General features: G+C 44.1%; 1 protein-coding gene and 1 pseudogene across 1 annotated transcript; one reads left to right on the forward strand and one right to left on the reverse strand.

Annotated features, from left to right (window-relative positions):
* Positions 1-21,761: 21,761 nt before the first annotated feature.
* rdgC (retinal degeneration C) lies at positions 21,762-120,016 on the reverse strand. The gene is made up of 14 exons (XM_070084369.1): positions 119,873-120,016; positions 116,047-116,143; positions 113,649-113,809; positions 109,590-109,751; positions 93,892-94,058; positions 79,507-79,543; positions 61,907-62,059; positions 52,373-52,486; positions 51,873-52,058; positions 51,426-51,544; positions 46,990-47,123; positions 32,889-33,058; positions 25,497-25,581; positions 21,762-24,845 (listed from the first exon to the last, which is right to left on the reverse strand). The coding sequence occupies exons 1-14, from the start codon at positions 120,014-120,016 to the stop codon at positions 24,568-24,570; spliced, it is 2,007 nt and encodes a 668-aa protein (XP_069940470.1). The 3' UTR covers positions 21,762-24,567.
* Positions 52,613-56,748, forward strand: LOC138852593 (DNA-directed RNA polymerase II subunit RPB1-like; annotated as a pseudogene).
* Positions 120,017-127,361: the final 7,345 nt, after the last annotated feature.

A 127,361-nucleotide genomic window follows, 5' to 3' on the forward strand; every position in this document is an offset into this window, starting at 1 on the left:
CCATAACACACAGTGAATCCTAGTACACTGGTGTACAGCCGTCAGAGTGAAACGTATAAAGTACTCCATTTTTCACAATCATCAATCAAAGACTTGTAAAATTGTTAAAAAAGGTGTTTCTGCTGTTGTTACTGATCTTTCCTTTGTAATAAAAATGTATTTCAGTACGCTATAAATAAAAGCGACTCTTATAAATAGACGAAATTTAGGGTCTGAGGTTTGCAGGACTTATTCCCAGCACACAATGTCTACAAACACGGCGCCACTCGGAACTGGATTTTTTGTTTGTAGAGAGTTTTTCTTGGGATTGTGATGACGTCAGAGGCGGCTGATGGTCGATATTATTCAGCAGTGTGAGGGAGATGGTAGTATTGTCCAGCCTCCCACCAGTCACACACTAGAGTGAGGGAGATGATAGTATCGTCCAGGCTCCCAACAGTCACACACTAGAGTGAGGGAGATTATAGTATCGTCCAGCCTCCCACCAGTCACACACTAGAGTGAGGGAGATGATAGTATTGTCCAGCCTCCCACCAGTCACACACTAGAGTGAGGGAGATGATAGTAGCATCCAGGCTCCCAACAGTCACACACTAGAATGAGAGAGATGATAGTATCGTCCAGTCTCCCAACAGTCACACACCAGAGTGAGTGAGATGATAGTATCGTCCTGGCTACCACCAGTCACACACTAGAGTGAGGGAGATGATAGTATCATCCTGGCTCCCACCAGTCACACACTAGAGGGAGATAATAGTATCGTCCAGGCTCCCAACAGCCACACACTAGAGTGAGGGAGATGATAGTATCACCCAGGCTCCCACCAGTCACACACTAGAGTGAGGGAGATGATAGTAACGTCCTGGCTCCCACCAGTCACACACTCGAGTGAGGGAGATGATAGTATCGTCCAGGCTCCCACCAGTCACACACTAGAGTGAGGGAGATGATAGTATCACCCAGGCTCCCACCAGTCACACACTAGAGTGAGGGAGATGATAGTATCGTCCTGGCTCTCACCAGTCACACACTAGAGTGAGGGAGATGATAGTATCGTCCTGGCTCCCAACAGTCACACACTAGAGTGAGGGAGATGATAGTATCGTCCAGGCTCCCACCAGTCACACACTAGAGTGAGGGAGATGATAGTATCGTCCTGGCTCCCACCAGTCACACACTAGAGTGAGGGAGATGATAGTATCGTCCTGGCTCTCACCAGTCACACACTAGAGTGAGGGAGATGATAGTATCGTCCAGGCTCCCAACAGTCACACACTAGAGTGAGGGAGATGATAGTATCGTCCAGGCTCCAACCAGTCACACACTAGAGTGAGGGAGATTATAGTATCGTCCTGGCTCTCACCAGTCACACACTAGAGTGAGGGAGATGATAGTATCGTCCAGGCTCCCAACAGTCACACACTAGAGTGAGGGAGATGATAGTATCACCCAGGCTCCCACCAGTCACACACTAGAGTGAGGGAGATGATAGTATCGTCCTGGCTCCCACCAGTCACGCACTAGAGGGAGATGATACGTCCACGCTCCCACCAGTCACACACTAGAGTGAGGGAGATGATAGTATCACCCAGGCTCCCACCAGTCACACACTAGAGTGAGGGAGATGATACGTCCAGGCTCCCAACAGTCAAACACTTGAGTGAGGGTGATGATAGTATCGTCCAACCTCCCGCCAGTCACACACCAGTTCGTGTTGACGTAGTTATAATGAACTGTTTGTGTTTACGTGGGTCGAGTAACAGCTCCTGGTCCCACTTCTTTTCTGCCACATGGTTTTACACATCCTCAGTATGTTTCCTCTCAAACTTGTACTTGAAACCTCACCATTTACAAGATTCCCCTCAAGGGAGGTTCCTTGACGCTAGCGAGGGGCTCTTGATCTAGGGAATTGAATCTGTGCTCCGGTTCCCTGAATTGAGCCTGAATACCTTCTCACCCCCCCCACATGCGCTGTATAATCCTACGGGTTTAGCTCTCCCCCGTTATTATAATAATAATAATAATGTTTACAAAATTCTCAACTACCAGCACTTGATCCTGATCACTGTACTTCCTACTTATCCTGAAACTTAAGAAGCAATTTCTGACGTCTCGTTTTATCCTTTCATATCTATCTCCTTGTTCCTGGTATTAGCCATTATAATAGATTGTCCTTATCCTACCTGTTAATGCCCCTGGAGTATTTTGTCGTGTCGCTGTTTCTCCAGTCATCCAAGGATAACAAGTTAATGTTCCCTTGCCTGCCCTTGTATGTCAGTCTTCTCAGCATGGGAACTAATTATGATTATGATTATTATTTTTATTATTATTATTATTAGTAGTAGTAGTAATAGTAGTAGTAATACTAGTAGTAGTAGTAATAATAATAATAATAATAGTAGTAGGAGTAGTAAAAGTAACAGTAGAAATAGCAGTAGTAATAATAGTAGCAGTCGTAGTAGTAGTATGAGCCAAACAGTTAAGTTAGTAGGGGTGAGCAAGGTTATTGGTTACTAGATGGTGGGATTAGTGTGGGTGTAAAATTGAAAACAAAGTTGGTGTAACAGGTTAGTTTCCATAAAAATATCAAATAGTGAGTCCGCATTAATGACAAGACTTTCAGCAAGGAACCCAGTTAGAATGACTGTGTCAGAAAGATGTAGATGTCGTAAGCGAATTCAGCATTCTCTCTGACAGATAGGATAGTCCTTCAAAATATGACAGACTGAAAGTGTGAAGATAAATGAGAGAGCGCTTTTTTACCTTATCCAACAGCGGTGGGAAGAAGATAGCTAGAAACCTAAATTTGGTTTAGTAGAAAACAATTGGTAGTACTCTAACTCTGATCAACGTTACTGCCAGTTATTCCAAAGGTGTTGAGAGAGTACTGGAAAATAATCTGTGAAAGGAGCACTCCTGCAGGAGACCTGTATCTTATGCATGGCTAGCAGAGAGGTGAGGTATAGTCTGCATGTTTATTGCCCTGAACATCAATGTGTCCAGGGGCCCAGCAAAAATTACTTCTCTGTACTTGCTAGAAATGCGAAGCAACCATTGCTGTACGCGAAAGACGATGTTAAGTGAGGAGTCAGATTTTTGGATAACTCCTAACGCTATCCATAAAGTCGTAAACAACACTGAATATAGAGGCGAATGTGGTTGCATTGTTTATAATAGCGAAGAACATGGCATATAATATCTCGGCCGTGAAAATAATCGCCAACTCTAATAAGTGTACTTCAGTTACTCTTTCAGGAAAAATAGCCACACTAACAATTCCATTTGGGGATTTTGTGTTATCACTGAATACGGCTATAACATGATAATGTTATTAAAAACGCTCAAGGTAGAGTGAGTAACAAGTTCACATGAGTTCGTGTGAGTCTTCGGGCATGGAAGAGAGAGGAACAAACTTACTTCGTCAGAACTTTCCAAAGAGGGATGGGGAAAGCAAGATTTAGGATGAACGTAAAGGCAAAGTAAATTAAGAATACAGAGATTAAAGGATGTGATAAATGAGGGGAACGATTCAGTAAATCTTACTAATATCTGAAATTGTTCTGCTCATAGAAGAATCATAAAAGTCATAGAAGCAGACAAAATATTGAAGACAATGGACATTGTGTTCATATTGTGAAGGGACATTTGCCTCTATACAGGCTTTCGACTAGGGAAGATTAAAATACCCCTAGACACAGACATAAACCTTGATGAATGGGAACAAGTTTATAAAGAGTGGTGGGGAAGCCTAAGGAATATTGATGGTCTCTGTAGTCTAGTTTAAAATAAGATTAGGGCTCAATGCACTCGAGGAATGGTGTGTGTCAGCTAACACAGAAAAATGGGCTAAAGTTCTAAGTAGATTCAGCCGACTATAACACAGCTTTTGGTAGCACTCAACAATCAAAGAGAAGGCTTAGTAATTTGACAGTTCAGGAGTATGGGTACCATAATGGTGAAGAACAGGATGTGGAAATTTTTTCCATAATTTCCTAAATGTAGAACATATGAATGAATAATACAATAATTGTGTAATACAATATGATGCTGTTTGGACCCTTCGAGAAATTTCGAGGGAGGGGGTGGAGAACAGCCAGTAGAGACGCCAGAGAGATGCCATATTGGATTTAATGTATGTACACTAGTTGTTACAATTGTCTAATAATCCGGCACCATCTGGGCCATAATGGGGGTGTTTTTGCCTGGATTTGTAATAGGAACCTGTGTTAATGTCCCCTGCTGAAGATCTGGGACAGGAAATTTGTGGGACCTCGAGAATTACGTGTGGATGTCAGAAAATAAAAGGGGACATCACTCACAGGGAAGTGCACCATTAGTCTTTGCATTTAGATCACTAACTGGCCAGTGTAGGGTCTAGGTGTTAGACAGGCGTTGTGGTGTGATCCATCTACAGTAATTAAATGGTAAGTGTTAATATGAATATTTTGTGTACCCAGCAAGTAAATCAAAATCCTACACAGTCCATATAACTTTAATTACCAGAGCAGCTGGTTTTAGTATTGAAACTCTTAATTTAATGTCAGGTCTAGCTTTTTGTGAGAGTTGTGAAGAAGTGGGCAGTGACTAAGTCTCACTTACCTCACTTGCATGTAATAATTCGGGGAATGCCCTGTAACGCTTCTGCAGGTGATTTGCTCACATTATAATAGTAATAATAATATTTATAATTTTCACAAAATAAGCCTTTGTTCCTAACAAACTCGGATATGTAATCAGTGAGAATTTAATTTAATTTAACGATTTTATTGAAAGTCATGGATTACTGGGTTCATATATAATAGACATTATTTAATTAATAAATGCCAGGAGTTATTTGGCTTATAATAATAATAATTATAATTAATTTGCTAAGGAGTTTGTGTAATGGATTATAGTTGCCACAATTAATTGAATTTAAATGTCCAGTAGGGCTGGAATTGTATTTCTTGTACATTTGTAATATTAATGGGTTTTTGTAATTATATAAGTTAATTGCTAAGCCCAGTAGGGCTAGGATTGTAATTGCTATAATAGTTAATTTGCTAAGCCCAATTAGGGCTAGGAATGATAATTGTCCTCTTTCTGAATATAATAATAATAATTATAATTATTTAGCTAAGCCAGGAAATATTTGACTAGTATATTTGGTGCATATAGTAATAATTATACCAATGTCTCATTGTATAATTTGTATAACCAGTGTTCATTAATTGAGTCTAATACATAAAAGAGCCATGGAAGAAAGTAATGTAATTAATGTAGATAGTAAGTCCATGGGAATAAAGGCTATAAAGGCGTCATTAAATGTAAAAAATAGGTTATGTGGCATTTATTATAAGCAGAAGATACTGTGAATAAGGTTAATTTAGAATTACATTTGGAATCATTAGAGAATAGGTATGTGTCATATAAACTGTATTACACAGAGTGTGAAGGAGATCTGCTGGTGAATTGTGCAGATGATAATGAGAGGGAATTATTAATTAATCGATATTATGAACTGGAAGAGAAAATACTATCATGTAAAAGTGAGGTATTAAATAAATTAAAATGTGTAAATATTTTAGCTGACCAGTCCATTAATGCAACTCCCAGAGTTATGTCTAGCAACATTTAATCCACGAGACAACCGGGAGGAATTTTGATCAGTATTTAAGGCTGCTGTACATGTGAGGAATGACCTACCAGATGTCACAAAATTATTTTATCTCAAAGGGCAGGTCAGAAGCGATGCTTATGCCCTGATTCAAGGATTCCAAAATATTGACTCTAGTTACCTGGAGGCAGTTAACTCGTTAGAGGTGACCTATGGTGATAGGGAGCAGAGTAGGATAGACCTAATAAATATTATGATTAATTTAAGAACTCCAAAACACAATTACAACAATTTGCAACAATTTAGGGTCAAATTAGAACACACTCTTATGTTCTTGAGAAATACGTTTGATTTGAGTGATTCAGACTGGATATTAAGCGCTGTCTTACAGAATAATTGAACTGCAAGACTATAGAATTATTGTCTAATAAATACAACAAAGGTTATTTTTCTCTGGAGGAAATAAGATTAGATCTACAAGAATTAATTGTTCAATTACAGACAAGACAACCAAATAATTCTAAGATTGTAACACAGGATGACTATGATGTCTGTCAGGTCTCAGAAATGGAAAAAATATCCTAATGTTAATAATCATCATAATTCTTCCCTTAAAAAGGGTTACATAGGCACATATCAAGTGGCAGGAGCAAAAAAAAATGATTCTCCACATCAAATTAAGAGGAATAAGTACTTAATAAGAGTAGCCTGGTTAATAATGGGTAAGTGGAGCATAAGAGGGATTGTCTCTTTTGCAAGGGTATTCATTTCTCCAAGAATTGTAATGCTTATCATTCATTGGATGTTAAGGTGGAAAGACAGGAAGAACTTGACAGATGTATCAGATGTTTAGGCAGTTATAATGTAAAGGATTGTTATGACAAACTGAATAATTGCTATCAGTGCCACAAAGGAAGGCATCGTGTAGTAATGTGTAAGGGTTTGTATAATGATAATAATGATGATAATAATAATAATGATAATGTTGATGACCCTGACACAACTGTTACTAATGTAAAAATTGCAGCTAATGTTAATAATGATGGCATAGCTGAAGTAGTCTTACCTGTGGTGAATGTAAAAATTCAGGATAAAAGGCGTAAATAAAAAATGTAACTGCATTACTGGGCCAAGGATCACAATGCACTTTCATAAAACGCAGTTGTCTTCATGATATGAAACTGGAAATGGGGGACCCAACAAATTTAAAATTATCTGGTTTTCTGTCAGATAAAAGCGCTCAGTTGTACGACACTGTGTATGTAAGAGTGTAAGAGAGTATGTGAGAGTGGCAGCCGCTTTAAGTGGCACGTGGTTCACAGTTCAGGAAGAAGGAAGATAAGGAGAGTTAATAGAGATGTGAAGGTAGGAAATAGATTCTTTGTTTTCCAGGACGAGTTTACTTCAGTGGTTACTAAGGTTGAAGGTACCACTGATTCTCCTGTTAATCAAGGTAAGAATATTCTAATTGTAGCAGATTCTCAGGTAAGATATATGGACCATGCTTTTTGTAACAGAGATAGAAAGATCAGACAGAGAGTGTGCCTCCCAGGAGCTGGTGTTGGTGACATAGTCAGCAGGTTGGATAATATTATGTCAAGTAATGGGAACAAGCTCATTACGTGTCTTAGTGCTGGGGGTAATGATATTGGGAAGGGCAGGAGACAGGAGCTGCTGGATAAGTACAGGTCAGCCATAGATGTAGTCAGGTCTAAAGGAGGGATCCCAGTTATATGTAGCATCTTGACTACAAAGGGAGTGGGCAATGAATGGATGTCTAGGGCAATTGGTATAAATTGCTGGCTGGACAGGTACTACAACGAACTTGCAATCCCATTCATTGATAACTGGGACAACTTCTATGGCAAACATGATATGGATGTAAGGGATGAGGTTCATCTCTCTGGGACTGGAGTGGTTGCATTAGCCAATTCGATTGAAGGGGTAATTGACGACTTGTCTAGGACTTTAAACTGATAGATTATAGAGTTATGGGTGTTTGTGGGAAACAATCAGGCTGCAGTACTAGGGTTGACAACAACAGTTATTACTGGGATACCTCAGGCATATGTTTAAAAGACAATATTCAAAATAAAGTTGCTAGTAAAGGCAAATCAATTGATCGTCAAACAAAGAGAGATAGTAGAGGGCAACGAGTGACTAGCTCCCTTAAGGTTTACTATACAAATAGTAGGAGTCTAAGAAATAAGATAGATGAGCTAAAATTACTTGCAAATGCAGGGAATATAGATATTATTGCTTTAACAGAGACCTGGTTGAACCTGAAAGATATAGAAATGCCTTCTGAATGCAACATACAGGGTTATAAACTATTCCACACTGATAGGGTCAACAGGAAGGGTGGTGGAGTGGCGATATACGTCATAGATAATTTAAATTGTTGTCTTAGACATGATATAAGATTAGAAACATCGGACACAGAATCTGTTTGGCTATAGTTTCTCGAGGGTCGTGACAAATTAATTTTGGGTGTGATTTATAGGCCCCCAAACCTTGATAGGAAGTGCAGTAAGCTGTTATGGGACGAAATTCATAAGGCATCTAGATATGAAAATTTTGTGTTAATGGGAGATTTTAACTTTAGACAAATTGATTATAACAATACGACAGGAAATAGTGAGTCCAGTGACTTTCTTGATACGGTTCAGGATTGCTTTTTAGAACAGTTTGTGACAGAACCAACTAAAGGAAACAATCTGCTTGACTTGGCTCTTGCCAACAAAGATTCACTAATTAATAATCTTGAGGTTAATGATGAGCTTGGGGAAAGTGATCACAAATCACTTAGTTTCAATATATCATGGAATTACCCAGATATCTGCAATCAAATCTCTGTTCCAGACTTTTGCTTGGCCGAATTCATGGGACTGAAAAATTACCTGGGCGGGTTAAATTGGGATGACCTGACTATGGGTCAGGTAGGTGATCTTGGTTGCCAATATGACGTTTTTCAGAGCATAGTTCTAGCTGCCCAGACAACTTTTGTTCCGAGTAGGGAAATTAGAACTAACAAAAATGGATGAACAATAGATTAAAACATCTCACTGGTCAAAAGTGAGGCATATATAGGCGTATCAAAAGAGGGGATGGGCAGTTATAAAATTAATATATTAAATTAAAGAGAGAAATAAAAAGAGGAATAAGAAAAGCAAAAAGAGATTATGAGGCTAAAGTCGCAAGGGATTCGAAGACTAACCCAAAAGGGTTCTTTCAGGTATACAGAAGTAAGATTAGGGACAAGATTGGCCCACTTAAGAGTAACTCTGGTCAGATCACTGACAGTGATAAGGATATGTATGAAATTTTCAATACTTCCTCTCAGTTTTTACCCGGGAAAACACTAGCGAAATTCCTGAAATAATAGATTATGTAGAACAGGACGATAATAAACTCTACACGATTGCTGTAACTAGTGACATGGTCCTCATACAAATAGAGAAATTAAAACCTAACAAATCCCCAGGCCCTGATGAACTGTTTGCAAGGGTGTTAAAGGAATGTAAAGAGGCACTTAGCATACCTTTGGCTAATCTTTTCAACATATCACTGCAAACTGGCATGGTGCCAGATAAGTGAAAAGTGGCAAATGTAATACATATTTACAAGGCAGGTGACAGGTCCTTAGCTTCGAACTATGGACCAATAAGCCTTACCTCCATAGTGGGAAAAATTATGGAATCAATAATTGCCAAAACAATTTGTAGCCATCTTGATTGGCATAAACTGATTAATGAATATCAGCACGTTTTTACAAAGGGGCGTTCCTGTCTTACGAATTTACTAACTTTTTTCACTAAGGTGTTTGAGGAGGTGGATCATGGTAATGAATATGATATTGTGTATATGGACTTCAGTAAGGCTTTCGATAGAGCTCCACATCAGAGGTTATTGAGGAAACTTAAGGCACGCGGAATAGGAGGAGAATTTTTTCCTGGGTAGAGGCATGGTTAACAAATAGGCAGCAGAGAGTTTGCAAAAATGGGGAGAAATCAGAATGGGGGCATGTCACAAGCGGTGTTCCTCAGGGGTCAGTGTTGAGCCCGTTGTTGTTCATAATTTACATAAACAACATAGATGAGGGAATAAATAGCGACAAAAGCAAATTTTCTGATGACACCAAAATAAGCCGTCCAGTTCATTCTAATGAGGACACTAGAGCACTCCAAGATGATTTGAATAGACTGATGCAGTGGTCGGAGAAGTGACAGATGCAGTTTAATATAGACAAATGCAAAGTTCTAATTGTTGGACAGGAAAATAACCATGCCACATATAAACTAAATAATGTAGATCTTAATACTACTGATTGCGAAAAGTATTTAGGAGTTCTGGTTAACAATAATCTAAAACCAAGACAACAGTGCATTAGTGTTCGCAATAAAGCTAACAGAATTCTTGGCTTCATATCTAGAAGTATAAATAATAGAAGTCCTCAGGTTGTTCTTCAACTCTATATATCCTTGGTTAGGCCTCATTTAGACTATGCTGCTCAGTTCTGGTCACCGTATTACAGAATGAATATAAATGCACTGGCAAAAATACAGAGGAGGATGACAAAGATGATCCCATGTATCAGAAATCTTCCCTATGAGGATAGACTGAGGGCCCTGAATCTGCACTCTCTCGAAAGGCGTAGAATTAGGAGGGATATGATCGAGGTGAATAAATGGAAAACACGAATAAATAAAGGGGATGTAAATAGCATGCTGAAAATTTCCGGCCAAGACAGGACTCGCAGCAATGGTTTCAAGTTGGAAAAATTCAGATTCAGGAAGGAGATAGGAAATCACTGGTTTGGTAATAGAGTTGTGGATGGGTGGAACAAACTCCCGAGTACAGTTATAGAGGCTAAAACGTTGTGTAGTTTTAAAAATAGGTTAGATAAATACATGAGTGGGTGTGGGTGGGTGTGAGTTGAACCTGACTAGCTTGTGCTACTAGGTCTGATGCCTTGCTCCTTCTTTAAGTGGAAATGACCTGACTAGGTGGGTCATTGGGCTAATCGGGGGGGGGGACATGGACCTGCTTCGCATGGGTCAGTAGGCCTGTTGCAGTGTTCCTACTTTCTTATGTTCTTAAATGTCGGCCTGGGCAATGAGAGAAAATGTATCAATGCAGTTAGAGTTGATAGGCTCCCACAGAAAATCTCTACAATAGGACTTAGTGAAGTTAATGAGAAACTTTTAGAAAATGGTGTAGAAATGGCACCATCTTGTGTAAATAATGACTCAGTAGGGCCAATAAACCTTCTAATAGGGAGTGATTATTATGGTAAGGAAATGTGGTGTCACTGTTCTATAAACAGCAGTACGCCATCTAATACATGGTAAGTTTCCTCGCTCTAATATTTAATAACTAAATGGAACATTACATATTTGTTATTGTTATAATCTAATAATTGTGTTAACAAATGGAAAGAGAGGTAAAATTAAATTGCTGTTAAAAGGAGAATTTATAAAAGGTTCAATAATGGATAAATTAAGACTGTATTTGGATGGTGTAAATATGTGTACAGATAGATTACAAGGCAGAATACAAAAACAATTTTAATTAAGTTGTTTATCAACGACCATCTCCGGCAGCAGTGTGGAAATTTTTTACATAATTTCCTAAATGTAGAATATATGAATGAGTAACGTAATAATTGTTTAATAAAATATGATGCTGTTTTGGCCCTTCGAGAAATTTCGAGGGAGGGCGTGGAGAACAGCCAGTAGAGACGCCATGTTGAATTTAATGTGTGTACACTGGTTGTTACAATCGTCTAATAATCTGGTGTCATCGAGGCCATAATGGGGTATTTCAGCTCGGATTTGTAATAGGGACCTGTGTTAATGTCCCTTGCTGAAGAATTGGGACAGGAAATATGCAGGACCTCAAGAATTATGTATGGATGGTAGAAAATAAAAGGGGACATCACTCACAAGGAGGTGCAACATTAGTTTTTGTAGGGTCTAGGTGTTTGGAAGGTGTTGTGGTGCGATTCATCTATAGTAATTAAATGGTGTTAATATGAATATTTTGCGTACCCAGCAAGTAAACCAAAATCTTATAGTGTCCACACACTTTAATTACTAGAGTAGCTGGTTTTAGAATTGCAATTATTAATTTAATGTCAGGTCTAACTTTTTGTGAAAGTGGTGAAGAAGTGGGCAGTCGAAGGATTAGCAGCTCAGTGACCTACTGTGACCTACTGTGACTAAGTCCCACTTACCTCATCCAAATCACTTGCAGGTAATAATTCAGGTAATGATCTGTAAGCCTCCGGCAGGTGATTTGCTCACATTATAATAATAATAATTTTCAAAACAAGATGAGGGATAATAAAGCAATGCGTGAAGATTATCGAGTTTGTTTTAGAATAGAAAACTAAAAATGTGTGACGTGCGCTCTTTAGAATCACGATCAATTATGTAATGGAGAGAAGTGGCAACAAGTTGCCAGTCTGTGCCTGCACAAGTTGCCAGTCTGTGCCTGCACAAGCAACAAAATCGTCTTCATATAGGAATAGTCAGTGAGTTAGGAGCAGAGGCGAGATCGTTAATGGTTAGCAGATCGTTAATAGCGAGTAGTGCTAAGAACACATATCTTTGCAGTACACCTTCAACTTGCACGACGTCTGAGGAGAAACTGTGATGGGAATGATGAATTAGTGACAAAATCGGACAGATTCTATAGACTGGAATAATACTGAAGCTGTATTTAAAAGACAACATGATTCAATAATGCTTTATTGATGGTACAAGACTCAAAAACTTCAGTGTCTCTCTTCTAAGAAACCTTTAAGAGAAAGTGGCAGGTTACCTTTGAGGCCTAAGGGGGACAAGGTGTTGTAATGTCATCTGGTGTCGTTAGACATTTCTAGCTAGAAAAAAGTCTGCAGTAACTGACTGGTTATCAGTGAAGGCACTGCGAATGTATGAATCGAGACGGATTAAAGAGTGGATGGTGGAACACCCTTTTCTAAAATCAAATTGGGGAAGTGAGAGAGAATTTATGATTTTTGAGTCACTACATAAAACGATTGCCAACAAGGCGTTCCAGCCTGATTAACAAACAACGTTAGTAAGAACTATGGCATAATCTTTGACCTAGGTACCTGCCTTTCTAAAAGGTAGAACTACTGCAGTTTTCCCTTAAAGAGGTATAAACCTTTTGGATCAAATATGATTAAAAAAACTGTAAAAGTAAGACGAGGACATTATAGCGTAAATATTACAGTATGTAAAGATGTTGGCATTAGTTGGCACTTGGATAGCGTCGAGGCGAGTTCGCGAAATGTGAAGAGAATGCTGTAAGGTTCCTCGAAATGAGACATTAAATGTAGTGAGGTGCATTTTAAAAAGGAGGGGAATAAATGTAGCCCTTGAGAAATACCCAAATGTTTGACATCTTTGACAGAGCCTGCAACGTTTTCGCCAGCAGTAGTAAGAACGGGAGTAAGATTTAAAGGGTAAGTGCCTGGGCCTGAAGAATACTTGCCTGCTAACTTTCGTATTTATTTCTGACTGAGTACGTCGAGGTAGTGCTAGATAAAGTCGACATGTAAGCTTACTAACAAGCTTGTTAAAATCTCCATATAACATGACGAATGTGTACTTTTTCTTGTTCGTAAACTAGGAAGCGGTTGCAAATGTAGCTTCCTCATGAGGCGCGTTTCAAATAAACTGGGTGAGCACAGTCATGAGACCATTAGGGGACACATTTTACCCGAAGTCCTGGACATTGCAAGTGTGATTGCAAAGAAAGAACAGAGGTGGGGAAGGTTTAGAATAACTCATCTGTAGAGGATGAATCAGGAAGAATACCAGGGAAAGAGGTTTGGCCTGTATGAAGTGTCCAATCTGCTTGCTTAAATTGCCCCTGGGATTGGCTAGACTCAGGTGTAAGAACGGGGAGAAGCGAGACTTGGGGAATAATCATTGTAATGAGGAATTACAATGGTCCAATCGAATTTTGGTGTCATGGAAGAGGTGCAAACAGAGAGATACATACAGGGATTTAGAGGCGCAGGAACACTAGTGATCAAACCGTGGAGAGGCAGAGTAGTGAGAACAGACACTAGCTGGTTTCTGGACTCTCCCCAGAGCAAAGATGAGAATTAAAATCACCCAATAAAAAGAATGACGTAGGTAAGTACGAAATCAGAATTGGAATGTGAAGGAAAAAATACAAAATGCAGACCGTGTGCCACCTGTCGAAATAGACACAGACTGCGGTACAGTAAAGTGGAATATGAACGCAAATTCCATAATAGCATTATTCATGAGAAATGCTCAATTATTGTATGTCTCACCAGAAAAAAAGGGAGTGATAAAAAAAAATGTCTAGAGAGTCGAATCGAATCGAAGAAGACGACGAGAGCTGTCGTGAGATGGGAAGGAAGAAGGATAAGGAAGGATGGAAATACTGGAAAAGGATGGGAAGGAGGGGAAGAGGAGGAATCAAGGCAACTGGCCCAACCAGTTTGGGACATGTGGTACCGAAGTACTGGAGGCGTAGATGGAGAGGCTTGGATGATGTCGGTACTTGGCTCACTAGGAGAGGATGGCGAAGGCAGCGGCAGGAGCTGGGAGTGTCAGAAGGCAGCAAGCAGGATGAGTTGTATTGGTGGAGGTCGGCTTGAGGTGTGTTAAGCTATTGTTCCATTAGAAAGAGTTTGGAACTTCGGTATTGGCATGGTCATGAGTCTAAATTTGCGGTCTGGGTCGACCTCTGGAGCATTAAGGAGATTGATGACTTCTCTAAGGAAGAGAGCACGTGATGGTCTACATACGAACTTGACTTCGTCGCTCTGGAGGAGGGGGATCAATGTCTGTGCATCCATTTCTTTAGGATACTCAGGAGTAGTGAAGACAGAGACTCCACGTATCGTATTATAGTGTTGTTTATTCTTAGAGTGAGCGACAAGTAAAGTCGATGATTGGTCAGTTTTGTTGGGGTTGGAAGACGAGGACGCTGCTCGTGTCTTGATGGATGTGGTGGCTGGAGTTGGAGGCGGTTTCTCATTGGTGGAGGAAGGTGGAGGCACGTGAGGTATTGAGGGCTCTGAGTGGTTCTTGGCAGTGGCGGTGGCTGGAGGAGGTGGTGGTCTCTCATTGGTGGATTGGGAAGTAGAGCAGGTGGCTTCTGCAGAAATCAAATCTTGCAAGTCATCTGGTGCCTCGAAACTGACGATTTTTGGGGTAATCTCCAAAACATCGGCTGGAGCAGGACTAGCTGGAAAGTTGAATGATGGCAGATTGTTGAGGGCAAGAATATCATTCATAGTTGTATTGAAACAACCCGGGTTAGCTGCATTTTGCATTGTGTGCATACATCAGGCAGTAGTAGAATTTTGTGGAAATATCGTCTGGTAGAGGAGAGGCTGTGAGTGGTGGAGGTTGCTGGGTGGCTTGTAGAATCTTGGTGGTGGTCGTCTGAAGCTTAGCTATAGCAGCAGAAGTAGGAGAGTTTCCTGTAGACTTCTTAGTTTCTTCTTTCAGTTTCTTAGAGAGGATATCCTTGCGTACTGGACATTTGGCTGCAAGAGTATGGTGATCACTCTTACAGTTGATGCAGGCGGGAGCAGCAGTGGAAGTGCAGGAGCGAAAGTCGTGATCTGCAGACCCACAGGTGGAACATATCTTCTTCTTCACGTGGCAATCAGCAGTAGAGTGGCTATACGAGTAGCACGTCCAACAAGGTGTTATGTAAGTGAATTGTTCAGGCTCAAACTGTCGAGGGTTGATGAAGTAGTAAGAGATGGCCAGGCCATCAGACAGTGCTCTGGTCGCCATGGTAACGTCCAGAAACGTGACCTAGAGCATCGAGGAAGCATTGGGAATCTTTACAACAGAGTCAGTTTTGGCCCAAGTGTTGAGGTCTTCAAGTGATGACGTAATTTCCTCGATAGACATGTTCGTGATTAGCCTGTCAAGACGTTTCATGAATACAGAGCGTTTTGCACGCATGTATGGTGACGTGGAGATGGTAAAACCGCGGTCATCTAATGTCTTCATGGCTGTAGGTGTAAGTACTTTGTCAGCTTCAGCATCAAGAAAGGTAACGATGAAGGCTTCTTTCAGTGAAGTAATCTTGGAGAATTTGGCGTGAAGACAAGTGTTGAGTGAGGTTGCAAGCTCGAGCTTCGTGGTGTCGTCGACGACAGCAGACTTGGGCTTAATTCTCACACGATGAGACATCGTGGAGATGGTAGAAGTTCCCCTCCCCAACGGGGATCGTAGGGAGACTGAACAAGTAAGGAGAGCTGCTATGATCTGCCGAGGCGAGAGTCAGAAGCAGAATCTTCTGTCTAGAGAGAGGGAATGCCGACTGTGTATTTATAATTAATGTTCTTGTCAACAAGTACAGAGAGGGGAAAACTGAGAGGTCAACATTTAAAATCCTCCCTGATTCCTCTATATCCACTGATATTTTACTGTAATATCACCATTATTAGTTACGAATAATACAGCAGGTGATGGCTAAGGTCTAGGGTGACTGTTACAGCCGGTGCGCGGTAGCACAGGTAAATCATGAATAAGGGATTTGAGTGTACCTATAGAAATATGATGTGTGGTAGTTGAGAATATAATTGGTCGTGGTAGTTGAGAGTGTAGTTGGTCTTGGTAGCTGAGATGATGAAGGTAATTTGCGATTCCCAAAGGAGGAACTTGAAGAGGTTGCCTGAATTTATTTTCTTTTTTTTCCCCCTTCCTCCAACTTTTCAATTTTATTTCGCTCATAATTCGCGAACACTTCATCCTGCCATGATCAAACTATCAACGCTTGTGTACGATAACGAAGACCAGGTTCTTGGAACAGATGGCATAACCATGTGCCCTATGGCCAAAGGTATTTGAACCTTTCCTAGGATACTGGAATGGCTCAGCTAACTCATGAGGCGGAGCTCAAAACGTTCAAAAAAAAAAAGTTGGCTCGTAATTCGAGGCCGATGGAAAGTGACATTCAAGAGTGTTGGTGAAGATGGAAAGTGACATTCAAGAGTGTTGGTGAAGATGGAAAGTGACATTCATGAGTGTTGGTGATGATAGAAAGTGACATTCAAGAGTGTTGGTGAAAATGGAAAGTGACATTCAAGAGTGTTGGTGATGATGGAAAGTGACATTCAAGAGTGTTGGTGAAGATGGAAAGTGACATTCATGAGTGTTGGTGATGATAGAAAGTGACATTCAAGAGTGTTGGTGAAAATGGAAAGTGACATTCAAGAGTGTTGGTGATGATGGAAAGTGACATTCAAGAGTGTTGGTGAAGATGGAAAGTGAAATTCAAGAGTATTGGGGAAGATGGAAAGTGACATCAAAGTGTTGGTGAAGATGGAAAGTGACATTCATGAGTGTTGGTGAAGATGGAAAGTGACATTCAAGAGTGTTGGTGAAGATGGAAAGTGACATTCATGAGTGTTGGTGATGATTGAAAGTGACATTCAAGAGTGTTGGTGAAGATGGAAAGTGACATTCAAGAGTGTTGGTGAAGATGGAAAGTGACATTCAAGAGTGTTGGTGAAGATGGAAAGTGACATTCAAGAGTGTTGGTGAAGATGGAAAGTGACATTCAAGAGTGTTGGTGAAGATGGAAAGTGACATTCAAGAGTGTTGGTGAAGATGGAAAGTGACATTCAAGAGTGTTGGTGAAGATGGAAAGTGACATTCAAGAGTGTTGGTGATGATGGAAAGTGACATTCAAGAGTGTTGGTGAAGATGGAAAGTGACATTCAAGAGTGTTGGTGAAGATGGAAAGTGACATTCAAGAGTGTTGGTGAAGATGGAAAGTGACATTCAAGAGTGTTGGTGAAGATGGAAAGTGACATTCAAGAGTGTTGGTGAAGATGGAAAGTGACATTTTTACCATTTTATATGTAAAATTCTGTGAAATGTTTATTCCCGTTAAATTCTGGAAACTGCATTAGTTTACCTCTCGTGAACAACGTCAATATTCACTGGTTGATGGATCTTACTACCAGGATAATATTCACTGGTTGATGGATCTTACTACCAGGATAATATTCACTGGTTGATGGATCTTACTACCAGGATAATATTCACTGGTTGATGGATCTTACTACCAGGATAATATTCACTGGTTGATGGATCTTACTACCAGGATAATATTCACTGGTTGATGGATCTTACTACCAGGATAATATTCACTGGTTGATGGATCTTAATACCAGGATAATATTCACTGGTTGATGGATCTTACTACCAGGATAATATTCACTGGTTGATGGATCTTACTACCAGGATAATATTCACTGGTTGATGGATCTTACTACCAGGATAATATTCACTGGTTGATGGATCTTACTACCAGGATAATATTCACTGGTTGATGGATCTTACTACCAGGATAATATTCACTGGTTGATGGATCTTACTACCAGGATAATATTCACTGGTTGATGGATCTTACTACCAGGATAATATTCACTGGTTGATGGATCTTACTACCAGGATAATATTCACTGGTTGATGGATCTTACTACCAGGATAATATTCACTGGTTGATGGATCTTACTACCAGGATAATATTCACTGGTTGATGGATCTTACTACCAGGATAATATTCACTGGTTGATGGATCTTAATACCAGGATAATATTCACTGGTTGATGGATCTTACTACCAGGATAATATTCACTGGTTGATGGATCTTACTACCAGGATAATATTCACTGGTTGATGGATCTTACTACCAGGATAATATTCACTGGTTGATGGATCTTACTACCAGGATAATATTCACTGGTTGATGGATCTTACTACCAGGATAATATTCACTGGTTGATGGATCTTACTACCAGGATAATATTCACTGGTTGATGGATCTTACTACCAGGATAATATTCACTGGTTGATGGATCTTACTACCAGGATAATATTCACTGGTTGATGGATCTTACTACCAGGATAATATTCACTGGTTGATGGATCTTACTACCAGGATAATATTCACTGGTTGATGGATCTTACTACCAGGATAATATTCACTGGTTGATGGATCTTACTACCAGGATAATATTCACTGGTTGATGGATCTTACTACCAGGATAATATTCACTGGTTGATGGATCTTACTACCAGGATAATATTCACTGGTTGATGGATCTTACTACCAGGATAATATTCACTGGTTGATGGATCTTACTACCAGGATAATATTCACTGGTTGATGGATCTTACTACCAGGATAATATTCACTGGTTGATGGATCTTACTACCAGGATAATATTCACTGGTTGATGGATCTTACTACCAGGATAATATTCACTGGTTGATGGATCTTACTACCAGGATAATATTCACTGGTTGATGGATCTTACTACCAGGATAATATTCACTGGTTGATGGATCTTACTACCAGGATAATATTCACTGGTTGATGGATCTTACTACCAGGATAATATTCACTGGTTGATGGATCTTACTACCAGGATAATATTCACTGGTTGATGGATCTTACTACCAGGATAATATTCACTGGTTGATGGATCTTACTACCAGGATAATATTCACTGGTTGATGGATCTTACTACCAGGATAATATTCACTGGTTGATGGATCTTACTACCAGGATAATATTCACTGGTTGATGGATCTTACTACCAGGATAATATTCACTGGTTGATGGATCTTACTACCAGGATAATATTCACTGGTTGATGGATCTTACTACCAGGATAATATTCACTGGTTGATGGATCTTACTACCAGGATAATATTCACTGGTTGATGGATCTTACTACCAGGATAATATTCACTGGTTGATGGATCTTACTACCAGGATAATATTCACTGGTTGATGGATCTTACTACCAGGATAATATTCACTGGTTGATGGATCTTACTACCAGGATAATATTCACTGGTTGATGGATCTTACTACCAGGATAATATTCACTGGTTGATGGATCTTACTACCAGGATAATATTCACTGGTTGATGGATCTTACTACCAGGATAATATTCACTGGTTGATGGATCTTACTACCAGGATAATATTCACTGGTTGATGGATCTTACTACCAGGATAATATTCACTGGTTGATGGATCTTACTACCAGGATAATATTCACTGGTTGATGGATCTTACTACCAGGATAATATTCACTGGTTGATGGATCTTACTACCAGGATAATATTCACTGGTTGATGGATCTTACTACCAGGATAATATTCACTGGTTGATGGATCTTACTACCAGGATAATATTCACTGGTTGATGGATCTTACTACCAGGATAATATTCACTGGTTGATGGATCTTACTACCAGGATAATATTCACTGGTTGATGGATCTTACTACCAGGATAATATTCACTGGTTGATGGATCTTACTACCAGGATAATATTCACTGGTTGATGGATCTTACTACCAGGATAATATTCACTGGTTGATGGATCTTACTACCAGGATAATATTCACTGGTTGATGGATCTTACTACCAGGATAATATTCACTGGTTGATGGATCTTACTACCATGATAATATTCACTGGTTGATGGATCTTACTACCAGGATAATATTCACTGGTTGATGGATCTTACTACCAGGATAATATTCACTGGTTGATGGATCTTACTACCAGGAAAATATTCACTGGTTGATGGATCTTACTACCAGGATAATATTCACTGGTTGATGGATCTTACTACCAGTATAATCACTGGTTGATGGATCTTACTACCAGGATAATATTCACTGGTTGATGGATCTTACTACCAGGATAATATTCACTGGTTGATGGATCTTACTACCAGGATAATATTCACTGGTTGATGGATCTTACTACCTGGATAATATTCACTGGTTGATGGATCTTACTACCAGGATAATATTCACTGGTTGATGGATCTTACTACCAGGATAATATTCACTGGTTGATGGATCTTACTACCAGGATAATATTCACTGGTTGATGGATCTTACTACCAGGATAATATTCACTGGTTGATGGATCTTAATACCAGGATAATATTCACTGGTTGATGGATCTTACTACCAGGATAATATTCACTGGTTGATGGATCTTACTACCAGGATAATATTCACTGGTTGATGGATCTTACTACCAGGATAATATTCACTGGTTGATGGATCTTACTACCAGGATAATATTCACTGGTTGATGGATCTTACTACCAGGATAATATTCACTGGTTGATGGATCTTACTACCAGGATAATATTCACTGGTTGATGGATCTTACTACCAGGATAATATTCACTGGTTGATGGATCTTACTACCAGGATAATATTCACTGGTTGATGGATCTTACTACCAGGATAATATTCACTGGTTGATGGATCTTACTACCAGGATAATATTCACTGGTTGATGGATCTTACTACCAGGATAATATTCACTGGTTGATGGATCTTACTACCAGGATAATATTCACTGGTTGATGGATCTTACTACCAGGATAATATTCACTGGTTGATGGATCTTACTACCAGGATAATATTCACTGGTTGATGGATCTTACTACCAGGATAATATTCACTGGTTGATGGATCTTACTACCAGGATAATATTCACTGGTTGATGGATCTTACTACCAGGATAATATTCACTGGTTGATGGATCTTACTACCAGGATAATATTCACTGGTTGATGGATCTTACTACCAGGATAATATTCACTGGTTGATGGGTCTTACTACCAGGATAATATTCACTGGTTGATGGAGCTTACTACCAGGATAATATTCACTGGTTGATGGATCTTACTACCAGGATAATATTCACTGGTTGATGGATCTTACTACCAGGATAACATTCACTGGTTGATGGAGCTTACTACCAGGATAATATTCACTGGTTGATGGATCTTACTACCAGGATAACATTCACTGGTTGATGGATCTTACTACCAGGATAATATTCACTGGTTGATGGATCTTACTACCAGGATAATATTCACTGGTTGATGGATCTTACTACCAGGATAATATTCACTGGTTGATGGATCTTACTACCAGGATAATATTCACTGGTTGATGGATCTTACTACCAGGATAATATTCACTGGTTGATGGATCTTACTACCAGGATAATATTCACTGGTTGATGGATCTTACTACCAGGATAATATTCACTGGTTGATGGATCTTACTACCAGGATAATATTCACTGGTTGATGGATCTTACTACCAGGATAATATTCACTGGTTGATGGATCTTACTACCAGGATAATATTCACTGGTTGATGGATCTTACTACCAGGATAATATTCACTGGTTGATGGATCTTACTACCAGGATAATAACTCTTAAGTTTCGTTTATGTGAAGACAAATTTGCTGATGTAGTAAAATGGTAAAGAAAATTTTGGAATCGTTGGAATCCGCGCAAGGATGACGCTGCTGCTGGTCGCCATAAGTCTCAATTTGCAATTTTTTGGAACGAACACAAATAATAATTTTTATTCATTAACTGAAATCTGTTTCTTCTGACTGGCTTCAAAATATTATTGACGATGTATTCTATAAGAAGGTTAACAATCTATAAGTTTATTCCGAGTTGCGGAAATTTGAAACTTCAAATGAAATTGCTGAAAAAAACTTTAAATCTTTGGAATTAGATCAATTATTGACAAATTCCTTAATGGATCGGCTTCAAACTTTTATAATTGGTGAGTTTTATTAAAATAGTTTGCCACTCTGAGCTCTGTAAACTTCTATTTGACAATTTTATTAAATAAATTGTTTCCAACGAAATAACTAGAGAATGCCTCTTCTGATAAGCTTCAAACCTAAACTGCTGCTGTATCTTAAATGGAAGTTACTTTTGCATTATTTTGGTCTGTGTGGGAACCAATTTGGTCTTTTTGAAAATCCTACCAAATTTAACTTTAAAAAAATAAATATCTTTCTCTTCTTACAATATTGGAGAGAATTTTAAATAGAATATAAACGTGAAAAGTGGAAAAAATAGCATTTTAATGGCTTTTTTAAGTTTAAAGAGAAAATACTTTCCTATTTCTCAGAACATTCTCAGTAAGTTTTTATTTACTTTCTCACAAATTTTCTTTTATCACTCAAGAATGCCTTGTTCTATCGGCTTCAAATTTTCAACGCTGGTGTAATGTATGTTGGGCAAGATTCAGTGGACTACCTGCACGTGTGGGTGGCCTGTGCACGGCGCTACATAGGCCATTTCAAAATTGTGTTTCTGTGTGATAGGTAGAGACAGCCTCCTCTAATCGCTTTCAAAATTTCAACTCTCGAAGGAGTTGGGATCTTGTCCTAAACCTCAAGCTATTTGTTAATCGTTTTAACGTTTTTTTTAATCACGTATAAGGCTAATGTTAGTGTTGGATAATCTACAGTTGACTTAACTTATGATGTATATTGAGCTCAAAATAACTCTTTGTTAAGGTTTCTAAATGCTTAGCTTTACTAAGCTCTCATTTCCGGTTCATTTTATTGTATTGATGCATGTCTTTGATGATTTGTGCAGTGTTATGTTTGCTCCTTATTTATTCTTCTTTGTTGTGGTTCTGTTTGCTCTGCTCTTCTCCGTTCTCAGAACTATGTACTTGCTGGGGTTGAAGCACAGTATTAACTTACATGATCGCTCCTGCACTCCCACCATGTTAGTGGCTTTCTTTGTACTTAACAACACTTTATTAAATGTAGAACACACATTGAAACCTTTGCAAAGAAATAAAATTTGTTTGTTTGTGGACATTCTTGTGCACGCCTGTGTCTGTGAATCTCAGCAACACTGATCCTCGATGCTCTGCACTCAGAACTTTCGTTTAGTGAGACACTTCTTTCCTTTATGTCATCTTTCCCTTAGGTACTCATTAGTCCAGTGTAGTAAATATTCTGCTATAAGAACCTTCATTTTCAATATTATGGATAAACCTCTTGCGTGATACAATGTCGCATGTCTTCCAGTAGCCCAGGAAAATGTTAACTATCCATCCTTCTCTTTCCTGGTAATCTCTGCTACGTTGTTACACACATGCACAAACATAGGTGTTTGTGCACATGCACAAACATGGGTGTTTGTGCATGTTCTAGTGTTGATAAGAAAGATACATCCAGAGATTAAAGTTTATATATAAGGATATTGTATGATGAATAGACGTGTAGTGGCCCAGGAGAGTCATAGCGTAATCTAATATAAAAGTGCAGTATACGAGGTAACTTTGCTAAGTAAATAAATATTTTTAGCTTTGTGAGCCAGTTAAGAAGTTGTGTATTGTGTATCCCAGAGGAGAGTTAGTAAAATTCTCCTTTGGTACTTTCCAGTAGAGTATTTAAGGTTTAGCGCTCTGTTGCTTCTCAGTTATATGGAACAGTTCTTAGAATCTAATAACTAGTATGTAAATATTTAGATAATTAATATTTATTATAATTGCTTGCATCTCCTGTAGACTGCCAGGGCAGAACATTCATTTACATAGTATCGCCCGCAGACTGCAATGACAGGACAGACTCCCGTATAGACTCATAGCAAAATGGCCATAGCATCAGTATCGCCAGCAGACTACCGTGGCAGAACAGATTCCCGTAGGCCCTCAGCAGAGCAATCATAGCTTTAGTGGTGCCTGGAGACTACCGTGGCATTACAGTCATTGCTTCACGACATCTGGCCTTCCCTCTCGCATTGTTACTGGTTACAGAGGAACGAAAGTAACGCACGGATCATGTATACATATAAGATCATCTCATCATGATATGGCTAAGATGTGGTGATAAGAGTGTTGAGGATGATGCAAAGTAATACTAAGTAATGAAAGAATAACACAGGTGCAGAACCAGCTTCAGCTGTAACAACGTTTCATTATGTGTTGAGTTAAACGCTATCATAACAAAATTTACTCTGCACCTATGTCTTCTATAGGCTCTCTGGAGTACGTGTTTGCACCTAGGCGTGGGTAGATCAATAGGGACAAGACAGACTAGACACAAGTTACTCAGACGACTTGCTGTTATAATTGCTGGTTCAACTTGGCCTCGCCGTTCTGATCACTGCCGTCCTCGAGGTCTTGATCGTCCTCGTCCTCGTATTCGTCTTCGTCCTCGGCGCCTCTCGTACTGGACTCCACGATGCGGAAACACTCAAGGAACTCGTTGAAGTCGATGTAGCCGTCTTTGTTGATGTCGATGGAGCGAGCCAAGTCAGTGATCTCCTGGTTGGAGATGGGGACGTCGATGTGACGACTCAGGAGCTCACACGTCTCTCTGAATTCCTCCATGCTGATGTAACCTGAACCACAACAATACTCTGTAATAACTTCATATTAAAGGAAAACACAAACATGCACATACACATACAAACATACATACACACTATATACTGTATCCAACATATGTCACGCCCATCTTCTAGTATGCAGCACCAATCACTTCTGAGAATTTTTGGCAGTTACCAGTGGATAAATGAATGCTTTATTAAGTAAGTAAGTATGTATGTTTATTCAGGTATACACAAATACAGTTACATCATACATAGCAGCAGCTGTGTAGAGAACCTGGGGTAACCCAAAAAATTCAAAGTGACTTATTTCCATTGGGGTCCTTTTAATACCTTCTTATTATACTATAGAGGAGACAATATCTTATTATTATACTATAAAGGAGATATACGTACTAGTAATGAGGTAAAATGAATTATTTATACTTACATGTGTGTTAGCTAAAAAAAAAAGAAATAATTTTCCTCCCTTTCTGTCGCTACATTCATTAGGCACCTTTTGGCTCTCTTCTTGAACTGGTTCATGCAATGACTGGCTTTGACATGTGCAGGCAATCTGTTCCATTCCTTTATTTAAGACTGAAGAGCAAGTAGCAAGTAATTATAATATTTAATACTGGTTAACATTTTCAGCTATGTGTTCCTGGTGCCAGCCTCACTTACCAGAATTGTCCTTGTCGATGAGTGTGAAGATGGTCTCCAGGCTGCTCTTGTGGCGGTACAGAGCCTCCAAGACTGTGGGACCACCCTGCCAACACAATACTGGTTACTGACCCACCAACACCACGGTGGTGCATGATCCACCAACACCAAGTTGGTGAGTGATCCACCAACACCAAGGCAGTGTATGACACACCAATACCAAGATAGTGCATGACACACCAACACCCAGGCAGTGTATGACACACCAACACCAAGGTAGTGCATGACACACCAATACCAAGATAGTGCATGATACACCGATACAGTAAACTGATATATCTAATGAAAGACAAAATAAAGAGTTGACATCTCAAGGCGGGTTCTTTGATGCCGGTGAAAGACTCTTGATCTAAGGAATTAGAACTACTCTACCTCTCATTTCCAAGACAAATATCATAATATATTTTCAAACTGAACTTGTAGTAAAAGGAGAGGACGGATCTTGTAGTATATGAAGAGGCATCTAGGACAAGTTGTGCTGTTTGTACGTGTAGAAGAAGAACTATGGAGGCTACAGTACTGGGTGTCAAGAGAGAGGTTTACTACTAGGTCGCAGTCAACAGACAAGCCCACCCGTCAAACTGAGCAGGCAAATATTCCATCAGTTTATCAAACTGTTTGTTATCTAGTCAACTAGTTTACAGAGTCTGGCTTAACTCTGAAGGGCCAAAAAAATTTAAATTAGCTTATTTTTAATGTTTTTATTTTCTTTGTCAGACTTTTCTTCGAGGTTCAACGCGCGAATATTGTCGTGAAGATATGTGATATTACTGCACAGAGTCGTGTAGAACACTGCTCTAACTACTGTAACTATCCAGTGTTGCCGTGAATCACATATCCAACGAAATACATATTATTATTATTATTATTATTATTATTATTATTATTATTATTATTACAATAATCAAAAAGAATCGTTAAGCCACAAGGGCTATACAGCACTGCAGGGTAGGGAAGGAAGCGAGGGTATTGGGCGGCAGAAGGGGGGAGGGATGATCAGTAGGTTACAGAAAACAGCGGGGCAGGGGATAGTGCGGGGGTAGAGGGTAGCAAGAGATTGAGGTAGAAAGGGCTGAAGGTATCAGAGTTTGTGAAGTAAGTCAGTTGTTGTCAAAAAGTCAATGAGAGAGTCCGGATGAAAGGTGGGTCCATCAGCGAGAAGGGAAGGTAAAGAGAAAGCAGCGGAGCGAAGACGACGACGGAGGTAAATTCTGCATGCTCGTTGATAAAGTAGGCAGTCTAACAGAATGTGGCTGACTGATAATGGAACATGACAGTTCTCACAGAGAGGAGCAGGGCGCCTCTCCATGAGATATCCATGAGTAAGACGAGTATGGCCAATGCGAAGACAGGAGAGAGTAGTCTCCCAACCTCGACACTGGTGACAAGAAGATGGCCAGTAACCTATACTCAGTTTAATAGATTGAAGTTTGTTACCATGCAGAGTAGACCAACGTTGTTGCCAACGGGTGTGAAGGTGGGTAGCTATTGCAGCAAAATAGTCAGTAAATGGAATACCTCTACATGAAACTGGTAGGTCATGTACTGCTGACCGCGCAGCAGTGTCTGCCTGTTCATTGCCCTGTATGTCAACATGACCAGGGACCCAACAAAAAACAATATCTTTATGCTTGGTAAAGATGCGGCGTAGCCAAAGTTGGATACAGAGGACTAAGGGGTGAGGTGTATCAAATTTCTGTATAGCCTGTAAAGCACTAAGGGAGTCTGAGACAACCACAAATGATGACACAGGCATAGATGCAATATGGATAAGTGCTGCAAGAATGGCATACAATTCAGCAGTAAAAATACTAGCCGAAGATAGTAAATGCCCTCGTACGACACTGTCTGGAAACACTGCTGCGAATCCTACGCCGTCAGAAGACTTAGAGCCATCTGTGTACACTGCAATGGCATGAGAATGAGAGTGGAAGTGGTTAAGAAAAAGAGAGCGGGAAGTGACCGTAGACAGTTGGGAGAGAGAAAGAACAGACTCGAACAGCTGGAACTTCCCAGGGGGGTAGGGAAAAGTGAGATGCTACATGAACATAGAAAGGTGGTAATTGAAGAGAAGACAAGAGCGAGTGCAGGCGAAGAGAGAAGGGACAGAGTATACAGGGGCGGCTAACAAATAAAGAATGTCTACTAATATCAGTGACCATTCTATAAATGGAAGGATTGCGGAGATCCTGAGAGTGTACATAGTAGTGAAGGCAATGGGCATCACGGCGATCGGATAAGGATGGAACGTTCGCTTTTGCATAGAGGCTGTCAACAGGGGAAGAGCGAAAAGCACCAAGGCATAAACGTAATCCTTGGTGATGAATGGGGTTAAGGCTAGAGAGAGTAGCAGGAGAGGCCGCTGAATAGATCTGGTCCCCATATTCAAGTTTTGATAAAATGAGGGTGGAATGTAGGCGAAGGAGAGTTCGACAATCAGTTCCCCATGAAAGATGAGCAAGGGTTTTAAGAAGGTTCAGTCGGCTGTGACAAGTTGCCTTCAGAGAGGTAATGTGAGGGTTCCAGGATAACCTACGGTCAAAGAGGAGGCCCAGAAACCTGACTGTATCACGTTCAGGGATACGGGAGCCATAGAGGTACAAAGGATAATCGGAGATGACAGAGCGTCTAGAGAAAGTAATTTGGTGAGTTTTGGTACTGGAAAATTTAAACCCGTGTGGTGGCCCAATTGGAAACACGGTCGACCGCATGCTGGAGAGAAACTGTAATGAGGTGACAGTCAGCGCCTGCACAGGCAATAGCGAAGTCATCAACATAGAGTGATGACCAAATATTTGATGGAAGACTAGAGGCCAAATCATTTATAGCAAGGAGAAAAAGTGTTGTGCTCAGAACACATCCCTGGGGGACACCTTCAGCTTGGATAAAGTCCGGGGAGAGCACATTATTAACCCGAACACGGAAATGTCAAATATGGCAAAAACTGAGTGGTTATTCGCAAAGACATTACGAACATACGTATCCAAGCGTAGTAAGGGGTCTTTGGTAGAACGGCCCTTACGAAAGCCATATTGACGAGTGGAGAGACTGTTGTGTGTCTCTAAATACCACACTAAACGTCTATTTACCAGGCGTTCCATCACTTTGCAAACTGCACTGGTAAGAGCAATGGGACGATAGTGGGAGGCTTCATGTCCCGTAGTACCCGGTTTGCGGAAAGGGAGAACGATGGCAGATTTCCACAGCTGTGGAAGAACTCCTTGTGACCAAATAAGATTGAAAAGGCGTAATAGGACTGCAAGGGCTGACTGATGTAAATGCTGTAGCATACGAATATGAATGTTGTCGGGCCCAGCTGCCGATGATCGGCAAGCTGATTGCCAATTTCATTGGCAACATCTAGTGGGTTTGCTATATTAACACCGGCAACCCGCAGAACAGGAGCCGGGTCAGGAGAATATTTACCACTCAGTTTTCGTACTTTTTTCCAGACTGCACTCATAGAGGAAGCAGAGGTGATGGTGGAGACATAATCTTGCCAGCAAGTGCGTTTAGCATCACAGATGACACGGCGAGCGATTGCACACTTCTGCTTAAAATCAAGAAGTCTCTTCTTGGTTCTATTGTACCGGTACCTGCCCCACACAGTGCGTTTCAAACGTACTGCATGAGCACAAGCAGGAGACCACCAAGGCAGGCATTTCTGAGAATGCCTGCCCGAAGTTTGGGGTATAGAATGAGAAGCTGTAGTTAAAATGGAGGACGAGAAGAGGTGTAAAAGCTCATCAATGGAGGACGAAGAAGGAACCTCACTAAAAACAGTTAGTTGTGAGTAAAGGTTCCAATTTGCCTGATAAAATTGCCAGCATGGGATACGAAGAGGTGGTGAATATGAAGGGGAAGTGAATGATTGGGAAATGATCGCTGTCATGTAAATCCGGGAGAACAGACCAGGTGAAGTCTAATGCGGTGGAGGAAGAGCAGACTGAGAGATCGATGCAAGAGAGAGTGTGAGTATGAGGATCAAAATGGATGTGAGTACCTGTATTTAAAACATGGAGGGGGTGGGTAGCAAGAAAAGCCTCTAACTGAATGGCACGGGAATCACAGTGAGACCCCCCCCCAGAGGAAATGATGGGCATTAAAATCGCCAAGTAACAGAAACGGTGGCGGTAATGACGAAACAAGAAAGGCAATATCCGGGATAGATAATGCCCGAGAAGGAGAGAGATATAAAGAACAGATTGTATACCACCTATGCAAGTGGATATGGGCCGCTGTGTAATGCAGCGAAGTACGAACAAATAGCTGATGGTACGGAATATCAGTGCATAGAAGAATGGCACTTTCATTAAAGGTCCCATCAGGAAAAGGATCTGAAGAATACAATAAATTATAGCCTGAGATGGGATAGATAACAGCAGAGTGTAATTTTGGTTCCTGTAAGCAAACACAAAGAGGGGAAAACTGGGAGAGTAACATCTGAAGCTCACCCTGATTACCCCTGAGGCCGCATATATTCCACTGTAAATAGGCCATAATTGGCAACGATAAAGATACCTGAAATCTGCAGGTAAGGGTTCCTACAGACTAGAGAGGTTAGAAAAGTCCACATGCGGAGGCAGCGGAAAACATTCAAGCAGCGAAGGAACGGTGTGCTGCGAAGAAAGGGGTTGCACAGATGGAGGAGAGGAGAGAGAAAGAACAGAGGGTGGATCAGTGTCAATTGATGGTTTGGTCTCTGCAATATATTCAGAGATTGCTTCAAGTGTTTCGGAATTCAGAGACGTTGTATGGGAGACAATATTGGAGATGGTAGGGGGAGGATGAGTAAAGATTGGAACTGTAATGGACTGTACCAAGGTAGGGGGGGCGAAAGGGTGGAGGGAACTGGAGAAGAAGCGTGGAAGGGGACAGAAGAGGCAGAAACCTGGGAGGTGGCAGAAGAGGAAGAATCTTGGGAGGGAACAGGGGAGGAAGGTATAGTACGAGGAGGAGGGTGAACCTCTACACTTGTAACAGAGCCATTGAGAGGGTAAGAACCAGGTACAGAGACAGGGAAGGTAAAATGAGGAGGTGGAAGAAGGGAAGGAGGGGTTAAAGGACCTTTTCTTGACTTCTGAGAAGTAGAGGGATGATTGGGAGGAGGTGTACGAGATCTCGTCGATACCAAAGCTTGTGAGGGAGAACACGAAGAAGCGAGAACAGACTGAGGCGTTGAAGTAGAGACGTCTGAGCCCAGGACAGCAAAAGAATTAGATGCAGGAGTGACTATGGGAGAGGTAACCACAGAGGAGGCTGCAGAAGATGGGACCCCAGAAGTGGGGGGACGTTTTGAAACACGGGAATAAGAAACACGAGGTAGTCTCCCTTGGAGGCGGAGATGAGAAACTGCCATGGCATAAGGGAGACCTTCTGCCTCTTTGAGGTAACTGATTTCCCGCTCATTTAAGTAGACTTGGCAACGGCGAGAGTACGAAGGGTGAGCCTCATGAAAATTAAGGCAAGAGGGAGGTCGATTGCAAGACGTATTAGAATGGTCATCAGCACCACAGACTGTGCATTCGGCTATAGATCTGCAATATTTCGCTGGATAGCCAAATCGTCAGCAATTTCTACACTGTTGCAGTGTAGGGATCACCTTTCGAACTTGTAACCAATGTTCTGCTACATGAACTGAGGACGGGAGTTCATGGCTGTCAATAGTTAAACGAGCCACATTGCTAGGGTATCGTCTCCGCCCGCGGGCAGGAAGAACATAAGTGTCTACCTTGAAGATTGGGAGATCTTGGAGTTCCAGCTGTTCAAGAATGTCATTGCCACATGTTTGGAAATTTTGTTGAACTATGGTATGGGGCAGAATGACGGTACCACTACAAGAATTGAGGGAATGATGTTTTTCAGTAGTGACAGGAACAGTATTGATATGGGAAAGAAGAGAAAGATCATGAGCTTGGGTAGCATTCTGTACAGTGATGATGCATGTACCGCTCTTAAGAGCATGAAAAGAAATATCTTGACCAACATGGCGTAGGAGTGCCTTGCCAATACTATGGTCGAAGAGAGGCCATAGAGGAAGTTGGTCATAAAGTGAAGAATTTAGTCCATTGTGCATTCTGAAGTTGAGCGTGGAAAGGGAGTGCAGGATGTGTCGATCTTTTCTGAGAAGAACGAGAAGGTGGAGATGTATCATCAGCAGGTAATTGTCGTTGGCGTTTAGGCGTGGGACCAGAGTTGGTCCGACGTGGAATGGGCCGGCGATTCGAAAATTGTTGCCGCACCGTAGAGAGAGAGGCCGGAAGCATAGTCAAAGGAGAGTGGAGGTCAGATAAATCGAAGGAGTCAGTCGAGACCTCAGTACCTGAAGCGGGTGAGGAAACAACACCGGCAAGAGGTACAGAGGCATTAGGAGTGTCCAAAGAGTGGTCCAAAGATGAGGCGGGGTCAGAACGGGGTGCGGTATCAAGAAGGGGCCCGGGGGTAGCAGGTTCATGGACTAGGGCTTCCATGGTTAGGTTACTTCTTTCTTTTTGTTTTTAAGAAAAAAAAGAAAGAAGAAAAGAAAATAAAAAGAAAAAAAGAATAAAAAAGGGAGGACTGGGGAGGGATAGTTCCTAGGAGGAATGAAAGGGCCAGAAATCTCCCTCGGAGCCCAAGAGGACCTCAGCACCGCAAGTAATGCAGATGCAGCATGGAACCCATGCCATACCCTACCCATCATGCCAGTAAACCAGCAATCCGGGATAGCAACCTCACATCTACCGAGCTACCTCGGTGGACAAAAGAGAGGGCGGCCGGATATCTGCCACAAAGCATATCTCCTTCGGCCACCACCCCCAGAATCCGAAAGGTGGCTTCCAGAGATACACCCATCGCCCGAAAGACACCCAAAGCCACCCTTCGGGATACCGGAGAGGGATCGGGACATCCCCAGGCAATCCAGATTCCATGGCAAACTACGCCACCACCAAGAACCTCAACGGAATGGGATGGACCCCGGTACCCTTTCTCCTACCTAGGAACTAGCGTGCTTGTGGAAAAAAATCCCAAAGGCCAAAAAGGAAGGGCAAAAGGGAGGGGTGGGGAGGAGGAGGAGGAAAGGAAAAAGGCGAGCATGGGGAAGATGGGAGAGGGAAGGGGGGATTGGGGAGTAATTAGGTTCGGTCTGAGGAAGGAGACCGACAGGTCTAATTCCTCAGACCAAGAGCCTCTTCACCACGCCAAGGAGCCCCCTTGAAGAGGACGAAATACATAAAATACAAATACATAAACTAAAGCAAAACCTGTAGGTTCACTGCATGATGTATGTGATGAAGTTTTGTGACAGTCTTGAGACCATCATCGTCATGCACTTAGCAATAACTGTGCTAGAACCTGTTTAACAAAACTTACTTTGACAGCGATGTCCTTCTTAAAGGTGTCATCAATGAAGGTGCTGTCATAATTGACATGACCTGAAGACGGGTGCAGTGACACTAGTTTATCCTTAAGAACCCGCCACGGCAGGTTCAAGTTACTTTCATTCTCCATTACCTCTACCCAGTCCCCAACACTTATGTAACCTGTGGAGGGAACACTGTGTCACTGTACAACCTGTGGAGGGAACACTGTCTCACTGTACAACCTGTGGAGGGAACACTGTGTCACTGTACAACCTGTGGAGGAAACACTGTGTCACTGTACAACCTGTGGAGGGAACACTGTCTCACTGTACAACCTGTGGAGGGAACACTGTGTCACTGTACAACCTGTGGAGGAAACACTGTGTCACTGTACAACCTGTGGAGGGAACACTGTCTCACTGTACAACCTGTGGAGGAATCACTGTGCCACTGTACAACCTGTGGAGGGAACACTGTCTCACTGTACAACCTGTGGAGGGAACAGTGTGTCACTGTACAACCTGTGGAGGGAACACTGTCTCACTGTACAACCTGTGGTGGAAAATCTGTCACTGTACAACCTGTGGAGAGAACACTGTGTCACCATACAGGTCTACTTTTACTGGGAAATAATCTCTAACCTGAGCCTCACTATCCTCGTAAAAACTCTTAACCGCTTTCAGTAACCTACCCCCTATTCCATACATTTGCAACAGCTTCCACATTGCTACCCTATTCACCCTTATCATATGCCTTTTCCAAATTCATAAATACAACGAAAGCCTCTTCACCCTTATCTAAATACTTTTTACTTATATGCTTCACTGTAAACACTTGGTTTACATACCCCTACTCTTCCTAAATCCTCCTTGTTCATCTGCAATCCTGCTCTAAGTCTTACTCATATTTTACTCAATAATTATATAACATACACCTTACCAGATATACTCAAGAAGCTTATTCTCGTTTGACTTCATATAGAGGAACTATTCATGTTCTCTGCCAGTCCCTAGGTACCTTTCCCTCTTCCATACATTTATTAAATAAAAGTACCAACCATTCCATATTTATATTCTCGCCTACTTTTAACATTTCTCTCTATATCCCATCAATTAAATCTGCTATACTCCCTTTCATTCTACCCACAGCCTCACACACCTCCCCAACACTCATATATAAATATATATATATATATATATATATATATATATATATATATATATATATATATATATATATATATATATGTGTGTGTGTGTATACATGTCGTGCCGAATAGGCAGAACTTGCGATCTTGGCTTAAAAACCAACGTTCATCTTGCCATACAGGACAAGCGAAAATTTGTGTATGCAATAATTTCGCTAAAATCATTCTGAACCTAACGAAAAATATATATTTCACTGTGTTTGTTTAGTATTAAATTACTGTAAACAAACCTAAAATATATTTAGTTGGGTTAGGCTAAAATAAATTGTTCTTGTTATAATAAGGTTAAGTAAGTTTTCTAAGATTCTTTTGGAGCAAAATTAAAAAAATTTACATTAACATTAATGAAAAAAATATATCTTTAAACGTATAAGAGAAAATTTTAGAAAGAACTTAATTTTAAATGAGTTCTTGCTAATTGACCAGTTTTACATATTCGGCACGACACACACACATATATATATATATATATATATATATATATATATATATATATATATATATATATATATATATATATATATATATATATATATATATATATAATTGTACCCACGAACGAGTGGTATTGATAATAAAACTGCGACTAGCCAGAGTCGAACAAATGCTGCTTTGGCATGCCTCATGGTGAGCAAAAACATATGACGCTCTAGTCCACGGGACCACACAATATTCAAGAACCAAGCACAAAGCCAAGCTAGGTGTGTTACCCTTGGTCCGAGGACATATGGTGGTGTGGATGCTCCTGAGCTAATTTCCCTGTTTGGTGTACTAGCCCAACGAGCAGTATTTTATATTATTTTACCTACGAACGAGTGGAATTGATCAATAACAACACTGCGACTAGCTAAGGAGTCGAACTCTTGCTGCTTTGGCCTCCCTCGTAGTGAGCGTAGTCGCAGTGTCGTTATTGATCAATTCCACTCGTTCGTGGGTACAATAATATAAAATACTACTGTCATTTCGCCCTACATCATATCGTGTATACTTATTTATCCTCTTTTTCTTAAAATATGTATTACCTATAACTAAACTCCTTTCTATACAAAGTTCAATCAAAGGGCTCCCATTATCATTTACACCTGGCACCCCAAACTCACCTACCACACCCTCTCTAAAAGTTTCTCCTACTTTAGCATTCAGGTCCCCTACCACAATTACTCTCTCACTTGGTTCAAAGGTTCCTATACATTCACTTAACATTTCCCAAAATCTCTCTCTCTCCTCTACATTCCTCTCTTCTCCAGGTGCATACACGCTTATTATGACCCACTTTTCGCATCCAACCTTTACTTTAATCCACATAATTCTTGAATTTACACATTCATATTCTCTTTTCTTCTTCCATAACTGATCCTTCAACATTATTGCTACCCCTTCCTTTGCTCTAACTCTCTTGGATACTCCAGATTTAATTCCATTTATTCCCCCCCCACTGAAATTCCCCTACCCCCTTCAGCTTTGTTTCACTTAGGGCCAGGACATCCAACTTCTTTTCATTCATAACATCAGCAATCATCTGTTTCTTGTCATCTGCACTACATCCACGCACATTTGAGCATCCCAGTTTTATAAAATTTTTCTTCTTCTCTTTTTTAGTAAATATTTACAGGAGAAGGGGATACTAGCTCATTGCTCCCGGCATTTTAGTCGCCTCACACGACATGCATGGCTTACGGAGGAAAGATTCTTTTCCACTTCCCCATGCACAAAAGAAGAAATAAAGAAGAACAAGAGCTATTTAGAAAAAGGAGAAAAACCTAGATGTATGTATATATATATATATGCATGTGCGTGTCTGTGAAGTGTGACCAAAGTGTAAGTTGGAGTAGCAAGATATCCCTGTTATCTAGCGTGTTTATGAGACAGAAAAAGACACCAGCAATCCTACCATCATGTAAAACAGTTACAGGTTTCTGTTTCACAGTCATCTGGCAGGACGGTAGTACTTCCCTGGGTGGTTGCTGTCTACCAACCTACTACTCTATATATACATATATATATATATATATATATATATATATATATATATATATATATATATATATATATATATATATATAAAGCAACGCAGGTACCTTTACCCGCATTTCTGTCTTCGTGTTTGGCTTCCAGTGGATTAGTCAAGAAGATTGACCCTTGAGAGACGCGGTAGGAGCCCAAGACACAAGGTTCATTGAAGCAGCCTTGCGGTGGGACATCCTTGCAGACTCCAGTACACCAGCTCCTCCCAAAGAGCAGAGTCTCACTGGGACAAACCGATAATGGAAAAAAATCGCCAACGTGATGCTCACAAACTGTGAAGGCTTACTCAGCCCTGTAACAACTTCAGACAGTATTACCAAGGCTGGCTCCTCATCAGGAAAATTAATGAATAGAACAAGAAATAATAATTCACAAAGATAAACACTTTATTATTTATTAATGCAAAGAAAACACTGAAACATGAAGGTGTATCCTACTTGAAAGAAAAATGAAAAATGAAATGGAAAAATGACATTTGAATTCAACGCTAATATGTACAGTTATACTGGGGTGTCTGGTTGAGGTTGACACCGTCTTGTAGAAATTGTAGCCGTTGCCGATGATGTGAGGGGAGGGGTCACAGGTGTTGAGTGACAACCCAACGACTAGTTCTTCACAGAGTCTGTAGCCTTGAATAGTTAGTCCAGATGACAGGAACACAGGTTCTTTACCGCTGCAAAGATGAGGGGTAGTGTCCTGTACAATTAATCAGGTAGGTAGATCATGAAGTGACGTCCCAAGACCAGTTTCAGTCCGTCTCCTTCAACACTTCTCGTTGGTTGGCAGGTGACCCAATCTGTCATTCCAAGCTGGAAAGAGAGACAGGTTACCCACTGCTTAAGAAATCACTCTCCATGATAAGTGCAAGATACTTAAAAAAGGTGGTGATTATCGACAAGTCTTATGTGGAACTTAAAACTGAAAGGACTAAGTTTATTATTGGTCAAAAGTGAAGCTTTCAACCAATATCCACTAGAATAGGAGCAGAGGCTTTTACTTACAGTTGTGCTGGGAGCTGTGAGTCGAGTGATTACTGTTTGGCCGGAGCCCCACACATCACCTTTTGGGGTGGGGAGAAAGGGGGGGGAAGGGATAACGGGAGCGAGACTGACCCTACCTTAACAAGCAGCTGGCAATCAAACTATCATTACCTACTCCTATCTGTTGAACTTTTCCCTCACACTCCCCCATACCAAGACTTATAGTCAAGGAGTATAAGAAGAATAGGTGAGGAAAAAGTTCTAATACGAAGTCGCATAAGGCAACAAATCTACTGACTGTCACGACTTAACCAGTCAGAGAAATAATTGGATGAACCATTGATATACACAATATGAAACTTAAAAGCTTGGAGTGCCAAGGTCCACCTTAAGAGGCGACTGTTGGTTCCCTTAAAAGTTTCTAGGTATATCAAAGGTTTGTGATCCGTTTCTAAAATAAATTCTTTTCCCAGTAAATAAAATTTATGTTTGGAGATACCCCACACAAGGGCCAAACATTCCTTTTCTATGGTGGAGTATCTCGTTTCTGCAGGAAGAAGTTTCCAGCTTAGGAAGCATACAGGGAAAGGTGTACCATCATGGTACTGTAGTAACACTGCACCTAAGCCGGTATTGGAGGCATCAGTCCTTAAACAAAACGGCTTATTAATATCTGGAATTTTGAGTATAGGATCTTTAGAGATGTCCTTAATCTCATTAAACTTTTCTCGAGCTACGTTGGAAAGTTCAAGAGGTTCCTTCACAGACTTTTTAAGGTAGTCAGATAAGATGCCTGTAAGATCAGTAAGGTTCGGGATAAACCGTGCATAAAAAATTACAGAACCAAGAAAGCGACGCATGAGCTTTTTGGTTTTGGGGAATTTAAGCTCTAATAAAGCTTCGATCTTACTGGGGAAAAGCTGCTAAGAGTTATTAGAAAGGATCAGTCCGAGATATCTAATCTTGTTATACCCAAGGAAGCATTTCTTTGGCTTGGCAGTGAGGCCATGTGAGCATAACCTACGTCGATGTCATTACATAAATGTTGTCAAAATAAACTGAAACATTTGGCATATTACCCAAGACCTTTCTCATCAATCTCACGTAGGTAGCACAGGCAGTTATCAAACCGAAGGGCATAGTTCTATACTGCATCAGTCCTTGGTGGGTAGGAAAAGCAGTGTACTGCTTAGAAGGATCTAACCTTACTTGATGATATGCCTGTGCAATATCAATCTCTGAAAAGAAGGAAGAGTCATAAAATTTGTGTAGATCGCTATCTATTAAGGGCATAGGCTCAGCATCCCACCGAGTTATAGCATTAAGGCCTCTGAAGTTAACAGCAAGTCTATATGAATTATCCTCCTTCTTAACCATAACTACTGGTGAGCAATATGCACATACTGAAGGTTCAATGATCTTTAGTTTTAATAATTTGTCTATCTCTCGGTCAAATGCATCCCTAAGGTGAACTGGAACTGGGTATAATTTCCGTTTGATAGGATTGTCCGTGACTAAGTCAATCTTATAGACTACCATGGAGGTGACACCTGGAATATCAGTAAAATCGTCTGAGAAGCTACTCACACATTGAAGTAGTTCATGTTTCTTATGGTCATCCGAAGACTCATTAATATTAATGTTTGTTGCACCCGAGTGGTCAAGAGTCACCAAGTCATGTAGTTCTCTGTCATAGTCTACGTTAGAGGTGTCAATTACGCACACCTTACACTCCTCAGTTGTCTTATCAAGTTTGTGTGGAAAAACTAAATCAAAGTTATTCAGGCAGTTAACTGAATTTCTTCGGTAATATTTCTTAAGGATGTTGATATGATAAAGCTTAGGTTTCCCCTTGACTTCTATGAGGTAATCAACCTTCCCACAAATTTTTAATACCTTATATGGACCTTTCCATGCTACTAATAATTTATTTGACTTGATAGGCAAAAGTACCAGAACTTCATCCCCTACTTTAAAACTTCTCCTCTGACTTTTGGAATCAAAATAGGTTTTGTACTGGTCCATTGACAAGCTTAAGTTTTTCGAAACTATGTCAGAGGTCTCCTCAAGTTTGGATCTAAGGTCAAGGAGAAACTGGTAAGAAGACTGAACCTCAGCATTCACGTCCTCATTAGTCCATAAGTCATGAAGGATGGACAATGGACCTCTGCCCTGTCTTCCATAGAGAAGTTCAAAAGGTGAAAACTCCAAAGAGTAACTGGGAACTTCTCTCATGGCAAACAGAGCACAGGGTAGGTAACGATGCCACTCCTTAGGTTTAAGGGAGCAAAGTTTCCTTAAAATGGACTTGAGAACCGAATGCTGGTGCTCAATCCTCCCATTACAGCTGGGATGATGGGGTGTTGTGAAGAGAGGTTTCACTCCCAGAAGTTGGTAGAGATGTTGCATTAAGTCAGATGTGAATTGTGTCCCAAGGTCAGACAAAATTTCTCTAGGAATGCCCACTCTGGAGAAGATGGACAAAAGGGCTTCAGCCACCTCTGTAGTAGTTATGGTCTTTAAGGGTACGACTTCAGGGAAACTCGAAGCATAATCAACTAATGTTAATATATATCTATGTCCCCCAGATGAAAGTGGTGATAAAGGACCAACGATGTCAATAGCTACTCTTTCAAACAGTACCGTAAAGATTGGCATTTTGACCATAGGTACTCGCCTGGTACCTCGGGAGGATGACAGTTGGAAAACTTTACACGATCTACAATAGGTAGTGATATCTGAGGACATTTTGGGCCAAAAATAGGTTTCCCTAATTTTATTTAAGGTTTTACGATGCGAGAAACGTCCGGCCACTGGCAGGTCATGAACCATTTTAAGAACAGTCTCTCTGCATTGACTTGGAACAACTAAGATGGAATAGTCTGTCTCATCTGAATTTAATTTGAATACTGATTTATACAAGATATCTTTTATATATTCAAATTTATATGAAAAGTTTTTCCTTTGGATAACTTGAGTTTGTCTAGCGGCATTATGGCAATTCTGAAGTGAAGGGCAATTAAGTTGTAAATTGACAAAGGAGTCCTTCGATATATCTAAAGGCTTAAAGTCAGGGAAAATTAAAGTATGGGCAGTAGGAGAAGCCTGGGCTTTGGTCTGAGCCCTAGTCAAGACATTTATAGTATCAGAGGTGATATCCTCACTTTCATCTAACAAATGAACCAGTGATTCTACTATCTCGCTTTCGAGAGTAGTATCACTGGTTTCTAACCCCACATGAATATCACGAGACATTGCCTCATCTGAACTTTCGAGGGGCTTCTCTGACTCTACAGGAAGAGGAGCTGAAAAACTGATGTCCATCTTTGGTGATGAAAGGTCAACCTCAGAAGGAAGAATGGCACCTTTTACATTACCTATTAGTATGGAGCAAGAAGTGATGGGAGCTAGTACGGCTTCAGACCAACCTGTGAACCATTTAGACCTAATATAACAACGGATGGTAGGAAAAGTGTCCGTACGGCCCAAGTAGTCTGAAAGTATAGCAGAGGAATGAGTTTCTTTATGGTTAGGGAACAGCTTATCAGAAATGACTATACATGTGCATCCAGTGTCTCGTAAAATGGTAGATACATTAAGTCCTTTAACTGTTCCTGAACAGAAGGGTGCTTGGTCATTACAGTCTTTAAAACATCTTCCAACTTTTTGTACCTTCTTAGAAGGACAATCTGGACGTTTATGTCCCTTAACACCACATAAATGACAAACAGGAATAAAAGAAGTTAGTTTGGTTTCTATTAGAAGCTTTTTCTTTTGATCTGGTGAACCCTTGGCCTTAGGGTTCGATCCCTTTTGGTCTTTATAGGAATTGTGAGCCTCAACATATAAGTCAGCGGCCTCAGCAACTTCATCAGCTTTAATCAGGTTACGTTCTCTAATGAATGTTCATATCTGGTGAGGAAGAGCTGTCAGGAACTGGTCAGCAACCATGAAGTCTCTAAGAGATTCATAACTGTGATCAATTCCTGAACTCTCTATCCAAAAGTCGAACAAACGAAAGAGTGTTACCTGTAACTGCTGAAAGTTTTGGCCATGCTGTAAGGTGGCATACCTGAAATCTTTCCTATAAGAATTTGTGGTTTTTTGATATGCTTTAAGGATTGCCTTCTTCAGTAGGTTATAATTACATATGATATCCTGCGACAAAGTTGCATAGATATTCAAAGCTGTACCAGAAAATAACATTCCTAACCTGGTAGCCCAGGTGTCAGCAGGCCATTCACAGAGGGTAGCGGTATTTTCAAACCTGATAATGTATGAAGTAATGTCTTCACCCTCTGTGAAGGGAGGTAAATTAGGTGTTGGAATATGTGCACTAGCTGCATGATGTTCAATTACTCCTTCCTCTAATTGTTGTTGTGTAAAAGTTAACTTTTTATTCTCTAATTCAAGGCGAGATTTTTCGAGCTCGCGATCTTTTTGTCTCTCTCTTAACTCATGTTCTCTAGCCCTTTTCTCAACTTCTCTATCCTTTGCTCTTTCCTCAAGTTCTCTTAACCTAACTTGTTCCTCACGTATTTTAGCTTGTTCCTCAGGTACTCTAGCTCTCTCCACACTATCAAGTATATCACGCTCCTTTTTGTCTTCTCTCTCTCTTTCTAACTGTCTATCTTGGTTTTCTCTTTCAATTCGATCTCTCTCCTTTTTCTCCTCTCTTTCTCTTTCTAACTGTCTTTCTTGACTTTCTCTTTCAATTCGATCTTTCTCTTTTTTCTCCTCTCTTTCGATTCTCTCTCTCTCTCTCCTTTTTCTCCTCTCTTTTGATTCTCTCTCTCTTCTTTTTCTCATCTCTTTCTCTTTCTAACTGTCTTTCTTCTCTCTCAATTCTTTCCTTCTCTATTCTTTCCTGTATCTTAGCACAATGAAAGCTTCTAAATTTTTTCCCCGTTATTCCTAACTTACTCCCAGCGCTCATCCCAAACTGGTATTCCTCCATACTTGCAAGAATAACTTAAACTACCAGGGGAAAATGAAACGGATATATCAAAGAAAACGGAGGGTTCAATTCCTACTCCTCTCAAACTGTAAATAAATCGGAGGGTTCGATCCCTGCTTCGATTAAACAGTATGTGTGAATGAAAACAGAGGGTTCTATGCCGGCTCCGAGCAAACAGTAAGTAGAATGGGGTCCCTTGACCATCCAATCTTCTCACCAAAAAATCAAGAGTGTCCTACGACAGTTCCCTTGATATAATAGAGAGCTCAATGAAACAACTTGTCACTGGAAAATCTCGGGTTCCTAGAGTCAATTCCTCCAAATCATTTCATGCTCAAAAATACAGGTGACAGAATTAACTAGTATATCCTGCCTTGACTTGACTTACAATAAATTGAGACTATAACAATCACCAAATCTTTTAAATACCTGTACTGTAGTCCTACCATAGAGAATGATTACTCATGGCTGGTGGTAACCGTCTGTGGTATGCGGCATTGAAGTTCCAATGGTAGATTCGAGATGGAGTTGAATCTTGATTCAGTCGAGTTGATCCTGGCAAGGTCGCCACTTGTGAAGGCTTACTCAGCCCTGTAACAACTTCAGACAGTATTACCAAGGCTGGCTCCTCCTCAGGAAAATTAATGAATAGAAAAAGAAATAATAATTCACAAAGATAAACACTTTATTATTTATTAATGCAAAGATAAAACACTGAAACATGAAGGTGTATCCTACTTGAAAGAAAAATGAAAAATGAAATGGAAAAATGACATTTGAATTCAACGCTAATATGTACAGTTATACCGGGGTGTCTGGTTGAGGTTGACACCGTCTTGTAGAAATTGTAGCCGTTGCTGATGATGTGGGGGGGGGATTACAGGTGTTGAGTGACAACCCAACGACTAGTTCTTCACAGAGTTTATAGCCTTGAATAGTCAGTCCAGATGACAGGAACGCAGGTTCTTTACCGCTGCAAAGATGAGGGGTAGTGTCCTGTTCAATTAATCAGGTAGGTAGATCATGAAGTGATGTCCCAAGACCGTTTTCAGTCCGTCTCCTTCAACACTTCTCGTTGGTTGGCAGGTGACCCGATCTGTCATTCCAAGCTGGAAAGAGAGACAGGTTACCCACTGCTTAAGAAATCACTCTCCATGATAAGTGCAAGATACTTAAAAAAGGTGGTGATTATCGACAAGTCTTACGTGGAGCTTAAAACTGAAAGACTAAGTTTATTATTGGTCAAAAGTGAAGCTTTCAACCAATATCCACTAGAATAGGAGCAGAGGCTTTTACTTACAGTTGTGCTGGGAGCTGTGAGTCGAGTGATTACTGTTTGGCTGGAGCCCCACACGTCACCTTTCGGGGTGGGGAGAAAGGGGGAGGAGAGGATAACGGGAGCGAGACTGACCCTACCTTAACAAGCAGCCGGCAATCAAACTATCGTTACCATATACTCGCTTGCTACTCCTATCTGTTGAACTTTTCCCTCACACCAACGCTTCAGGAAAGGACAAAGCTAGTCTACTAGCTGTGAAGGCACCACACTCAGGAGATTTAATTCTAGCTGTTCCTAATTCCTTCCTGGGCTCTCGACTCGACCCACAGGCCATTCGGATTGGTGTTGCTCTTCACCTAGCAGCCCCCATCCTCACCGAACATAGGTGAATTTGCGGCAGACATGAGGAGGTCAAAGACATCATAAAGAGAAGCCTCGCCACAGCCCGTTACCCAGCCCAGCAGTAACCCCAAGTGCAGAGGTCTGACGGAAATCAAAAGCGTCCTGATGGAGCCACTATGCTACCCTGGAAGGATGGAAAGCAGACTGCCTGGGACTACACCTGTGCTGCTACATTGGCAAACACCTACTTCCCATACTCCATAGCTGAAGGGGGTAGAGCTGCCAGCCACAGGGAGACCCAGAAGACCCGCAAATATGAAGGCTTTCCCCCTTGCTATAACTTCACTCCAATAAGGCCGGAAACCCTTGGAGCACAGGACAAGTGTGCTCTAAAGTTCCCCAAAGAGCTTCTCATAGAAACCAAGGACCACAGGTTGGCCAGCTTCCTCTTTCAGAGACTCAGTGTTGCGATCCAGAGGAGAAATGTCTGCAGCATTCTGGGCACGCGGCCCACCGCAGGGGAGCTGGACGAAATATTCGAGATGTAAGCTCTGAGTTGTTATCTATGTTGTTTATATATATATATATATATATATATATATATATATATATATATATATATATATATATATATATATATATATATATATATATATATATATATATATATATATATATGCAATAAGATCACAGTAAACAGGTGATTTCAGAATATGCAAAACAACCACTCTGAAAGAATAGAGAAATTCCAAGCGGTTTCGTGACTACTCACATTATCAAGGAACTATGAAAGTAAGGCATTCAAGGAAGCTGGCCAGACCCCTTATATAGCTTCCTTGGATGCTTTACTTTCATAGTTCCTTGATAATGTGAGTAGTCACGAAAGCGCTTGGAATTTCTCTATTCTTTCAGAGTGGTTGTTTTGCATATATATATATATATATATATATATATATATATATATATATATATATATATATATATATATATATATATATATATATAGTGAAATTTCAAGCGCTTTTGTGATTTCTCATATTATGAAGGAAGTGTAAAAATAGAACATTAACAGGAAGGCATATAAGGAAGGAGACTACACCTCACAGTTACCTTACAACACCTGACTTTTTATGATGATGTAGGTGAAACACAGCTTATGTTCTACCTAGGCATTAAGAATTCAACTTGTCTAATGTATTTTAAATTCTTCCCAAATTTTATTAATTATACATGAATCCAGTTTCTATAACCCAAAAGCATATTCACATTATTTTCAAAACTATTTTTTATGAAACTTAATACTTTTATATTCGTGTCGACCATAGACTTGCTAAATATAACCTTCTCAACCTTTTGAAAATCATATGTATGATTAAAATCTCACACATGAATAAACAGAGCATTAGAATGTTGTCCTCTTCTACTGCTATATTTATGTTGTTTTAATCTTAGTTCAAGAATTTTACCAGTTTGACCGTAATAAATTTTATCACATATTTTACAAGAAATATTGTAGACACATCCATCAGCATTTTGGTGGGAATTTTTTATCAAAAGTTATTTTACTGTATCAAGATTTCTAAATACAACTTTGATATTAAAATTCTTAAGTAGAGAAGGCATATCAAGACTCACGAAATCGTAATGACACGATTGCAAACAAACCATATCCCGGCCGGGATTGAACCCGCGGTCAGAGAGTCTCAAAACTCCAGACCGTCGCGTTAGCCACTAGACCAGCTAGCCACAATAAGATTCATCCAACTAGGTATATTTCTACACCATTGGAAGGTTAGCACAGGCACCACTGTGACCACAAATGCAAGTTTTTACAGACGAATCTCAGCTAGCGTGGCCGTGACGAACTCTAGCTCAAGTCCCCTCACTGCCGTCAACATGACTCACGAAATCGTTATGACACGATTGCAAACAAACCATACCCCGGCTGGGATTGAACCTGCGGTCAGAGAGTTTTGAGACTCTCTGACCGCGGGTTCAATCCCGGCCGGGGTATGGTTTGAAGGCAAATCAACCAAGGAAGAACCAACATATTTATAGTTTAATAAGGTTGGTTGCCCCTTTCTGAATTGTAAAAAGTATTCCTAGCAATTTTAAAATATTTATCAATTAAGTTTCTTGGATATTATTATAGATCATTAGCTATTTCATAAATTTTCTAGATTTCTTCATCTATGAATTCTGGGCTACAAATACTTAAAGGGGTACAAATACAGAAACAATGATGAGAATATAGACAGTTTAACTTTATCTTGACGTGAAGAATAATAGTGTACATAGGAACAGTAATTTAAAATTTAAAATCATGGTTCCCCTTAATAATTAAAACTTCTAGAAAAGGGAATGAATTATTTTGTTCCAACTCAACAGTAAAATTTATGGAATGAGCTAAATTATTTAATTTAACAAGGAAATGGTTTACATCTATATTCTTACGCATAAAACTTGGCTCTATTGGGAAGGATTTTGTTAAGTAATCTTGTTTCGAAATATTCCATATACAAATTACTAAGGACGGGTGAGAGAGTATTTCCTCTGCTATACCAAACTTGTTTGTGTAAAACTCATCATTAAATACAAACTTTGCATCGGCAATACAAAGTTTAATAAGTTTAATGATAGTAGGTACTGCCAATTGTAAATCGTAATTAATAAGTTCTTTAGATAAGAAACTTAACAAATCATTATTTGGAACTTTTGTAAATAAGGAAGTAACATCAAAATTTACCATATTGAAATCATTTAAATCAGTCAAGGTGCTTAATTTATCCACTAAATTTATATTGTTTTTAACATTAAAGTTAAAATATTTTCCAACAATTGGGCTCAAAATATCTACTAGCCATTTAGATAATTTGTATGAAACTGAACTTATGGAAGTAATAATAGGTCTGGTTGGATTACCTGGATTATGTTTTTATTAATCCATACATATAGGGTAAAGATGTATTAGTCTATGTATTAGTGGATATGAATTTTTCAATGAATTCATCTTTGCCTTTCAATAGTAGTTTTATTGTTTGATTAAAATTACTGTTAACAGCATCTAAGGCATTCTTTCTATGCTTAGAATAAGTATCTGTATCATTCGTAAGAAAAATTAATAATCTTTTAAGTGATAGAGATACTTATTCTAAACTTTGAAAGAATCCCTTAGATTCTGTTAATAGTAATTTTAATCAAACAATAAAACTACTATTGAATACACTTGATTACACTTAAAGTCAGAAAGGGATGAAGGACTAACTTACTTCACAATTCCCAGTGTTCATCACAAATCTTTAGTGGTAATTAGGTGCTTACCTGTTTTCTTCTTGTCCCTCTTCAAAAAGGCTTCTTGCAGTCTGGTCTTAGAGGCGAGGATCTGCTCCTGCAGCTCTCTGAAGGCTGAGGTCTCCAGCCTCCCAACCCTCTCCCGGATAGTCAGTTTCCGAGTCCTATTGAACATACTCCGCTTACTATCGTAAATCCCAAGTGCAAAAATATTAAGAGTTTTGTAATGTAAAGTTAGCAGACAAGGTCGTAAAGACTGAAAAATTGTGTCAAATCTTTCATGCGAACTTACAATGATGACAATGAATTTGCATTCTCTGAAAAGGCATAGAATTAGGAGAGATATGTTTACAGTGTATAAATGAAAAACTTCTGTTTTTGGCCTGCTGAAATAGTAAGGATGGTTTCTGCGAGCTTCATGTAACTATAACTTCAGGGTAAAGCAGAGCAGAGGGAGCTAGAGAGGAGATTCAGCAGCTTAAGGAGGAGCGCACGGGTTTTCCTCGGTCAAGGAGGGGGAGGAGGAGAAGGAGGAGTTGGAGGATGAGGTAAAAACCAGCCGTGATAATGATGGGACTGGACATAACGACTGGAAGCAGGTGGGGAGGAATGAGATGATGCTGAAGAGGAAAGTCTAGAAGACTGCTGTGGAGATCGCAAATTCCTTCTCTGTTCTACCTGACAAGTGTGGGACAGTCATCGAGAATATCTCAGCAATGACCACTAGTGACGGTGATTGTGATCCAATAATTGAGGATAATATAAGATAATGTTTTGTTCGGATTTTTAACTCATAGTGTTAGCCACCCACGGTAATCCAGTAAAGCAAGTGCGCTATCCGTGACTGTCTTATTTCCATTGGGATCCTTTAATTTTGTCTCCCAGGATGCCACCTACAACAATCGACTAACACTAAGGTACATACTTACTGCTAGGTGAACAGGGACAGCGGGTGTAAGGAAACATATCCAACGTTCCCACCCGTGCCGGGGATTGAACCACGGACACTTAGTGTGTGCATGCTGAGTGCACTGCAAACCGCTCCACGGGGCGCCACGATGTCACGACGAACGTTGCCAGTAAAGGTAAGATCTTTGTTCTTGTTGGGAGACAGTCAAAATAAATTTATGGATAGGACTTTTTACTTAAGTGATATGAGTATGAGGCAGAGAGTGTGTTTTCCTGGAGCTGAGATGCAGGATATTGTTAACTGTCTTGACAGCATTATGAGAGGTAATAAGAGTAACCCTACTATCTGTCCCAGAGCTGGAGGAAATAATGTTGACAATGGTGGAAGTGAGGACCTGAGCAGAAAGTATAAGGTAGCAATAGACTTAGTTAAGAAAGGAGGAATTACTGCAATATGTCATTTTGCAAATGAAAGGTTGTCCAGAGCAACTTGTGTCAATTGCTGGCTGGATGTACAATGTTATTTTATTGTAATATCATTTGTTGACAACTGAAACAAGAATAACAAGCATGCCAGGGATGGGGTTCGTTTATCCAGGACAGAGGTAGAAGCTTTAGGCACTTCAATGGAAGGAGCTGTTTGGTCTTTAAACTAGAAATAGAGGTGCGGGTGCTTGTGGGAAAATAATAGAATATAGTACTATAGAACTGGGCAGTGTGATTTGTCAGAACTGTGATATTGTGGATTTTGGAGATGGCAGTTGTCAGTGGAATGAGACAAGTTTATTTGGTTAATATCGATAGTGGCGATGAGGTGGTAATGGAAGCAGCAGAGATAATGGAGAAGCAAGAACGAGCAGAAAGGATTAGGGACAAATTGGAAGGAGCAGGTAGCAACAGGGAGGAGCAGGGAGGAGTAGGATGAACAGGGAGGATGAGCAGGGAGGAGGAGGAGGAACGAGCAGGGAGAAGTAGGGATGAGCAGAGATGAGCAGGGAGGAGGAGGAACTAACAGGGACGAACAGAGAGAGGAAGGGAGAGAGATGAAAGGGATTCTTAGCATTTATTACACAAATAGTGGCATGGGATAGAAACAAGATGGACGAGATGAGATTAGTTGCATGTGTGGGAAAAATGGTGAAATATATGAAGAGGAAGTTTGAGGTTTTTAGTCCTTCAGGCTTGAGATAATATATCCAGGTCGGAGCAGTTGTAGACAATGTCACAGGTGAGTGAAAGCAACTAGGTCGAAGGAAAGCATTGATATGTATAATGAAGAGGTTAAAATACATATGTATAGTATATAAAAAAATGTCGGAAATGGAGTAAAAGCGAATAAATAAGATTTTACTAAATTTAGTACAAGTTTTACACGAGACTCGCGATGTCCTGGCTGCTCACACTTGAAAATACTATCATTCTTTAAAACTATGTCGTGATTAAATGTCACCTGTGGGTTTAGGAAAAGGGGATCATAACATTGGTGCTGTGGAGCTACAACGAATGAGCAGATAGTTATTAAATTCATTATATGGATTCCCTAGGGCGAAGGAATGTGCTGGATGGCTTCTTTTACAAACCACATCCCAGGATAATCTTCTGAGGTTATAATATAGAAAAGACACATCGTTCTTGCGTTTGCTCCATATATAAATAACAAAAAAGGCACAATACCGTGACTGGAACTATACACAAATAACCCGCACATAGAAGAGAGGAGCTTACGACGACGTTTCGGTCCGACTTGGACCATTTTCAAAGTCGGACCGGAACGTCATCGTAAGCTCCTCTCTTTTGTTTTGCTCTATATCTCAGAGGTTAACCAGCAGTACCTTAGATTACCGAAAACCTGACTTACAGACAACTGGTCGCAATTAGCGGAAGAATGATGGAACGTTCGCTGCTGTTTATGCTGAATGAATGACTCATGGTGTAGTACTTAATGAAACAAAATGTACAGTCTGAGAGAATTTAGTGTTTTAATGCATTTCTTATTGAACTGTGTTATAGTGGAATTACTAAAGAGTATTTAAAGCCAAAATATATTTAGGATTTAATGTAGCCGTTTGCTTGTTGATACATTATATCAGCCATAATAAACGAAATAAATTTTCTATTTATTCAATAACAGCCGTTTATTCCGGCTATGTGGTTTTGAGGAGGACGAGAATAGATGGTCCATGAAGGCTTCAGGGACCGTGGGATGAGACAGTTGAAACACTGTTCTTGACGATAATACAAACAGGTCACAAGAGCACTAGTTGCAACATCTTTCTTGTATAAGCTCGGTGGCTGAGTGATAACAGTATTTGGCTAGATAAATTTCTATTTTCCAGTTTAGTTTTATTAGCCACATGCATAAAAATTGAGTTAAAAGTGATTATACATTCAGTATTGTCTTGTGTATGATATCATTAGCATGTATGATATCATTAGCATGTATGATATCATTAGCATGTATGATATCATTAGCATGTATGATATCATTAGCATGTATGATATCATTAGCATGTATGATATCATTAGCATGTATGATATCATTAGCATGTATGATATCATTAGCATGTATGATATCATTAGCATGTATGATATCATAGCAGAGTTTTTGTTTAGGAACAATGATATTTCTTTTAGTACCAATGTTTTCATTTAGTATTATTGCTGTCGTTTTGGTCCATTCTTTTTCTTCAAGACCAGTACTTTTGTTTTTAATCAGTGTCATTCTTTAAGATCAGTGCTTTTGTTTGTAATCAGTGCTTTTGTTTTTAATCAGTGCATTTGTTTATTATCAATATTAATGGCTTATTTATTTATTTATATGTGGCATTAGACACATGTGAAACCCATGGGGATCTTTATATTAACAGATTTCGCCAACACAGAACTGATATAAGCAGACAGTAGAGAATGAGGTAATCAGTCAATCTGCCTGGCAAAATTATATACAGGAGACAGGGGAAGGTGAGGTTATAAGTCCTCCAGCCTAGAAGCCATAGTGTTGAACACCGGCTTCTAGGCTGAGGGACTGATTACCTCATGTTCTGCTGTCTTCGTATCTCATCTCTGCATTGAAGTGGTAGCGCCACTTCTGGGCGAAACGTCTTCGTTTAAAGACACTCAGGCGTTGCGCGTGTAACTAATTCTACATCTTGTCGCTAGTGTATACTATTATTGTCTTGCCTCTGTTTATAACTAATACTTTGACCATTTATTTTGCTTAAAATCAATGCCTCTGAGATAACTGATTTTGTATATCAGCTTTTCACTTTAAGATCAACGCTTCTGTTTAGTACAGATGCTTTAAATGAATACCGCTACCTTACCTTACTCTGTTATGCTTGCTTCTCTCTGTTGAACAGTTCTTTATAACACTAATTTGTTTAACAAATTTCTCCGTTGTGCAAGAAGACTTTGTCTTCTTGCACAACGGAGAAGGTTGTTTGCCTTTCTGGCAGCAGTGAGAGGCAGGGAGGAGGTAAAGTAAGAGGTAGATTATCTCACTTGATGTCAGCAGTGTGAGGCAGGGAGGAAGTACAATAAGAGGTAGGGTGTCTCACTTGATGTCAGCAGTATACTGGACGAAGTGAGGCTCCAGGCGGGGTCCCTGGAGCTTGACATAGGCTCCACGGTTGCTACCAGCCTCGTAGTAGTTGGAGGCTGAGAAGATGGTCAAACACTGCAAAGACAATATATTGTGCGTTATATTGTCCAGTGTTGCAACGTTATAAATAATACAGTGTGCCAAAAATTAAACATTATTTTACTAGAGTTAATATTAATGGGGAAAATGGTTCATGGGAGCGTATTCGATTTCGACAAATAGAAAGAGATATCCAGATAATATAAAAAATATAGAACTGGTTGGTAATAGAAAACAAACAGTTATCTAAATAATAGAAAGTCTGACAATTAATTATGATAAAGGAACTGGGAATGTTCTTTCCCTTGTATTTTTTAATAAAAAAAGGTTATGAATAAAGTGTTGTCGAGGGTAGACCACTGACCGTGTTGCCGTGAGTAAACTCGTAGCCTTCCAGTTTACACTCGTGTGAGCGTATGAGGAGGGTGAGTCTATGCCTGGCAAGGAAGACCTTGGTGGTGTCGGGGCCAAAGTAGCTGCCGCCACCACGGAATGTGTTGGGTTGACAGCCGGGTAGTATCTGGGGGTCGCTCCATAGAAGGTCCAGCACCTGATCACACACGCACTCTGTACTAGATATTCAGATAACAGCTTCTAGATTATCAATGTTGATACCAACTAGATCAGTAATACACAAATAACCCGCACATAGGAGAGAAAAGTTTATGACGACGTTTCGGTCCGACCTAAACCATTTACAAGTCAAACAGTAAAATCTGTAGAAGTAGCAAGGTATCTGCGAGGTACTAGTTGTCACTAGTGGAAGTGACAACCCACGACTCTCCTCCTGCCTCTCACAGGTGAGGTTCGTAGACATTATTCACCTGGCGTCACTGTTAGGTAATATTGAAGGATTTTGCTCACCTGCTTCCACTCGAAGGTGGCGGCGACGTGTCGAGCGTTGGTGGTGCTGCAGGCGTGGGTAGGTGAGTCTTCGTCAGGCAGTGTACCTGCAGGGCTCCGCAACACACTAACATACTGAAGGCGCAACACACGGGTACATGTACAGTGTATGCAGAAGTCCTCGTTAGTGTTATTAATAAACCATATAATAAAAACACCAAATTACAAAACTGAATAATCAACCTTGCAAGACTTGTCATAATGAGAAGAACGGAAGTTTTAGAGATGATACAAGATAAGTGATACACATGCACAGTACGTATGAATGACGTCATTTCCTTTCAGTTTACTCATGGTGAATCCAAACTGAGAGTGAGAATTCATTATGAAAGGAATTGGAAACTTTATCTTTTGTTCTCGGATCAAAACTGTCTGTCTCCCACTTTCCCTGTTCCGCAGAGCTGAATCTCGAGTACTGTGCCCCATCACCTAGGTGCTGTGCCCCATCACCTAGGTGCTGTGCCCCATCACCTAGGTGCTGTGCCCCATCACCTAGGTGCTGTGCCCCATCACCTAGGTACTGTGCCCCATCACCTAGGTACTGTGCCCCATCACCTAGGTACTGTGCCCCATCACGTAGGTGCTGTTCCCCAACACCTAGGAACTGTTCCCCATCACCTAGGTACTGTTCCCCATCATCTAGGTTCTGTAGCTCATCACCTAGGTACTGTTCCCCATCACCTAGGTACTGTGCCCCATCACCTAGGTGCTGTTCCCCATCACCTAGGTACTGTGCCCCATCACCTAGGTACTGTTCCTCATCACCTAGGTACTGTTACCCATCACCTAGGTACTGAACCCCATCACCTAGATGCTGTTCCCCATCACCTAGGTACTGTTCCCCATCACCTAGGTACTGTTCCCCATCACCTAGGTAATGTGCCCCATCACCTAGGTAATGTGCCCCATCACCTAAGTACTGTGCCCATCACCTAGGTACTGTTCGCCATCACCTAGGTACTGTGCCCCATCACCTAGGTACTGTTCGCCATCATCTAGGTACTGTGCATCATCACCTAGGTACTGTGCGCCATCACCTAGGTGCAGATCGCCATCACCTAGGTATTGTGCCCCATCACCTAGGTATTGTGCCCCATCACCTAGGTACTGTGCCAAATCACCTAAGTACTGTTCCCCATCACCTTCGTACTGTTCCCCATCACCTAGGTACTGTGCCCCGTCATCTAAGTACTGTGCCTCATCACCTAGGTACTGTACCCCATCACCTAGGTACTGTGCTCCATCACCTAAATATTCTGCCCCATCACTTAAATACTGTGCCCCATCACCTAAATACTGTGCCCCATCACCTAGGTGCTGTGCTCCATCACCTAAATACTGTTCCCCATCACCTAGGTACTGTTCCCCATCACCTAGGTACTGCACCCCATCACCTAGGTGCTGTTCCCCATCACCTAGGTACTGTTCCCCATCGCCTAGCTACTGTGCCCCATCACCTAGGTACTGTGCCCCATCACCTAGGTACTGTGCCCAATCACCTAGGTACTGTTCGCCATCACCTAGGTACTGTTCCCCATCACCTAGGTACTGTTCGCTATCGCCTAGGTACTGTGCGCCATCACCTAGGTACTGTTCGCCATCACCTACGTACTGTGCCCCATCACTTAGATACTGTGCCCCATCACCTAGGTACTGTTCCCCATCACCTAGGTGCTGTTCCCCATCACCTAGTACTGTGCCCCATCACATAAGTACTGTGCCCATCACCTACGTACCGTGCCTCATCACATAGGTACTGTACTCAATCACCTAGGTACTGTGCCCCATCACCTAAATATTCTGCCCCATCACCTAGGTGCTGTGCCATATCACCTAAATACTGTGCCCCATCACCTAGGTGCTGTGCCCCATCACCTAAATACTGTGCCCCATCACCTAGGTACTGTGCCCCACTACCTAGGTACTGTACCCCATCACCTAGGTAATGTTCCCCATCACCTAGGAACTGTTCCCATCACCTAGGTACTGTGCCCCATCACATAAGTACTGTTCGCCATCACCTAGGTACTGTGCCCATCACCTAGGTACTGTTCGCTATCACCTAGGTACTGTGCGCCATCACCTAGGTACTGTTCGCCATCACCTACGTACTGTGCCCCATCACTTAGATACTGTGCCCCATCACCTAGGTACTGTTCCCCATCACTTAGGTGCTGTTCCCATCACCTAGTACTGTGCCCCATCACATAAGTACTGTGCCCATCACCTACGTACTGTGCCTCATCACCTAGGTACTGTACTCCATCACCTAGGTACTGTGCCCCATCACCTAAATATTCTGCCCCATCACCTAGGTGCTGTGCCGTATCACCTAAATACTGTGCCCCATCACCTAGGTGCTGTGCCCCATCACCTAAATATTGTGCCCCATCACCTAGGTACTGTGCCCCACCACCTAGGTACTGTGCCCTATCACCTAGGTACTGTTCCCCATCACCTAGGTACTGTTCCCATCACCTAGGTACTGTGCCCCACCACCTAGGTACTGTGCCCTATCACCTAGGTACTGTTCCCCATCACCTAGGTACTGTTCCCATCACCTAGGTACTGTGCCCCATCACATAAGTACTGTGCCCATCACCTAAGTACTGTGCCCATCACCTAAGTACTGTGCAATATCACCTAGGTGCTGTGCCCCATCATCTAGGTACTGTGCTCCATCACCTAAATATTCTGCCCAACACCTATGTGCTGTGCCCCATCACCTAAATACTGTGCCCATCACCTAGGTGCTGTGCCCCATCACCTAAATACTGTGCCCCATTACCTAGGTACTGTGCTCCATCACCTAAATACTGTGCCGCATCACGTAGGTACTGTGCCCATCGCCTAAATACTGTGCCCATCACCTAAATACTGTGCCCATCACCTAAATACTGTGCCTAATCACCTAAATACTGTGCCCCATTACCTAAATACTATGCCCCATCACCTAAATACTGTGCCCCATCACCTAGGTGCTGTGCCCCATCACCTAAATACTGTGCCCCATTACCTAGGTACTGTGCCCCATCACCTAAATACTGTGCCCATCACCTAAACACTGTGCCCCCTCACCTAGGTACTGTGCCTATCACCTAAATACTGTGACCCATCACCTAAATACTGTGCCCATCACCTAAATGCTGTGCCCATCACCTAAATACTGTGTCCCATCACCTAAACACTGTGCCAAATCAAATAAATACTGTGCCCCATCACCTAGATACTGTGCCCATCACCTAAATACTGTGCCTCATCACCTAGGTGCTGTGCCCCATAACCTAGGTGCTGTGCCCCATCACCTAAATACTGTGCCCCATCACCTAGGTGCTGTGCCCCATCACCTAAATACTCTGCCCCATCACCTAGGTGCTGTGCCCCATCACCTAAATACTGTGCCCCATCACCTAGGTGCTGTGCCCATCACCTAAATACTGTGCCCCATGACCTAGGTGCTGTGCCCCATCACCTAAATACTGTGCTCCATCACCTAAATACTGTGCTTCATCACCTAAATACTGTGCCCCATGACCTAGGTGCTGTGCCCCATCACCTAAATACTGTGCTCCATCACCTAAATACTGTGCTTCATCACCTAAATACTGTGCCCCATCACCTAAATACTGTGCTCCATCACCTAAATACTGTGCCCCATCACCTAGGTGCTGTGCCCCATCACCTAAATACTGTGCTCCATCACCTAAATACTGTGCTCCATCACCTAAATACTGTGCTCCATCACCCAAATACTGTGCCCCATCACCTAGGTGTTGTGCCCCATCACCTAGGTGCTGTGCCCCATCACCTAGGTGCTGTACCCCATCACCTAGGTGCTGTGCCCCATCACCTAGGTGCTGTGCCCCATCACCTAGGTGCTGTGCCCCATCACCTAGGTGCTGTGCCCCATCACCTAGGTGCTGTACCCCATCACCTAGGTGCTGTACCCCATCACCTAGGTGCTGTGTCCCATCACCTAGGTGCTGTACCCCATCACCTAGGTGCTGTGCCCCATCACCTAGGTGCTGTGCCCCATCACCTAGGTGCTGTGCCCCATCACCTAGGTGCTGTGCCCCATCACCTAGGTGCTGTGCCACATCACCTAGGTGCTGTGTCCCATCACCTAGGTGCTGTACCCCATCACCTAGGTGCTGTACCCCATCACCTAGGTGCTGTGTCCCATCACCTAGGTGCTGTACCCCATCACCTAGGTGCTGTGCCCCATCACCTAGGTGCTGTGCCCCATCACCTAGGTGCTGTGCCCCATCACCTAGGTGCTGTACCCCATCACCTAGGTGCTGTGCCCCATCACCTAGGTGCTGTGCCCCATCACCTAGGTGCTGTATAACCGAATGATGCTTTTTTCTTCTCATAATATTTTTATATAAAGATTACTTTTATATTTCATGACAGTACTTCTATAATGTCTTATTTAAAAAAAAATCTTCGCTCTTCTTGTTGTTTAGTAATGTATGACCCTCACGGGTTTAACGCACTTTCATAAATAAAAACGAAGTAATTAAACGATTTAGTTGAGAGAGGAGTCAGCTGAGTGATTTTATAAGATACACACCAGGACACCATTCAACCCAAAACACCAGGATACCATTCAACCCAAAACACCAGGATACCATTCAACCCAAAACACCAGGATACCATTCAACCCAAAACACCAGGATACCATTCAACCCAAAACACCAGGATACCATTCAACCCAAAACACCAGGATACCATTCAACCCAAAACGCCAGGACACCATTCAACCCAAAACACCAGGACACCATTCAACCCAAAACACCAGGACACCATTCAACCCAAAACACCAGGACACCATTCAACCCAAAACACCAGGACACCATTCAACCCAAAACGCCAGGACACCATTCAACCCAAACAAGTCAGTGTAAAACAGAAAAAGCGCTGAAAATTAACTGTTTACAAAACTGTTAACAAATTGTGTCCAGACTATCTTATCTTTAATTCTGAAAGACTGAGGAACTAAAACCAGCGCAACACTCTGGCACTTGCTGTAACTTTGTATTCAGATGAACACCAAACACTTTTTCCGTACAGTTTTATAGCAAATATAATAATAATAATAATAATAATAATAATAATAATAATAATAATAATAATAATAATAATAATAATAATAATAATAATAATAATAATAATAGTGTAGGCCTATTATAAGTTATGAGTTGTAATTTCAGAAGTTGTATTTGAACTACTGTTTGTATCATTATTTTTAGAAAATCCCGAGGACAGACAGGTGATTGAGATGCTACAACACACCAAGACCGTAATGGAAATTAGTCATGCTATCTGGCTCTGTTAGGACATCCTAGTTTAGGTTATCCTCGGCTAGATTATTCTAGGCTAAGGTTATCCTAGCTTTGTGGTTCTCAAACTTAGGATAGAGGTCAGAAATAATGTACCAGCATGCTGAAAACCCATGGGAAATTTAGAAAGTTTCTCTCACATGAAGCGCAAGTTTGTAAGGGTCTTAGATGGCCTATGAACTTTTAACAAATTTGCAAGAGAATCTGAGAGTTTAAAACACGTATTTAACTAGGCAATGTAAATGAGAAGTGGTCACACTTACGTTTTAGAAAATTAACTTTCATTTTTTTTTTTTTGTGAGAGCGAGGGACAAGCGACACTGCTGCCTCATAGACGGGTGTAACTACTCAGAATGAGTGAACTTGTAAATCTAATGTTATGGCTAGGATTCGCTTCGTCGCTGAAAGTGTGGCTGTTGCTACTCACGAAATAATATAATTTTTTGCAAAAAATATGAGTGAAAAGTCTCCACTTGGTGTAAATAAAGCTTTTGTTGTTCTCATTTTCAACATCTCACTAAGTTTTTATTTGTATTGGCAGAAAGTAATATCCTCATTATCAGCGGTTTTAGTACATTAAATGATAGTCAAAGACTTGATATGAAAGACAGAGGCTGTTACTTTCGTCTGAGTCGAATAAGTAATTAAATAAAAAATAGATTTTGAGCCGTAAAAAAATAATTTTGAAATATACTAAATATTAATTTCAAGAGTTTTATATAAAAAAATTAACTTTTCTATGATTTAATAAATCATATTTTCTATCCTATTTTTAGATTATTCACTTGAGAAGTAATTGTGAGGCGTTTGTGACCACAGGTAAAGATATAGTCATACTTAAGACGTAGTGTGCAAATTAATTGGGAGAGGAGTAAATTTGGTGTTATCACATATATCCTAGTCTTCGGCTTAATTAATTTAATTAAGAGCTTACTACCGACTTCTGGCAACCATCCAGCTGTGGTGTTACCCTGTGACTCTCGTAAGTGCTACAACAGCTGTTGTTCTGTAATGCTGTTCCTACAAGTGTGCTACATGAGTGAATGTGGTTTTGCCAAATTCATGATAGCTGTTACACTTAGGAAGCGTGCAAGTATTGTAGCTCTTAGAAAACATGCTGATTTAAGCATCAGGCAGATCGTCGAAAATTTGAGCCTAGAACGACACTGGTGATTGTGGAGCGCTGCGTCAAGGAAGATGTGGAAGAAAACGCAATACAAAACCTCACGATGACTAGGTAATCATATGAAATAGTGTGAAAGATCCCAAGAAAACTAGCAAAGATCTACAGAGAAATTTGGCTTCAGCTGGCGTAAATGTTGATTCTTCAACTGTTGGACGAAGGCTCCTTGAAGTTGGCAAAACTGCCTAAAAGCCGGTAAAGAAACTATTATTGACTGCTGTTATAAAGAAAAAATACCTGCGATGGGTACCCAATCATAAGGGATGGATGACAGATGAACGGAGAAAAGTTATATTTTCAGATTGAGGTGCAATTTTAAGTACATGGATATATATCAATGGTAGTGAGAATGGATACATTCAGAAAGTGCCAAAACACCCACCTAAGAAGATGTTTGGAGGGGTTTTATTGCTAAAAGCCCTGGACGGCTTGTTATTGTTGAGGGAAGGATGAACAGTGACACATACAAGGAAATTCTGATAACTCACTTACTTTCCATTGTTGATAGAGACTTTCCTGATGGAGAAGGTATTTTCCAGCAGGATCTTGCTCCATTCTTCGAAGAGAGTTGGCTAAGTGTTCTTAATTGGCATGGAAACTCTCCTTACCTCAACCCAACTGAGAATCTATGGGCAATAACCAAACGCAGGATCGCGAAACAGAACTGTTCAACTGTGGAGAAGCTAACTGCTGCTGTTATTTGGACCAGGTACCATGACGAACAACTTGCCAAAATATGTTCAACATTGGTCAGCTCTATGCTAAAGAGTGTAGCAATGCTTATAAAAGTAAAGGGTAGTCATTTACCTTATTAAATCAATTATCTGCCATATCATTACCATGTATTTTTGAAATAAACAATAATTTTCCAAATAAATGGCTTATTTCATCACTGTCCCAATTAATATGCACACTACTGTGTGAGGTTTTGTCTTGAATTATCTAGCTAAATTTCTTATTATATAATTCAGGTGTATGTAGCTATAGTTTTAATTCTTAGCTGAAAATTTAATGTTTTGTTATTCAAACACCAAAGTGGGAGAAAATGGACCTAATGAAAAATTAGACATGCTCAACATATGGGTATTTTTATTGTAGACGTTTCGCCATCCAGTGGCTTTTTCAATACAAATTCAGGGACATAATTGGAAGACAGAAGAACTATATACAAAAGATGAGGTAATCAGTCCCTCAGCCTTGGAGTCAGTGTGAAGAGCATTGTATTCGTGAAGATTCTGGAGCACAGCCAAGAAGGCTGGCACTTATTTACTAGCGACAGGTGGAAAGGGACGGGTAGCAGACGAGGGCATAGGCATAGTCACTGGTAGGAGGGATTTCCCAGTGGAAGTAGGTCATACCCTAGGCACGGGTTAGTGGTGGTGGTGGTGGTAGTAGTAGTAGTAGTAGTAGTAGTAGTAGTAGTAGTAGTAGTAGTAGTAGTAGTAGTAGTAGTAGTAGTAGTAGCAGCAGCAGCAGCAGCAGCAGCAGCAGTAGTAGCAGCCATTAAGGTTATGTTGATGTCCTCTGAACCAAAATTCCATGATGGTTCAGAGGACATCTACATAACCTTCTTCACGGCTACTACTACCACTACTACCACCACCACCACCACTAACCCGTGCCTTGGGTATGACCTACTTCCACTGGGAAATCCCCCCTACCAGTGACTATGCCTATGCCCTCGTCTGCTACCCGTCCCTTTCCACCTGTCGCTAGTATATAAGCGTTCTTGCCTTCTTACAACCCAGGAGTCCAAATGGCCTGTTATCCTGGGTGTAAAGGGAGCAAAATAAACACAGCAGAAAACTTTTGACTTATATTATCCTTCACCAATTTATAACAGAAGTACGTACACTATATACACTATGTACAGCAATAGGAATTAGTGCACTCCACGGTAAGCAAGGCAGAATAGAAGCCACTAGAGAGCAGACCGTGCTTCAACCAGCTCTAGAATGAGAATGACAAGGGCAGACAGGAGAGTGGTACCCACATAACCTCTGCGATTGCCAAAACCATCTTCTCATTGGCTGGAACCTGGGTACTGGTTGAACGACGGGGCCCCATCGTCAACCCTCAGTCACCTGGTTCGCTGGTTGGGGGAGATAGCCTGTAAATGAGGGTGTGTACATGCACCGAATAAAGGTTACGTACTCTTTGCATGCCACATTGCCTGTGCTCCAGAATCTTCACGACTACGGTGCTCTTCAGACCAACTCCAACTGAGGGACTGATTACCTCATCTTTTGTATATAGTTCTTCTGTCTTCCAATTATGTCCTTGAATTTGTATTGATAAAACCACTGGATGGCGGAACGTCTACAATAAAGATACCCAGATGTTGCACATGTATCTAATTTGCATCTTGTCACTATTGTATACCATTCATGTACAAAATGGACCTAGTAACGACACGGCGAAGAGTCTGAGCTACGACTCGATCTCTGCAACCACGAACAGGTGAGTACAAATTGGCGAGTACACACGCATACACATACGAAAACGTGTGAGTAGTGCTAAATTGTAGTAACTGGATAAGGGTGGTGCTTTCCTTCAGAGTAATGGAAGTATGTTTTGAGGTTTCCCGCGAAACAGAGAAGCAGAAGAAAGCGCATGCAATTAGTGAAGGTTTAATTAAAGCTGTGTGCTTTAAGGTGGTGAAGCGGGGTGTCGGAGAGGCAAGCCAAGGAAAAATAAAAAAATCAGGAAATTTATTTGCCGAACTCCTCAGTGAAAAAGCGAGGTGGGCAGAAATCAGGGTTGATTCCGGAAAGAAGAGGGGCAAGCTGTACTTCTTTAGAAGAAGAAGAAGAAGAAGAAGAAGAAGAAGAAGAAGAAGAAGAAGAAGAAGAAGAAGAAGAAGAAGAAGAAGAAGAAGAAGAAGAAGAAAAAGAAGAAGAAGAAGAAGAAGAAGAGCTCTTTAAGAACATCAGAGAACCGGTGCTGAAGAGACACACTAATGCTCTCAACCTTGCTCCTGTCGATGTTTGTGATGTAGCTGAGGTCAGTGTCGCTGGAGATGCCACCGTGGACCACCATCACCTTGTTATCGATGACAGTGACAAGAGGCAGCCAGCGGTATACCTCCTCCAGTAGCCGAAGGATCCTGGGCCCGTGAGGCGCCTGTAGGGGGTATAAACACCAGGGTTAATAAGCGTCCTGCCCTCTAGGAAAGTGAGGAACTTTGCCAGCTACCTCTCTCCCTCCCTACAATTCAGAAACAAAACTCAAATATACATAAAAAATAATTATGATATATTCACAGGTTATGATAATAAAAACCTTCTACAGAAATAGTCACCAAGTGTATGATGGGCATACTAATACTGCGCAACAATAGCATTAGGATCAGTATGTTATAAATTAAACCTATGAACTTAGACCTAACCTATGGTTTGATAACAGATTATTTTAAAAGTAGGTTTTATATCACCCGGTGCCTCATCCTGGAAATTTAGTGAGGCAACAAACCCGGCGGTGGAGCAGTGTTGCCAACAACTGAATAAGGTTATATAGCCAAGGAAGTGACGCAGATTGAACCTTAGGAGGTCATGGTGATAGCACCAGGTGTAAGTCATGGTAGCACCAGGTGTAAGTCATGGCGGTAGCAAAAGGTGTAAGACATGGTGATAGCACCAGGTGTAAGTCATAGTGGTAGAACCAGGTGCAAGTCATGTTGGTAGCACTAAGTGTAAGTCATGGTGGTAGCACCAGAGGTGAGTCATGGTGATAGCACCAGGGTTAAGCCATGGTGGTAGCACCAGGGTTAAGTCATGGCGATAGCACCAGGGTTAAGTCATGGTGGTAGCACAAGAGGCAAGCCATGGTGGTAGCACAAGGGTAAGTCTTTGTGGTAGCACCCGGGTTAAGTAATGGTAGCAGCACCAGGGCAAGTTATGGTGGTAGCACCAGAGTTAAGTCATGGTGGTAGCACCAGATTAATTCACGGGGGTAGCACCAGAGTAATTCATGGTGGTAGCACTAGGGTAAGTCATAATGGTAGCACCAGGGTAAGTCATGGTGGTAGCACCAGGGTAATTCATGGTAGTATCACCAGGGTAAGTCATGGTGGTAGCATCAGAGTAACTCATGGTGGCAGCAATAGTGGTAAGTCATGGTTGTAGCACCAGAGTAATTCACGGTGGCAGCACCAGGGTAAGTCAGGGTGGTAGCACCAGGGCAAGTCATGGTGTTAGCACCAGGGTAAGTCATGGTGGTAGCACCAGGGTAAGTCATGGTGGTAGCACCAGAGTAAGACATGTGGCAGCACCATGGTAAGTCAGAGTGGTAGCACCAGGGGTAAGTCATGGTGGAAGCACCAGAGTAAGTCATGGTGGTAGCACCAGGGTAAGTCATGGTGGTAGCACCGGGGAAAGTCATGGTAGCAGCACCAGGGTAAGTCATGATGGTAGGACCAGAGTACGTCATGGTGGTAGCACCAGAGAATGTCATGGTGGTAGCACCAGGGTAAGTCATGGTAGTAGCACCAGGGTAAGTCATGATGGTAGGACCAGAGTACGTCATGGAGGTAGCAACAGGGAATGTCATGGTGGTAGCACCAGAGTATGTCATGGTGGTAGCACCAGAGTATGTCATGGTGGTAGCACCAGAGTATGTCATGGTGGTAGCACCAGAGTATGTCATGGTAGTAGCACCAGGGTAAGTCATGGTAGTAGCATCAGGGTAACTCATGGTGTTAGCACCAGAGTATGTCATGGTGGTAGCACCAGGATAAGTCGTGGTGGTAGCACCAGAGTATGTCATGGTGGTAGCACAAGAGTATGTCATGGTGGTAGCACCAGAGTATGTCATGGCGGTAGCACCAGAGTATGTCATGGTGGTAGCACCAGGGTAAGTCATGGTGGTAGCACCAGAGTATGTCATGGTGGTAGCACCAGAGTATGTCATGGTGGTAGCACCAGAGTATGTCATGGTGGTAGCACCAGAGTATGTCATGGTGGTAGCACCAGAGCATGCCATGGTGGTAGCACCAGGGTAAGTCATGGTGGCAGCACCAGAGTATGTCATGGTGGTAGCACCAGAGTATATCATGGTGGTAGCACCAGAGTATATCATGGTGGTAGCACCAGAGTAAGTCATGGTGGTAGCACCAGAGACTGTCATGGTGGTGGCACCAGAGTAATTCGTGGTGGTAGCACCAGGGTAAGTCATGGTGGTAGCACCAGAGTATGTCATGGTGGTAGCACCAGAGTATGTCATGGTGGTAGCACCAGAGTATGTCATGGTGGTAGCACCAGGGTAAGTCATGGTAGTAGCATCAGGGTAACTCATGGTGTTAGCACCAGAGTATGTCATGGTGGTAGCACCAGGGTAAGTCATGGTGGTAGCACCAGAGCATGTCATGGTGGTAGCACCAGAGTATGTCATGGTGGTAGCACCAGAGTATGTAATGGCGGTAGCACCAGAGTATGTCATGGTGGTAGCACCAGGGTAAGTCATGGTGGTAGCACCAGAGTATGTCATGGTGGTAGCACCAGAGTATGTCATGGTGGTAGCACCAGAGTATGTCATGGTGGTAGCACCAGAGCATGCCATGGTGGTAGCACCAGAGTATGTCATGGTAGTAGCACCAGATTATGTCATGGTGGTAGCACCAGGGTAAGTCATGGTAGTAGCACCAGAGTATGTCATGGCGGTAGAACCAGAGTATGTCATGGTGGTAGCACCAGGGTATGTCATGCTAGTAGCACCAGAGTATGTCATGGTGGTAGCACCAGAGTATGTTATGGTGGTAGCACCAGAGCATGCCATGGTGGTAGCACCAGAGTATGTCATGGTAGTAGCACCAGATTATGTCATGGTGGTAGCACCAGGGTAAGTCATGGTAGTAGCACCAGAGTATGTCATGGCGGTAGCACCAGAGTATGTCATGGAGGTAGCACCAGGGTATGTCATGGTAGTAGCACCAGAGTATGTCACGGTGGTAGCACCAGAGTATGTCATGGTGGTAGCACCAGAGTATGTCATGGTGGTAGCACCAGGGTAAGTCATGGTAGTAGCATCAGGGTAACTCATGGTGTTAGCACCAGAGTATGTCATGGTGGTAGCACCAAGGTAAGTCATGGTGGTAGCACCAGAGTATGTCATGGTGGTAGCACCAGAGTATGTCATGGTGGTAGCACCAGAGTATGTCATAATATTAGCACCAGAGTATGTCATAGTGGTAGCACCAGAGTATGTCATGGTGGTAGCACCAGAGCATGACATGGTGGTAGCACCAGGGTAAGTCATGGTGGCAGCACCAGAGTATGTCATGGTGGTAGCACCAGAGTATGTCATGGTGGTAGCACCAGAGTATATCATGGTGGTAGCACCAGAGTAAGTCATGGTGGTAGCACTAGAGTATGTCATGGTGGTGGCACCAGAGTAATTCATGGTGGTAGCACCAAGGTAAGTCATGGTGGTAGCACTAGAGTATGTCATGGTGGTGGCACCAGAGTAATTCATGATGGTAGCACCAAGGTAAGTCATGGTGGTAGCACCAGAGTATGTCATGGTGGTAGCACCAGGGTAAGTAATGGTAGTAGCATCAGGGTAACTCACGGTGTTAGCACCAGAGTTTGTCATGGTGGTAGCACCAGGGTAAGTCATGGTGGTAGCACCAGAGTATGTCATGGTGGTAGCACCAGAGTATGTCATGGTGGTAGCACCAGAGTATGTCATGGTGGTAGCACCAGGGTAAATCATGGTTGTAGCACCAGAGTATGTCATGGTGGTAGCACCAGAGTATGTCATGGTGGTAGCACCAGAGTATGTCATGGTGGTAGCACCAGAGTATGTCATGGTGGTAGCAACAGAGCATGCCATGGTGGCAGTACCAGAGTATGTCATGGTAGTAGCACCAGATTATGTCATGGCGGTAGCACCAGGGTAAGTCATGGTAGTAGCACCAGAGTATGTCATGGCGGTAGCACCAGAGTATGTCATGTTGGTAGCACCAGGGTATGTCATGGTAGTAGCACCAGAGCATGTCGTGGTGGTAGCACCAGAGTATGTCATGGTGGTAGCACCAGAGTATGTCATGGTGGTAGCACCAGAGTATGTCATGGTGGTAGCACCAGAGCATGCCATGGTGGTAGCACCAGGGTAAGTCATGGTAGTAGCACAAGATTATGTCATGGTGGTAGCACCAGGGTAAGTCATGGTAGTAGCACTAGGGCAGGTCATGGTGGTAGCACCAGAGTATGTCATGGTGGTAGCACCAGAGTATGTCATGGTGGCAGCACCAGTGTAAGTGATGGTAGTAGCATCAGAGAATGTCATGGTGGTAGCACCAGGGTATGTCATGGTGGTAGCACCGGAGTAGGTCATGGTGGTAGCACCAGAGTATGTCATGGTGGTAGCACCATTGTAAGTCATGGTAGTAGCACCAGGGTAAGTCATAGTGGTAGCACCAGAGTATGTCATGGTGGTAGCACAAGAGTATGTCATGGTGGTAGCACCAGAGTATGTCATGGTGGTAGCACCAGAGTATATCATGGTGGTAGCACCAGAGTATGTCATGGTGGTAGCACCAGAGTATGTCATGGTGGTAGCACCAGGGTAAGTCATGGTGGCAGCACCAGAGTATGTCATGGTGGTAGCACCCGAGTGTGTCATGGTGGTAGCACCAGAGTATATCATGGTGGTAGCACCAGAGTAAGTCATGGTGGTAGCACCAGAGAATGTCATGGTGGTGGCACCAGAGTAATTCATGGTGGTAGCACCAGGGTAAGTCATGGTGGTAGCACCAGAGTATGTCATGGTGGTAGCACCAGAGAATGTCATGTTGGTAGCATCAGAGTATGTCATGGTGGTAGCACCAGAGTAAGTCATGGTGGTAGCACCAGGGTAAGTCATGGTGGTAGCACCAGGGTAAGTCATGGTAGTAGCACCAGGGTAAGTCATGATGGTAGGACCAGAGTACGTCATGGTGGTAGCACCAGAGAATGTCATGGTGGTAGCACCAGGGTAAGTCATGGTAGTAGCACCAGGGTAAGTCATGATGGTAGGACCAGAGAACGTCATGGTGGTACCAACAGGGTATGTCATGGTGGTAGCACCAGAGTATATCATGGTGTTAGCACCAGAGTATGTTATTATGGTAGCACCAGGGTAAGTCATGGTGGTAGCACCAGAGTATGTCATGGTGGTAGCACCAGAGTATGTCATGGTGGTAGCACCAGAGTATGTCATGATGGTAGCACCAGAGTATGTCATGGTGGTAGCACCAGGGTAAGTCATGGTAGTAGCATCAGGGTAACTCATGGTGTTAGCACCTGAGTATGTCATGGTGGTAGCACCAGGGTAAATCATGGTGGTAGCAACAGAGTATGTCATGGTGGGAGCACCAGAGTATGTCATGGTGGTAGCACCAGAGTATGTCATGGCGGTAGCACCAGAGTATGTCATGGTGGTAGCACCAGGGTAAGTCATGGTGGTAGCACCAGAGTATGTCATGGTGGTAGCACCAGAGTATATCATGGTGGTAGCACCAGAGTATGTCATGGCGGTAGCACCAGAATATGTCATGGTGGTAGCACCAGGGTAAGTCATGGTGGTAGCACCAGAGTATATCATGGTGGTAGCACCAGAGTATGTCATGGTGGTAGCACCAGAGTATGTCATGGGGATAGCACCAGAGTATGTCATGGTGGTAGCACCAGAGCATGCCATGGTGGTAGCACCAGGGTAAGTCATGGTGGCAGCACCAGAGTATGTCATGTTGGTAGCACCAGAGTATATCATTGTGGTAGCACCAGAGTATATCATGGTGGTGGCTCCAGAGTAATTCATGGTGGTAGCACCAGGGTAAGTCATAGTGGTAGCACCAGAGTATGTCATGGTGGTAGCACCAGAGTATGTCATGGTGGTAGCACCAGGGTAAGTCATGGTAGTAGCATCAGTGTAACTCATGGTGTTAGCACCAGAGTATGTCATGGTGGTAGCACCATAGTATGTCATGGTGGTAGCACCAGAGTATGTCATGGTGGTAGCACCAGAGTATGTCATGGTGGTAGCACCAGAGCATGCCATGGTGGTAGCACCAGAGTATGTCATGGTAGTAGCACCAGATTATGTCATGGTGGTAGCTCCAGAGTATGTCATGGTGGTAGCACCAGGGTAAGTAATGGTAGTAGCACCAGAGTATGTCATGGCGGTAGCACCAGAGTATGTCATGGTGGTAGTACCAGGGTATGTCATCTTAGTAGCACCAGAGTATGTCATGGTGGTAGCACCAGAGTATGTCATGGTGGTAGCACTAGAGTATGTCATGGTGGTAGCACCAGAGTATGTCATGGTGGTAGCACCAGAGCGTGCCATGGTGGTAGCACTTGGGTAAGTCATGGTAGTAGAACCAGATTATGTCATGGTGGTAGCACCAGGGTAAGTCATGGTAGTAGCATTAGGGCAAGTCATGGTGGTAGCACTAGAGTATGTCATGGTGGTACCACCAGAGTATGTCATGGTGGTAGAACCAGAGTATGTCATGGTGGCAGCAGCAGTGTAAGTCATGTTAGTAGCATCAGAGAATGTCATGGTGGTAGCACCAGGGTATGTCATGGTGGTAGCACCGGAGTATGGCATGGTGGTAGCACCAGAGTATGTCATGGTGGTAGCAGCATTGTAAATCATGGTAGTAGCACCAGGGTAAGGCATAGTGGTAGCAATAGAGTATGTCATGATGGTAGCACGAGAGTATTTCATGTTGGTAGCACCAGAGTATGTCATGGTGGTAGCACCAGAGTATGTCATGCTGGTAGCACCAGAGTATATCATGATGGTAGCACCAGAGTATGTCATGGTGGTAGCACAAGGGTAGTCATGGTGGCAGCACCAGAGTATGTCATGGTGGTAGCACCAGAGTATGTCATGGTGGTAGCACCAGAGTATATCATGGTGGTAGCACCAGAGTAAGTCATGGTGGTAGCACCAGAGAATGTCATGTTAGTGGCACCAGAGTAATTCATGGTGGTAGCACCAGGGTAAGTCATGGTGGTAGCATCAGAGTATGTCGTGGTGGTAGCACCAGAGAATGTCATGGTGGTAGCATCAGAGTATGTCATGGTGGTAGCACCAGGGTAAGTCATGGTAGTAGCACCAAGGTAAGTCTTGGTGGTAGCACCAGAGTATGTCATGGTGGTAGCACCAGAGAATGTCATGGTGGTAGCATCAGAGTATGCCATGGTGGTAGCACCAGGGTAAGTCATGGTAGTAGCACCAGGGTAAATCATGGTGGGAGAACCAGAGTATGTCATGGTGGTAGCACCAGGGTAAACCATGGTGGTAGCTTCAGAGTATGTCATGGTGGTAGCACCAGGGTATGTCATGGTGGTAGCACCAGAGTATGTCATGGTGGTAGCACCAGAGTATGTCCTGGTGGTAGCACCAGGGTAAGTCATGGTGGTAGCACCAGAGTATGTCATGGTGGTAGCACCAGAAAATGTCATGGTGGTAGCACCAGAGTAATTCATGGTGGTAGGACCAGGGTAAGTCATGGTGGTAGCACCAGAGTATGTCATGGTGGTAGCACCAGAGAATGTCATGGTGGTAGCATCAGAATATGCCATGGTGGAAGCACCATGGTAATTCATGGTAGTAGCACCAGGGTAAGTCATGGTGGGAGCACCATAGTATGTCATGGTGGTAGCACCAGAGAATGTCATGGTGGTAGCACCAGAGTATGTCATGGTGGAAGCACCAGAGAATGTCATGGTGGTAGCACCAGAGTAAGTCATGGTAGTAGCACCAGATTATGTCATGGTGGTAGCACCAGGGTAAGTCATGGTAGTAGCACTAGGGTAAGTCATGGTGGTAGCACCAGAGTATGTCATGGTGGTAGCACCAGAGTATTTCATGGTGGTAGCACCAGAGCATGTCATGGTGGTAGCACCAGAGTATGTCATGGTGGTAGCACCAGATTATGTCATGGTGGTAGCACCAGAGTGTGTCATGGTGGTAGCACCGGAGTATGTCATGGTAGCACCAGAGTAAGTCATGGTGGTGGCACCAGAGTATGTCATGGTGGTAGCACCAGAGTATGTCATGGTGGTAGCACCAGAGTATGTCATGATGGTAGCACCAGAGTATGTCATGGTGGTAGCACCAGAGTATGTCATGGTGGTAGCACCAGAGTATGTCATGGTGGTAGCACAAGGGTAGTCATGGTGGCAGCACCAGAGTATGACATGGTGGTAGCACCAGAGTATGTCATGGTGGTAGCACCAGAGTATATCATGGTGGTAGCACCAGAGTAAGTCATGGTGGTAGCACCAGAGAATGTCATGGTGGTGGCACCAGAGTAATTCATGGTGGTAGCACCAGGGTAAGTCATGGTGGTAGCATCAGAGTATGTCATGGTGGTAGCACCAGAGAATGTCATGGTGGTAGTATCAGAGTATGTCATGGTGGTAGCACCAGGGTAAGTCATGGTAGTAGCACCAGGGTAAGTCATGGTGGTAGCACCAGAGTATGTCATGGTGGTAGCACCAGAGAATGTCATGGTGGTAGCATCAGAGTATGCCATGGTGGTAGCACCAGGGTAAGTCATGGTAGTAGCACCAGGGTAAATCATGGTGGGAGAACCAGAGTATGTCATGGTGGTAGCACCAGGGTAAACCATGGTGGTAGCTTCAGAGTATGTCATGGTGGTAGCACCAGGGTATGTCATGGTGGTAGCACCAGAGTATGTCATGGTGGTAGCACCAGAGTATGTCCTGGTGGTAGCACCAGGGTAAGTCATGGTGGTAGCACCAGAGTATGTCATGGTTTTAGCACCAGAAAATGTCATGGTGGTAGCACCAGAGTAATTCATGGTGGTAGGACCAGGGTAAGTCATGGTGGTAGCACCAGAGTATGTGATGGTGGTAGCACCAGAGAATGTCATGGTGGTAGCATCAGAGTATGCCATGGTGGAAGAACCATGGTAATTCGTGGTAGTAGCACCAGGGTAAGTCATGGTGGGAGCACCAGAGTATGTCATGGTGGTAGCACCAGAGAATGTCATGGTGGTAGCACCAGAGTATGTCATGGTGGTAGCACCAGAGAATGTCATGGTGGTAGCACCAGAGTAAGTCATGGTAGTAGCACCAGATTATGTCATGGTGGTAGCACCAGGGTAAGTCATGGTAGTAGCACTAGGGTAAGTCATGGTGGTAGCACCAGAGTATGTCATGGTGGTAGCACCAGAGTATTTCATGGTGGTAGCACCAGAGCATGTCATGGTGGTAGCACCAGAGTATGTCATGGTGGTAGTACCAGATTATGTCATGGTGGTAGCACCAGAGTATGCCATGGTGGTAGCACCGGAGTATGTCATGGTAGCACCAGAGTAAGTCATGGTGGTAGCACCAGAGTATGTCATGGTGGTAGCACCAGAGTATGTCATGGTGGTAGCACCAGAGTATGTCATGATGGTAGCACCAGAGTATGTCATGGTGGTAGCACCAGAGTATGTCATGGTGGTAGCACCAGAGTATGTCATGGTGGTAGCACCAGAGTATGTCATGGTGGTAGCACCAGAGTATGTCATGGTGGTAGCACCAGAGTATGTCATGGTGGTAGCACCAGAGTATGTCATGGTGGTAGCACCAGAGTATGTCATGGTGGTAGCACCAGAGTATGTCATGGTGGTAGCACCGGAGTATGTCATGGTAACACCAGAGTAAGTCATGGTGGTTGCACCAGAGTATGTCATGGTGGTAGCACCAGATTATGTCATGGTGGTAGCACCAGAGTATGTCATGGTGGTAGCACCAGAGTATGTCATGGTGGTAGCACCAGAGTATGTCATGGTGGTAGCACCGGAGTATGTCATGGTAGCACCAGAGTAAGTCATGGTGGTAGCACCAGAGTATGTCATGGTGGTAGCACCAGAATAAGTCAGGAAGAGAGACAAACAGTTGTGGTCTAGTCACAATCTGGACTAGTGTCAGCGAACCTAACTTAACCAAGTTTAACCTCTACCTAGCTAAACTAAACCTACTTTACCCTAATCTAATCTAATTAAACTTAATTTAGCCTAACCGATTCTAATCAAACTTAACCTAACTTAATTTAAACTAACTTAACCTAACCTAACCAACTTAAACTAATCTAACTTAACTTAACCTAACCTGACCTAAGCTTATTCTCATCCTTCACATCTGGCGCGTCCTTCTGTGATACCAATGCAAAAAAGCGTTACTAACGTCCACAACCCCTCACACTGCAGCACAGCTCACTCTCACACTGCAGCACAGCTCACTCTCACACTGCAGCACAGCTCACTCTCACACTGCAGCACAGCTCACTCTCACACTGCAGCACAGCTCACTCTCACACTGCAGCACAGCTCACTCTCACACTGCAGCACAGCTCACTCTCACACTGCAGCACAGCTCACTCTCACACTGCAGCACAGCTCACTCTCACACTGCAGCACAGCTCACTCTCACACTGCAGCACAGCTCACTCTCACACTGCAGCACAGCTCACTCTCACACTACAGCACATCTCACCCTCACACTGCAGCACAGCTCACTCTCACACTGCAGCACAGCTCACTCTCACACTGCAGCACAGCTCACTCTCACACTGCAGCACAGCTCACTCTCACACTGCAGCACAGCTCACTCTCACACTGCAGCACAGCTCACTCACAATGCAGCTCACTCTCACACTGCACCACAGCTCACTCTCACACTGCAGCACAGCTCACTCTCACACTGCAGCACAGCTCACTCTCACACTGCAGCACAGCTCACTCTCACACTGCAGCACAGCTCACTCTCACACTGCAGCACAGCTCACTCTCACACTGCAGCACAGCTCACTCTCACACTGCAGCACAGCTCACTCTCACACTACAGCACAGCTCACTCTCACACTGCAGCACAGCTCACTCTCACACTGCAGCACAGCTCACTCTCACACTACAGCACAGCTCACTCTCACACTGCAGCACAGCTAACTCTCACACTGCAGCACAGCTCACTCTCACACTGCAGCACAGCTCACCCTCACACTGCAGCACAGCTCACTCTCACACTACAGCACAGCTCACTCTCACACTGCAGCACAGCTCACTCTCACACTGCAGCACAGCTCACTCTCACACTGCAGCACAGCTCACTCTCACACTGCAGCACAGCTCACTCTCACACTGCAGCACAGCTCACTCTCACACTGCACCAAAGCTCACTCTCACGCTGCAGCACAGCCCACTCTCACACTGCACCACAGCTCACTCTCACACTGCAGCACAGCTCACTCTCACACTGCAGCACAGCTCACTCTCACACTGCAGCACAGCTCACTCTCACACTCCAAACAGCTCACTCTCACACTGCAGCACAGCTCACTCTCACACTGCAGCACAGCTCACTCTCACACTGCAGCACAGCTCACTCTCACACTCCAGACAGCTCACTCTCACACTGCAGCACAGCTCACTCTCACACTGCAGCACAGCTCACTCTCACACTCCAGACAGCTCACTCTCACACTGCACCACAGCTCACTCTCACACTGCAGCACAGCTCACTCTCACACTGCACCACAGCTCACTCTCACACTGCAGCACAGCTCACTCTCACACTCCAGACAGCTTACTTTCACACTCCAAAACAGCAGCACAGCTCACACTGCAGCACAGCTCACTCTCACACTGCAGACAGCTCACTCTCACACTGCACTCTCACACTGCACAGCTCACTCTCACACTTCAGTACAGCTCACTCTCACACTCCAGACAGCTCACTCTCACACTGCACCACAGCTCACTCTCACACTGCAGCACAGCTCACTCTCACACTGCACCACAGCTCACTCTCACACTGCAACACAGCTCACTCTCACACTCCAGACAGCTTACTTTCACACTCCAAAACAGTTGACTCTCACACTCCAACACAGCTTACTCTCACACTCCAGCACAGCTTACTCTCACACTCCAGCCCAGCTTACTCACACACTCCAGTACAGCTCAGTCTCACACTCCAGCACAGCTTACTCTCACACTCCAGCACAGCTTACTCACACACTCCAGCACAGCTTACTCTCACACTCCAGCACAGCTTACTCTCACACTCCAGCACAGCTTACTCTCACACTCCAGCACAGCTCACTCTCACACTCCAGCACAGCTAACTCTCACACTCCAGCCCAGCTTACTCACACACTCCAGTACAGCTCAGTCTCACACTCCTGCACAGCTTACTCTCACACTCCAGCACAGCTTACTCACACACTCCAGCACAGCTCACTCTCACACACAAGCACAGCTCACTCTCACACTCACACACACCTTACTCTCACGCTCCAGCACAGCTCACTCTCACACTCCAGCCCAGCCTACTCTCACACTCCAGCACAGCTTACTCTGACACTCCAGCACAGCTCACTCTCACACTCCAGCCCAGCTCACTATCATACTCCAGCACAGCTTACTCTCACACTCCAGCACAGCTCACTCTCACACTCCAGCCCAGCTCACTATCACACTCCAGCACAGCTCACTTTTACACTTCAGGACAGCATACTCTCACACTCCAGGACAGCATACTCTGACACTCAAGCACAGCTTACTCTTACACTCCAGCACAGCTTACTCTCATACTCCAGCACAGCTCACTCTCACACTACAGCACAGCTCACTCTCACACTCCAGCACAGCTCACTCTCATACTCCAGCACAGCTTACTCACACACTCCAGCACAGCTGACTCTCACACTCCAACACAGCTTACTCTCACACTCCAGCACAGCTTACTCTCACACTGCAGCACAGCTTAGTCTCACACTCCAGCACAGCTTACTCACACACTCCAGCACCGCTCACTCTCACACTCCAGCACAGCTTACTCACACTCTCCAGCACAGCTTACTCTCACACTGCAACACAGTTTACTCTCGCACTCCAGCACAGCTCACTCACACTCCAGCACAACTCCACTCACACTCCAGCACAGCTCACTCACACTCCAGCACAACTCCACTCACACTCCAGCACAGCTCACTCTGACACTCCAGCACAGCTCACTCACACTGCAGCACAGCTCACTCACACTCCAGCACAGCTCACTCTCACACTCCAGCACAACTCCACTCACACTCCAGCACAGCTCACTCTCACACTCCAGCACAACTCCACTCACACTGCAGCACAGCTCACTCACACTCCAGCACAGCTCACTCACACTCCAGCACAGCTCACTCACACTGCAGCACAGCTCACTCACACTCCAGCACAGCTCACTCACAGTCCAGCACAGCTCACTCTGACACTCCAGCACAACTACACCCACACTCCAGCACAGCTCACTCACACTCCAGCACAGCTCACTCACAGTCCAGCACAGCTCACTCTGACACTCCAGCACAACTACACCCACACTCCAGCACAGCTCACTCTGACACTCCAGCACAACTCCACTCACACTCCAGCACAGCTCACTCTGACACTCCAGCACAACTCCACTCACACTCCAGCACAGCTCACTCTGACACTCCAGCACAACTCCACTCACACTCCAGCACAGCTCACTCTGACACTCCAGCACAACACACACACTTCACTACAGCTCCCACTCAACAGATGAATGGCACATTGCCGATAAGTATGACAAGAAAGACACAAGTAGCAGTATTAACTTTCATTGCGACAACAAAACAAGTATTCAGGAGCTAACTTTGCATTTTGCGATGTTTGTTCCTAAACAGCGGGGTTATTAAGTCCTTTCGAGCACGAGAAGTAATTAATGTTAATTTACAGTCACTGAGGTCTATAAATGCAATGAAATGATAGCTTTATGTCTGGTTTTATCTTCGTCTATAATAATGCTAACGATTGATCTGTGGAGACCTTAGTGAAGAGGGATGTAACGTCGAGGCTGGCCAGTCTTATTTTCAATGTTGATGTTGTTGACCTTTGTCAAGATGTCCAGAATTCTAAAGTCGGGCCTTACTGACGGTGCCTAATAGTTTAGAAATGTTTGGCAATTGTGTCTGCCGGATTATGGGGGATGTTAAAATGTAAATCGTGTTTGGTCTCATGGAAATGTACTCTGTGGATTTTTGCAGTCCATACATGTTGATTCGCCTGGAGTTCGTATGAAGGTCAAGAAGTTTCTTACCTTGTTCAGACTCTACCAGTAAGTTTTTTCATAAAGAACATCGTTCTATATATATGCAATATATATAGAACGTGTCGTCTGAAGATGTGCAGCACAATACATTTTGTCAACCTGAGGAAACACCGAAATTGACAGGTGCTTAAAAATTAGTCCATATCAAACCTACTCTGTGAAACTCTAGAAATTTATAGATGCATCATTCTTCCTACTGGTTAAAAAACTGTTCAAATTACACCACCTCTCGGGAAGTCTAATATCTATTCCGCAGTTGTAACGTCCAACACTCTCATGGAAATTACCCTCGGCAACTTCCGTAGATCTTCCAACATCAGAACCAGTGTATACACTATTCCCTCTTCAAGAAACAACATGCAATGCAACAAGTATAACCACACATGGACTCCATTTACACTACACCACCTGAAACCTGACCTTCCTCTTCCTTGTTTTTGTTATATATAAAGCTATCACTCCTTCTCTCTCTACCTCACCACCTGTTCCTAAGCGAAACATCATCTGCAGTTATGATTTGCTCTGCATTACACGCCGTTACCCAAGTATTTGTTTGTTATTACAGTCATCATAAGTTCGTGTTGCTGGATCACGACCTCAGACGTTGGTGAGAAGATATTGTTTAAGAATACGAGGTGTGAGGTGGGTGTGTGGGGAGGGGTATTGCTCTTATACTGAAGTCATCATATCATTTACAGAGGAAAAACATATTTCAGCGTTAACGCAGGATGGTGTGCAACACTGTTAACAGATTTACCTCATGTTAAAGTAAATTCCTATAATTTCATGTTGTATAAACTCTTGATATTTTAGAAGAGTGAGTTGTGATAAAGGTGACACTTGACTTAATAGTAAGACTTATATTCCGTCGGAATATAATCATTCTCTCTAGCACTTGGCATATCTTCCCTGGCATTTGTCATAGAAGAGACCTGTTTTTTCTTGTTGAATTAGCCGTAGATTCACGAAATCGTAATAACACAGAATACTAAGCATGTAAAGCAATATCTGTAACGAAGTGTGCATTGTTTCTATATCTTTGGCATGAGTTCTACAATATATGCTCTGAAATAACAAATTAATAACTCTTCTCTGTATTACTCTAACTAGAGGTTTCTTCTCTCACAGCCGTCAAGGTTGATTCTTCTTTATTTAGATACTCACTGGTGAATAATTTTACAATGCCATTATTATTATGCTCATCAGTAAATTTACTCACAAATTTTGCAAAGTCGGGCAGCCTGTGGCCATGACTCTGGATTTTACCTGGAGAGAGTTCCGGGGGTCAACCCCCCCGCGGCCCGGTTTGTAACCAGGCCTCATGGTGGATCAGCGCCTGATCAACCAGGCTGTTGCTGCTGGCTGTACGCAATCCAACGTACGAGCCACAGCCCGGCTGGTCAGGTACCGACTTTAGGTGCTTGTCCAGTGCCTGCTTGAAGACTGCCAGGGGTCTATTGGTAATCCCCCTTATGTATGCTAGGAGGCAGTTTAACAGTCTTGGGTCCCTGACACTTATTGTGTTGTCTCTTAACGTGCTAGTGACATCCCTGCTTTTCATTTGGGGGGATGTTGCAACGTCTGCCAAGTCTTTTGCTTTCGTAGTGATTTTTCGTGTTCAAGTTCGGTACTAGTCCCTCTTGGATTTTCCAGGTGTATATATATCATGTATCTCTCCCGCCTGCGTTCCAGGGAGTACAGGTTCAGGAACTTCAAGCGCTCCCAGTAATTGAGGTGTTTTATCTCCGTTATGCGCGCCGTGAAGGTTCTCTGTACATTTTCTAGGTCAGCAATTTCACCTGCCTAGAGAGGTGCTGTTAGTGTGCAGCAATATTCCAGCCTAGATAGAACAAGCGACCTGAAGAGTGTCATCATGGGCTTGGCATCCCTAGTTTTGAAGGTTCTCATTATCCATCCTGTCATTTTTCTAGCAGATGCGATTGATACAATGAAGCTTTAATTTCCTCGTGTTTACCATATCGGAGTAATTGAAATTTTTCATCGTTGAACTTCATATTGTTTTCTGCAGCCCATTGAAAGATTTGGTTGATGTCCGCCTGGAGCCTTGCAGTGTCTGCAATGGAAGACACTGTCATGCAGATTCGGGTGTCATCTGCAAAGGAAGACACGGTGCTGTGGCTGACATCCTTGTCTATGTCAGATATGAGGATGAGAAACAAGATGGGAGCTAGTACCGTGCCTTGTGGAACAGAGCTTTTCACCGTAGCCGCCTCAAGCTTTACTGCTCTATGTGTTCTGTTTGTGAGGAAATTATAGATCCATCTACCAACTTTTCCTGTTATTCCTTTAGCACGCATTTTGTGCTCTATTACGTCATGGTCACACTTGTCGAAGGCTTTTGCAAAGTCTGTATATATTACATCTGCATTCTTTTTGTCTTCTAGTGCATTTAGGACCTTGTCGTAGTGATTCAGTAGTTGAGACAGACAGGAGCGACCTGCTCTAACCCCTTTTTGCCCTGAGTTGTGTAATTGATGGTTATCTAGATGGGTGGCGATCTTGCTTCTTAGGGCCCTTTCAAAGAATTTTATGATATGGGATGTTAGTGCTATCAGTCTGTAGTTCTTAGCTATTGCTTTACTGCCCCCTTTGTGGAGTGGGGCTATGTCTGTTGTTTTTAGTAACTGTGGGACGACCGCCGTGTCCATGCTCTTTCTCCATATGATGGTAAAAGCTCGTGATAAGGGCTTCTTGCAGTTCTTGATGAACACGGAAGAGGGTTCCCACTCTCCGTGGCCCTAACAATAACCTCATCTTCCGCTCTTTTCCAGTATACTCGTATAATCATCCTTAATATACTACCGTGTTTTTCGACAGCATCTTATCACTCTGAGCACTTGCTATTGAATACATGAGAGAGCGGCTCTCACATGTATTCATGTATTTCTCAACCGATCTTAGTCCGAGAAGTCCTAAGACATGTCCGACACACATAAGGCGGGACACCTGTTTCGCTAGCACCATCCATCGCTGCCTTGAGCTAGGGAGACATAACCTCACACGGGACGCCGCTCAGGCAGTTGCCTAATCGTACTGGATTTGTGAGACAGTGGTTGCTTAAATGTGATTCTGTAGAGTTTAGCCACAGGTTATAAACGGTAAACGTGAGAGACATGCTACTTACCTTGTGCTACCGACTCCTACCTGGATTTCTTCGGGAGATGCTACACGCGGAACTTGAACTTATTGAGTGAATTTATAGGAAGTGGTAAAGCGGCTAGTCAGCTTACCAGACTCTTCAAACTTAGAACTTGACACGTTTCTCCAATACTTGTACATGCACAGATCTACCTTTCATTTAACTCACCTTCCCCTAACACTTGTGCAAGCACAGACCTACCTTAATTTGACTAACCTCCCCAGCACTTACTTCAGTACACACCTACCTTATACTTGACTCATCTCCCCAGTACTCATACCTACCTTATACTTGCGGTTGACCTCCTTGCAGAATCCATACCTGTGAAAGTAAAGTAAACATCACATAATGATCTTTAATGTAACGTTGCAATCTGCCACCTGAATATTAAGTAGAAGATGTTTGGGTGAGACAGTGCTACTGGTAGTAGAAAGTAATTAATAATACTCTGTAACTTACTGCTATTAGTGGTGATATTAAGTGGTTACCACTGAGTAATTCATTGCTATTAGTAGTGGTATTACGTAATTACCATTAACTCAGTGTTAACTCCACCAATCATTGTTAGTGGAGTTAGCAGGAGGTTACCACTAGTCAGTACAACAGGAGGTTACCACTAGTCAGTACAACAGGAGGTTACCACTAGTCAGTACAACAGGAGGTTACCACTAGTCAGTACAACAGGAGGTTACCACTAGTCAGTACAACAGGAGGTTACCACTAGTCAGTACAACAGGAGGTTACCACTAGTCAGTACAACAGGAGGTTACCACTAGTCAGTACAACAGGAGGTTACCACTAGTCAGTACAACAGGAGGTTACCACTAGTCAGTACAACAGGAGGTTACCACTAGTCAGTACAACAGGAGGTTACCACTAGTCAGTACAACAGGAGGTTACCACTAGTCAGTACAACAGGAGGTCAGTACAACAGGAGGTTACTCAGTACAACAGGAGGTTACACTAGTCAGTACAACAGGAGGTTACCACTAGTCAGTACAACAGGAGGTTACCACTAGTCAGTACAACAGGAGGTTACCACTAGTCAGTACAACAGGAGGTTACCACTAGTCAGTACAACAGGAGGTTACCACTAGTCAGTACAACAGGAGGTTACCACTAGTCAGTACAACAGGAGGTTACCACTAGTCAGTACAACAGGAGGTTACCACTAGTCAGTACAACAGGAGGTTACCACTAGTCAGTACAACAGGAGGTTACCACTAGTCAGTACAACAGGAGGTTACCACTAGTCAGTACAACAGGAGGTTACCACTAGTCAGTACAACAGGAGGTTACCACTAGTCAGTACAACAGGAGGTTACCACTAGTCAGTACAACAGGAGGTTACCACTAGTCAGTACAACAGGAGGTTACCACTAGTCAGTACAACAGGAGGTTACCACTAGTCAGTACAACAGGAGGTTACCACTAGTCAGTACAACAGGAGGTTACCACTAGTCAGTACAACAGGAGGTTACCACTAGTCAGTACAACAGGAGGTTACCACTAGTCAGTACAACAGGAGGTTACCACTAGTCAGTACAACAGGAGGTTACCACTAGTCAGTACAACAGGAGGTTACCACTAGTCAGTACAACAGGAGGTTACCACTAGTCAGTACAACAGGAGGTTACCACTAGTCAGTACAACAGGAGGTTACCACTAGTCAGTACAACAGGAGGTTACCACTAGTCAGTACAACAGGAGGTTACCACTAGTCAGTACAACAGGAGGTTACCACTAGTCAGTACAACAGGAGGTTACCACTAGTCAGTACAACAGGAGGTTACCACTAGTCAGTACAACAGGAGGTTACCACTAGTCAGTACAACAGGAGGTTACCACTAGTCAGTACAACAGGAGGTTACCACTAGTCAGTACAACAGGAGGTTAACACTAGTCAGTACAACAGGAGGTTACCACTAGTCAGTACAACAGGAGGTTACCACTAGTCAGTACAACAGGAGGTTACCACTAGTCAGTACAACAGGAGGTTACACTAGTCAGTACAACAGGAGGTTACCACTAGTCAGTACAACAGGAGGTTACCACTAGTCAGTACAACAGGAGGTTACCACTAGTCAGTACAACAGGAGGTTACCACTAGTCAGTATAACAGGAGGTTACCACTTACTGTCAGGTACACTTACAGGACAACACGGTTACCACTAGTCAGTACTGCTCACACAACAGGGTACACTTAGGAAATTACAGAGGTACACTTACTGAAAGTTAATTTGTTTCACACTACTGCTCACACACGGTACACTTACTGCTCACACACGGTACACTTACTGCTACACACACGGTACACTTACTGCTCACACACGGTACACTTACTGCTCACTGCTCACACACGGTACACTTACTGCTCACACACGGTACACTTACTGCTCACACACGGTACACTTACTGCTCACACACGGTACACTTACTGCTCACACACGGTACACTTACTGCTCACACACGGTACACTTACTGCTCACACACGGTACACTTACTGCCCACACACGGTACACTTACTGCTCACACACGGTACACTTACTGCTCACACACGGTACACTTACTGCTCACACACGGTACACTTACTGCTCACACGGTACACTTACTGCTCACACACGGTACACTTACTGCCCACACACGGTACACTTACTGCTCACACACGGTACACTTACTGCTCACACACGGTACACTTACTGCTCACACACGGTACACTTACTGCTCACACACGGTACACACTGCTACTGCTCACACACGGTACACTTACTGCTCACACACGGTACACTTACTGCTCACACACGGTACACTTACTGCTCACACACGGTACACTGCTCACACACGGTACACTTACTGCTCACACACACGGTACACTACACTTACTGCTCACACACGGTACACTTACTGCTCACACACGGTACACTTACTGCTCCACACACGGTACACTTACTGCTCACACACGGTACACTTACTGCCCACACACGGTACACACACGGTACACTTACTGCTACACACACACACGGTACACTTACTGCTCACACACGGTACACTTACTGCTCACACACGGTACACTTACTGCTCACACTGCTCACACACGGTACACTTACTGCTCACACACGGTACACTTACTGCTCACACACGGTACACTTACTGCTCACACACGGTACACTTACTGCCCACACACACACTTACTGGTACACTTACTGGTACACTTACTGCTCACACACGGTACACTTACTGCTCACACACGGTACACTTACTGCACTTACTGCTCACACACGGTACACTTACTGCTCACACACGGTACACTTACTGGGTACACTTACTGCTCACACACGGTACACTTACTGCTCACACACACGGTACACTAACTGCTACACTTACTGCCCACACACGGTACACTTACTGCCAACACACAGTACACTTACTGCTCACGGTACACTTACTGCCCACACACGGTCACACACGGTACACTTACTGCTCACACACGGTACACTTACTGCCCACACACGGTACACACACGGTACACTTACTGCCACACACGGTACACTTACTGCCCACACACGGTACACTTACTGCTCACACACGGTACACTTACTGCTCACACACGGTACACTTACTGCTCACACACGGTACACTTACTGCTCACACACGGTACACTTACTGCTCACACACGGTACACTTACTGCTCACACCGTACACTTACTGCTCACACACGGTACACTTACTGCTCACACACGGTACACTTACTGCTCACACACGGTACACTTACTGCTCACACACGGTACACTTACTGCTCACACACGGTACACTTACTGCCCACACACGGTACACTTACTGCTCACACACGGTACACTTACTGCCCACACACACACACGGTACACTTACTGCCCACACACGGTACACTTACTGCTCACACACGGTACACTTACTGCTCACACACGGTACACTTACTGCCCACACACGGTACACACACACACGGTACACTTACTGCCCACACACGGTACACTTACTGCTCACACACGGTACACTTACTGCCCACACATGGTACACTTACTGCCCACACACGGTACACTTACACTTACTGCTCACACACGGTACACTTACTGCCCACACACGGTACACACACACACGGTACACTTACTGCTCACACACGGTACACTTACTGCCCACACACGGTACACTTACTGCTACACACACGGTACACTTACTGCTCACACACGGTACACTTACTGGGTACACTTACTGCTCACACACGGTACACTTACTGCTCACACACGGTACACTTACTGCCCACACACGGTACACTTACTGCTCACACACGGTACACTTACTGCTACACTTACTGCCCACACACGGTACACTTACTGCTCACACACGGTACACTTACTGCTCACACACGGTACACTTACTGCTCACACACGGTACACTTACTGCTCACACACGGTACACTTACTGCTCACACACGGTACACTTACTGCTCACACACGGTACACTTACTGCTCACACACGGTACACTTACTGCTCACACACGGTACACTTACTGCTCACACACGGTACACTTACTGCTCACACACGGTACACTTACTGCCCACACACGGTACACTTACTGCTCACACACGGTACACTTACTGCCCACACACGGTACACTTACTGCTCACACACGGTACACTTACTGCTCACACACGGTACACTTACTGCTCACACACGGTACACTTACTGCTCACACACGGTACACTTACTGCTCACACACGGTACACTTACTGCCCACACACACTTACTGCTCACACACGGTACACTTACTGTACACTTACTGCCCACACACGGTACACACTGCCCACACACGGTACACTTACTGCCCACACACGGTACACTTACTGCTCACACACGGTACACTTACTGCTCACACACGGTACACTTACTGGTACACTTACTGCCCACACACGGTACACTTACTGCTCACACACGGTACACTTACTGCTCACACACGGTACACTTACTGCTCACACACGGTACACTTACTGCTCACACACGGTACACTTACTGCCCACACACGGTACACTTACTGCCCACACACGGTACACTTACTGCCCACACACGGTACACTTACTGCTCACACACGGTACACTTACTGCCCACACACGGTACACTTACTGCCCACACACGGTACACTTACTGCCCACACACGGCACACTTACTGCCCACACACGGTACACTTACTGCCCACACACGGTACACTTACTGCCCACACACGGTACACTTACTGCCCACACACGGTACACTTACTGCCCACGCACGGTGCACTTACTGCCCATACACGGCACACTTACTGCCCACAAACGATACACTTACTGCTCACACACGGTACACTTACTGCCCACACACGGTACACTTACTGCTCACACACGGTACACTTACTGCCCACACACGGTACACTTACTGCTCACACACGGTACACTTACTGCCCACACACGGTACACTTACTGCACACACACGGTACACTTACTGCCCACACACGGTACACTTACTGCTCACACACGGTACACTTACTGCCCACACACGGTACACTTACTGCCCACACACGGTACACTTACTGCCCACACACGGTACACTTACTGCCCACACACGGTACACTTACTGCCCACACACGGTACACTTACTGCTCACACACGGTACACTTACTGCCCACACACAGTAAACTTACTGCCCACACACTATACACTTACTGCCCACACACGATATACTTACTGGCTACACACGGTACACTTACTACCCAGACACAGTACACTTACTACCCACACACTGTACACTTACTGCCCACACACGGTACACTTACTACCCACACACAGAACACTTACTACCCACACACTGTACACTTACTGCCCACACACGATACACTTACTACCCACACACGGTACACTTACTGCCCACACACGGTACACTTACTGCCCACACACGGTGCACTTACTGCCCACAAACGATACACTTACTACCCACTCACGGTACACTTACTGCCCACACACGGTACACTTACTGCCCACACACAGTACACTTACTGCCCACACACGGTGCACTTACTGCCCACAAACGATACACTTAATCCCCACTCACGGTACACTTACTGCCCACACACGGTACACTTACTGCACACACACACACACGGTACACTTACTGCCCACACACACGGTACACTTACTGCACACACACACGTTACACTTACTGCACACACACACACAGTACACTTTCTGCACACACACACGGTACACTTACTGCACACACACGGTACACTTACTGCACACACACACGGTACACTTACTGCCCACACACGGTACACTTACTGCACACACACACGGTACACTTACTGCCCACACACGATACACTTACTACCCACACACGGTACACTTACTGCCCCCACACGATACACTTACTGCCCACACACGTTACACTTACTGCACACACACGGTACACTTACTGCACACACAAACGGTACACTTACTGCCCACACACGGTGCACTTACTGCACACACACAGGGTACACTTACTGCACACACACACACACACACACACACGGTACACTTACTGCACACACACACACACACACGGTACACTTACTGCTCACACACGGTACACTTACTGCTCACACACGGTACACTTACTGCACACACACGGTACACACTGCTCACACACACACACACACACGGTACACTTACTGCACACACACGGTACACTTACTGCTCACACACGGTACACTTACTGCACACACACACACGGTACACTTACTGCCCACACACGATACACTTACTACCCACACACGGTACACTTACTGCCCACACACGATACCCTTACTGCCCACACACGGTACACGTACTGCACACACACACACACGGTACACTTACTGCCCACACACACGGTACACTTACTGAACACACACACGGTACACTTACTGCACACACACACGGTACACTTACTGCCCACACACGATACACTTACTACCCACACACGGTACACTTACTGCCCACACACGATACCCTTACTGCCCACACACGGTACACTTACTGCACACACACACACACGGTACACTTACTGCACACACACACACACATACACGGTACACTTACTGCACACACACACACGATACCCTTACTGCCCACACATTGTACACTTACTGCACACACACACACACGGTACACTTACTGCACACACACACACACACACACACACACACACACACACACACACACACACACACGGTACACTTACTGCACACACACACGGTACACTTACTGCCCACACACGATACCCTTACTGCCCACACACGGTACACTTACTGCACACACACACACGGTACACTTACTGCCCACACACAGTACACTTATTACCCACAAACGGTGAACTTACTGCCCACACACGATACACTTACTGCCCACACACAATACACTTACTACCCACACACGGTACACTTACTGCCCACACACGATACACTTACTGCCCACACACGGTACACTTACTGCCCACACACGATGCACTTACTGCCCACACACGATACACTTACTACCCACACACGGTACATTTACTACCCACACACGGTACACTTACTACCCACACACGATACACTTACTGCCCACACACGGTACACTTACTGCCCACACACAGTACACTTATTACCCACACACGATACACTTACTACCCACACACAGTACACTTACTGCCCACACACAGTACACTTACTGCCCACACACAGTACACTTACTGCCCACACACAGTACACTTACTGCCCACACACAGTACACTTATTACCCACACACGATACACTTACTACCCACACACAGTACACTTACTGCCCACACACAGTACACTTACTGCCCACACACAGTACACTTACTACCCACACACAGTACACTTACTGCCCACACACAGTACACTTACTGCCCACACACAGTACACTTACTTCCCACGAACGGTACACGACGTTGACTCCAGCATCCTCGTCCAAGTATACCCTCCAGGTAGTCTAACTAATCTCAAGATAAATTAGGATATTTCGTAACAACGACTCATAGGTACTGTTTTCCTGTGAGAAGATGCCTTCATTTGTACAGTGGATGAAAAGTTCTTTCTTTCTCTTATTCTTAAACATTCCAGATTGTGAAGGCTTACTCAGCCCTGTAACAACTTCAGACAGTATTACCAAGGCTGGCTCCTCCTCAGGAAAATTAATGAATAGAAAAAGAAATAATAACAGACAAACATAAACACTTTATTATATAGAAAATGTAAAATATAAAACACTTAAATATGAAATATTAATCCTACATTAAAGAAAATGAAAAAATGAGAAATATAAATGATAACTGAATTCAACGCTAATATAAAACTTGGGTGTCTGGTGTTGGTGACACTGCTTGTTGAAATCGTAGCCGTTGCCGATGATGGGGGGGGGTCGCATGTGTTGGTTACAACCCACTGGCTCGTTCTTGTGGCCGTAAATAATCTCTCCCGATGAGAGGAAATCAGGTTTTGTACCGCTGCAATGATGAGGGGTTACGTCCTGATTCTTCATACATATGCACAGGCAAGTAAATACAACAGGGGACGTCTCCAGGACGTTAGTCCGTCTCCTTCAATTCTACTCGTTGATTGGCAGATGACCCTCTCTGTCATCCAAGCTGGAAAGATAGACAGGTTACCCACTGCTTAAGAAATCACTCTCCATGATAAGTACAATACCTAAAAGATGTGGTGATTATTACAACAGTCAACTTAGAGCAAGACTGAAAGGACTAAGTTTATTATTGGTCAAAAGTGAAGCTTTCAACCAATAAATCCACTAGAATACAAGGCAGGCATGTACTTACAGTAGTGCTGGGAGCTGTGAGTCTAGTGATTACTGTTTGGACCGGAGCCCCACACGTCACCTTTCTGGGGGGGGGGGGAAGAAGGAGGGGAAGGGATAGCGAGAGCTAGACTGACCATACCTTAACAAGCAGCCGGCAGTCAAACTATCACTTTCGGGGTGAGGGAAAAAAGGTGGGAATAGTGGGAGCTTGACTTACCCTACCTTAACAAGTAGCCGGCAATGAAACTATTGTTACTATATACTCCCTCGCTACTCCTATCTATTGAACTTTTCCCTCACACAGATGCAGTTCCTTAACTCTAAAAAATACTTTCATAATGATAGACTGGGCTGTCACACTGCCTGGTGAGACGCAGAGATTCTTCTTCTTCTTTCAACATACTGGCCGTATCCCACCGAGGTGGGGTGGCCCAAAAGGAAAAACGAAAGTTTCTCCTTTTAAATTTAGTATTATATACAGGAGAAGGGGTTACTAGCCCCTTGCTCCTGGCATTTTAGTCGCCTCTTACGACACGCATGGCTTACGGAGGAAGAATTCTGTTCCACTTCCCAATGGAGTTAAGATAAAAAAACAAGAACAAGAACTAGTAAAAAATAGAAAACCCAGAGGGGTATATATATATATATATATATATATATATATATATATATATATATATATATATATATATATATATATATATATATATATATGTATAGATATATATATATATATATATATATATATATATATATATATATATATATATATATATATATATATATATATATATATATATATATATATATATATGCTTGTACATGCAAGTGTAGTGTGACCTAAGTGTAAGTAGAAGTAGCAAAACTTACCTGAAATCTTGCAAGCTTATGAGACAGAAAAAAGACACCAGCAATCCTACCATCATGTAAAACAATTACAGGCTTCCTTTTACACTCACTTGGCAGGACGGTAGTACCTCCCTGGGCGGTTACTGTCTACCAACCTACTACCAAAGAGACGCAGAGATTACCTCATTAATTATTCATCAGATCTTTCTGCAACAAGTAACAAGACTGGTTTTCATACCCCACTTACAAGCTGACCCATTTTCAGCATGCAGTCGTTAGTTGCATGTTTAATGACAAAATAATCAGTATTAGAACTATTCTATTTTACAAAGTAATTTTGGTACCCAGGCAGAATGATGCTTTCATATCCTCTAAGATATTTCTGTAAATTGTAATGATTTGCTGCCGAATTCTGACAACAATGATGTCTTTCTTGATGCAAAGATTTTTGTAAAATTCCTCTTGATCGGCCGATGTTGGTCTTTACTAAATTTTCGAACGTCCTCAGGTTTAAAAATCTAGCCCAATATGATGTATGTAAAGGCGATAGTTTTAACATAAGAACATAACATAAGAAAGAAGGAACACTATAACAGGCCTACTGGCCTAAGCGAGGCAGGTTCAATTCTCCCAACTGCTTAAGCTCACTAACCTAATGGCCTTAAGCTCACTGACCGTCTGACCTCACTGACCTGTGAGGTCAGACACGTCACTAAAAGGAGGAGCACAGCAGTCGACCTAGTAGCACAAGCTAATAACAAAAAAAGGCACAATACCGTGACTGGAACGATACACAAATAACCCGCACATAGAATAGAGGAGCTTACGACGACGTTTCGGTCCGACTTGGACCGAACTCACACCCACTCATGTCTTTATCCAACCTATAATTAAAACTACACAACGTCTTAGCTTCTATGACGGTACTCGGGAGTTTGTTCCACTCATCCACAACTCTATTACCAAACCAGTGCTTTCCTATATCCTTCCTGAATCTGAATTTTTCCAATTTAAAACCATTGCTGCGAGTCCTGTCTATGTTAGATATTTTTAGCACGCTATTTACATCTCCTTTATTAATTCCTGTTTTCCATTTATACACCTCAATCATATCCCCCCTAATTCTACGCTTTTCTAAAGAGTGGAGATTCAGGGCCCTTAGTCTGTCCCCATAGGGAAGATTTCTGATACATGGATCAACTTTGTCATCCACTTCTGTATGTTTTCCAGTGCATTTATTTCCATTCTATAATACAGTGACCAGAACTGTGCAGCATAATCTAAATGAGGCCTAACCAAAGATATATAGAGCTGTAAAGTAAAAGGACACAAGTGCAACTAATGTGACATTTTATTGTGGCAACGTTTCGCTCTCCAGGAGCTTTATCAAGCCGTTACAAACAGTACATGGACACAGAGGGTATATATAGGCTCAGAGTGAGGCGCAATACTAGTGGAAGTAGTAGTAGTAGTAGTAGTAGTAGTAGTAGTAGTAGTAGTAGTAGTAGTAGTAGTAGTAGTAGTAGTAGTAGTAGTAGTAGTAATCCAATATGTTAGAACAATTAACTCGCACATGAGTAAACGATATAAAAGCTATTACTTGGGAAACATAAAAATTGGTTAGACAAATATTTCTATTGGAGGCTGGATAGAGAAGGCCTGTTTCAATGTTCATTCTCTGTAATGTGCTTGTGTAGTATTAACAGGAGAGACTATGTGATGGCAGGATTTACTGCTTTCAGGAGGATTCATGCTAAGACTTCAGAGATGGTGAAGCTGCCTTTGTTTTGTTTAATTGTATTAGAAACAGCTATTAGTGAAGATTCAAGGCACTTGCGTCTGCGGAAATTAGTTTCTTTGATCAGTAGTTGGGCGTCCCTGAACTTCATGAGATGATTGGTGAAATTTCGGTGTTGTACACAGGCGTTGTTCAAGTTATCGTTCCTTCATGAATAAATGTGTTCATTGAGGCGGGTGTTGAAGTTTCTTGCTGTTTCACCTACATAAATCTTGTCGCAGCCTCCACAGGGTATAGTGTAAACCCCTGCGTTGACTGGTTCATGGTGCTTGGATTTTGTTCTGGTTAGATCCTTTATCGAAGTGCTGGAAGCGATGGCGACTCTGGTGTTAGCTTGTGAAAGTACTTTAGAAACGTTCAGTGCAACCTGGCTGTTGGGAAGAATTATAACTTTGTTGGGAGTGGTGTTGGTGCGTGGAGAATTAATGATCTGAAGGGTTCTTTTTTTGCAGTCTTTGATGAAAAAGGAAGGAAAATGTAAATCTGTGAAGGCTCGGTGAATGTATGTACATTCCTCGTCAATAAACTCAGGACTACAAATTAAAGTATGAGCTTAGGAAAAACCCGATGATGATGCCTCTTTTGGTCGTAGTATGTTGACTGGAATAGAAGTGTGTGAGATCGTTTTTATTAGTAGGTTTCCGATAAACTTGAAATCTTAGGCTGTTGTCTACTTTGTGAATGAGGACGTCGAGGAAAGGTAGCTTGTCATTGGATTCTTCTTCTAGTGTAAACTTGATCTCCGGTTCAACTGCGTAATAGCTTTTATATCGTTTACTCATGTGCATGATAATTGTTCTAACATATTATATTACTACTACTACTACCACTAGTATTGCACCTCACTCTGAGCCTATATATACCCTCTGTGTCCATGTACTGTTCGTAACGGCTTGATAAAGCTCCTGGAGAGCGAAACGTTGCCACAATAAAATGTCACATTAGTTGCACTTGTGTCCTTTTACTTTACATGTCGGTAAGACTACCAACATTATTACATATATAGAGTTGAAGTACAACCTGAGGACTTCTATTATTTATACTTCTTGCTATGAAGCCAAGGATTCTGCTAGCTTTATTGCGAACACTTATGCACTGTTGTCTTGGTTTCAGATTACTGCTAACCAGAACTCCTAAATCCTTTTCACAATCCGTAATATTAAGATCTACATTATTTAGTTTATATGTGGCATGGTTATTTTCCTGTCCTACATTTAGAACTTTGCATTCCTCTATATTAAACTACATCTGCCACTTCTCCAACCACTACATCAGTCTTTTCAAATAATCCTGGAGTGCTCTAATGTCCTCAGTATAATGAATTGGGCTGCCTATTTTGGTGTCATCAGCAAATTTGCTTATGTCGCTATTTATTCCCTCATCTGTGGCGTTTATGTAAATTGTGAACAACAATGGGCCCAACACTGACCCCTGTGGAACACCGCTTGTGACTTGCCCCCCATTCCGATTTCTCCCCAATTATGCAAACTCTCTGCTGCCTATTTGTCAACCATGCCTCTACCTAGGAAAAAATTTCTCCTAATCAGTGTGCCTTAAGTTTCCTCAACAGTCTCTAATGTGGAGCTCTATCAAAAGTGTTACTGAAGTTCATATACACAATATTATATTCATTACCATGATCTACTTCCTCAAACACCTTAGTGAAGAAAGTTAGTAAATTCGTAAGACAGGAACGCCCCTTTGTAAAACCGTGTTGAGATTCATTAATCAATTTATGTCTTTCAAGATGACTATGAATTGCTTCGGCAATTATTGATTCCATAAGTTTACCAACTATGGAGATAAGGCTTATTGGTTTATAGTTCGAAGCTAAGGACCTGTCACCTGCCTTGTAAATAGGTATTACATTTTCCATTTTCCACTTGTCTGGCACTATGCCAGTTTGTAGTGATATATTGAAAATATTAGCCAAAGGTATGCTAAATTCCTCTTTACATTCCTTTAACACCCTTGCAAACAGTTCATCAGGGCCTAGGGATTTGTTAGGTTTTAATTTCTCTATTTGTCTGAGGACCATGTCACTAGTTACAGCAATCGTGCATAGTTCATTATCGTCCTGTTCTACATATTTTATTTCTGGAATTTCGCTAGTATCTTCCTGAGTAAAAACTGAGAGGAAGTAGGTAATGAAAAGTTCATACATTTCTTTATCACTGTCAGTGATCTGACCTGAGTTACTCTTAAGTGGGCCTATCTTGTCCCTAATCTTACTTCTGTATACCTGAATTAATTATATTCAGCTAAGGTATAGATAAAAATTAAAAAATATTTTCTTATGATGGATATAAATTTGGAGTCAGTCACTCACAGAGGAATTAACACTGCCGAGAGTGAAGTAAATGTTGTAGTCGAGGCTTGAGACAGCTGTTGCATTATTACCTGTTGATGGTTTACTAGCCTTGAACACAGGTTTAATTTTTCTCCTATTGATGCTCCTTTAACTCAGTTTTCTTAGGAACATTTATTATATGGTTAGATTTTCTGTCATGAAAGTACATTTCAAACACTTAGGACTTTATTAACCTCCAATGATGCTTTAATGTTACTTGATTTTGAAAAAGACATTCATTTTCACAACTGAAGCTAGTAGCATTGCTTTATGATTAATGTTAGCACAAAAAACAATGAGTCACACTGCAATAACACTTGCTAGCAGAGTTCTGACGCAGACGTAAGCTGTCACTGAGCCAGAAGCTACAGCTATTGCTTGGTCCCTCTGCATTCATGGCTATCATTGCTGCATGACCCACGAAGGTTCTCTGATTCACCAAGGTTTCCTGGCCCACCAAGGGTTCATGACCCACCAAGGTTTCCTGACCCACAAAGGCTTTCTGGCCCATCAAGTTTTTCTGACCCACCAAGGTTTTCTGATCCACCAAGGCTTTCTGACCCACCAAGGCTTTCTGACCCATCAAGGTTTTCTGACCCATCAAGTTTTTTCTGACCCATCAAGGTTTTCTGACCCACCAAGGCTTTCTGACCCACCAAGTTTTTCTCATACACCAAGGTTTTCTGACCCACCAAGGCTTTCTGACCCATCAAGTTTTTCTGACCCACCAAGTTTTTCTGACCCACCAAGGTTTTCTGACCCATCAAGTTTTTCTGACCCACCAAGGTTTCCTGAGCCACTAAGGGTTTATGACCAACCAAGGATTCCTGACCCACCTAGCGTTCATGACCAGGTCCTCATGGTTGCCTCTGTTGAGGAAGACTTCGGCGGGGAAGACAACGACCAGTGCCAGCAGCAGAAGAATAACCTCCATGGACTTGCGGCCACGGTCCACGAAGTCACCGTTGAACACATACGGGTTGTCAGTAGACGGCAGCCCGTTCTGTAAAGGTCAGTGATACAGACAGTTTCTGGGTGGCAGCTACCTATGGAAGGGAATTATTATTAGAAGTCTAGTGTTTCTAATGAAAGATAAAGTAGACCTGAGAGGCATTTGCGAATGGCCATTTAATAGTCCAGTCACAGTAGAATTTTTTTTAAGAAAGTCGGCCGTCTCCCACCGAGGCAGGGTGACCCAAAAAAGAAAGAAAACCCCCAAAAAGAAAATACTTTCATCATCTTTCAATACTTTCACCTCATTCACACATAATCACTGTTTTTGCAGAGGTGCTCAGAACACAACAGTTTAGAAACATATACGTATAAAGATACACAACATATCTCTCCAAGCTGCCAATATCCCAAACCCCTTCTTCAAAGTGCAGGCATTGTACTTCCCATTTCCAGGACTCAAATCCGGCTATATAAAATAACCGGTTTCTTTGAACCCCTCACTAAATATTACCCTGCTCACACTCCAACAGCTTGTCAGGTCCCAAATACCATTCGTCTCCATTCACTCCTATTTAACACCCTCAAACACGCTTGCTGGAAGTCCAAGCCCATCGCCCACAAAACCTCCTTTATCCCCTCCCTCCAATCTTTTCGAGGACGACCCCTACCCCTCGCCTTCCTTCCCCTACAGATTTATACGCTCTCCATGTCATTCTACTTTGATCCATTCTCTCTAAATGACCACACCACCTCAACAGCCCCTCTTCAGCTCTCTGACTAATACTTTTATTAACTCCACACCTTCTCCTAATTCCCACACTCCGATTTTTCTGCATAATATTTGCACCACACATTGCCCTTAGACAGGACATCTCCACTGCCTCCAACCGTCTCCTCGCTGCAGCATTTACAACCCAAGCTTCACACCCATATAAGAGCGTTGGTACCACTGTACTTTCATACATTCCCTTCTTTGCCTCCATAGATAATGTTTTTTGACTCCACATATACCTCAACGGACCACTCACCTTTTTTTCTTCATCAATTTTATGATTAAATCATCCTTCATAAATCCATCCACTGACACCTCAACTCCCAAATATCTCACTTCTTCCATACTCACTTCTTTCTTACTCCTCTCCAATTTGATATCCAATTTTTCTTTATCTAAATCATTTGATACCCTCATCACCTTACTCTTTTCTATGTTCACTTTCAACTTTCTACCTTTACACGCTCTCCCAAACTAATCCACTAACCTTTGCAATTTTTCTTTAGAATCATCAGCAAAAAGTAACTGTGTCACTCCCCATTTTGTATTTGATTCCCCATAATTTAATTCCACCCCACTCCCCAACACCCTAGCATTTACTTCCTTTACAACCCCATCTATAAATATATTAAACAACCATGGTGACATTACACATCCCTGTCTAAGACCTACTTTTAACGGGAAGTAGTCTCCCTCTCTTCTACACACCCTAACCTGAGCCTCACTATCCTCATAAAAACTTTTCACAGCATTTAGTAACTTACCACCTATTCCATATACTTGCAACATCTGCCACATTGCTCCTCTATCCACTCTATCATATGCCTTTTCTAAATCCATAAATGCAATAAAAACTTCTCTACCTTTATCTAAATACTGTTCACATATATGTTCCAATGTTAACACTCATCCGCAATCCTACATTCTGTCTTACCTCTAATTCTTTCAATAATAACCCTACCTTACACTTTTCCTGGTATACTCAGTAAACTAATTCCTCTATAACTTTTTACAATCTCTTTTGTCCCCCTTTCCCTTATATAAAGGAACTAGACATGCGCTCTGCCAATCCCCTCTTTCATACATTTATTAAACAAAATTACCAACCACTCTAACACTACATCAACCCCTGCTTTTAACATTTGTCACGATCCCATCAGTTCCAGCTACTTTACCCCCTTTCATTCTACATAATGCCTCACGCACCTCCCTCACACTCACATCCTGCTCTTCATCACTCCTAAAAGATGGTATACCTCCCTGGCCAGTGGATGAAATTACCGCCTTCCTTTCTTCCTCAACATTTAAAAGTTCCTCAAAATATTCCCGCCATCTACCCAATACCTCCATCTCCCCATCTACTAACTCCCCTACTCTGTTTTTAACTGACAAATCTATTGGTTCCCTAGGCTTTCTTAGCTTGTTTAACTTACTCCAAATTTTTTCTTATTTTCATTAAAATTACTTGACAGTGCCTCTCCCACTCTATCATCTGCTCTCCTTTTGCACTCTCTCACCTCTCTCTTCACATTTCTTTTACTCTCCATATACTCTACTCTTCTTATAACACTTCTGCGTTGTAAAAACCTCTCATAAGGTACCTTTTTCTCTTTTATCACACCCTTTACTTCATCATTCCACCAATCACTCCTCTTTCCTCCTGCTCCCACCCTCCTATAACCACAAACTTCTGCCTCACATTCTAATACTGCATTTTTAAAACTATTCCAACCCTCTTCAACCCATCCCCCATCCCCACTAAATAGCGGAAATAATTTATAAGATGAAATTTTCTACATATACCAGTGAAGGCGGTAGAAATAAACCATTCTTATCAAATATTGAGAGTTATACAGATACCGACTCATGAACGAAACGTTCAAATTATGTTTGCTGCAACTTTAAAACTGGTGTTTGTGAGAGGCAGAAATACAGGAAAAAACGAAACATTATGAATTTTTCTTTCTTACTGAAAGATAGTGTATAAATTTGGTTACATATTGATGCAATCTGCTTGTTTATACCATGTTTGTAAGTTAGTTTTTTCCAAAAATGTAGTTTTTGTTGTAGCTGTCATCAAAACGACATGATGTCATATTGTTTTTTTTTACTCCAAAAATTACTAGATTTTTTTTTTTTTAAATACGCATGGCATCTTTTCTGACGACAGTATACTAGTGTCCAGGGTGTGAGCCACAGGGACGCCCTGGGTGTGAGCCACAGGGACGCCCTGGGTGTGAGCCACAGGGACGCCCTGGGTGTGAGCCACAGGGACGCCCTGGGTGTGAGCCACAGGGACGCCCTGGGTGTGAGCCACAGGGACGCCCTGGGTGTGAGCCACAGGGACGCCCTGGGTGTGAGCCACAGGGACGCCCTGGGTGTGAGCCACAGGGACGCCCTGGGTGTGAGCCACAGGGACGCCCTGGGTGTGAGCCACATGGACGCCATGAGTGTGAGCCACAGGGACGTCCTGGGTGTGAGCAACAGGGACGCCCTGGGTGTGAGCCACAGGAACGCCCTGGTTGTGAGCCACAGGGACGTCCTGGATGTGAGCCACAGGGAGGCCCTGAGTGGGAGCCACAGGGGCACCCTTGGCGTGAGCCATAGGGAGGCCCTGGGTGTGAGCCGCAGGGACGCCCTTGGTGTGAGCCACAGGGACGGCCTGGGTGTGAGCCACAGGGACGCCCTGGGTGTGAGCCACAGGGACGCCCTGGGTGTGAGCCACAGGGAAGTCCTGGATGTGAGCCACAGGGACGCCCTGGGTGTGAGCCACAGGGACGCCCTGGGTGTGAGCCACAGGGACGCCCTGGGTGTGAGCCACAGGGACGCCCTGGGTGTGAGCCACAGGGACGCCCTGGGTGTGAGCCACAGGGACGCCCTGGGTGTGAGCCACAGGGATGCCCTGAGTGTGAGCCACAGGGATACCCTGGATGTGAGCCACAAGGACGCCCTGGTGTAAGCCACAGGGACGCCCTGGGTGTGAGCCACAGGGATACCCTGGTGTGAGCCACAGGGATACCCTAGGTGTAAGCCACAGGGATGCCCTGAGTGTGAGCCACAGGGATGCCCTGGGTGTGAGCCACAGGGATGCCCTGGGTGTGAGCCACAGGGATGCCCTGGGTGTGAGCCACAGGGATGCCCTGGGTGTGAGCCACAGGGATGCCCTGGGTGTGAGCCACAGGGATGCCCTGGGTGTGAGCCACAGGGATGCCCTGAGTGTGAGCCACAGAAATGCCCTGGGTGTGAGCCACAGGAATGCCCTGGGTGTGAGCCACAGGGATGCCCTGGGTGTGAACCACACGGATGTCCTGGGTGTGAGCCACAGGGATGCCCTGGGTGTGAGCCACAGGAATGCTCTCGGTGTGAGCCACAGGGATGCCCTGGGTGTGAGCCACAGCGATGCCCTGGGTGTGAGCCACAGGGACGCCCTGGGTGTGAGCCACAGGGATGCCCTGGGTGTGAGCCACAGGGATGCCCTGGGTGTGAGCCACAGGGATGCCCTGGGTGTGAGCCACAGGGATGCCCTGGGTGTGAACCACACGGATGCCCTGGGTGTGAGCCACAGCGATGCCCTGGGTGTGAGCCACAGGGACGCCCTGGGTGTGAGCGACAGGGATGCCCTGGATGGAGCCAAAGGGACGCCCCGGGTGTGAGCCACAGGGATGCCCTGGGTGTGAGCCACAGGGATGCCCTGGGTGTGAGCCACAGGGATGCCCTGGGTGTGAACCACACGGATGCCCTGGGTGTGAGCCACAGCGATGCCCTGGGTGTGAGCCACAGGGATGCCCTGGGTGTGAGCCACAGGGATGCCCTGGGTGTGAGCCACAGGGATGCCCTGCGTGTGAGTCACAGGGATGCCCTGGGTGTAAGCGACAAGGATGCCCTGGGTGTGAGCCACAGGGACGCCCTGGGTGTGAGCCACAGGGATGCCCTGGGTGTGAGCCACAGGGATGCCCGGGATGTGAGCCACAGGGATGCCCTGGGTGTGAGCCACAGGGATGCCCTGGGTGTGAGCCACAGGGACGACCTGGGTGTGAGCCACAGAGATGCCCTGGGTGTGAGTCACAGGGATGCCGTGCGTGTGAGCCACAGGGATGCCATGGGTGTAAGCGACAAGGATGCCCTGGGTGTGAGCCAGAGCGATACCCTGGGTATGAGCCAGAGCGATACCCTGGGTATGAGCAACAGGGACGCCCTGGGTGTTAGCCACAGGGATGCCCTGGGTGTGAGCCACAGGGATGCCCTGGGTGTGAGCCACAGGGATGCCTTGGGTGTGATCCACAGGGATGCCCTGGGTATGAGCAACAGGGACGCCCTGGGTGTGAGCCACAGGGATGCCCTGGGTGTGAGTCACAGGGATGCCCTGGGCGTGAGCCACAGAGATGCCCTGGGCGTGAGCCACAGGGATTCCCTGGGTGTGAGCCACAGGGATGCCCTGGGAGTGAGCCACAGGGACGCCCTGGGTGTGAGCCACAGAGATGCTCTGGGTGTGAGTCACAGGGATGACCTGCGTGTGAGCCACAGGGATGCCCTGGGTGTAAGTGACAAGGATGCCCTGGGTGTGAGCCACAGCGATGCCCTGGATATGAGCCACAGGGACGCCCTGGGTGTGAGCCACAGGGATGCCCTGGGTGTGAGCCACAGGGATGCCCTGGGCGTGAGCCACAGGGATGCCCTGGGCGTGAGCCACAGGGATGCCCTGGGTGTGAGCCACAGGGATGCCCTGGGTGTGAGCCACAGGGACGCCCTGGGTGTGAGCCACAGGGATGCCCTGGGTGTGAGCCACAGGGACGCCCTGGGTGTGAGCCACAGGGACGCCCTGGGTGTGAGCCACAGGGACGGCCTGGGTGTGAGCCACAGGGACGCCCTGGGTGTGAGCCACAGGGACGTCATGGGTGTGAGCCACAGGGACGCCCTGGGTGTGAGCCACAGGGACGCCCTGGGTGTGAGCCACAGGGACGCCCTGGGTGTGAGCCACAGGGACGGCCTGGGTGTGAGCCACAGGGACGTCATGGGTGTGAGCCACATGGACGCTCTGGGTGTTAGCCATAGGGACGCCCTGGGTGTGAGCCACAGGGACGTCATGGGTGTGAGCCACAGGAACGCCCTGGGTGTGAGCCACAGGGACGCCGTTGGTGTGAGCCACATGGATGTCCTGGGTGTGAGCCACTGGGACGGCCTGGGTGTGAGCCACAGGGACGGCCTGGGTGTGAGCCACAGGGACGCCCTGGGTGTGAGCCACAGGGACGCCCTGGGTGTGAGCCACAGGGATGCCCTGGGTGTGAGCCACAGGGACGCCCTGGGTGTGAGCCACAGGGACGCCCTGGGTGTGAGCCACAGGGACGTCATAGGTGTGAGCCACGTGGACGGCCTGGGTGTGAGCCACAGGGATGCCCTGGGTGTGAGCCACAGGGACGCCTTGGGTGTGAACCACAGGGACGCCCTGGGTGTGAGCCACAGGGACGCTCTGGGTGTGAGCCACAGGTACGACATGGGTGTGAGCCACAGGAACGCCCTGGGTGTGAACCACAGAGACGCCCAGGGTGTGAGCCACAGGGACGCCCTGGGTGTGAGCCACAGGGATGCCCTGTGTGTGAGCCACAGGGATGCCCTGGGCGTGAGACACAGGGATGCCCTGGGTGTGAGCCACAGGGATGACCTGGGTGTGAGCCACAGGGAAGCCCTGGATGTGAGCCACAGGGATACCCTGGGTGTGAGCCACAGGGATGCCCTGGGTGTGAGCCACAGGGACGCTCTGGGTGTGAGCCACAGAGATGCCCTGGGTGTGAGTCACAGGGATGCCCTGCGTGTGAGTCACAGGGATGCCCTGGGTGTAAGCGACAAGGATGCCCTGGGTGTGAGCCACAGCGATGCCCTGGGTATGAGCCACAGGGACGCCCTGGGTGTGAGCCACAGGGATGCCCTGGGTGTGAGCCACAGGGATGCCCTGGGCGTGAGCCACAGGGATGCCCTGGGTGTGAGCCACAGGGACGCTCTGGATGTGAGCCACAGGGACGCCCTAGGTGTGAGCCACAGAGATGCCCTGGGTGTGAGCCACAGGGACGCCTTGGGTGTGAACCACAGGGACGCCCTGGGGGAGAGCCACAGGGACGCTCTGGGTGTGAGCCACAGGTACGACATGGGTGTGAGCCACAGGAAAGCCCTGGGTGTGAACCACAGAGACGCCCAGGGTGTGAGCCACAGGGACCCCCTGGGTGTGAGCCATAGGGACGCCCTGGGTGTGAGCCACAGGGGCGTCATGGGTGTGAGCCACATGGACGCCCTGGGTGTGAGCCACAGAGATGCCCTGGGTGTGAGCCACAGGGACGCCCTGGGTGTGAGCCACAGGGACGTCATGGGTGTGAGCCACAGGGACGTCATGGGTGTGAGCCACATGGACGCCTTGGGTGTGAGCCACAGGGACGCCCTGGGTGTGAGCCACAGGGACGCCCTGGGTGTGAGCCACAGGGACGCCCTGGTTGTGAGCCACATGGACGCCTTGAGTGTGAGCCACAGGGACGCCCTGGGTGTGAGCCACAGGGACGCCCTGGGTGTGAGCCACAGGGACGTCCTGGATGTGAGCCTCAGGGAGGCCCTTAGTGTGAGCCACAGTGGCACCCGTGGCGTGAGCCACAGGGGCACCCTTGGCGTGAGCCACAGGGACAGCCTGGGTGTGAGCCACAGGGAGGCTCTGGATGTGAGCCACAGGTACGCCCTGGGTGTGAGCCACAGGGACGCCCAGGGTGTGAGCCACAGGGACGGCCTGGGTGTGAGCCACAGGGAAGCCCTGGGTGTGAGCCACAGGGACGGCCTGGGTGTGAGCCACAGGGAGGCCCTGGGTGTGAGCCACAGGGATGCCTTGGGTGTGAGCCACAGGGATGGTCTGGGTGTGGGCCACAGGAAGGCCCTGGGTGTGAGCCGTAGGGACGCCGTGGGTGTGAGCCACAGGTACGCCGTGGGTGTGAGCCACAGGGACGTCCTGGGTGTGAGCCACAGGGACGGCCTGGGCGTGAGCCACAGGGACGCCCTGGGTGTGAGCCTCAGGGACGGCCTGGGTGTGAGCTACGGGGAGGCCCTGGGTGGGAGCTACAGGGGGGCCCTGGGTGGGAGCCAGAGGGACGTCCACGGTGTGAGCCACAGGGACGCCCTGGGTGTGAGCCACAGGGACGTCCTGGATGTGAGCCACAGGGAGGCCCTGAGTGTGAGCCACAGGGGCACCCTTGGCGTGAGCCACAGGGACGGCCTGGGTGTGAGCCACAGGGAGGCCCTGGATGTGAGCCACAGGGACGTCCTGGGTGTGAGCCACAGGTACGCCCTGGGTGTGAGCCACAGGGACGCCCTTGGTGTGAGCCACAGGGACGGCCTGGGTGTGAGCCACAGGGAAGCCCTGGGTGTGAGCCACAGGGACGGCCTGGGTGTGAGCCACACGGAGGCCCTGGGTGTGAGCCACAGGGATGCCTTGGGTGTGAGCCACAGGGATGGTCTGGGTGTGAGCCACAGGAAGGCCCTGGGTGTGAGCCGTAGGGACGCCGTGGGTGTGAGGCACAGGTACGCCGTGGGTGTGAGCCACAGGGACGTCCTGGGTGTGAGCCACAGGGACGGCCTGGGCGTGAGCCACAGGGACGCCCTGGGTGTGAGCCTCAGGGACGGCCTGGGTGTGAGCTACCGGGAGGCCCTGGGTGGGAGCTACAGGGAGGCCCTGGGTAGGAGCCAGAGGGACGTCCTGGGTGTGAGCCACAGGGACGTCCTGCGTGTGAGCCACAGGGCCTGCCTGGGTGTGAGCCATAGGGAGGCCCTGAGTGTGAGCCACAGGGACGGCCTGGGTGTGAGCCACATGGACGCCCTGGGTTTGAGCCATAGGGACGTCCATAGGGAGGCCCTGTGAGCCACGTTGGACGCCCTGCGTGTGAGCCACAGGGACGCCCTGGGTGTGAGCCACAGGGACGCCCTTGGGGGATGTGAGCCACAGGGACGCCCTGGGTGTGAGCCACAGGGACGCCCTGGGTGTGAGCCACAGGTACGACATGGGTGTGAGCCACAGGAACGCCCTGGGTGTGAACCACAGAGACGCCCAGGGTGTGAGCCACAGGGATGCCCTGGGTGTGAGCCACAGCTACGCCCTGGGTGTGAGCCACAGGGACGGCCTGGGTGTGAGCCACAGGGACGCCCTGGGTGTGAGCCACAGGGACGCCCTGGGTGTGAGCCACAGGGAAGTCCTGGATGTGAGCCACAGGGACGCCCTGGGTGTGAGCCACAGGGACGCCGTGAGTGTGAGCCATAGGGAGGCCATGGGTGTGAGCCGCAGGGACGCCCTTGGTGTGAGAAACAGGGATGTCCTGGGTATGAGCCACAGGGACGGCCTGGGAGTGAGCCACAGGGACGTCCTGCGTGTGAGCCACAGGGCCTGCCTGGGTGTGAGCCATAGGGAGGCCCTGAGTGTGAGCCACAGGGACGGCCTGGGTGTGAGCCACAGGGACGCCCTGGGTGTGAGCCATAGGGACGCCCTGGGTGTGAGCCATTGGGAGGCCCTGGGTGTGAGCCGCAGGGACGCCCTTGGTGTGAGCCACAGGGACGCCCTGGGTGTGAGCCACAGGGACGCCCTGGGTGTGAGCCACAGGGACGCTCTGGGTGTGAACCACAGGGATGTCCTGGGTGTGAGCCACAGGGACGGCCTGGGTGTGGGCCACAGGGACGCCCTGGGTGTGAGCCACAGGGACCCCCTGGATATGAGCCACAGGGACCCCGTGGGTGTGAGCCATAGGGACGCCCTGGGTGTGAGCCGCAGGGACGCCCTTGGTGTGAGCCACAGGGACGGCCTTGATGTGAGCCACAGGGACGCCCTGGGCGTTAGCCACAGGGACGCCCTGGGTGTGAGCCACAGGGACGCCCTGGGTGTGAGCCACAGGGATGTCCTGAATGTGAGCCACAGGGACGCCCTGGGTGTGAGCCACAGGGACGCCATGAGTGTGAGCCATAGGGAGGCCCTGGGTGTGAGCCGCAGGGACGCCCTTGGTGTGAGCCACAGGGACGCCCTTGGTGTGAGCCACAGGGACGGCCTGGGTGTGAGCCACAGGGACGCTCTGGGTGTGAGCCACAGGGACGCCGTGGGTGTGAGCCACAGGGATGTCCTGGGTGTGAGCCACAGGGATGTCCTGGGTGTGAGCCACAGGAATGTCCTGGGTATGAGCGACAGGGACGCCCTGGGTGTGAGCCACAGGGACGGCCTGGGTGTGAGCCACAGGGACGGCCTGGGTGTGAGCATCAGGGAGGCCCTGAGTGCGAGCCACAGGGACACCCTGGGCATGAGCCAGAGGGACGGCCTGGGTGTTAGCCACAGGAAGGCCCTGGGTGTGAGCCACAGGGACGCCGTGAGTGTGAGACACAGGGATGTCCTGGGTGTGAGCCACAGTGACGGCCTGGGTGTGAGCCACAGGGACGGCCTGGGTGTGAGCGACAGGGACGGCCTGGGTGTGAGCCACAGGGACGCCCTGGGCGTTAGCCACAGGGACGCCCTGGGTGTGAACCACAGGGACGGCCTGGGTGTGAGCCACATGGACGGCCTGCGTGTGAGCCACAGGGACGGCCTGAGTGTGAACCACAGGGATGGCCTGGGTGTGAGCCACAGGGACGTCCTGAGAGTGAGCCACAGGGACAGCCTGGGTGTGAGCCACAGGAACGGCCTGGGTGTGAGCCACATGGACGGCCTGGGTGTGAGCCACAGGGACGGCCTGAGTGTGAGCCACAGGGATGTCCTGGGTGTGAGCCACAGGGACGGCCTGTGTGTGAGCCACATGGACGGCCTGGGTGTGAGCCACAGGAACGGCCTGGGTGTGAGCCACACGGACGCCCTGGGTGTGAGCCACAGGGAAGCCCTGGTTGTGAGCCACAGGGACGGCCTTGGTGTGAGCCGCAGGGACACCCTGGGTGTGAGCCACAGAGATGAGCTGGGTGTGAGCCAGAGGGACACCCTGGGTGTGAGCCACAGGGACGGCCTGTGTGTGAGCCACAGGGACGGCCTGGGTGTGAGCCACAGGGACGGCCTGGGTGTGAGCCACAGGGACGGCCTGGGTGTGAGCCACAGGGACGGCCTGGGTGTGAGCCACATGGACGGCCTGGGTGTGAGCCACAGGGACGGCCTGGCAGTACAGAGTTGAGAGGCTTCTGCTGCTTCCCTGAGTTGTGGCCGGATAAGACCGTCAAGGTTCATCGAAAATAATATTTCTATTTTTCTCAGAATCAGTTATTCTCCTTTCTCTAGGCCTAACACATCTATTTGTTGACAGAATGTCATGATTTTTGAACACATTATTGAGCTATCGTTGTTTTACACCCTCATAACTGGGATTTACAATAGCCTTTATCCTTTTTGTTTAATTGATTTTCCCCCCAAAATCATTAAAAATAAAAAAAAATTGAACATATTTTAAAAGACAAGATATTGATACTTTTGGTGATAAGCCGTTGATATAATTATTATTTTCCCCTTAATCTTTCATGTAAGGTCTACTTGAACATTGTCTATCAACCAAGTTTTGCTCTGGGAGTATCAAAGTGATACCCCATAAAAAGACCAATAATTATTTTTGTTCTCATTATATTTTAATGCAATCTTCATAATAACTACAGTGTGCAAGTTCCAAAAGCTTTTTAAATCACAGCCAAAAATTTCATTGAAATTGGATAATTAGAAAAAAAAATTATTTCTGCCTCCCTCTCTTAACTCTTTTGCAGCCAAATGCTCTTTTATCTTTCAACATCTTGGCAACAGCTGTAGCTTAGCAACAATCACACCACTTCATGAATAGGCAGTGATTTTAAAGACATATAACAAAGTTCTGAACACCTTTCTTGTCCACTGATATCCTCGACTCTCCCAGCTGAATATGTTGAAAGTTGCTGCTGGTTGGAACAGCATACTTGGTCAGCTACTTGTAAACACTTCCGTGAGTGATGCCTCTGATACTCTTCATAGTCTTCATCAAAGTCTGTTTGAGTGTCATGTCAGCTAATACATCACTTGTGTGAACGTTGAATTGTGAAGCATCTTTCTGATGTAAATTTGCGAAACTCATTGTCTGTCATTTTTAAATGAAGAGAATCCGTATCTTGGAGGAAGAGTTGGCGGGATTTAGCTTACAGATTGTCTCCTCACACAAAACAGTAAGTAAAATAGTTTGTGTGCAGTCCTGATGAAGTGTCTAGTTTCCCATACTTTCTCTCTGCACAAGATCAAAATATTTCAGCCATAATTAAGCTGTCTTTCCATTCTACCTTAAAGATGTCATGTGATTTGTAAACTTCATAAGGAACTTTTTAATAACATCATTGTCGTCCGCTGAGTTGAATTTTGGTAGAAAATCATTAAAACTCATGAAAATTTGTTATGCATGTTATTTATCAGGGTCAACAGCAGTGTTATAAAAGAATAATTTTCCCAAAGTACAGTATGTTGACAGCTGTACTCGGACAGCTGGTGCATGGACGTTCCATGAAACCATTTAAGGTTCAGATGAGGAAGAAAGTAGCATTGACCATAGTTCTGAAATTCCATGATAATATAGCCAACTGATCCCAAATATGACATTAAAAGATTAAATCCTGCCAACCCCAAATTTGAAAGTTCGCTTTCTTGAATGTCTTGGCATGAAGACACTTGTATCCTTCACAGTGGTTGTTACATGTGACATAGCACGTCATTTGGTTAGTCTTTTGTTTGTTTTCACCAGATTTCAATGCAATTAAATTTTAATCGTACTCTGTTGGTGGCAGGTTTGGTCATATTAGAATGCCTGTTATGGCTTCCATAAAACCTTGCCACGATGGTGATGATGGAGTTTGCAAAAAACTTTCATACGTCCACAAAAGTGTTGTGGATATTGTTGCATATCACTGATCCACAGCCAAAATGCTTCCGAGGCCAGAGTAACAATTTCCAACTAATTTTAGGTCACTGATAATGAATATCATGGTTAAAATTGTTTGTTAGTTCTACTTTTCGATATACACCTACGTGTCACAACAGATTCCAAGAAGGTGGCTGTGATGTGCAAGTTTATATTTTGAGGTGAAAGGTAGGTGATTTTCTGAGCCAAGCACTTTTTAAACTTATAATAAATATTCACTGAGCAAGCTACTGATGTGCACGTGAGACATGTGAGTTACTGATATGCAAGTGAGGCCACCTCGTCAATCATTGGAGCCTGAGATGAAAATGTTTCAAGTATTTAACATCAAAATTCCCCTCACTGAGCGACGCTAAGATAAGAGAGGGAGTCTTCAATGGTCCTCAAATTCCAGAGCTTCTTAAAGATGGTGACTTTGAATCAGACCTTCATGGGGAGGAGAAAGCTGCTCGGGAAGCATTCAAGTTAGCGGCGAAGAGATTTCTCGGAAACAGAAGGGAAGGCAACAATGAACAAATAATCGAAAACCTCATCAAGGCTTACAAGAACATGGGATGCAACATGTCACTTAAAATCAACATTTTGGACTCACATTTAGACTAGTTTAAAACATACTGACACATATTGTACGCTATAATAAAATAATCAAATATTTCATGTCTCGTATCTTTAAACCTATAACCAATAAACATTTTTCAACGTAATATTGGAATTCAGGACATGAAAATACATAAGAATTAAGAATTTAAAAAGCATACAACTTTTCAGAAATTGTTGATCAGTGATATCTACAAGCTTCATCTTTGCATATAATCTGTAGTTTTAAATCATCTAAGTTATCCTTTCGCTTTCCTCGAAAGTTTATACTTTCTCTTCTCCAGTGCCAACAATCTCATTGGAAGATGGAACAGTGTTGAATCTGAATTTTCCCTGATTCCTCACATTCTTTGGTGCCGTTATGCATTTTATTCCACCTATTGGGTAAAATGTTCATTTTCCAGTTAAGGTATTTGTATTTAAATCTGCAATATGAACGAAGTATTGAAAGAATCTTTATCCAAATTACATTTCGAGGATTGCGCAGCTATTTCTTCAAAAATTGAGAGCATCAGTAGTGTTATAAGTAGTTCTAATATACAGTTCTTATAAGATCCAGTTCTTCTAATATCCAGTTCTTATAAGATCCAGTTCTTCTAATATCCAGTTTTCTAATATCTAGTTCTTCTAATATCCAGTTCTTATAAGATCTAGTTCTTGTAATAACCTGCAGGCGGAAACAGGGAACTCTTTTGATCTTTATTTCTACAGCCTTCAGGAGTATATGTGGAAAATTTGATCTTTTTATAAATCATTTATGCTATTTCCTGTTTTTCAGGCTAATTTGACCAGACTATAAGGGATTCTGTTGATAAGAAGTGAAAAACACTGGCGCTTCCTAGTGTAGCAGATTTCAACTGAAGGTTCAATAATGATGGGCAAAATAAGGTAAAAAAATAGTTAATGTGAGTTACCCAGCATACCTCCGCCAGTATGGTGGAATAAAAAAAATGCATCGAGTCAATAGAACAATTTAAGTTTAATGGTAGTTAAATACTGCCTCCAACTCTGTTTCTTTTTTTTTTTTTTTAACATTGAAGGTAGGCCTGGGAGTACACCTCTAGAGAATAGTAAAAAAAAAAAAAAAAAAGATATTAAATGGTATAAATAAACAGCATGTGACATAGGAAGAAAAAAGGGATTGAAACACTTGTTCTTTGGGTAACAACAGCGACGTATGAACAGCAGTGACATCCACTCTGTCCATTTCTCGACGTTTTTTCACATTAGGGTATAAAAGAAAATCCACAACGGTTCAATCCAGAGGGAAATTTTAATTAATACACTAAATTATCAAAATATTTAATACAAAAAGGACGTATTTAATGTAAATATACAGAGGCAGAGACAATAAATATATGGACACACATATATAAGGATTAAATACGTGTCGAAAAATACTGAAAGAAAATTCCCGGGAACTAGACTCATCTTCCCTGGTTTCCTCTTTTTTTATTATTTGTTGTGGCATTCCTCTTGTTTACGAGCCTCGCCTCTATCATGTTCGATTTTCTGATCTCCCAACTCAATTTTGTATTGTTCCAGAATGAAGAATTAGACACATATGCAACATATGGTTATCTTTATTATAGATGTTTCGCCATCCAGTGGCTTTACCAGTGCAAATTCAAGGACATAACGGAAAGACAGTAGAACTTCTTACAATATATATCCTTAAATTTGTATTAATAAAGTCAATGAATGACGAAGCGCCTAAAGAGAAAGATCATAGTCAGCAGGACTCGATACTACTACTGTGACGAACAAGATTCCCAGGTAGCGCTCTCATCCATTCAGCCACAATCTTGTCCGTCTCAGTAGCAGTATCGAGTCCTGCTGACTGCGATCTTTCTCTGAATGTACCCGCTTGTTTCTGCGTGGTGCATTGAATATACAACGTTGTTCCAGAATCTTTGACTCGTCCCTGAAGTCGACAAAGACTATATATCGTCAGCTTCCAGGTCGTCACATCATGAAGAATAGAAAGGCACAATAATGTGACAGCAACAATTCACCAATAACCCGCTCAAACAAGATTGAGACTAATGACAACCTTTGGGTTCGGCTTAGATCATTTACTTCGTCATAAGTTTCATTTTCCTATGTGTGGGTTATTTGTACATCGTCACACGATGTTAGGTGAAGACGGATCTTCAAATTTCAACTTTAATTCAAAGTGTCGGATTCCATAACCCAGACTTGTTTCACGATGTCGGGTTCAACATCAATACCTGGCCTCTACATCTAGTATTTATAAATGAATAACATTAATCAATGATATCTTAATCTTCTAGAACAAAGTACTGACCTTGTAGAGGATGGTAAGAAGGTCATTAAGCTTGCCGTGGATGTCACCCACCACCGTCATCTGACCGGAGATCGCTGTAGAGGCGTGCATGACCGTAGGGCGCTGACGCAGCACCCGCACCGCCTCCCGCAGTAGCACATACACGTAGCGGGCATGTAGCGCCTGTAGTGATGGTACACGATAGTGGTTATGTTCGTAGTGTGTGTTTACTCACCTATTTGTGATTTCAGGGGTCGAGTCTTAGCTCCTGGCCCCCCCTCTTCACCGGTTGCTACTGGGCCCTCTCTCTCCCCGCTCCATGAGCTTTATCAAACCTCGTCTTAAAACTATGTATGGCTCCTGCCTCCACTACGTCACTTTCTAGGCAATTCCACTGCCTGACAACTCTATGACTGAAGAAATACTTCCGAATATCTCTCTGACTAATCTGTGTCTTCAACTTCCAATTGTGACCTCTTGTTTCTGTGTCCCCTCCCTGGAACATCCTGTCTTTGTCCACCTTGTCTATTCTGCGCAGTATTTTATATGTCATTATCATGTCTCCCCTAACCCTCCTGTTCTCTAGTGTTGTCAGGCCGATTTCCCTTAGCCTTTCTTCATAAGACATTCCCCTTAGCTCTGGAACTAACCTTGTCGCAAACCTTTGCACTTTCTCTACTTTCTTGACGTGCTTTATCAAGTGCGGGTTCCAAACAGGTGCTGCATACTCCAGTATGGGCCTGACGTACACGGTATGTGTGTGTGTGTGTGTGTGTGTGTGTGTGTGTGTGTGTGTACTCACCTAATTGTGGTTGCAGGGGTCGAGACTCAGCTCCTGGCCCTAGCTCCTGGCTCCTGGTTCCTGGTCCTGTGTGTGTGTGTGTGTGTGTGTGTGTGTGTACTTACCGATTTGTCATCCAGTTGTGTGCCGGGAGGTCGAGATTCAGCTCATGGTCCCGTCTCACAGATTACTTTGACCTGCTTTGTATACTTTTACTCACCATACTGTGTGCTAGTAACCCTCATTGTGACAAACAGGGAAAAATAAAGTTGGTTAGTATATTTCGACCACTCAAAGGGAATTGACAGCAAGATGCTTCAAAGAACAAGTATTTCAGAAACTGTTCGGACAATATCTATTATCCAGCAGTTCTGAAAATACCTTTCCTATCTCCAAGAAACTCTCGTAGGGAGAAAAAAGAAAAGATTGTTTTGTACCAAACCAAAATACCTAAAATACCAACTCAAGTGTTTTTTTTTTTTCCAAACTTTAATCAGTCAAGCTTACATACAGACTTATGTTAATCTTCACAATGTCAATCACCAAAATCTTTAGAGAGGGAAATCAACACACTGCAACAACAGTGAGTCATAACAGCTTCTCTAGTCACCACAGAACCCGCTGACGCCGGTCTGAATTTCTCCCAACCAAGTTACTTCCATACCAAAATGAGTTCGTAATTTCCAACAGAAAATCATAGTCCTCCCAAAATTTGTGGCAACTAATACTTTTTTTTTTTTTGTTCTCATTCAGCAATGAATTATTCAAGAAGAAATTCGGCTAAAGAATAGGAAGTCGACTCCCTCGTGTACTCTTTAATATATTGATGGAATATAACTGTCATCCTTCGTAGCATCAAACTGTCATCCTGCCAAGTATCAGACTATCATCTTTCTTAGCATCAAACTGCCATCCTTCTCAGCATCAAACTGCCATCCTTCTCAGCATCAAACTGCCATCCTTCTCAGCATCAAACTGCCATCCTTCTCAGCATCAAACTGCCATCCTTCCTAGCATCAAACTGCCATCCTTCTCAGCATCAAACTGCCATCCTTCCCAGCATCAAACTGCCATCCTTCCTAGCATCAAACTGCCATCCTTCTCAGCATCAAACTGCCATCCTTCCCAGCATCAAACTGCCATCCTTCCTAGCATCAAACTGCCATCCTTCTCAGCATCAAACTGCCATCCTTCCTAGCATCAAACTGCCATCCTTCTCAGCATCAAACTGCCATCTTTCCCAGCATCAAACTGCCATCCTTCCTAGCATCAAACTGCCATCCTTCTCGGCATCAAACTGCCATCCTTCCCATCATCAAACTGCCATCCTTCCTAGCATCAAACTGCCATCCTTCCTAGCATCAAACTGCCACCCTTCCCAGCATCAAACTGCCATCCTTCCCAGCATCAAACTGCCATCCTTCCCAGCATCAAACTGCCATCCTTCCCAGCATCAAACTGCCATCCTTCCTAGCATCAAACTGCCATCCTTCCCAGCATCAAACTGCCATCCTTCCTAGCATCAAACTGCCACCCTTCCCAGCATCAAACTGCCATCCTTCCCAGCATCAAACTGCCATCCTTCCCAGCATCAAACTGCCATCCTTCCTAGCATCAAACTGCCATCCTTCCCAGCATCAAACTGCCATCCTTCCCAGCATCAAACTGCCACCCTTCCCAGCATCAAACTGCCATCCTTCCCAGCATCAAACTGCCACCCTTCCCAGCATCAAACTGCCATCCTTCCCAGCATCAAACTGCCATCCTTCCTAGCATCAAACTGCCATCCTTCCCAGCATCAAACTGCCATCCTTCCTAGCATCAAACTGCCATCCTTCCTAGCATCAAACTGCCACCCTTCCCAGCATCAAACTGCCATCCTTCCCAGCATCAAACTACCATTCTTCCTCAGCATCATACTACCAGACTTCATCTGGTAGAGAGATGCTGATGTCTTCGCCATCTTGTACGACAATATTATCAATTTCAACATGTTCTTTCAATAACTGAAGCAACTTTTTCACTCTGTACAGTTGAAGGCTGAACGGCACATAAACAGTCAACTACTTTACCTAGAAATGTGTCACCAAAATCTACGATCATTTCGAATTTCCAGTTTACAGAAAACACACTCACTTCTCTGTCCATTTCTTCAGTCATTCAACTGATAATAAAAAAGCTCACTGTCTCAACCCACTTATTATAATGTATAACCCATGAGGTTAGATTTAGAAATATTCTCAAGAACATAATTCTTGTGACTGGGATAACCTTAACGGATTATCCATTTAGGTGTGAGACAACCAAACCTAAACTATTATACGGTAAATTATCAGCTCCTGAGGACCTTAATTCACTCTGGTAAGTCACAACCTCTGGTTTTTCTTGCACCAGTGAACATTTAAACTCATTCAACAAAGTAACTAACAAAATAACTTTTTATCTTAACTAAATAGGAAATTTATGTTCATGAGAAACAAATATCTTGAACACTAGATACACCAGAAGTTTAGCAGCTCCCTGGAGAGTTATACCTGGAGAGGTATACCTGGAGAGGTATACCTGGAGAGGTATACCTGGAGAGGTATACCTGGAGAGGTATACCTGGAGAGGTATACCTGGAGAGGTATACCTGGAGAGGTATACCTGGAGAGGTATACCTGGAGAGGTATACCTGGAGAAGGTCTCGAGGGTGAACTCCCCCGCGGCCCGATTTGTGACCCTGCAGAGATTATAATTTTGTATACAACGGAAAGAACAAATTTAATACTAAGATCATCGAATACAAGAAGACAGTTCAATATGGGCATTAGAACTCTGCTCTCTTTCAACATGTTAATAATAAAATTCACAACATACTTAGGGAAGCCGTCTCAGGGACATCACACCAAATTAAAATATTTAACAAGGATGATGCAGATAAAACAGTATGAAACGATGTTTCATTCTGCTCACAGCTCTTAGCTGTGAGCAGTATGAGAGCACAGGAGCAAATTAAAACAATGGACCTGACACAACATAAATAGATTCGCACTACTGTAGGCCTACTGGCCCATGATGGCCAATTCTTAATCACGTACTTATTTGCTCAAACACTCACTCAGAGAGTCAAGCACTGCTATCAGAATGAAGCACATCTTAGGCACTGTAAGACACATGAAGATAAAATTCCATTATACCAGTGCCACTAGAAAACCTTCAATTTATAGTGTCGTAAGGGTGAGAGAAGAGGGTGTCCCTGCCAAGGTCAGCGGGGAGAAATTTGTCTTCACAACTCGTGAAGGCATCTTAGAACTGACCTTTTTCTTCTTGAAGGAGTCGACCAACTGGTGTATAGAGTCAGAGGTGAGAGGCGGGGTCAGGTGGACGCCCTTGTAACTTCCCTCTACCGTGATCTCCTCTGTCCACGCCTCTTCTAACAGCCTCTTAATGCTCATCTCACCACCCTCACCGTCCTCGTCTGCAGCAGTGATAGAAGGTTATCCAGTCTCCTACTCTCTCTTCTTTACACAAGGGTTCTTTACAAGGTTAGGTTATGAGTTCCTACCTTTATTTAAAAGCTAAGAGCTGTTACCTACTTCAGCTCATTGGAGACTCTTACCTAACATTACCTTTATTTAATTATCATTGTTATGAAACATGCAAACAGGAAACAGAATGAAAATGGAGCCAACTGTGAGCGTGCAGCTCCATTTGGACAACTGATTTTATTTCATCGATGTTGTTATGATGTACGAACATGTTCCAGACTCAAGTTATTCTAGGAATAAATGTTCTCAGACGAAGTAATGTTCCGGAGAATGGTAAGCCAGAGTGTAGTTGCTGTCTGCTGCCCATCTTGTTGTCTAGATGCTGCCTTCTCGATGTCCGCGAAGTACAGCGAAGTGAAGTACACTGACATCTTAAGTAAGTTTATTCAGGTATACACAAATACAGTTACAGAGGATATCCCAAAAAAGTCAGTGGCTTATATGTATTTCCATTGGGGTCCTTTTAATACCTTATTATTATACAATGTAGGAGATATCTTTTTATTATACTATAAAGTATATATACTAGGAATATGGTAAATAGATTATTTACGTTTAAATGTGTTTACCTGGAGAGGGTTTCGGGGGTCAACGCCCCCGCGGCCCGGTCTGAGACCAGGCCTCATGGTGGATCAGGGTCTGATCAACCAGGCTGTTACTGCTGGCTGCACGCAAGCTGACGTACGAACCACAGCCAGGTTGGTCTATTGGTAATCCCCCTTATGTATGCTGGGAAGCAATTGAACAGTTTTGGGCCCCGGACACTTATTGTGTTGTCTCTGAATGTACTCGTGGCGCCCCTGCTTTTCATCGGGGAAAATTGCATCTCCTACCGAGTCTTTTGCTTTCATAGGGAGTGATTTTCGTGTGCAGGTTTGGTACCAATCCCTCCAGGACCTTCCAAGTGTATATTATCATGTATCTCTCTCGCCTGCGTTCGAGGGAATACAGATCAAGGACTTTCAACCGTTCCCAGTAGTTTAGCGCCTTATCGTACTTATGTGTGCCGTGAAAGCTATTTGTACACTCTCCAGGTCTGCAATGTCGCCAGCCTTGAAGGGGGCCGTTACTGTACAGCAGTATTCCAGCCTAGAGAGCACAAGCAATTTGAAGATAATCATCATGGGCCTGGCTTCCCTAGTTTTGAAGGTTCTCATTATCCATCCAATCATTTTCCTAGCGCATGAGGTAGATACATTGTTGTGGTCTTTGAAGGCGAGATCCTCTGACATAGTCACTCCCAGGTGTGTTAGCTGAAAAAAAATTAAAAATCATTCTCCTCCTTTTCTGTCGCTACATTCATTAGGCACCTTTTGGCTCTCTTCTTGAACTGGTTCATGCTATGACTGGCTATGACAGGTGCAGGCAATCTGTTCCATTCCTTTATTGCTGTACAATAAAAGGTGTTTGAAGCCTGGCCACTGACTGTGGGTACTTTCAAGTTATGCTCTCTCCCCCTAGTACTATGATTGCTTTGGTTCCCAGCCTTGACAAAATTAGCAGCAACATATTCTGGACACTGTTTTTGAGCATCATTGGACTTGTACATAACGACAAAGCCACCCACATCTCTCCGTGTTGAAGTCCCTGTTGAAATGGCAGATCCATTCATGCCGGGTCTAGGGGAGAGATACATCTTCTTACTCGATTTTCCTTCCTGTCTAGAAGTCGTACATGAGACGCGGGTTATGCAATCCAAGTAAATGGTGCTTATTCAATTTGTGAGTGTACCTGTGCACAGAACAGAGCTGTAAGCTTCTTGACTGCCTTGCTTGCAAGATTTCTCACGTGATCCTTCATAGACATTTTGGAGTCAAATTTCACTCCAAGGACATCCACCTCATACCCGAGATCCAACACTTTTCCATTCATTCTTACCACTGCTCCAATATTAACATCATGGTGCCTAGAGACCATGCTGAAGTAGACATCCATAACAATGCAAGAGTACACTTCCCTATGAAACACTGGCTTGGCTGAGTATCTTGTAGATTCTGTCACATTGAGAACTACTCTTTTGGAAACAAGTATACTTGAAAGATAAACACTAAGGAGGTATAGTGCACAGCAAAAGACTAAGTACTTGTCTCTGATGCAAAACACACACACACACACACACACACACACGCACACACACACAGTCTCTCTCTCTCTCTCTCATACGCACCTGACGACGGAGAGGCTCGTGGTGAGAGTGCCTCCATTATTTCAGTCTTGTTGCCGCTGCCCATGTGTGTGATGAGGGCGTTGAAGAACCCATATAACTGTGGAAGCATGATTATTATTATTATTATTATTATTATTATTATTATTATTATTATTATTATTATTATTACTGTTTTTATGCACTATGTATTCTTACGAATTTCCACCACCACCACCACCACCACCACCACCACCACCACCACCACTACTAGTACTTCTGCTACTACTATTACCACTACTGTTACTACTACTATAAATATTACTATTATTGCTAATACTACTACTGCAACTAGTACTAATACTACTACTCTTACTTTTAATACTACAACTACTACTACTAATACTAATACTACGACTACTACTGGTACTTCATTTCTACTACCCTATTTGATATAATTCTCCTCTACTTTTCCACTTACACCACTTCTGTTGTATTCTTATTTCTACCTCTACTACTGCTTCAACTATTACAACTTCTACCACTACTTCAACCATCACTACTACTACTTTTTCTACTTTCAATACTACTACTACTACTACTACTACTACTACTACTACTACTACTACTACTACTACTACTACTACTACTACTACTACTACTACTACTACTACTACTACTACTACTACTACTACTACTACTACTACTACTACTACTACTACTACTACTACTACTACTACTACTACTACTACTACTACTACTACTACTACTACTACTACTACTGCGGTGGCCTGGTGGCTAAAGCTCCCGCTTCACACACGGAGGGCCTGGGTTCGATTCCCGGCGGGTGAAAACATTTCGACACGTTTCCTTACACCTATTGTCCTGTTCACCTAGCAGCAAATAGGTACCTGGGTGTGGGTCGCATTCTGGGGGACAAGATTAAGGACCCCAATGGAAATAAGTTAGACAGTCCTCGATGACGCACTGACTTTCTTGGGTTATCCTGGGTGGCTAACCCTCCGGGGTCAAAAATCCGAACGAAATCTTATCTTACGTCTACATTAGTCACCCACCCACTCTTGTATTTACGTTAACCATCTTCCCACGTAGCTTCAGTGCGACTTATCACTGGTTCAAGTACGATCCAAACATCGCTATAACTTTCCCTTCTTGTAAGTCTTGATTATTTATGCAGAATTAATATTGTTATTATTATTAATCTACCTACTTGGAGATTTTTATTATTATTATATTTATATTAATATGTTTATGTGAAGTGATACAGTAGTGTGGTAATTCAGCGCTAGGGGGACTAAAGGTTCGATCCTCCGGTCATTAAACGGCAAACTGTCTCTCGTGCAAGAAATCCAGCTAGTGTTCTTGTAACACAAGCTAGTGATCCATCTGGTGTTCTGGTAACACAAGTGATCCACCTGGTGTTCTGGTAACACAAGTGATCCACTTGGTGTTCTTGTAACACAAGTGATCCATCTGGTGTTCTGGTAACACAAGTGATCCATCTGGTGTTCTGGTAACACAAGTGATCCACCTGGTGTTCTGGTAACACAAGTGATCCACTTGGTGTTCTTGTAACACAAGTGATCCACTTGGTGTTCTTGTAACACAAGTGATCCACTTGGTGTTCTGGTAACACAAGTGATCCACTTGGTGTTCTGGTAACACAAGTGATCCACTTGGTGTTCTGGTAACACAAGTGGTCCACCTGGTGTTCTGGTAACACAAGTGGTCCACCTGTTGTTCTGGTAACACAAGTGGTCCACCTGGTGTTCTGGTAACACAAGTGGTCCACCTGTTGTTCTGGTAACACAAGTGGTCCATCTGGTGTTCTGGTAACACAAGTGGTCCACCTGGTGTTCTGGTAACACAAGTGGTCCACCTGGTGTTCTGGTAACACAAGTGGTCCACCTGGTGTTCTGGTAACACAAGTGGTCCACCTGGTGTTCTGGTAACACAAGTGGTCCACCTGGTGTTCTGGTAACACAAGTGGTCCACCTGGTGTTCTGGTAACACAAGCTGGTGATCAAATTTTATTTCTTATAGAATTATAGATAATTTTAAATAGAATATAAATGAGAAATAAAAACTGAAAAATAATGGGAATTTGCATTATTATAAAGTTTTGAAGTTTCACAAGTGTATTAAGTTAGGTTAGGCCAGGTAAGGTTAAGTTAGGTTAAGTTAGGTTAAGTTAGGTTAGGTTAGGTTAGGTTAGGTTCGTCAGGAAGCAGGACAAGTGTTTCCTGTAACGGATGTTAGTCATATGATGACCCGCTGTTGGTGCCTTTGGTCATCTGACCGAGGCCTTCCACTGGCTTCCCGGTCCACCCCTTTAAAAATTATGGTAACCATTTTATATATTAGTTTATTAAGTCCTTCAAAATTTTATTTTCATGCTGTTTTATTTCAAATACAATATGCAAGCTTCTTCAGTTACACAATTTAATAATAATAATAATAATAATAATAATAATAATAATAATAATAATAATAATAATAATAATAATTATAATAATAATAATAATAATTAATTAATTTCAGCACGATACACTGCACAAAAGTGAATGACATTTGCGTGTGCATGAAAAAGCCTCTTAATATGCAGAGAATTTATGGATAACAGTAGACAGTAAAAGAAAAATAATATGTGATTTGTTGCTACACGAGCCTGATCAGATCTTCCAGGAGACTGATGTAAGACTTTAGTAAAATAATTTGAAATTCGCTAATGTAAGCAAAAGCGCTCGATGTGGAGTCAGTGTTTCATGTAATGCGTCAACACTGGACAATTCATCATGGGATTAAATCCTTATTATCACTTCAGCACGGTTTGAATCTTGATTAATTGAAATAACAAAATTATTGGAGTGTGGGAGAAATCTAATGAGATTGCTGACTTTGTGAACAAAATTTATTAGCAAAGACTGGAGTATTATTTGAACCTATTTTCACTGGAAAAAAAAAATGGCTGTGGGAACGGCATCATGAATTTAAAATAGACAGTGACTGCACACTAACAGACCTTTTAACATATTGCCCAGTGTGTCAACACTTAGGGGTCCTCGTGCGCAGCATAACAATATATTAACTGGCATATTTTCTAGACCACAGATGCTCCCTGGGGTCTAGGTTCAGCTCCTGGCCCAGTGTTTTCACGTCGCTACTAAGTTCTCTCTCTCCCTGCTCCATGAGCTTTATCATATTTCGTCTTAAAGCTATGTATGGTTCCTGCCTCCAGTACATTATTTGCCAGACTATTCCACTTGTGAGAGTCCATGTGTTTGGTTAGCTTAGCTAGTGGCCATTCTATGATCTGTTAAGATATTACCTGGATTGTGATCAGTTCAATTAAATGCGGGGCGAAAAAAATTAATAGGTAATGTACAAATTAGTCCTCACCCATTTAGACCCTTAGTGATTATGTTATTGTTTGCGTTTATAGGTAGATTCGGAATAAACTGCCAATCTCGCCTTTAAATTACAGACTTCTCAAATTATCATTATTTACCGGTAACCAGTCATCAGCACGATGGGTTCATATTCCAAGCTGGCTAAGTGTAAGCCATCTGGGAAGACCTTAGCTAAGGACTGCCTGAACATTTCAGATAAGTCGGTTCCACTTTCTTGCATGAGTGACAATGGTCCCTCGTCCAAATAGTCAAAAAAAGAATGTTTAAGGAGATTTGCGTGGTGAAATTATTAAATAATTAAAGCCGCTAAAATATCAACAAACATCAAAGCGGCATAACAAGAGAGTGTATTAAATGAATCGTAAAGTAAGTGCAAGGTATCTCTGTGGGCGTCACTTACAATGTCAAGAGTTTCTTACCTTCATCTGGTCCTGCTCGCCAGCATACTCGATGGACTGGAAGATCGTCCATGTGTAGCGTCGACGAATCTCCAGTCTGGCGCAGTACCTCCTGTACCACCGCTGGATCAACAGCGCAGCTTTCAGTGCTGACAAAACCACCATGAGAGAAAACGGTCATTTTAATTTCAACGAGACACAACTGTTATAAACGAGTTCAATTATTTATATACTCTAATGAAAATGATAATTTTTATTTCTATTGAGTACACTATTCCATTTCTATAGGGTACACTATTCTATTTGTATAGGATACACTATTCTATTTGTATAGGGTACACTATTCTATTTGTATAGGGTACACTATTCTATTTGTATAGGGTACACTATTCTGTTTGTATAGGATACACTTTTATTTGTATAGGGTACACTATTTTATTTTATAGGGTACACTTTTCTATTTGCATAAGGTACGCACTTCTATTTCTATAGAGTACACTATTTTATTTTTACAAGGTACACTCTTCTATAGGGTACACTTTTCTATTTGTATAGGGTGAACTATTCTATTTATATTGGGTGCACTCTTCTATTTCTACAGGATATACCATTCTATTTCTATAGAGCACACTATTATATTTCTACAGAGTACTATACTATTATATTTCTACAGAGTACTATACTATTCTATTTCTAGAGTATACTATTCTATTTCTAGAGTATACTATTCGATTCTGTGTTGTGTTGTGTTTTGTATACAATTCTGTTCATAGAGTACACTATTCTATTTATATAAAGTATACTGTTCTATTTCAGTAGAGTATACAAGTAATATAGGGTTAATTGACATGATTAATATATAGAAAGTCCCTGGGCATGTTGCCTTACACCTGCTGTATGAGTAAGTAGGTACTCATCGACACCATGCCCAGCCCTTCTAGGGCAGGGTAGGTGCCTGAGCCAGAGCTTGTAGCTCACAAGACTGCCATCCCCGCTCCAAGGGGGCGGGGATGGCAGACCAGAGAGGCCTAGGTTCTCCCTACGAGCCCCGTGAGGGCGGGGAATGTGGCTAGGCCTGGGGACAGTTGCTCCCAAACATGAGGGAGTTCTTGTGCCTCCTCCCATGGGAGACAGGGAGCCAAGGCCCGGGCCGGAAGAATACCGGCGAATCTTTTATAATACTAATAAGTAGGTACTCGGGTGATAGTCGACTGTTGTGGGTCGCATCCTGGGGGACAAAATTGAATGACCCCCAACGGAAATAAGACAGACGGTCCTCAATGACAAAATGCCTTTCTTGGGCTATCCTGGGATGTTAACCGTCCGGGTTAAAAGTTCAAGCAAATCATATCTTATGCACAATATTTCGGGTACCTTTTAAATTTACTTATAAAAGCTGTCTATTATTTAACTAGGTCAATTTACTAGAATGCTCACAGGATATAGTCTCTGAGGGGAATACATATTTCTCTCAGCATAAATATGCTGAGAGATTATCTTAAAGCCTATTTTAGGGATTAAAGTATTCCTGTCTGGTAGTAAACAAAGGTTACTGTGTAGTTGAAAAATGCTATAAAATACCGACTAGATTACGACACATGTGCAGCGTTTCATCAATAAAGATCCCCAATTGTTGCACGTGTCTTAATCTTCGACTCTAGCATAGCCGATAGGATTGAAACCCTATCAACCAATCAGAATGCTACATTTTACATTCTTTAATAATAATAATAATAATAATAATAATAATAATAATAATAATAATAATAATAATAATAATAATAATAATAATAATAATAATATCTATTTCTACAAGTACATGTACAAGGTATACAGTCCTAGCTGACATCAATGACATGCTACTATATATAGAAAGCCGCTTGTTATGCTGAGCATTTCGGGCAAATTAGGTCAGTTTTGTCCCCAGGATTCGACCTACACCAGTCGACTAACTCCCAGGTACCCATTTTAAACCGATGGATGAACAGGGACAGGGACAGCAGGTGTCTTATGGAAACAAGTCCCTAATGTTTTCCAGCCGTGCCGGAGGAGATTCAAACCCCGGACCTCAGTGTGTGAGCTGAGTGCCTCCTTGAGAGAACCTCTCTAGTTGACACCGTCCCCCAAGACTCCTACCGCCTCAGTCTCACAAGTGGCTTGTACAACACTTCCAGGAGTAAAACTGTAAATGGTAGTAAATATAAATTACAAATTACCTGATCGTTGGTCATGGACATGCTTATTAACCGTAAGTTAACTATCTCTGTTTTCCTCACGTGACGTGGAGCTTAAATACAGAAATAATATCACCAGCGGGTCTGGCACAGAGACTAGTATCCACAAATTTGTTGTAAGGCCTCTGAAGCACGTTGTTAACTGCCAGGTAACGTTGGGAATCCGTGTGGGACTCAAGATATACAAACTTGTAACGAGATGCTCTCAACCCCAAAAGATAGCTACCAGCGCTCTTCTGTTCTCTAGTTCATCACAGGACCGCTAGATGTCCCTATGCATTTAATTTTCCCTACTCATCTAAATCTAAAACTACATATTGTCTGCATCGCTATTGGGCCGTGCAGACCCCCTTGCCTGACGCTCCTCAGTAACCTGACAGCAGTGGTACGAGGAGGTGTTGTGCATTCGCTGCCTGGATGAGGTAGAGTGCGGACGTGCTTTGCACCCCTCTACTGTTTCCCAGACGAGCTAATCAGTCAACGACATGGCGCCAGGTATTCGCAGGAGAGTGAATACTGTGGGCATTGAACTTATTAGTGGGGCTTTAACACCTACGTCAGTCGATGTGTTATTGCCCAAAATTATACGAGAGGCATATGGCATCAGAGACGAGGATTTATATGGAGTGGCACTGAACGGTGTATATAGAATTTTCGTGAAAGTGCTAACTGCTCAAGTATACGAGGCTTTGGTTGATCGTTACCAAGATGTCAGCATTACTGTAACACCGGCAGTGAGGGTCAAGTTGATTGATGTATCACGACATTATTCGTGGGTTAAGCTCCGCAACGTGCCTTTTGAGGCTGATGAGGTAGATATTCGAAATGTTTTCGAACGTTATGGAACTGTACATCTGGCCCAACCTGGCAAATGGGTAAAAGGTGCTTACACAGGATTTCCTGAGGGTTCTTTTAATCTCAAGATGACGCTTAGGCATCCTATACCCTCGTATGTATATCTCGAAGAGTTTAGAACCCAGGTAATGGTAGCGTATGCGGGGCAGAGGCGTACGTGCCGACTGTGTGGCGAATTTGACCATATGGCGGCAGACTGTGGCAAGCGGAGTATGGCTCCTGGGCCGGCAAGGGGCGGAGCACCTGCGCATGAGCACCCGATGCCTAAGGAAGAACGGGGGCAAGGAGGAGGGCGTGGTCGCATGTGGAGTGAAGAGGTAGTGGATCCTCCAGTGGAATCGGAAGAAGTGGTGATCCATGAATCACCTGGCCCATCAACAGTGGCTCCTGGGCCGGCAAGGGGCGGAGCACCTGCGCATGAGCACCCAATGCCTAAAGAAGAACGGGTGCAAGGAGGAGGGCGTGGTCGCATGTGGAGTGAAGTGGTGGTGGCTCCTCCTGGGGAATCGGAGGAAGTGGTGATCCATGAATCACCTTGCCCATCAACAGTACAGTTGTCAAGTGAGGAGGTACAGGAGGGCGCAGCAGTGAAGGCTATTGAGGAGGAGTTGGAGACGGTGATACAGGCTATGTTACAGTCTACGGAGGTGGAGAGTTACAGCGAACAAGACCCTGGGATCAGGGTAGAAGGTGTGTGTGGGGAAGGGGAGGATCAGGTGGCACCTGTGGTGGACAGTGCGAGTGCCATGGAGGGGCATGGAGGCGGATTAAGGGTGGTAGAGGTGGAAGTCCATTGTGCTGGCTCCCAGGACTCAGATATGGAAACTGAGGGAGCTACAAGGAAAAGGGCAGCAGCGTCAGATTCGGACGATGTTCTGACACCGGCGCAAAGGCCGGGGAAAAAGACATGGGGTTCTGGTACCCAGAGTGACTCTGCGAGAGGGCCACAACAGAAGGGGGGGGGGATGGTTGGGAAGGAGGGGGGAAACTGTGGCAAAGGCACAGTCCAGGGGAACAGTCTGAAAGGGAAGAATCTTGACATGAGGCGGGGAAGGAAACCTTAAGCTGGCCTCAGGTGTGTAACAATAAATATTAATGGTCTGTGTGATGGTGTTAAACGGGAGTGCTTCAGGATGTTTTTGAATAGGTATAAAGTTGACGTAGCTTTTGTGCAGGAGCACAATTTTAAGCTAGGTCGTGAATTAGTGGTCCCTGGGTATCAGGCTTATGTGTTGCCGTCTGAGCGTTTAAAAGGAGGAGTGGGTGTGTTGATCAGGGAGGCGAGCCCGTTTGTATTGCATAGGAAAGAGGGGGGGGGGGGAGGGGGGAGAGTATTACGTGTTGAAGGATGGTGGATGGGAGAGAGAGTGGCGTTTGTGTGTGTGTATGCCCCAGCAGAAAGTGACGTGAAAGTGAAGATGGATTTTGTGCGGGAGGAGCTCGTGTATTACCTACGAACGTTACCGTCTGTCGCGATTGTGGGGGGGGATTGGAATTGTGTAATTAAGAAGACAGACGTGGAACCCAGAGGAGCGGGATATTTTTCCTCAGTCTTGGGGGGCCTGCTTAGAGATCTTCAGTTACGTGATGCTTTCGGGGGAGATCTGTGGGAGGTGGAACATACGTTTATAAGAAGGGGATATGCGGCTCGTTTGGACAGGTTATATTTATCTCGGAGGGTTTTGGTTGAGTCTTTTAAAACTATAGAGATGGTGTCTTCCGATCATAGGGCGGTATTAGTGGAGGTGGGATGGGATGCTTTGGCTCGTAGGCAGGGAAGTTATTGGAAACTGAACACGATGGTTTTGGGGGATAGGGAGGGAGTGGAAGCGTTTGCAATATTTTGGGAACAGCTCTGTGCCGACAGAAGAACTGAGGAAGACGTGGTAGGATGGTGGGATAGTGTGGCTAAGTTACGAATACGTCATTTTTATGTGAGGGAGGGCAAACGCATTAATCAATTGCGGTATGGTTTGTCAAATTACTTAGAATCTAGATTACGGAATTGTTACGAGGGGGGGAGCGGTGGCTGGGGTGTACCCGGTGGAGGATATACACATGTTGAAGGACAGAATACGGGATTTGCAAGAAGAACGTTTTGCAGCTGTACGGGTACAGGCGGGGTTAGACGAAGTACTCTGGGGCGACAAGCCATCAGCTTGTGTGCTGCGAGGACAGAAGGTACGACAGCGAACGACTACAATACCAGGTTTGCAAGTCATATCTTCTGTGGGGGGTTTTAGAGAGGGTCAGGTATTAAGGGACACCAAGGGGATGAGTGCATATGCAGATAGATGGTTTGAGGAATACGGAAAAAGTAGTGGGGTGGATGGTGAGGTTCTTGGGAAGGTATGTGAGTATGTGCCGTGCAAACTGGGGAGGAGTGATCGGGAGGCACTGGGTGGGGTCATTGAGGAGGGGGAAATATGGAGAGCCCTTATGGACATGAGGAAGGGTAAGGCACCCGGGATCGATGGTTTACCTAGCGAATTTTATGTACAGCACTGGGGTCTGCTTAGGGGTTTCCTAGTAAGGTTAATGAATGCCATGAAAGACGGAGGTAAGATGGGAGAATCTCAGGCAACGGCGGTGGTGGTGTTGGTCCCAAAGGGTAAACAGCAGAGTACCCTTCGGGATTATCGAGCCATTTCATTGCTTTGTGCTGATTATAAATTATTTGCGAAAATTCTTGGGAATCGGCTTAAATGTGTTGTGGGGAGGGTTGTGTTTGAGTCTCAGTTTGGTTTACCTGGTAGGACAATGAGCGTGGGCCACGGGATTATCAAGGGGTTCCTGGAGGACATGGAAAGGGAAAGAGGAGCGTTGGTGGCGTTGGATTGGCAAGGGGCTTATGATAGGGTGGAAAGAAAGGCTTTGAGGGATATTCTCCTACGACAGGGGTTTGGCGAAGAAATAGTGGGGTGGGTGGATACGCTGTACTCAAATGCGAAGGTAAGGGTGCAAATCAATGGGTGTGTGGGGGGGGGAGTCAACATGGAGAAGGGTCTTCGGCAGGGATGTCCTTTATCACAAATATTGTTTGCATGTGTTCAGGATCCCTTTTATAGGATGGTGGAGGATCGTCTAAGGCCGGGGGGGAGGGATGGTGAGCTGAAGCCGTGGCCTGGTTTGGTGGGCTATGTTGATGATACCACTATTTTGGCAAGTGAGGAGACACGGTTAGGACTTTTGGGGGAAGTTGTACACACTTTTGGGAGGGCTACTGGGATGAAGGTAAATCTGGAAAAGTCAATGATCATGGGGCTGGGAGAGTGGACAGAGAGATTAGAGTGGGGATGTGATGTTGTGCAGCGGAGGACCGGGAGTCTGAAAATCTGCGGTGTCATGTATGAGGCTGACCTGAGTGCTGCAAGGGTTAGCAATTCAAATAGGATGGTGGAACAGGTGCAGCGACGGTTGGGAATGCTGCGACCTCACCATTTAACCCTTAGGCAGCGTGTAATTGTCATCAATGTATTACTATATAGTAAAGTCTGGTTTGTTTCGGCTGTGATGCCGTTAACAGGAACGGCGATCACGAGTATTCTTAGAATGGTGTTCAAATTTTTGTGGGGTTCAGGGTGCAACTGGTTGCGAAGGGAGGTAGTGACATTGCCGGTATGTAGGGGAGGGTTGGGTTTGTTGGACTTGAGAAAGCGCGTGAAATGTGTGTTTATTAAGAGGGAAGTGATGAGTGCAGGTGGATGGAGGGGGGGTCAGCTAGATAAGGTACATGCTCACCTGAGGAAATGGTATGGAGGGGCGGAAATGAAGGAATGCGAGACAGTGTTACGCGCCTTAATGTTAGCCAGGGAACCAGGAAAAGTAAAGGTGGGAACTTTGTGTAAATTGTTAGAGAGACATGTAGTGGCGCCGGTTGAAGGGATCTACCCCATGTATGCATGGGATGTAATATGGCGAAGGTTTAGTAAATTAAGGATACGACCTAGGGCGCGTGAGGTTATGTACCGTTTCCTGCATGGGATTTTGCCAACGGGAGCGATGCTCCGAGATAGGAGGGTTATTGAGGGTGGGGGGTGTGGCAGATGCAGTGGGGAAGAGACTGCGTATCATGTCGTCTATTTTTGTGAAGGTTTGGAGTGCATCAGGGTATGGATGCGTAAGGTAGTGGTGAGGGTGGGGGGCCAAGGTGTGGCGGTATTGCGAGCGTTGAGTCTTGATATGAGTGGTGTGGAGGAGAGTGTGGTAAGAGGTTTAGCATATGTCATCGTGGACTACATATATGTTTTATGGGGTATGAGGGGGAAGGTGGGTGGGGATGTGCTGAGAAGGACTTTGGCGGCGACGTTTTATCGAACTTTGTGTCGCAACAGAGACATTTATGGGAAAAGGTGGGAAGAGTATTTTTCTGAAGGTTATAGAGGACTAACAATAGGGATTTTATTGGCGTTATAAGGGGC

Source organism: Cherax quadricarinatus, chromosome 12 (genome assembly GCF_038502225.1).
Source record: "Cherax quadricarinatus isolate ZL_2023a chromosome 12, ASM3850222v1, whole genome shotgun sequence".
In the NCBI taxonomy this organism is placed as follows: Eukaryota; Metazoa; Arthropoda; class Malacostraca; order Decapoda; family Parastacidae; genus Cherax; species Cherax quadricarinatus.

Bases quoted from the DNA above. Each gene is read 5' to 3' on its own strand.
- rdgC (XM_070084369.1), bottom strand. From the start codon at position 120,016: ATGGTGGTTTTGTCAGCACTGAAAGCTGCGCTGTTGATCCAGCGGTGG. The intron at 113,810-116,046 runs GTGCGTATGAGA...TCACTGCTGCAG, and splicing joins ACGAGCCTCTCCGTCGTCAG to ACGAGGACGGTGAGGGTGGT. The intron at 62,060-79,506 runs GTAGGTATGAGT...TACCCCCTACAG, and splicing joins AGGTCAACCGCAAGTATAAG to GCGCCTCACGGGCCCAGGAT.